This window comes from Calliopsis andreniformis, unplaced genomic scaffold (assembly GCF_051401765.1).
Source record: "Calliopsis andreniformis isolate RMS-2024a unplaced genomic scaffold, iyCalAndr_principal scaffold0017, whole genome shotgun sequence".
Taxonomy (NCBI): Eukaryota; Metazoa; Arthropoda; class Insecta; order Hymenoptera; family Andrenidae; genus Calliopsis; species Calliopsis andreniformis.
The window spans coordinates 1,302,322-1,446,500 of NW_027480429.1; positions in this window are offsets into that span (position 1 = coordinate 1,302,322).

Genomic DNA, 144,179 nt, shown 5'->3' on the forward strand with positions numbered 1-144,179 from the left:
AAGCTGTTGTATTTATATCGTATTTTATGCTTCTGGCGTTGACTTCTTAGGCCGTAACTATTCGGTCTGGTGGAGCTACGCCCTGGAGTGAAACCTAGGCTGACCGGAACGTAGAATTGGCCATCACTTTCAAACTGGTTGCAATTATTCCTGATACATGATGGAAACACTGTTGTATTTTTTTTGCATTTTATGGTTCGGGCGTTGACTTCTAAGGCCCTAACTATTCAATCTGTTGGAGCAACGCCCTAGGGTGAAGCCTAGGTTGCTCGGAAAGTAGAAATATCCATAAGTTTCATACTGGTTGCAATTATTCGTTTTATACGATGGAAAAACTGTTGTATTTATAATGTATTTTATGCTTCTGGCGTTGACTTCTAAGGCACTAACCATTCGATCTGGTGGAGCAACGCCCTAGAGTGAAGCCTAGGTTGCCCGGAACGTAGAATTGGCCATCACTTTCAAACTGGTTGCAATTATTCCTGTTATATGATGGATACACAGTTGTACTTTTATTGCATTTTATGCTTCGGGCGTTGACTTCTAAGGCCCTAACTATTCAATCTGTTTGACCAACGCCCTAGGGTGAAGGCTAGCTTGCTCGGAAAGTAGGAATGAACATAAGTTTCATACAGGTTGCAATTATTCGTTTTATACGATGGAAAAACTGTTGTATTTATATTGTATTTTAGGCTTCTGGCGTTGACTTCTAAGGCACTAACTATTCGATCTGGTGGAGCAACGCCCTAGAGTGAAGCCTAGGTTGCCCGGAACGTAGAATTGGCCATCACTTTCAAACTGGTTGCAATTATTCCTGTTATATGATGGATACACTGTTGTATTTTTATTGCATTTTATGCTTCGGGCGTTGACTTCTAAGGCCCTAACTATTCAATCTGTTGGACCAACGCCCTAGGGTGAAGGCTAGCGTGCTCGGAAAGTAGAAATGACCATAAGTTTCATACTGGTTGCAATTATTCGTTTTATACGATGGAAAAGCTGTTGTATTTATATCGTATTTTATGCTTCTGGCGTTGACTTCTAAGGCACTAACTATTCGATCTGGTGGAGCAACGCCCTAGATTGAAGCCTAGGTTGCCCGGAACGTAGAATTGGACATCACTTTCAAACTGGTTGCAATTATTCCTGATATATGATGGAAACACTGTTGTATTTTTTTTTGCATTGTATGGTTCGGGCGTTGACTTCTAAGGCCCTAACTATTCAATCTGTTGGAGCAACGCCATAGGGTGAAGCCTAGGTTGCTCGGAAAGTAGAAATGACCATAAGTTTCATACTGGTTGCAATTATTCGTTTTATACGATGGAAAGCTGTTGTATTTATATTGTATTTTATGCTTCTGGCGTTGACTTCTAAGGCACTAACTATTCGATCTGGTGGAGCCACGCCCTACAGTGAAGCCTAGGTTGCCCGGAACGTAGAATTGGCCATCACTTTCAAACTGGTTGCAATTATTCCTGTTATATGATGGATACACTGTTGTACTTTTATTGCATTTTATGCTTCGGGCGTTGACTTCTAAGGCCCTAACTATTCAATCTGTTGGACCAATGCCCTAGGGTGAAGGCTAGCTTGCTCGGAAAGTAGGAATGACCATAAGTTTCATACAGGTTGCAATTATTCGTTTTATACGATGGAAAAACTGTTGTATTTATATTGTATTTTAGGCTTCTGGCGTTGACTTCTTAGGCCGTAACTATTCGGTCTGGTGGAGCTACGCCCTGGAGTGAAACCTAGGCTGACCGGAACGTAGAATTGGCCATCACATTCAAACTGGTTGCAATTATTCCTGATACATGATGGAAACACTGTTGTATTTTTTTTGCATTTTATGGTTCGGGCGTTGACTTCTAAGGCCCTAACTATTCAATCTGTTGGAGCAACGCCCTAGGGTGAAGCTTAGGTTGCTCGGAAAGTAGAAATGACCATAAGTTTCATACTGGTTGCAATTATTCGTTTTATACGATGGAAAATCTTTTGTATTTATATTGTATTTTATGCTTCTGGCGTTGACTTCTTAGGCCGGAACTATTCGGTCTGGTGGAGCAACGCCCTGGAGTGAAACCTAGGTTGCCCGGAACGTAGAATTGGCCATCACTTTCAAACTGGTTGCAATTATACCTGATATATGATGTAAACACTGTTGTATTTTTTTTGCATTTTATGGTTCGGGCGTTGACTTCTAAGGCCCTAACTATACAATCTGTTGGAGCAACGCCCTAGGGTGAAGCCTAGGTTGCTCGGAAAGTAGAAATATCCATAAGTTTCATACTGGTTGCAATTATTCGTTTTATACGATGGAAAAACTGTTGTATTTATAATGTATTTTATGCTTCTGGCGTTGACTTCTAAGGCACTAACCATTCGATCTGGTGGAGCAACGCCCTAGAGTGAAGCCTAGGTTGCCCGGAACGTAGAATTGGCCATCACTTTCAAACTGGTTGCAATTATTCCTGTTATATGATGGATACACTGTTGTACTTTTATTGCATTTTATGCTTCGGGCGTTGACTTCTAAGGCCCTAACTATTCAATCTGTTGGACCAACGCCCTAGGGTGAAGGCTAGCTTGCTCGGAAAGTAGGAATGACCATAAGTTTCATACAGGTTGCAATTATTCGTTTTATACGATGGAAAAACTGTTGTATTTATATTGTATTTTAGGCTTCTGGCGTTGACTTCTAAGGCACTAACTATTCGATCTGGTGGAGCAACGCCCTAGAGTGAAGCCTAGGTTGCCCGGAACGTAGAATTGGCCATCACTTTCAAACTGGTTGCAATTATTACTGTTATATGATGGATACACTGTTGTATTTTTATTGCATTTTATGCTTCGGGCGTTGACTTCTAAGGCCCTAACTATTCAATCTGTTGGACCAACGCCCTAGGGTGAAAGCTAGCGTGCTCGGAAAGTAGAAATGACCATAAGTTTCATACTGGTTGCAATTATTCGTTTTATACGATGGAAAAGCTGTTGTATTTATATCGTATTTTATGCTTCTGGCGTTGACTTCTTAGGCCGTAACTATTCGGTCTGGTGGAGCAACGCCCTGGAGTGAAACCTAGGTTACCCGGAACGTAGAATTGGCCATCACTTTCAAACTGGTTGCAATTAAAGCTGCTATATGATGTAAACACTGTTGTATTTTTTTTGCATTTTATGGTTCGGGCGTTGACTTCTAAGGCACTAACTATTCAATCTGTTGGACCAACGCCCTAGGGTGAAGGCTAGCGTGCTCGGAAAGTAGAAATGACCATAAGTTTCATACTGGTTGCAATTATTCGTTTTATACGATGGAAAAGCTGTTGTATTTATATCGTATTTTATGCTCCTGGCGCTGACTTCTTAGGCCGTAACTATTCGGTCTGGTGGAGCAATGCCCTGGAGTGAAACCTAGGTTGCCCGGAACGTAGAATTGGCCATCACTTTCAAACTGGATGCAATTATTGCTGATATATGATGGAAATACTGTAGTATTTTTTTTGCATTTTATGGTTCGGGCGTTGACTTCTAAGGCCCTAACAATTCAATCTGTTGGAGCAACGCCGTAGGGTGAAGCCTAGGTAGCTCGGAAAGTAGAAATCACCATAAGTTTCATACTGGTTGCAATTATTTGTTTTATACGATGGAAAAGCTGTTGTATTTATATCGTATTTTATGCTTCTGGCGTTGACTTCTTAGGCCGTAACTATTCGGTCTGGTGGAGCTACGCCCTGGAGTGAAACCTAGGCTGACCGGAACGTAGAATTGGCCATCACTTTCAAACTGGTTGCAATTATTCCTGATACATGATGGAAACACTGTTGTATTTTTTTTGCATTTTATGGTTCGGGCGTTGACTTCTAAGGCCCTAACTATTCAATCTGTTGGAGCAACGCCCTAGGGTGAAGCCTAGGTTGCTCGGAAAGTAGAAATATCCATAAGTTTCATACTGGTTGCAATTATTCGTTTTATACGATGGAAAAACTGTTGTATTTATAATGTATTTTATGCTTCTGGCGTTGACTTCTAAGGCACTAACCATTCGATCTGGTGGAGTAACGCCCTAGAGTGAAGCCTAGGTTGCCCGGAACGTAGAATTGGCCATCACTTTCAAACTGGTTGCAATTATTCCTGTTATATGATGGATACACAGTTGTACTTTTATTGCATTTTATGCTTCGGGCGTTGACTTCTAAGGCCCTAACTATTCAATCTGTTTGACCAACGCCCTAGGGTGAAGGCTAGCTTGCTCGGAAAGTAGGAATGAACATAAGTTTCATACAGGTTGCAATTATTCGTTTTATACGATGGAAAAACTGTTGTATTTATATTGTATTTTAGGCTTCTGGCGTTGACTTCTAAGGCACTAACTATTCGATCTGGTGGAGCAACGCCCTAGAGTGAAGCCTAGGTTGCCCGGAACGTAGAATTGGCCATCACTTTCAAACTGGTTGCAATTATTCCTGTTATATGATGGATACACTGTTGTATTTTTATTGCATTTTATGCTTCGGGCGTTGACTTCTAAGGCCCTAACTATTCAATCTGTTGGACCAACGCCCTAGGGTGAAGACTAGCGTGCTCGGAAAGTAGAAATGACCATAAGTTTCATACTGGTTGCAATTATTCGTTTTATACGATGGAAAAGCTGTTGTATTTATATCGTATTTTATGCTTCTGGCGTTGACTTCTAAGGCACTAACTATTCGATCTGGTGGAGCAACGCCCTAGATTGAAGCCTAGGTTGCCCGGAACGTAGAATTGGGCATCACTTTCAAACTGGTTGCAATTATTCCTGATATATGATGGAAACACTGTTGTATTTTTTTTTGCATTGTATGGTTCGGGCGTTGACTTCTAAGGCCCTAACTATTCAATCTGTTGGAGCAACGCCCTAGGGTGAAGGCTAGCGTTCTCGGAAAGTAGAAATGACCATAAGTTTCATACTGGTTGCAATTATTCGTTTTATACGATGGAAAAGCTGTTGTATTTATATCGTATTTTATGCTTCTGGCGTTGACTTCTAAGGCACTAACTATTCGATCTGGTGGAGCAACGCCCTAGATTGAAGCCTAGGTTGCCCGGAACGTAGAATTGGACACCACTTTCAAACTGGTTGCAATTATTCCTGTTATATGATGGATACACTGTTGTATTTTTATTGCATTTTATGCTTTGGGCGTTGATTTCTAAGGCCCTAACTATTCAATCTGTTCGACCAACGCCCTAGGGTGAAGGCTAGCGTGCTCGGAAAGTAGAAATGACCATAAGTTTCATACTGGTTGCAATTATTCGTTTTATACGATGGAAAAGCTGTTGTATTTATATCGTATTTTATGCTTCTGGCGTTGACTTCTTAGGCCGTAACTATTCGGTCTGGTGGAGCAACGCCCTGGAGTGAAACCTAGGTTACCCGGAACGTAGAATTGGCCATCACTTTCAAACTGGTTGCAATTATTCCTGATATATGATGGAAACACTGTTGTATTTTTTTTTGCATTGTATGGTTCGGGCGTTGACTTCTAAGGCCCTAACTATTCAATCTGTTGGAGCAACGCCATAGGGTGAAGCCTAGGTTGCTCGGAAAGTAGAAATGACCATAAGTTTCATACTGGTTGCAATTATTCGTTTTATACGATGGAAAGCTGTTGTATTTATATTGTATTTTATGCTTCTGGCGTTGACTTCTAAGGCACTAACTATTCGATCTGGTGGAGCCACGCCCTACAGTGAAGCCTAGGTTCCCGGAACGTAGAATTGGCCGTCACCTTCAAACTGGTTGCAATTATACCTGTTATATGATGGAAACACTGCTGTATTTTTATTGCATTTTATGCTTCGGGCGTTGACTTCTAAGGCCCTAACTATTCAATCTGTTGGACCAACGCCCTAGGGTGAAGGCTAGCGTGCTCGGAAAGTAGAAATGACCATAAGTTTCATACTGGTTGCAATTATTCGTTTTATACGATGGAAAAGCTGTTGTATTTATATCGTATTTTATGCTTCTGGCGTTGACTTCTTAGGCCGTAACTATTCGGTCTGGTGGAGCAACGCCCTGGAGTGAAACCTAGGTTACCCGGAACGTAGAATTGGCCATCACTTTCAAACTGGTTGCAATTATACCTGTTATATGATGGAAACACTGCTGTATTTTTATTGCATTTTATGCTTCGGGCGTTGAGTTCTAAGTCCCTAGCTATTCAATCTGTTGGACCAACGCCCTAGGGTGAAGGCTAGCGTGCTCGGAAAGTAGAAATGACCATAAGTTTCATACTGGTTGCAATTATTCGTTTTATACGATGGAAAAGCTGTTGTATTTATATCGTGTTTTATGCTTCTGGCGTTGACTTCTTAGGCCGTAACTATTCGATCTGGTGGAGCAACGCCCTGGAGTGAAACCTAGGTTACCCGGAACGTAGAATTGGCCATCACCTTCAAACTGGTTGCAATTATACCTGTTATATGATGGAAACACTGCTGTATTTTTATTGCATTTTATGCTTCGGGCGTTGACTTCTAAGGCCCTAACTATACAATCTGTTGGAGCAACGCCCTAGGGTGAAGCCTAGGTTGCTCGGAAAGTAGAAATATCCATAAGTTTCATACTGGTTGCAATTATTCGTTTTATACGATGGAAAAACTGTTGTATTTATAATGTATTTTATGCTTCTGGCGTTGACTTCTAAGGCACTAACCATTCGATCTGGTGGAGCAACGCCCTAGAGTGAAGCCTAGGTTGCCCGGAACGTAGAATTGGCCATCACTTTCAAACTGGTTGCAATTATTCCTGTTATATGATGGATACACTGTTGTACTTTTATTGCATTTTATGCTTCGGGCGTTGACTTCTAAGGCCCTAACTATTCAATCTGTTGGACCAACGCCCTAGGGTGAAGGCTAGCTTGCTCGGAAAGTAGGAATGACCATAAGTTTCATACAGGTTGCAATTATTCGTTTTATACGATGGAAAAACTGTTGTATTTATATTGTATTTTAGGCTTCTGGCGTTGACTTCTAAGGCACTAACTATTCGATCTGGTGGAGCAACGCCCTAGAGTGAAGCCTAGGTTGCCCGGAACGTAGAATTGGCCATCACTTTCAAACTGGTTGCAATTATTCCTGTTATATGATGGATACACTGTTGTATTTTTAGTGCATTTTATGCTTCGGGCGTTGACTTCTAAGGCCCTAACTATTCAATCTGTTGGACCAACGCCCTAGGGTGACAGCTAGCGTGCTCGGAAAGTAGAAATGACCATAAGTTTCATACTGGTTGCAATTATTCGTTTTATACGATGGAAAAGCTGTTGTATTTATATCGTATTTTATGCTTCTGGCGTTGACTTCTTAGGCCGTAACTATTCGGTCTGGTGGAGCAACGCCCTGGAGTGAAACCTAGGTTACCCGGAACGTAGAATTGGCCATCACTTTCAAACTGGTTGCAATTAAAGCTGATATATGATGTAAACACTGTTGTATTTTTTTTGCATTTTATGGTTCGGGCGTTGACTTCTAAGGCCCTAACTATACAATCTGTTGGAGCAACGCCCTAGGGTGAAGCCTAGGTTGCTCGGAAAGTAGAAATATCCATAAGTTTCATACTGGTTGCAATTAGTCGTTTTATACGATGGAAAAACTGTTGTATTTATATCGTATTTTATGCTTCTGGCGTTGACTTCTAAGGCACTAACCATTCGATCTGGTGGAGCAACGCCCTAGAGTGAAGCCTAGGTTGCCCGGAACGTAGAATTGGCCATCACTTTCAAACTGGTTCCAATTATTCCTGTTATATGATGGATACACTGTTGTATTTTTATTGCATTTTATGCTTCGGGCGTTGACTTCTAAGGCCCTAACTATTCAATCTGTTGGACCAACGCCCTAGGGTGAAGGCTAGCTTGCTCGGAAAGTAGAAATGACCATAAGTTTCATACAGGATGCAATTATTCGTTTTATACGATGGAAAAACTGTTGTATTTATATTGTATTTTAGGCTTCTGGCGTTGACTTCTTAGGCCGTAACTATTCGGTCTGGTGGAGCTACGCCCTGGAGTGAAACCTAGGCTGACCGGAACGTAGAATTGGCCATCACATTCAAACTGGTTGCAATTATTCCTGATACATGATGGAAACACTGTTGTATTTTTTTTGCATTTTATGGTTCGGGCGTTGACTTCTAAGGCCCTAACTATTCAATCTGTTGGAGCAATGCCCTAGGGTGAAGCTTAGGTTGCTCGGAAAGTAGAAATGACCATAAGTTTCATACTGGCTGCAATTATTCGTTTTATACGATGGAAAAGCTTTTGTATTTATATTGTATTTTATGCTTCTGGCGTTGACTTCTTAGGCCGTAACTATTCGGTCTGGTGGAGCAACGCCCTGGAGTGAAACCTAGGTTGCCCGGAACGTAGAATTGGCCATCACTTTCAAACTGGTTGCAATTATACCTGATATATGATGTAAACACTGTTGTATTTTTTTTGCATTTTATGGTTCGGGCGTTGACTTCTAAGGCCCTAACTATACAATCTGTTGGAGCAACGCCCTAGGGTGAAGCCTAGGTTGCTCGGAAAGTAGAAATATCCATAAGTTTCATACTGGTTGAAATTATTCGTTTTATAGGATGGAAAAACTGTTGTACTTATATTGTATTTTATGCTTCTTGCGTTGACTTCTAAGGCACTAACTATTCGATCTGGTGGAGCAACGCCCTAGATTGAAGCCTAGGTTGCCCGGAACGTAGAATTGGCCATCACTTTCAAACTGGTTGCAATTAAAGCTGATATATGATGTAAACACTGTTGTATTTTTTTTGCATTTTATGGTTCGGGCGTTGACTTCTAAGGCCCTAACTATACAATCTGTTGGAGCAACGCCCTAGGGTGAAGCCTAGGTTGCTCGGAAAGTAGAAATATCCATAAGTTTCATACTGGTTGCAATTATTCGTTTTATACGATGGAAAAACTGTTGTATTTATAATGTATTTTATGCTTCTGGCGTTGACTTCTAAGGCACTAACCATTCGATCTGGTGGAGCAACGCCCTAGAGTGAAGCCTAGGTTGCCCGGAACGTAGAATTGGCCATCACTTTCAAACTGGTTGCAATTATTCCTGTTATATGATGGATACACTGTTGTACTTTTATTGCATTTTATGCTTCGGGCGTTGACTTCTAAGGCCCTAACTATTCAATCTGTTGGACCAACGCCCTAGGGTGAAGGCTAGCTTGCTCGGAAAGTAGGAATGACCATAAGTTTCATACAGGTTGCAATTATTCGTTTTATACGATGGAAAAACTGTTGTATTTATATTGTATTTTAGGCTTCTGGCGTTGACTTCTAAGGCACTAACTATTCGATCTGGTGGAGCAACGCCCTAGAGTGAAGCCTAGGTTGCCCGGAACGTAGAATTGGCCATCACTTTCAAACTGGTTGCAATTATTCCTGTTATATGATGGATACACTGTTGTATTTTTATTGCATTTTATGCTTCGGGCGTTGACTTCTAAGGCCCTAACTATTCAATCTGTTGGACCAACGCCCTAGGGTGAAAGCTAGCGTGCTCGGAAAGTAGAAATGACCATAAGTTTCATACTGGTTGCAATTATTCGTTTTATACGATGGAAAAGCTGTTGTATTTATATCGTATTTTATGCTTCTGGCGTTGACTTCTTAGGCCGTAACTATTCGGTCTGGTGGAGCAACGCCCTGGAGTGAAACCTAGGTTACCCGGAACGTAGAATTGGCCATCACTTTCAAACTGGTTGCAATTAAAGCTGCTATATGATGTAAACACTGTTGTATTTTTTTGCATTTTATGGTTCGGGCGTTGACTTCTAAGGCCCTAACTATACAATCTGTTGGACCAACGCCCTAGGGTGAAGGCTAGCTTGCTCGGAAAGTAGAAATGACCATAAGTTTCATACAGGATGCAATTATTCGTTTTATACGATGGAAAAGCTGTTGTATTTATATTGTATTTTATGCTTCTGGCGCTGACTTCTAAGGCACTAACTATTCGATCTGGTGGAGCAACGCGCTAGAGTGAATCCTAGGTTGCCCGGAACGTATAATTGGCCATCACTTTCAAACTGGTTGCAATTATTCCTGTTATATGATGGATACACTGTTGTATTTTTATTGCATTTTATGGTTCGGGCGTTGACTTCTAAGGCCCTAACTATACAATCTGTTGGAGCAACGCCCTAGGGTGAAGCCTAGGTTGCTCGGAAAGTAAAAATATCAATAAGTTTCATACTGGTTGCAATTATTCGTTTTATACGATGGAAAAACTGTTGTATTTATATTGTATTTTATGCTTCTGGCGTTGACTTCTCAGGCACTAACTATTCGATCTGGTGGAGCAACGCCCTAGAGTGAAGCCTAGGTTGCCCGGAACGTAGAATTGGCCATCACTTTCAAACTGGTTGCAATTATTCCTGTCATATGATGGATACACTGTTGTATTTTTATTGCATTTTATGCTTCGGGCATTGACTTCTAAGGCCCTAACTATTCAATCTGTTGGACCAACGCCCTAGGGTGAAGGCTAGCTTGCTCGGAAAGTAGAAATGACCATAAGTTTCATACAGGATGCAATTATTCGTTTTATACGATGGAAAAACTGTTGTATTTATATGGTATTTAAGGCTTCTGGCGTTGACTTCTTAGGCCGTAACTATTCGGTCTGGTGGAGCTACGCCCTGGAGTGAATCCTAGGCTGACCGGAACGTAGAATTGGCCATCACATTCAAACTGGTTGCAATTATTCCTGATACATGATGGAAACACTGTTGTATTTTTTTTGCATTTTATGGTTCGGGCGTTGACTTCTAAGGCCCTAACTATTCAATCTGTTGGACCAACGCCCTAGGGTGAAGGCTAGCTTGCTCGGAAAGTAGGAATGACCATAAGTTTCATACAGGTTGCAATTATTCGTTTTATACGATGGAAAAACTGTTGTATTTATATTGTATTTTAGGCTTCTGGCGTTGACTTCTAAGGCACTAACTATTCGATCTGGTGGAGCAACGCCCTAGAGTGAAGCCTAGGTTGCCCGGAACGTAGAATTGGCCATCACTTTCAAACTGGTTGCAATTATTCCTGTTATATGATGGTGGCACTGTTGTATTTTTATTGCATTTTATGCTTCGGGCGTTGACTTCTAAGGCCCTAACTATTCAATCTGTTGGACCAACGCCCTAGGGTGAAGTCTAGCGTGCTCGGAAAGTAGAAATGACCATAAGTTTCATATTGGTTGCAATGATTCGTTTTATACGATGGAAAAGCTGTTGTATTTATATCGTATTTTATGCTTCTGGCGTTGACTTCTTAGGCCGTAACTATTCGGTCTGGTGGAGCAACGCCCTGGAGTGAAACCTAGGTTACCCGGAACGTAGAATTGGCCATCACTTTCAAACTGGTTGCAATTAAAGCTGATATATGATGTAAACACTGTTGTATTTTTTTTGCATTTTATGGTTCGGGCGTTGACTTCTAAGGCCCTAACTATACAATCTGTTGGAGCAACGCCCTAGGCTGAAGCCTAGGTTGCTCGGAAAGTAGAAATGACCATAGGTTTCATACTGGTTGCAATTATTCGTTTTATACGATGGAAAAGCTGTTGTATTTATATCGTATTTTATGCTTCTGGCGTTGACTTCTAAGGCACTAACCATTCGATCTGGTGGAGCAACGCCCTAGAGTGAAGCCTAGGTTGCCCGGAACGTAGAATTGGTCATCACTTTCAAACTGGTTGCAATTATTCCTGTTATATGATGGATACACTGTTGTACTTTTATTGCATTTTATGCTTCGGGCGTTGACTTCTAAGGCCCTAACTATTCAATCTGTTGGACCAACGCCCTAGGGTGAAGGCTAGCTTGCTCGGAAAGTAGGAATGACCATAAGTTTCATACAGGTTGCAATTATTCGTTTTATACGATGGAAAAACTGTTGTATTTATATTGTATTTTAGGCTTCTGGCGTTGACATCTAAGGCACTAACTATTCGATCTGGTGGAGCAACGCCCTAGAGTGAAGCCTAGGTTGCCCGGAACGTAGAATTGGCCATCACTTTCAAACTGGTTGCAATTATTCCTGTTATATGATGGATACACTGTTGTATTTTTATTGCATTTTATGCTTCGGGCGTTGACTTCTAAGGCCCTAACTATTCAATCTGTTGGACCAACGCCCTAGGGTGAAAGCTAGCGTGCTCGGAAAGTAGAAATGACCATAAGTTTCATACTGGTTGCAATTATTCGTTTTATACGATGGAAAAGCTGTTGTATTTATATCGTATTTTATGCTTCTGGCGTTGACTTCTTAGGCCGTAACTATTTGGTCTGGTGGAGCAACGCCCTGGAGTGAAACCTAGGTTACCCGGAACGTAGAATTGGCCATCACTTTCAAACTGGTTGCAATTAAAGCTGATATATGATGTAAACACTGTTGTATTTTTTTTGCATTTTATGGTTCGGGCGTTGACTTCTAAGGCCCTAACTATACAATCTGTTGGAGCAACGCCCTAGGGTGAAGCCTAGGTTGCTCGGAAAGTAGAAATATCCATAAGTTTCATACTGGTTGCAATTAGTCGTTTTATACGATGGAAAAACTGTTGTATTTATATTGTATTTTATGCTTCTGGCGTTGACTTCTAAGGCACTAACTATTCGATCTGGTGGAGCAACGCCCTAGAGTGAAGCCTAGGTTGCCCGGAACGTAGAATTGGCCATCACTTTCAAACTGGTTCCAATTATTCCTGTTATATGATGGATACACTGTTGTATTTTTATTGCATTTTATGCTTCGGGCGTTGACTTCTAAGGCCCTAACTATTCAATCTGTTGGACCAACGCCCTAGGGTGAAGGCTAGCTTGCTCGGAAAGTAGAAATGACCATAAGTTTCATACAGGATGCAATTATTCGTTTTATACGATGGAAAAGCTGTTGTATTTATATTGTATTTTATGCTTCTGGCGTTGACTTCTAAGGCACTAACTATTCGATCTGGTGGAGCAACGCCCTAGAGTGAATCCTAGGTTGCCCGGAACGTATAATTGGCCATCACTTTCAAACTGGTTGCAATTATTCCTGTTATATGATGGATACACTGTTGTATTTTTATTGCATTTTATGGTTCGGGCGTTGACTTCTAAGGCCCTAACTATTCAATCTGTTGGACCAACGCAATAGGGTGAAGCCTAGGTTGCTCGGAAAGTAAAAATATCAATAAGTTTCATACTGGTTGCAATTATTCGTTTTATACGATGGAAAAACTGTTGTATTTATATTGTATTTTATGCTTCTGGCGTTGACTTCTCAGGCACTAACTATTCGATCTGGTGGAGCAACGCCCTAGAGTGAAGCCTAGGTTGCCCGGAACGTAGAATTGGCCATCACTTTCAAACTGGTTGCAATTATTCCTGTTATATGATGGATACACTGTTGTATTTTTATTGCATTTTATGCTTCGGGCATTGACTTCTAAGGCCCTAACTATTCAATCTGTTGGACCAACGCCCTAGGGTGAAGGCTAGCGTGCTCGGAAAGTAGAAATGACCATAAGTTTCATACTGGTTGCAATTATTCGTTTTATACGATGGAAAAGCTGTTGTATTTATATCGTATTTTATGCTTCTGGCGTTGACTTCTAAGGCACTAACCATTCGATCTGGTGGAGCAACGCCCTAGAGTGAAGCCTAGGTTGCCCGGAACGTAGAATTGGCCATCACTTTCAAACTGGTTGCAATTATTCCTGTTATATGATGGATACACTGTTGTATTTTTATTGCATTTTATGCTTCGGGCATTGACTTCTAAGGCCCTAACTATTCAATCTGTTGGACCAACGCCCTAGGGTGAAGGCTAGCGTGCTCGGAAAGTAGAAATGACCATAAGTTTCATACTGGTTGCAATTATTCGTTTTATACGATGGAAAAGCTGTTGTATTTATATCGTATTTTGTGCTTCTGGCGTTGACTTCTAAGGCACTAACCATTCGATCTGGTGGAGCAACGCCCTACAGTGAAGCCTAGGTTGCCCGGAACGTAGAATTGGCCATCCCTTTCAAACTGGTTGCAATTATTCCTGTTATATGATGGATACACTGTTGTACTTTTATTGCATTTTATGCTTCGGGCGTTGACTTCTAAGGCCCTAACTATTCAATCTGTTGGACCAACGCCCTAGGGTGAAGGCTAGCTTGCTCGGAAAGTAGGAATGACCATAAGTTTCATACAGGTTGCAATTATTCGTTTTATACGATGGAAAAACTGTTGTCTTTTTATTGTATTTTAGGCTTCTGGCGTTGACTTCTAAGGCACTAACTATTCGATCTGGTGGAGCAACGCCCTAGAGTGAAGCCTAGGTTGCCCGGAACGTAGAATTGGCCATCACTTTCAAACTGGTTGCAATTATTCCTGTTATATGATGGATACACTGTTGTATTTTTATTGCATTTTATGCTTCGGGCGTTGACTTCTAAGCCCTAACTATTCAATCTGTTGGACCAACGCCCTAGGGTGAAGGCTAGCGTGCTCGGAAAGTAGAAATGACCATAAGTTTCATACTGGTTGCAATTATTCGTTTTATACGATGGAAAAGCTGTTGTATTTATATCGTATTTTATGCTTCTGGCGTTGACTTCTAAGGCACTAACTATTCGATCTGGTGGAGCAACGCCCTAGATTGAAGCCTAGGTTGCCCGGAACGTAGAATTGGACATCACTTTCAAACTGGTTGCAATTATTCCTGTTATATGATGGATACACTGTTGTATTTTTATTGCATTTTATGCTTCGGGCGTTGACTTCTAAGGCCCTAACTATTCAATCTGTTGGACCAACGCCCTAGGGAGAAGGCTAGCTTGCTCGGAAAGTAGAAATGACCATAAGTTTCATACTGGTTGCAATTATTTGTTTTTTACGGTGGAAAAGCTGTTGTATTTATATCGTATTTTATGCTTCTGGCGTTGACTTCTAAGGCACTAACCATTCGATCTGGTGGAGCGACGCCCTAGAGTGAAGCCTAGGTTGCCCGGAACGTAGAATTGGCCATCACTTTCAAACTGGTTGCAATTATTCCTGTTATATGATGGATACACTGTTGTACTTTTATTGCATCTTATGCTTCGGGCGTTGACTTCTAAGGCCCTAACTATTCAATCTGTTGGACCAACGCCCTAGGGTGAAGGCTAGCTTGCTCGGAAAGTAGGAATGACCATAAGTTTCATACAGGTTGCAATTATTCGTTTTATACGATGGAAAAACTGTTGTATTTATATGGTATTTAAGGCTTCTGGCGTTGACTTCTTAGGCCGTAACTATTCGGTCTGGTGGAGCTACGCCCTGGAGTGAATCCTAGGCTGACCGGAACGTAGAATTGGCCATCACATTCAAACTGGTTGCAATTATTCCTGATACATGATGGAAACACTGTTGTATTTTTTTTGCATTTTATGGTTCGGGCGTTGACTTCTAAGGCCCTAACTATTCAATCTGTTGGACCAACGCCCTAGGGTGAAGGCTAGCTTGCTCGGAAAGTAGGAATGACCATAAGTTTCATACAGGTTGCAATTATTCGTTTTATACGATGGAAAAACTGTTGTATTTATATTGTATTTTAGGCTTCTGGCGTTGACTTCTAAGGCACTAACTATTCGATCTGGTGGAGCAACGCCCTAGAGTGAAGCCTAGGTTGCCCGGAACGTAGAATTGGCCATCACTTTCAAACTGGTTGCAATTATTCCTGTTATATGATGGTGGCACTGTTGTATTTTTATTGCATTTTATGCTTCGGGCGTTGACTTCTAAGGCCCTAACTATTCAATCTGTTGGAGCAACGCCCTAGGGTGAAGCCTAGGTTGCTCGGAAAGTAGAAATATCCATAAGTTTCATACTGGTTGAAATTATTCGTTTTATAGGATGGAAAAACTGTTGTACTTATATTGTATTTTATGCTTCTTGCGTTGACTTCTAAGGCACTAACTATTCGATCTGGTGGAGCAACGCCCTAGATTGAAGCCTAGGTTGCCCGGAACGTAGAATTGGCCATCACTTTCAAACTGGTTGCAATTAAAGCTGATATATGATGTAAACACTGTTGTATTTTTTTTGCATTTTATGGTTCGGGCGTTGACTTCTAAGGCCCTAACTATACAATCTGTTGGAGCAACGCCCTAGGGTGAAGCCTAGGTTGCTCGGAAAGTAGAAATATCCATAAGTTTCATACTGGTTGCAATTATTCGTTTTATACGATGGAAAAACTGTTGTATTTATAATGTATTTTATGCTTCTGGCGTTGACTTCTAAGGCACTAACCATTCGATCTGGTGGAGCAACGCCCTAGAGTGAAGCCTAGGTTGCCCGGAACGTAGAATTGGCCATCACTTTCAAACTGGTTGCAATTATTCCTGTTATATGATGGATACACTGTTGTACTTTTATTGCATTTTATGCTTCGGGCGTTGACTTCTAAGGCCCTAACTATTCAATCTGTTGGACCAACGCCCTAGGGTGAAGGCTAGCTTGCTCGGAAAGTAGGAATGACCATAAGTTTCATACAGGTTGCAATTATTCGTTTTATACGATGGAAAAACTGTTGTATTTATATTGTATTTTAGGCTTCTGGCGTTGACTTCTAAGGCACTAACTATTCGATCTGGTGGAGCAACGCCCTAGAGTGAAGCCTAGGTTGCCCGGAACGTAGAATTGGCCATCACTTTCAAACTGGTTGCAATTATTCCTGTTATATGATGGATACACTGTTGTATTTTTATTGCATTTTATGCTTCGGGCGTTGACTTCTAAGGCCCTAACTATTCAATCTGTTGGACCAACGCCCTAGGGTGAAAGCTAGCGTGCTCGGAAAGTAGAAATGACCATAAGTTTCATACTGGTTGCAATTATTCGTTTTATACGATGGAAAAGCTGTTGTATTTATATCGTATTTTATGCTTCTGGCGTTGACTTCTTAGGCCGTAACTATTCGGTCTGGTGGAGCAACGCCCTGGAGTGAAACCTAGGTTACCCGGAACGTAGAATTGGCCATCACTTTCAAACTGGTTGCAATTAAAGCTGCTATATGATGTAAACACTGTTGTATTTTTTTTGCATTTTATGGTTCGGGCGTTGACTTCTAAGGCCCTAACTATACAATCTGTTGGACCAACGCCCTAGGGTGAAGGCTAGCTTGCTCGGAAAGTAGAAATGACCATAAGTTTCATACAGGATGCAATTATTCGTTTTATACGATGGAAAAGCTGTTGTATTTATATTGTATTTTATGCTTCTGGCGCTGACTTCTAAGGCACTAACTATTCGATCTGGTGGAGCAACGCGCTAGAGTGAATCCTAGGTTGCCCGGAACGTATAATTGGCCATCACTTTCAAACTGGTTGCAATTATTCCTGTTATATGATGGATACACTGTTGTATTTTTATTGCATTTTATGCTTCGGGCATTGACTTCTAAGGCCCTAACTATTCAATCTGTTGGACCAACGCCCTAGGGTGAAGGCTAGCTTGCTCGGAAAGTAGAAATGACCATAAGTTTCATACAGGATGCAATTATTCGTTTTATACGATGGAAAAACTGTTGTATTTATATGGTATTTAAGGCTTCTGGCGTTGACTTCTTAGGCCGTAACTATTCGGTCTGGTGGAGTTACGCCCTGGAGTGAATCCTAGGCTGACCGGAACGTAGAATTGGCCATCACATTCAAACTGGTTGCAATTATTCCTGATACATGATGGAAACACTGTTGTATTTTTTTTGCATTTTATGGTTCGGGCGTTGACTTCTAAGGCCCTAACTATTCAATCTGTTGGACCAACGCCCTAGGGTGAAGGCTAGCTTGCTCGGAAAGTAGGAATGACCATAAGTTTCATACAGGTTGCAATTATTCGTTTTATACGATGGAAAAACTGTTGTATTTATATTGTATTTTAGGCTTCTGGCGTTGACTTCTAAGGCACTAACTATTCGATCTGGTGGAGCAACGCCCTAGAGTGAAGCCTAGGTTGCCCGGAACGTAGAATTGGCCATCACTTTCAAACTGGTTGCAATTATTCCTGTTATATGATGGTGGCACTGTTGTATTTTTATTGCATTTTATGCTTCGGGCGTTGACTTCTAAGGCCCTAACTATTCAATCTGTTGGACCAACGCCCTAGGGTGAAGTCTAGCGTGCTCGGAAAGTAGAAATGACCATAAGTTTCATATTGGTTGCAATGATTCGTTTTATACGATGGAAAAGCTGTTGTATTTATATCGTATTTTATGCTTCTGGCGTTGACTTCTTAGGCCGTAACTATTCGGTCTGGTGGAGCAACGCCCTGGAGTGAAACCTAGGTTACCCGGAACGTAGAATTGGCCATCACTTTCAAACTGGTTGCAATTAAAGCTGATATATGATGTAAACACTGTTGTATTTTTTTTGCATTTTATGGTTCGGGCGTTGACTTCTAAGGCCCTAACTATACAATCTGTTGGAGCAACGCCCTAGGGTGAAGCCTAGGTTGCTCGGAAAGTAGAAATGACCATAGGTTTCATACTGGTTGCAATTATTCGTTTTATACGATGGAAAAGCTGTTGTATTTATATCGTATTTTATGCTTCTGGCGTTGACTTCTAAGGCACTAACCATTCGATCTGGTGGAGCAACGCCCTAGAGTGAAGCCTAGGTTGCCCGGAACGTAGAATTGGTCATCACTTTCAAACTGGTTGCAATTATTCCTGTTATATGATGGATACACTGTTGTACTTTTATTGCATTTTATGCTTCGGGCGTTGACTTCTAAGGCCCTAACTATTCAATCTGTTGGACCAACGCCCTAGGGTGAAGGCTAGCTTGCTCGGAAAGTAGGAATGACCATAAGTTTCATACAGGTTGCAATTATTCGTTTTATACGATGGAAAAACTGTTGTATTTATATTGTATTTTAGGCTTCTGGCGTTGACATCTAAGGCACTAACTATTCGATCTGGTGGAGCAACGCCCTAGAGTGAAGCCTAGGTTGCCCGGAACGTAGAATTGGCCATCACTTTCAAACTGGTTGCAATTATTCCTGTTATATGATGGATACACTGTTGTATTTTTATTGCATTTTATGCTTCGGGCGTTGACTTCTAAGGCCCTAACTATTCAATCTGTTGGACCAACGCCCTAGGGTGAAAGCTAGCGTGCTCGGAAAGTAGAAATGACCATAAGTTTCATACTGGTTGCAATTATTCGTTTTATACGATGGAAAAGCTGTTGTATTTATATCGTATTTTATGCTTCTGGCGTTGACTTCTTAGGCCGTAACTATTTGGTCTGGTGGAGCAACGCCCTGGAGTGAAACCTAGGTTACCCGGAACGTAGAATTGGCCATCACTTTCAAACTGGTTGCAATTAAAGCTGATATATGATGTAAACACTGTTGTATTTTTTTTGCATTTTATGGTTCGGGCGTTGACTTCTAAGGCCCTAACTATACAATCTGTTGGAGCAACGCCCTAGGGTGAAGCCTAGGTTGCTCGGAAAGTAGAAATATCCATAAGTTTCATACTGGTTGCAATTAGTCGTTTTATACGATGGAAAAACTGTTGTATTTATATTGTATTTTATGCTTCTGGCGTTGACTTCTAAGGCACTAACTATTCGATCTGGTGGAGCAACGCCCTAGAGTGAAGCCTAGGTTGCCCGGAACGTAGAATTGGCCATCACTTTCAAACTGGTTCCAATTATTCCTGTTATATGATGGATACACTGTTGTATTTTTATTGCATTTTATGCTTCGGGCGTTGACTTCTAAGGCCCTAACTATTCAATCTGTTGGACCAACGCCCTAGGGTGAAGGCTAGCTTGCTCGGAAAGTAGAAATGACCATAAGTTTCATACAGGATGCAATTATTCGTTTTATACGATGGAAAAGCTGTTGTATTTATATTGTATTTTATGCTTCTGGCGTTGACTTCTAAGGCACTAACTATTCGATCTGGTGGAGCAACGCCCTAGAGTGAATCCTAGGTTGCCCGGAACGTATAATTGGCCATCACTTTCAAACTGGTTGCAATTATTCCTGTTATATGATGGATACACTGTTGTATTTTTATTGCATTTTATGGTTCGGGCGTTGACTTCTAAGGCCCTAACTATTCAATCTGTTGGACCAACGCAATAGGGTGAAGCCTAGGTTGCTCGGAAAGTAAAAATATCAATAAGTTTCATACTGGTTGCAATTATTCGTTTTATACGATGGAAAAACTGTTGTATTTATATTGTATTTTATGCTTCTGGCGTTGACTTCTCAGGCACTAACTATTCGATCTGGTGGAGCAACGCCCTAGAGTGAAGCCTAGGTTGCCCGGAACGTAGAATTGGCCATCACTTTCAAACTGGTTGCAATTATTCCTGTTATATGATGGATACACTGTTGTATTTTTATTGCATTTTATGCTTCGGGCATTGACTTCTAAGGCCCTAACTATTCAATCTGTTGGACCAACGCCCTAGGGTGAAGGCTAGCGTGCTCGGAAAGTAGAAATGACCATAAGTTTCATACTGGTTGCAATTATTCGTTTTATACGATGGAAAAGCTGTTGTATTTATATCGTATTTTATGCTTCTGGCGTTGACTTCTAAGGCACTAACCATTCGATCTGGTGGAGCAACGCCCTAGAGTGAAGCCTAGGTTGCCCGGAACGTAGAATTGGCCATCACTTTCAAACTGGTTGCAATTATTCCTGTTATATGATGGATACACTGTTGTATTTTTATTGCATTTTATGCTTCGGGCATTGACTTCTAAGGCCCTAACTATTCAATCTGTTGGACCAACGCCCTAGGGTGAAGGCTAGCGTGCTCGGAAAGTAGAAATGACCATAAGTTTCATACTGGTTGCAATTATTCGTTTTATACGATGGAAAAGCTGTTGTATTTATATCGTATTTTATGCTTCTGGCGTTGACTTCTAAGGCACTAACTATTCGATCTGGTGGAGCAACGCCCTAGATTGAAGCCTAGGTTGCCCGGAACGTAGAATTGGACATCACTTTCAAACTGGTTGCAATTATTCCTGTTATATGATGGATACACTGTTGTATTTTTATTGCATTTTATGCTTCGGGCGTTGACTTCTAAGGCCCTAACTATTCAATCTGTTGGACCAACGCCCTAGGGAGAAGGCTAGCTTGCTCGGAAAGTAGAAATGACCATAAGTTTCATACTGGTTGCAATTATTTGTTTTTTACGGTGGAAAAGCTGTTGTATTTATATCGTATTTTATGCTTCTGGCGTTGACTTCTAAGGCACTAACCATTCGATCTGGTGGAGCGACGCCCTAGAGTGAAGCCTAGGTTGCCCGGAACGTAGAATTGGCCATCACTTTCAAACTGGTTGCAATTATTCCTGTTATATGATGGATACACTGTTGTACTTTTATTGCATCTTATGCTTCGGGCGTTGACTTCTAATGCCCTAACTGTTCAATCTGTTGGACCAACGCCCTAGGGTGAAGGCTAGCTTGCTCGGAAAGTAGGAATGACCATAAGTTTCATACAGGTTGCAATTATTCGTTTTATACGATGGAAAAACTGTTGTATTTATATTGTATTTTAGGCTTCTGGCGTTGACTTCTAAGGCACTAACTATTCGATCTGGTGGAGCAACGCCCTAGAGTGAAGCCTAGGTTGCCCGGAACGTAGAATTGGCCATCACTTTCAAACTGGTTGCAATTATTCCTGTTATATGATGGTGGCACTGTTGTATTTTTATTGCATTTTATGCTTCGGGCATTGACTTCTAAGGCCCTAACTATTCAATCTGTTGGACCAACGCCCTAGGGTGAAGGCTAGCGTGCTCGGAAAGTAGAAATGACCATAAGTTTCATACTGGTTGCAATTATTCGTTTTATACGATGGAAAAGCTGTTGTATTTATATCGTATTTTATGCTTCTGGCGTTGACTTCTAAGGCACTAACCATTCGATCTGGTGGAGCAACGCCCTAGAGTGAAGCCTAGGTTGCCCGGAACGTAGAATTGGCCATCACTTTCAAACTGGTTGCAATTATTCCTGTTATATGATGGATACACTGTTGTATTTTTATTGCATTTTATGCTTCGGGCATTGACTTCTAAGGCCCTAACTATTCAATCTGTTGGACCAACGCCCTAGGGTGAAGGCTAGCGTGCTCGGAAAGTAGAAATGACCATAAGTTTCATACTGGTTGCAATTATTCGTTTTATACGATGGAAAAGCTGTTGTATTTATATCGTATTTTATGCTTCTGGCGTTGACTTCTAAGGCACTAACTATTCGATCTGGTGGAGCAACGCCCTAGATTGAAGCCTAGGTTGCCCGGAACGTAGAATTGGACATCACTTTCAAACTGGTTGCAATTATTCCTGTTATATGATGGATACACTGTTGTATTTTTATTGCATTTTATGCTTCGGGCGTTGACTTCTAAGGCCCTAACTATTCAATCTGTTGGACCAACGCCCTAGGGAGAAGGCTAGCTTGCTCGGAAAGTAGAAATGACCATAAGTTTCATACTGGTTGCAATTATTTGTTTTTTACGGTGGAAAAGCTGTTGTATTTATATCGTATTTTATGCTTCTGGCGTTGACTTCTAAGGCACTAACCATTCGATCTGGTGGAGCGACGCCCTAGAGTGAAGCCTAGGTTGCCCGGAACGTAGAATTGGCCATCACTTTCAAACTGGTTGCAATTATTCCTGTTATATGATGGATACACTGTTGTACTTTTATTGCATCTTATGCTTCGGGCGTTGACTTCTAAGGCCCTAACTATTCAATCTGTTGGACCAACGCCCTAGGGTGAAGGCTAGCTTGCTCGGAAAGTAGGAATGACCATAAGTTTCATACAGGTTGCAATTATTCGTTTTATACGATGGAAAAACTGTTGTATTTATATTGTATTTTAGGCTTCTGGCGTTGACTTCTAAGGCACTAACTATTCGATCTGGTGGAGCAACGCCCTAGAGTGAAGCCTAGGTTGCCCGGAACGTAGAATTGGCCATCACTTTCAAACTGGTTGCAATTATTCCTGTTATATGATGGTGGCACTGTTGTATTTTTATTGCATTTTATGCTTCGGGCGTTGACTTCTAAGGCCCTAACTATTCAATCTGTTGGACCAACGCCCTAGGGTGAAGGCTAGCGTGCTCGGAAAGTAGAAATGACCATAAGTTTCATATTGGTTGCAATTATTCGTTTTATACGATGGAAAAACTGTTGTATTTATATTGTATTTTATGCTTCTGGCGTTGACTTCTCAGGCACTAACTATTCGATCTGGTGGAGCAACGCCCTAGAGTGAAGCCTAGGTTGCCCGGAACGTAGAATTGGCCATCACTTTCAAACTGGTTGCAATTATTCCTGTCATATGATGGATACACTGTTGTATTTTTATTGCATTTTATGCTTCGGGCATTGACTTCTAAGGCCCTAACTATTCAATCTGTTGGACCAACGCCCTAGGGTGAAGGCTAGCTTGCTCGGAAAGTAGAAATGACCATAAGTTTCATACAGGATGCAATTATTCGTTTTATACGATGGAAAAACTGTTGTATTTATATGGTATTTAAGGCTTCTGGCGTTGACTTCTTAGGCCGTAACTATTCGGTCTGGTGGAGCTACGCCCTGGAGTGAATCCTAGGCTGACCGGAACGTAGAATTGGCCATCACATTCAAACTGGTTGCAATTATTCCTGATACATGATGGAAACACTGTTGTATTTTTTTTGCATTTTATGGTTCGGGCGTTGACTTCTAAGGCCCTAACTATTCAATCTGTTGGACCAACGCCCTAGGGTGAAGGCTAGCTTGCTCGGAAAGTAGGAATGACCATAAGTTTCATACAGGTTGCAATTATTCGTTTTATACGATGGAAAAACTGTTGTATTTATATTGTATTTTAGGCTTCTGGCGTTGACTTCTAAGGCACTAACTATTCGATCTGGTGGAGCAACGCCCTAGAGTGAAGCCTAGGTTGCCCGGAACGTAGAATTGGCCATCACTTTCAAACTGGTTGCAATTATTCCTGTTATATGATGGTGGCACTGTTGTATTTTTATTGCATTTTATGCTTCGGGCGTTGACTTCTAAGGCCCTAACTATTCAATCTGTTGGACCAACGCCCTAGGGTGAAGTCTAGCGTGCTCGGAAAGTAGAAATGACCATAAGTTTCATATTGGTTGCAATGATTCGTTTTATACGATGGAAAAGCTGTTGTATTTATATCGTATTTTATGCTTCTGGCGTTGACTTCTTAGGCCGTAACTATTCGGTCTGGTGGAGCAACGCCCTGGAGTGAAACCTAGGTTACCCGGAACGTAGAATTGGCCATCACTTTCAAACTGGTTGCAATTAAAGCTGATATATGATGTAAACACTGTTGTATTTTTTTTGCATTTTATGGTTCGGGCGTTGACTTCTAAGGCCCTAACTATACAATCTGTTGGAGCAACGCCCTAGGGTGAAGCCTAGGTTGCTCGGAAAGTAGAAATGACCATAAGTTTCATACTGGTTGCAATTATTCGTTTTATACGATGGAAAAGCTGTTGTATTTATATCGTATTTTATGCTTCTGGCGTTGACTTCTAAGGCACTAACCATTCGATCTGGTGGAGCAACGCCCTAGAGTGAAGCCTAGGTTGCCCGGAACGTAGAATTGGTCATCACTTTCAAACTGGTTGCAATTATTCCTGTTATATGATGGATACACTGTTGTACTTTTATTGCATTTTATGCTTCGGGCGTTGACTTCTAAGGCCCTAACTATTCAATCTGTTGGACCAACGCCCTAGGGTGAAGGCTAGCTTGCTCGGAAAGTAGGAATGACCATAAGTTTCATACAGGTTGCAATTATTCATTTTATACGATGGAAAAACTGTTGTATTTATATTGTATTTTAGGCTTCTGGCGTTGACATCTAAGGCACTAACTATTCGATCTGGTGGAGCAACGCCCTAGAGTGAAGCCTAGGTTGCCCGGAACGTAGAATTGGCCATCACTTTCAAACTGGTTGCAATTATTCCTGTTATATGATGGATACACTGTTGTATTTTTATTGCATTTTATGCTTCGGGCGTTGACTTCTAAGGCCCTAACTATTCAATCTGTTGGACCAACGCCCTAGGGTGAAAGCTAGCGTGCTCGGAAAGTAGAAATGACCATAAGTTTCATACTGGTTGCAATTATTCGTTTTATACGATGGAAAAGCTGTTGTATTTATATCGTATTTTATGCTTCTGGCGTTGACTTCTTAGGCCGTAACTATTCGGTCTGGTGGAGCAACGCCCTGGAGTGAAACCTAGGTTACCCGGAACGTAGAATTGGCCATCACTTTCAAACTGGTTGCAATTAAAGCTGATATATGATGTAAACACTGTTGTATTTTTTTTGCATTTTATGGTTCGGGCGTTGACTTCTAAGGCCCTAACTATACAATCTGTTGGAGCAACGCCCTAGGGTGAAGCCTAGGTTGCTCGGAAAGTAGAAATATCCATAAGTTTCATACTGGTTGCAATTAGTCGTTTTATACGATGGAAAAACTGTTGTATTTATATTGTATTTTATGCTTCTGGCGTTGACTTCTAAGGCACTAACTATTCGATCTGGTGGAGCAACGCCCTAGAGTGAAGCCTAGGTTGCCCGGAACGTAGAATTGGCCATCACTTTCAAACTGGTTCCAATTATTCCTGTTATATGATGGATACACTGTTGTATTTTTATTGCATTTTATGCTTCGGGCGTTGACTTCTAAGGCCCTAACTATTCAATCTGTTGGACCAACGCCCTAGGGTGAAGGCTAGCTTGCTCGGAAAGTAGAAATGACCATAAGTTTCATACAGGATGCAATTATTCGTTTTATACGATGGAAAAGCTGTTGTATTTATATTGTATTTTATGCTTCTGGCGTTGACTTCTAAGGCACTAACTATTCGATCTGGTGGAGCAACGCCCTAGAGTGAATCCTAGGTTGCCCGGAACGTATAATTGGCCATCACTTTCAAACTGGTTGCAATTATTCCTGTTATATGATGGATACACTGTTGTATTTTTATTGCATTTTATGGTTCGGGCGTTGACTTCTAAGGCCCTAACTATTCAATCTGTTGGACCAACGCAATAGGGTGAAGCCTAGGTTGCTCGGAAAGTAAAAATATCAATAAGTTTCATACTGGTTGCAATTATTCGTTTTATACGATGGAAAAACTGTTGTATTTATATTGTATTTTATGCTTCTGGCGTTGACTTCTCAGGCACTAACTATTCGATCTGGTGGAGCAACGCCCTAGAGTGAAGCCTAGGTTGCCCGGAACGTAGAATTGGCCATCACTTTCAAACTGGTTGCAATTATTCCTGTTATATGATGGATACACTGTTGTATTTTTATTGCATTTTATGCTTCGGGCATTGACTTCTAAGGCCCTAACTATTCAATCTGTTGGACCAACGCCCTAGGGTGAAGGCTAGCGTGCTCGGAAAGTAGAAATGACCATAAGTTTCATATTGGTTGCAATTATTCGTTTTATACGATGGAAAAGCTGTTGTATTTATATCGTATTTTATGCTTCTGGCGTTGACTTCTTAGGCCGTAACTATTCGGTCTGGTGGAGCAACGCCCTGGAGTGAAACCTAGGTTACCCGGAACGTAGAATTGGCCATCACTTTCAAACTGGTTGCAATTAAAGATGATATATGATGTAAACACTGTTGTATTTTTTTTGCATTTTATGGTTCGGGCGTTGACTTCTACGGCCCTAACTATTGAACCTGTTGGAACAACGCCCTAGTGTGAAGCCTGGCTTGCTCGGAAAGTAGAAATGAACATAAGTTTCATACTGGTTGCAATTATTTGTTTTATACGATGGAAAAACTGTTGTATTTATATTGTATTTTAAGCTTCTGGCGTTGACTTCTTAGGCCCTAACTATTCGATCTGGTGGAGCAATGCCTCAGAGTTAAGTCTAGGATGCCCGAAACGCCGAAATGATCATTACTTTCACGCTTGTTGAAATTATTCCTGTTATACGATGAAAAGGCTGTTGTATTTGTATTGTATTTTATGCTTCAGGCGTAGGCTTCTAAGGCCGTAGCTATTCGATCTGGTGGAGCAACGCCCTACAGTGAAGCCTAGGTTGCCCGGAACGTAGATATGACCATAACCTTCACACAGTTTGCAATTATTCGTTTTATACGGTGTAACGGGTGTTGTATTTATATTGTATTTTATGCCCCTGGCGTTGGCTTCTAAGGCCGTAGCTATCAGATGTGGTGGAGCAACGCCCTAGAGTGACGCCTAGGGTGCTCGGAACGTAGAAATGACCATTACTTTCACACTGGTTGCAATTATTCGTTTGATACGATGGAAAAGCTGTTGTATTTATATCGTATTTTATGCTTCTGGCGTTGACTTCTAAGGCACTAACTATTCGATCTGGTGGAGCAACGCAATAGAGTGAAGCCTAGGTTGCCCGGAACGTAGAATTGGCCATCACTTTCAAACTGGTTGCATTATTCCTGTTAAATGATGGTAACACTGTTGTATTTTTTTTGCATTTTATGGTTCGGGCGTTGACTTCTAAGGCCCTAACTATTCAATCTGTTGGAGCAACGCCGTAGGGTGAAGCCTAGGTTGCTCGGAAAGTAGGAATGACCATAAGTTTCATACAGGTTGCAATTATTCGTTTTATACGACGGAAAAACTGTTGTATTTATATTGTATTTTAGGCTTCTGGCGTTGACTTCTAAGGCACTAACTATTCGATCTGGTGGAGCAACGCCCTAGAGTGAAGCCTAGGTTGCCCGGAACGTAGAATTGGCCATCACTTTCAAACTGGTTCCAATTATTCCTGTTATATGATGGATACACTGTTGTATTTTTATTGCATTTTATGCTTCGGGCGTTGACTTCTAAGGCCCTAACTATTCAATCTGTTGGACCAACGCCCTAGGGTGAAGGCTAGCTTGCTCGGAAAGTAGAAATGACCATAAGTTTCATACAGGATGCAATTATTCGTTTTATACGATGGAAAAGCTGTTGTATTTATATTGTATTTTATGCTTCTGGCGTTGACTTCTAAGGCACTAACTATTCGGTCTGGTGGAGCAACGCCCTGGAGTGAAACCTAGGTTACCCGGAACGTAGAATTGGCCATCACTTTCAAACTGGTTGCAATTAAAGCTGATATATGATGTAAACACTGTTGTATTTTTTTTGCATTTTATGGTTCGGGCGTTGACTTCTAAGGCCCTAACTATACAATCTGTTGGAGCAACGCCCTAGGGTGAAGCCTAGGTTGCTCGGAAAGTAGAAATGACCATAAGTTTCATACTGGTTGCAATTATTCGTTTTATACGATGGAAAAGCTGTTGTATTTATATCGTATTTTATGCTTCTGGCGTTGACTTCTAAGGCACTAACCATTCGATCTGGTGGAGCAACGCCCTAGAGTGAAGCCTAGGTTGCCCGGAACGTAGAATTGGTCATCACTTTCAAACTGGTTGCAATTATTCCTGTTATATGATGGATACACTGTTGTACTTTTATTGCATTTTATGCTTCGGGCGTTGACTTCTAAGGCCCTAACTATTCAATCTGTTGGACCAACGCCCTAGGGTGAAGGCTAGCTTGCTCGGAAAGTAGGAATGACCATAAGTTTCATACAGGTTGCAATTATTCATTTTATACGATGGAAAAACTGTTGTATTTATATTGTATTTTAGGCTTCTGGCGTTGACATCTAAGGCACTAACTATTCGATCTGGTGGAGCAACGCCCTAGAGTGAAGCCTAGGTTGCCCGGAACGTAGAATTGGCCATCACTTTCAAACTGGTTGCAATTATTCCTGTTATATGATGGATACACTGTTGTATTTTTATTGCATTTTATGCTTCGGGCGTTGACTTCTAAGGCCCTAACTATTCAATCTGTTGGACCAACGCCCTAGGGTGAAAGCTAGCGTGCTCGGAAAGTAGAAATGACCATAAGTTTCATACTGGTTGCAATTATTCGTTTTATACGATGGAAAAGCTGTTGTATTTATATCGTATTTTATGCTTCTGGCGTTGACTTCTTAGGCCGTAACTATTCGGTCTGGTGGAGCAACGCCCTGGAGTGAAACCTAGGTTACCCGGAACGTAGAATTGGCCATCACTTTCAAACTGGTTGCAATTAAAGCTGATATATGATGTAAACACTGTTGTATTTTTTTTGCATTTTATGGTTCGGGCGTTGACTTCTAAGGCCCTAACTATACAATCTGTTGGAGCAACGCCCTAGGGTGAAGCCTAGGTTGCTCGGAAAGTAGAAATATCCATAAGTTTCATACTGGTTGCAATTAGTCGTTTTATACGATGGAAAAACTGTTGTATTTATATTGTATTTTATGCTTCTGGCGTTGACTTCTAAGGCACTAACTATTCGATCTGGTGGAGCAACGCCCTAGAGTGAAGCCTAGGTTGCCCGGAACGTAGAATTGGCCATCACTTTCAAACTGGTTCCAATTATTCCTGTTATATGATGGATACACTGTTGTATTTTTATTGCATTTTATGCTTCGGGCGTTGACTTCTAAGGCCCTAACTATTCAATCTGTTGGACCAACGCCCTAGGGTGAAGGCTAGCTTGCTCGGAAAGTAGAAATGACCATAAGTTTCATACAGGATGCAATTATTCGTTTTATACGATGGAAAAGCTGTTGTATTTATATTGTATTTTATGCTTCTGGCGTTGACTTCTAAGGCACTAACTATTCGATCTGGTGGAGCAACGCCCTAGAGTGAATCCTAGGTTGCCCGGAACGTATAATTGGCCATCACTTTCAAACTGGTTGCAATTATTCCTGTTATATGATGGATACACTGTTGTATTTTTATTGCATTTTATGGTTCGGGCGTTGACTTCTAAGGCCCTAACTATTCAATCTGTTGGACCAACGCAATAGGGTGAAGCCTAGGTTTCTCGGAAAGTAAAAATATCAATAAGTTTCATACTGGTTGCAATTATTCGTTTTATACGATGGAAAAACTGTTGTATTTATATTGTATTTTATGCTTCTGGCGTTGACTTCTCAGGCACTAACTATTCGATCTGGTGGAGCAACGCCCTAGAGTGAAGCCTAGGTTGCCCGGAACGTAGAATTGGCCATCACTTTCAAACTGGTTGCAATTATTCCTGTTATATGATGGATACACTGTTGTATTTTTATTGCATTTTATGCTTCGGGCATTGACTTCTAAGGCCCTAACTATTCAATCTGTTGGACCAACGCCCTAGGGTGAAGGCTAGCGTGCTCGGAAAGTAGAAATGACCATAAGTTTCATATTGGTTGCAATTATTCGTTTTATACGATGGAAAAGCTGTTGTATTTATATCGTATTTTATGCTTCTGGCGTTGACTTCTTAGGCCGTAACTATTCGGTCTGGTGGAGCAACGCCCTGGAGTGAAACCTAGGTTACCCGGAACGTAGAATTGGCCATCACTTTCAAACTGGTTGCAATTAAAGATGATATATGATGTAAACACTGTTGTATTTTTTTTGCATTTTATGGTTCGGGCGTTGACTTCTACGGCCCTAACTATTGAACCTGTTGGAACAACGCCCTAGTGTGAAGCCTGGCTTGCTCGGAAAGTAGAAATGAACATAAGTTTCATACTGGTTGCAATTATTTGTTTTATACGATGGAAAAACTGTTGTATTTATATTGTATTTTAAGCTTCTGGCGTTGACTTCTTAGGCCCTAACTATTCGATCTGGTGGAGCAATGCCTCAGAGTTAAGTCTAGGATGCCCGAAACGCCGAAATGATCATTACTTTCACGCTTGTTGAAATTATTCCTGTTATACGATGAAAAGGCTGTTGTATTTGTATTGTATTTTATGCTTCAGGCGTAGGCTTCTAAGGCCGTAGCTATTCGATCTGGTGGAGCAACGCCCTACAGTGAAGCCTAGGTTGCCCGGAACGTAGATATGACCATAACCTTCACACAGTTTGCAATTATTCGTTTTATACGGTGTAACGGGTGTTGTATTTATATTGTATTTTATGCCCCTGGCGTTGGCTTCTAAGGCCGTAGCTATCAGATGTGGTGGAGCAACGCCCTAGAGTGACGCCTAGGGTGCTCGGAACGTAGAAATGACCATTACTTTCACACTGGTTGCAATTATTCGTTTGATACGATGGAAAAGCTGTTGTATTTATATCGTATTTTATGCTTCTGGCGTTGACTTCTAAGGCACTAACTATTCGATCTGGTGGAGCAACGCAATAGAGTGAAGCCTAGGTTGCCCGGAACGTAGAATTGGCCATCACTTTCAAACTGGTTGCATTATTCCTGTTAAATGATGGTAACACTGTTGTATTTTTTTTGCATTTTATGGTTCGGGCGTTGACTTCTAAGGCCCTAACTATTCAATCTGTTGGAGCAACGCCGTAGGGTGAAGCCTAGGTTGCTCGGAAAGTAGGAATGACCATAAGTTTCATACAGGTTGCAATTATTCGTTTTATACGACGGAAAAACTGTTGTATTTATATTGTATTTTAGGCTTCTGGCGTTGACTTCTAAGGCACTAACTATTCGATCTGGTGGAGCAACGCCCTAGAGTGAAGCCTAGGTTGCCCGGAACGTAGAATTGGCCATCACTTTCAAACTGGTTGCAATTATTCCTGTTATATGATGGATACACTGTTGTATTTTTATTGCATTTTATGCTTCGGGCGTTGACTTCTAAGGCCCTAACTATTCAATCTGTTGGACCAACGCCCTAGGGTGAAGGCTAGCGTGCTCGGAAAGTAGAAATGACCATAAGTTTCATACTGGTTGCAATTATTCGTTTTATACGATGGAAAAGCTGTTGTATTTATATCGTATTTTATGCTTCTGGCGTTGACTTCTAAGGCACTAACTATTCGATCTGGTGGACCAACGCCCTAGAGTGAAGCCTAGGTTGCCCGGAACGTAGAATTGGCCATCACTTTCAAACTGGTTGCAATTATTCCTGTTATATGATGGATACACTGTTGTATTTTTATTGCATTTTATGCTTCGGGCATTGACTTCTAAGGCCCTAACTATTCAATCTGTTGGACCAACGCCCTAGGGTGAAGCCTAGGTTGCTCGGAAAGTAGAAATATCCATAAGATTCATACTGGTTGCAATTATTCGTTTTATACGATGGAAAAACTGTTGTATTTATATTGTATTTTATGCTTCTGGCGTTGACTTCTAAGGCACTAACCATTCGATCTGGTGGAGCAACGCCCTAGAGTGAAGCCTAGGTTGCCCGGAACGTAGAATTGGCCATCACTTTCAAACTGGTTGCAATTATTCCTGTTATATGATGGATACACTGTTGTATTTTTATTGCATTTTATGCTTCGGGCGTTGACTTCTAAGGCCCTAACTATTCAATCTGTTGGACCAACGCCCTAGGGTGAAGGCTAGCTTGCTCGGAAAGTAGAAATGACCATAAGTTTCATACAGGTTGCAATTATTCGTTTTATACGATGGAAAAGCTGTTGTATTTATATTGTATTTTATGCTTCTGGCGTTGACTTCTAAGGCACTAACTATTCGATCTGGTGGAGCAACGCCCTAGAGTGAATCCTAGGTTGCCCGGAACGTATAATTGGCCATCACTTTCAAACTGGTTGCAATTATTCCTGTTATATGATGGATACACTGTTGTATTTTTATTGCATTTTATGGTTCGGGCGTTGACTTCTAAGGCCCTAACTATTCAATCTGTTGGACCAACGCAATAGGGTGAAGCCTAGGTTGCTCGGAAAGTAAAAATATCAATAAGTTTCATACTGGTTGCAATTATTCGTTTTATACGATGGAAAAACTGTTGTATTTATATTGTATTTTATGCTTCTGGCGTTGACTTCTAAGGCACTAACTATTCGATCTGGTGGAGCAACGCCCTAGAGTGAAGCCTAGGTTGCCCGGAACGTAGAATTGGCCATCACTTTCAAACTGGTTGCAATTATTCCTGTTATATGATGGATACACTGTTGTATTTTTATTGCATTTTATGCTTCGGGCATTGACTTCTAAGGCCCTAACTATTCAATCTGTTGGACCAACGCCCTAGGGTGAAGGCTAGCGTGCTCGGAAAGTAGAAATGACCATAAGTTTCATACTGGTTGCAATTATTCGTTTTATACGATGGAAAAGCTGTTGTATTTATATCGTATTTTATGCTTCTGGCGTTGACTTCTTAAGCCGTAACTATTCGGTCTGGTGGAGCAACGCCCTGGAGTGAAACCTAGGTTACCCGGAACGTAGAATTGGCCATCACTTTCAAACTGGTTGCAATTATTCCTGATATATGATGGAAGCACTGTTGTATTTTTTTTTGCATTGTATGGTTCGGGCGTTGACTTCTAAGGCCCTAACTATTCAATCTGTTGGAGCAACGCCATAGGGTGAAGCCTAGGTTGCTCGGAAAGTAGAAATGACAATAAGTTTCATACTGGTTGCAATTATTCGTTTTATACGATGGAGAGCTGTTGTATTTATATTGTATTTTATGCTTCTGGCGTTGACTTCTAAGGCACTAACTATTCGATCTGGTGGAGCAACGCAATAGAGTGAAGCCTAGGTTGCCCGGAACGTAGAATTGGCCATCACTTTCAAACTGGTTGCATTATTCCTGTTAAATGATGGTAACACTGTTGTATTTTTTTTGCACTATATGGTTCGGGCGTTGACTTCTAAGGCCCTAACTATTCAATCTGTTGGAGCAACGCCCTAGGGTGAAGCCTAGGTTGCTCGGAAAGTAGAAATGACCATTACTTTCGCAATGTTTGCAGTTATTCGTTTTATACGATGGAAAAACTGTAGTACTTATATCGTATTTTATGCTTCTGGCGTTGACTTCTTATGCCCTAACTATTCCATCTGGTGGAACAACGCCCTAGGGTGGAGCCTAGGTTGCCCGGAACGTAGAAATGGAAATAACTTTCACACCGGTAGCAATTATTCGTTTTATACGATGGAAAAACAGTTCTATTTATTTTGTATTTTATGCTTCGGCCGTTGACTTCTAAAGCCATAACTATTCGGTCTGTTGGAGCAACGCCCTAGGGTGAAGCCTAGGTTGCCCGGAAAGTAGAAATGACCATAGCTTTCATACTGGTTGCAATTATTCGTTTTATACGATGGAAAAACTGTTGTATTTATATTGTATTTTATGCTTCGGGCGTTGACTTCTAAGGCCCTAAATATTCAATCTGTTGGAACAACGCCCTAGTGTGAAGCCTAGGTTGCTCGGAAAGTAGAAATGAACATAAGTTTCATACTGGTTGCAATTATTTGTTTTATAGGATGGAAAAACTGTTGTATTTATATTGTATTTTAAGCTTCTGATGTTGACTTCTTAGGCCCTAACTATTCGATCTGGTGGAGCAATGCCTCAGAGTTAAGTCTAGGATGCCCGAAACGCCGAAATGATCATTACTTTCACGCTTGTTGAAATTATTCCTGTTATACGATGAAAAGGCTGTTGTATTTGTATTGTATGTTATGCTTCAGGCGTAGGCTTCTAAGGCCGTAGCTATTCGATCTGGTGGAGCAACGCCCTACAGTGAAGCCTAGGTTGCCCGGAACGTAGATATGACCATAACCTTCACACAGTTTGCAATTATTCGTTTTATACGGTGTAACGGGTGTTGTATTTATATTGTATTTTATGCCCCTGGCGTTGGCTTCTAAGGCCGTAGCTATCAGATGTGGTGGAGCAACGCCCTAGAGTGACGCCTAGGGTGCTCGGAACGTAGAAATGACCATTACTTTCACACTGGTTGCAATTATTCGTTTGATACGATGGAAAAGCTGTTGTATTTATATCGTATTTTATGCTTCTGGCGTTGAGTTCTAAGGCACTAACTATTCGATCTGGTGGAACAACGCAATAGAGTGAAGCCTAGGTTGCCCGGAACGTAGAATTGGCCATCACTTTCAAACTGGTTGCAATTATTCCTGTTATATGATGGAAACACTGTTGTATTTTTATTGCATTTTATGCTTCGGGCGTTGACTTCTAAGGCCCTAACTATTCAATCAGTTGGGGCAACGCCCTAGGGTTCAAGCCTAGGTTACTCGGAAAGTAGAAATGACCAGAAGTTTCATACTGGTTGCAATTATTCGTTTTATACGATGGAAAAACTGTTGTATTTTTATTGTATTTTATGCCTCTGGCGTTGACTTCTAAGGCACTAACTATTCGATCTGGTGGAGCAACGCAATAGAGTGAAGCCTAGGTTGCCCGGAACGTAGAATTGGCCATCACTTTCAAACTGGTTGCATTATTCCTGTTAAATGATGGTAACACTGTTGTATTTTTTTTGCATTTTATGGTTCGGGCGTTGACTTCTAAGGCCCTAACTATTCAATCTGTTGGAGCAACGCCGTAGGGTGAAGCCTAGGTTGCTCGGAAAGTAGAAATGACCATAAGTTTCATACTGGTTGCAATTATTCGTTTTATACGATGGAAAAGCTGTTGTATTTATATCGTATTTTATGCTTCTGGCGTTGACTTCTAAGGCACTAACTATTCGATCTGGTGGAGCAACGCCCTAGATTGAAGCCTAGGTTGCCCGGAACGTAGAATTGGACATCACTTTCAAACTGGTTGCAATTATTCCTGTTATATGATGGATACACTGTTGTATTTTTATTGCATTTTATGCTTCGGGCGTTGACTTCTAAGGCCCTAACTATTCAATCTGTTGGACCAACGCCCTAGGGAGAAGGCTAGCTTGCTCGGAAAGTAGAAATGACCATAAGTTTCATACTGGTTGCAATTATTTGTTTTTTACGATGGTAAAGCTGTTGTATTTATATCGTATTTTATGCTTCTGGCGTTGACTTCTAAGGCACTAACCATTCGATCTGGTGGAGCAACGCCCTAGAGTGAAGCCTAGGTTGCCCGGAACGTAGAATTGGCCATCACTTTCAAACTGGTTGCAATTATTCCTGTTATATGATGGATACACTGTTGTACTTTTATTGCATTTTATGCTTCGGGCGTTGACTTCTAAGGCCCTAACTATTCAATCTGTTGGACCAACGCCCTAGGGTGAAGGCTAGCTTGCTCGGAAAGTAGGAATGACCATAAGTTTCATACAGGTTGCAATTATTCGTTTTATACGATGGAAAAACTGTTGTATTTATATTGTATTTTAGGCTTCTGGCGTTGACTTCGAAGGCACTAACTATTCGATCTGGTGGAGCAACGCCCTAGAGTGAAGCCTAGGTTGCCCGGAACGTAGAATTGGCCATCACTTTCAAACTGGTTGCAATTATTCCTGTTATATGATGGTGGCACTTTTGTATTTTTATTGCATTTTATGCTTCGGGCGTTGACTTCTAAGGCCCTAACTATTCAATCTGTTGGACCAACGCCCTAGGGTGAAGGCTAGCGTGCTCGGAAAGTAGAAATGACCATAAGTTTCATACTGGTTGCAATTATTCGTTTTATACGATGGAAAAGCTGTTGTATTTATATCGTATTTTATGCTTCTGGCGTTGACTTCTTAGGCCGTAACTATTCGGTCTGGTGGAGCAACGCCCTGGAGTGAAACCTAGGTTACCCGGAACGTAGAATTGGCCATCACTTTCAAACTGGTTGCAATTAAAGATGATATATGATGTAAACACTGTTGTATTTTTTTTGCATTTTATGGTTCGGGCGTTGACTTCTAAGGCCCTAACTATACAATCTGTTGGAGCAACGCCCTAGGGTGAAGCCTAGGTTGCTCGGAAAGTAGAAATATCCATAAGTTTCATACTGGTTGCAATTATTCGTTTTATACGATGGAAAAACTGTTGTATTTATATTGTATTTTATGCTTCTGGCGTTGACTTCTAAGGCACTAACCATTCGATCTGGTGGAGCAACGCCCTAGAGTGAAGCCTAGGTTGCGGGAACGTAGAATTGGCCATCACTTTCAAACTGGTTGCAATTATTCCTGTTATATGATGGATACACTGTTGTATTTTTATTGCATTTTATGCTTCGGGCGTTGACTTCTAAGGCCCTAACTATTCAATCTGTTGGACCAACGCCCTAGGGTGAAGGCTAGCTTGCTCGGAAAGTAGAAATGACCATAAGTTTCGTACAGGTTGCAATTATTCGTTTTATACGATGGAAAAGCTGTTGTATTTATATTGTATTTTATGCTTCTGGCGTTGACTTCTAAGGCACTAACTATTCGATCTGGTGGAGCAACGCCCTAGAGTGAATCCTAGGTTGCCCGGAACGTAGAATTGGCCATCACTTTCAAACTGGTTGCATTATTCCTGTTAAATGATGGTAACACTGTTGTATTTTTTTTGCACTTTATGGTTCGGGCGTTGACTTCTAAGGCCCTAACTATTCAATCTGTTGGAGCAACGCCATAGGGTGAAGCCTAGGTTGCTCGGAAAGTAGAAATGACCATAAGTTTCATACTGGTTGCAATTATTCGTTTTATACGATGGAAAAGCTGTTGTATTTATATCGTATTTTATGCTTCTGGCGTTGACTTCTAAGGCAAAAACTATTCGATCTGGTGGAGCAACGCAATAGAGTGAAGCCTAGGTTGCCCGGAACGTAGAATTGGCCATCACTTTCAATCTGGTTGCATTATTCCTGTTAAATGATGGTAACACTGTTGTATTTTTTTTGCACTTTATGGTTCGGGCGTTGACTTCTAAGGCCCTAACTATTCAATCTGTTGGAGCAACGCCGTAGGGTGAAGCCTAGGTTGCTCGGAAAGTAGAAATGACCATAAGTTTCATACTGGTTGCAATTATTCGTTTTATACGATGGAAAAGCTGTTGTATTTATATCGTATTTTATGCTTCTGGCGTTGACTTCTTAGGCCGTAACTATTCGGTCTGGTGGAGCAACGCCCTGGAGTGAAACCTAGGTTGCCCGGAACGTAGAATTGGCCATCACTTTCAAACTGGTTGCAATTATTCCTGATATATGATGGAAACACTGTTGTATTTTTATTGCATTTTATGCTTCGGGCGTTGACTTCTAAGGCCCTAACTATTCAATCTGTTGGACCAACGCCCTAGGGTGAAGGCTAGCTTGCTCGGAAAGTAGAAATGACCATAAGTTTCATACAGGTTGCAATTATTCGTTTTATACGATGGAAAAGCTGTTGTATTTATATTGTATTTTATGCTTCTGGCGTTGACTTCTAAGGCACTAACTATTCGATCTGGTGGAGCAACGCCCTAGTGTGAAGCCTAGGTTGCCCGGAACGTAGAATTGGCCATCACTTTCAAACTGGTTGCAATTATTCCTGATATATGATGGAAACACTGTTGTATTTTTATTGCATTTTATGCTTCGGGCGTTGACTTCTAAGGCCCTAACTATTCAATCTGTTGGACCAACGCCCTAGGGTGAAGGCTAGCTTGCTCGGAAAGTAGAAATGACCATAAGTTTCATACAGGTTGCAATTATTCGTTTTATACGATGGAAAAGCTGTTGTATTTATATTGTATTTTATGCTTCTGGCGTTGACTTCTAAGGCACTAACTATTCGATCTGGAGGAGCAACGCCCTAGAGTGAGTCCTAGGTTGCCCGGAACGTATAATTTGCCATCACTTTCAAACTGGTTGCAATTATTCCTGTTATATGATGGATACACTGTTGTATTTTTATTGCATTTTATGGTTCGGGCGTTGACTTCTAAGGCCCTAACTATTCAATCTGTTGGACCAACGCAATAGGGTGAAGCCTAGGTTGCTCGGAAAGTAAAAATATCAATAAGTTTCATACTGGTTGCAATTATTCGTTTTATACGATGGAAAAACTGTTGTATTTATATTGTATTTTATGCTTCTGGCGTTGACTTCTAAGGCCCTAACTATTCGATCTGGTGGAGCAACGCCCTAGAGTGAAGCCTAGGTTGCCCGGAACGTAGAATTGGCCATCACTTTCAAACTGGTTGCAATTATTCCTGTTATATGATGGATACGCTGTTGTATTTTTATTGCATTTTATGCTTCGGGCATTGACTTCTAAGGCCCTAACTATTCAATCTGTTGGACCAACGCCCTAGGGTGAAGGCTAGCGTGCTCGGAAAGTAGAAATGACCATAAGTTTCATACTGGTTGCAATTATTCGTTTTATACGATGGAAAAGCTGTTGTATTTATATCGTATTTTATGCTTCTGGCGTTGACTTCTTAAGCCGTAACTATTCGGTCTGGTGGAGCAACGCCCTGGAGTGAAACCTAGGTTACCCGGAACGTAGAATTGGCCATCACTTTCAAACTGGTTGCAATTATTCCTGATATATGATGGAAACACTGTTGTATTTTTTTTTGCATTGTATGGTTCGGGCGTTGACTTCTAAGGCCCTAACTATTCAATCTGTTGGAGCAACGCCATAGGGTGAAGCCTAGGTTGCTCGGAAAGTAGAAATGACCATAAGTTTCATACTGGTTGCAATTATTCGTTTTATACGATGGAGAGCTGTTGTATTTATATTGTATTTTATGCTTCTGGCGTTGACTTCTAAGGCACTAACTATTCGATCTGGTGGAGCAACGCAATAGAGTGAAGCCTAGGTTGCCCGGTACGTAGAATTGGCCATCACTTTCAAACTGGTTGCATTATTCCTGTTAAATGATGGTAACACTGTTGTATTTTTTTTGCATTTTATGGTTCGGGCGTTGACTTCTAAGGCCCTAACTATTCAATCTGTTGGAGCAACGCCGTAGGGTGAAGCCTAGGTTGCCCGGAACGTAGAAATGGAAATAACTTTCACACCGGTAGCAATTATTCGTTTTATACGATGGAAAAACAGTTCTATTTATTTTGTATTTTATGCTTCGGCCGTTGACTTCTAAAGCCATAACTATTCGGTCTGTTGGAGCAACGCCCTAGGGTGAAGCCTAGGTTGCCCGGAAAGTAGAAATGACCATAGCTTTCATACTGGTTGCAATTATTCGTTTTATACGATGGAAAAACTGTTGTATTTATATTGTATTTTATGCTTCGGGCGTTGACTTCTAAGGCCCTAAATATTCAATCTGTTGGATCAACGCCCTAGAGTGAAGCCTAGGTTGCTCGGATTGTAGAAATGACCATAAGTCTCATACTGGTTGCAATTATTCGTTTTATACGATGGAAAAACTGTTGTATTTATATTGTATTTTATGCTTCTGGCGTTCACTTCTAAGGCACTAACTATTCGATCTGGTGGAGCAACGCAATAGAGTGAAGCCTAGGTTGCCCGGAACGTAGAATTGGCCTTCACTTTCAAACTGGTTGCAATTATTCCTGTTATATGATGGTAACACTGTTGTATTTTTTTTGCATTTTATGGTTCGGGCGTTGACTTCTACGGCACTAACTATTGAACCTGTTGGAACAACGCCCTAGTGTGAAGCCTAGGTTGCTCGGAAAGTAGAAATGAACATAAGTTTCATACTGGTTGCAATTATTTGTTTTATACGATGGAAAAACTGTTGTATTTATATTGTATTTTAAGCTTCTGGCGTTGACTTCTTAGGCCCTAACTATTCGATCTGGTGGAGCAATGCCTCAGAGTTAAGCCTAGGATGCCCGAAACGCCGAAATGATCATTACTTTCACGCTTGTTGAAATTATTCCTGTTATACGATGAAAAGGCTGTTGTATTTGTACTGTATTTTATGCTTCAGGCGTAGGCTTCTAAGGCCGTAGCTATTCGATCTGGTGGAGCAACGCCCTACAGTGAAGCCTAGGTTGCCCGCAACGTAGATATGACCATAACCTTCACACAGTTTGCAATTATTCGTTTTATACGGTGTAACGGGTGTTGTATTTATATTGTATTTTATGCCCCTGGCGTTGGCTTCTAAGGCCATAGCTATCAGATGTGGTGGAGCAACGCCCTAGAGTGACGCCTAGGGTGCTCGGAACGTAGAAATGACCATTACTTTCACACTGGTTGCAATTATTCGTTTGATACGATGGAAAAGCTGTTGTATTTATATCGTATTTTATGCTTCTGGCGTTGAGTTCTAAGGCACTAACTATTCGATCTGGTGGAGCAACGCAATAGAGTGAAGCCTAGGTTGCCCGGAACGTAGAATTGGCCATCACTTTCAAACTGGTTGCAATTATTCCTGTTATATAATGGAAACACTGTTGTATTTTTATTGCATTTTATGCTTCGGGCGTTGACTTCTAAGGCCCTAACTATTCAATCAGTTGGGGCAACGCCCTAGGGTTCAAGCCTAGGTTACTCGGAAAGTAGAAATGACCAGAAGTTTCATACTGGTTGCAATTATTCGTTTTATACGATCGAAAAGCTGTTGTATTTATACCGTATTTTATGCTTCTGGCGTTGACTTCTTAGGCCGTAACTATTCGGTCTGGTGGAGCGACGCCCTGGAGTGAAACCTAGGCTAACCGGAACGTAGAATTGGCCATCACTTTCAAACTGGTTGCAATTATTCCTGATACATGATGGAAACACTGTTGTATTTTCTTTGCATTTTATGGTTCGGGCGTTGACTTCTAAGGCCCTAACTATTCAATCTGTTGGAGCAACGCCCTAGGGTGAAGCCTACGTTGCTCGGAAAGTAGAAATGACCATAAGTTTCATACTGGTTGCAATTATTCGTTTTATACGATGGAAAAGCTTTTGTATTTATATTGTATTTTATGCTTCTGGCGTTGACTTCTAAGGCACTAACTATTCGATCTGGTGGAGCAACGCCCTAGAGTGAATCCTAGGTTGCCCGGAACGTATAATTGGCCATCACTTTCAAACTGGTTGCAATTATTCCTGTTATATGATGGATACACTGTTGTATTTTTATTGCATTTTATGCTTCGGGCATTGACTTCTAAGGCCCTAACTATTCAATCTGTTGGACCAACGCCCTAGGGTGAAGGCTAGCGTGCTCGGAAAGTAGAAATGACCATAAGATTCATACTGGTTGCAATTATTCGTTTTATACGATGGAAAAGCTGTTGTATTTATATCGTATTTTATGCTTCTGGCGTTGACTTCTTAGGCCGTAACTATTCGGTCTGGTGGAGCAACGCCCTGGAGTGAAACCTAGGTTACCCGGAACGTAGAATTGGCCATCACTTTCAAACTGGTTGCAATTATTCCTGATATATGATGGAAACACTGTTGTATTTTTTTTTGCATTGTATGGTTCGGGCGTTGACTTCTAAGGCCCTAACTATTCAATCTGTTGGAGCAACGCCGTAGGGTGAAGCCTAGGTTGCTCGGAAAGTAGAAATGACCATAAGTTTCATACTGGTTGCAATTATTCGTTTTATACGATGGAAAAACTGTTGTATTTATATTGTATTTTATGCTTCTGGCGTTGACTTCTAAGGCACTAACTATTCGATCTGGTGGAGCAACGCCCTAGAGTGAAGCCTAGGTTGCCCGGAACGTAGAATTGGCCATCACTTTCAAACTGGTTGCAATTATTCCTGTTATATGATGGATACACTGTTGTATTTTTATTGCATTTTATGCTTCGGGCATTGACTTCTAAGGCCCTAACTATTCAATCTGTTGGACCAACGCCCTAGGGTGAAGGCTAGCGTGCTCGGAAAGTAGAAATGACCATAAGTTTCATACTGGTTGCAATTATTCGTTTTATACGATGGAAAAGCTGTTGTATTTATATCGTATTTTATGCTTCTGGCGTTGACTTCTTAAGCCGTAACTATTCGGTCTGGTGGAGCAACGCCCTGGAGTGAAACCTAGGTTACCCGGAACGTAGAATTGGCCATCACTTTCAAACTGGTTGCAATTATTCCTGATATATGATGGAAACACTGTTGTATTTTTTTTTGCATTGTATGGTTCGGGCGTTGACTTCTAAGGCCCTAACTATTCAATCTGTTGGAGCAACGCCATAGGGTGAAGCCTAGGTTGCTCGGAAAGTAGAAATGACAATAAGTTTCATACTGGTTGCAATTATTCGTTTTATACGATGGAGAGCTGTTGTATTTATATTGTATTTTATGCTTCTGGCGTTGACTTCTAAGGCACTAACTATTCGATCTGGTGGAGCAACTCAATAGAGTGAAGCCTAGGTTGCCCGGAACGTAGAATTGGCCATCACTTTCAAACTGGTTGCATTATTCCTGTTAAATGATGGTAACACTGTTGTATTTTTTTTGCACTTTATGGTTCGGGCGTTGACTTCTAAGGCCCTAACTATTCAATCTGTTGGAGCAACGCCATAGGGTGAAGCCTAGGTTGCTCGGAAAGTAGAAATGACCATAAGTTTCATACTGGTTGCAATTATTCGTTTTATACGATGGAGAGCTGTTGTATTTATATTGTATTTTATGCTTCTGGCGTTGACTTCTAAGGCACTAACTATTCGATCTGGTGGAGCAACGCAATAGAGTGAAGCCTAGGTTGCCCGGAACGTAGAATTGGCCATCACTTTCAAACTGGTTGCATTATTCCTGTTAAATGATGGTAACACTGTTGTATTTTTTTTGCATTTTATGGTTCGAGCGTTGACTTCTAAGGCCCTAACTATTCAATCTGTTGGAGCAACGCCGTAGGGTGAAGCCTAGGTTGCTCGGAAAGTAGAAATGACCATAAGTTTCATACTGGTTGCAATTATTCGTTTTATACGATGGAAAAGCTGTTGTATTTATATCGTATTTTATGCTTCTGGCGTTGACTTCTTAGGCCGTAACTATTCGGTCTGGTGGAGCAACGCCCTGGAGTGAAACCTAGGTTGCCCGGAACGTAGAATTGGCCATCACTTTCAAACTGGTTGCAATTATTCCTGATATATAATGGAAACACTGTTGTATTTTTTTTGCATTTTATGGTTCGGGCGTTGACTTCTAAGGCCCTAACTATTCAATCTGTTGGAGCAACGCCCTAGGGTGAAGCCTAGGTTGCTCGGAAAGTAGAAATGACCATTACTTTCGCAATGTTTGCAGTTATTCGTTTTATACGATGGAAAAACTGTAGTACTTATATCGTATTTTATGCTTCTGGCGTTGACTTCTTATGCCCTAACTATTCCATCTGGTGGAACAACGCCCTAGGGTGGAGCCTAGGTTGCCCGGAACGTAGAAATGGAAATAACTTTCACACCGGTAGCAATTATTCGTTTTATACGATGGAAAAACAGTTCTATTTATTTTGTATTTTATGCTTCGGCCGTTGACTTCTAAAGCCATAACTATTCGGTCTGTTGGAGCAACGCCCTAGGGTGAAGCCTAGGTTGCCCGGAAAGTAGAAATGACCATAGCTTTCATACTGGTTGCAATTATTCGTTTTATACGATGGAAAAACTGTTGTATTTATATTGTATTTTATGCTTCGGGCGCTGACTTCTAAGGCCCTAAATATTCAATCTGTTGGATCAACGCCCTAGAGTGAAGCCTAGGTTGCTCGGATTGTAGAAATGACCATAAGTCTCATACTGGTTGCAATTATTCGTTTTATACGATGGAAAAACTGTTGTATTTATATTGTATTTTATGCTTCTGGCGTTCACTTCTAAGGCACTAACTATTCGATCTGGTGGAGCAACGCAATAGAGTGAAGCCTTGGTTGCCCGGAACGTAGAATTGGCCTTCACTTTCAAACTGGTCGCAATTATTCCTGTTATATGATGGTAACACTGTTGAATTTTTTTTGCATTTTATGCTTCTGGCATTGACTTCTAAGGCCCTAACTATTCAATCTGTTGGACCAACGCCCTAGGGTGAAGCCTAGGTTGCTCGGAAAGTAGAAATATCCATAAGATTCATACTGGTTGCAATTATTCGTTTTATACGATGGAAAAACTGTTGTATTTATATTGTATTTTATGCTTCTGGCGTTGACTTCTAAGGCACTAACCATTCGATCTGGTGGAGCAACGCCCTAGAGTGAAGCCTAGGTTGCCCGGAACGTAGAATTGGCCATCACTTTCAAACTGGTTGCAATTATTCCTGTTATATGATGGATACACTGTTGTATTTTTATTGCATTTTATGCTTCGGGCGTTGACTTCTAAGGCCCTAACTATTCAATCTGTTGGACCAACGCCCTAGGGTGAAGGCTAGCTTGCTCGGAAAGTAGAAATGACCATAAGTTTCATACAGGTTGCAATTATTCGTTTTATACGATGGAAAAGCTGTTGTATTTATATTGTATTTTATGCTTCTGGCGTTGACTTCTAAGACACTAACTATTCGATCTGGTGGAGCAACGCCCTAGAGTGAATCCTAGGTTGCCCGGAACGTATAATTGGCCATCACTTTCAAACTGGTTGCAATTATTCCTGTTATATGATGGATACACTGTTGTATTTTTATTGCATTTTATGGTTCGGGCGTTGACTTCTAAGGCCTTAACTATTCAATCTGTTGGACCAACGCAATAGGGTGAAGCCTAGGTTGCTCGGAAAGTAAAAATATCAATAAGTTTCATACTGGTTGCAATTATTCGTTTTATACGATGGAAAAACTGTTGTATTTATATTGTATTTTATGCTTCTGGCGTTGACTTCTAAGGCACTAACTATTCGATCTGGTGGAGCAACGCCCTAGAGTGAAGCCTAGGTTGCCCGGAACGTAGAATTGGCCATCACTTTCAAACTGGTTGCAATTATTCCTGTTATATGATGGATACACTGTTGTATTTTTATTGCATTTTATGCTTCGGGCATTGACTTCTAAGGCCCTAACTATTCAATCTGTTGGACCAACGCCCTAGGGTGAAGGCTAGCGTGCTCGGAAAGTAGAAATGACCATAAGTTTCATACTGGTTGCAATTATTCGTTTTATACGATGGAAAAGCTGTTGTATTTATATCGTATTTTATGCTTCTGGCGTTGACTTCTTAAGCCGTAACTATTCGGTCTGGTGGAGCAACGCCCTGGAGTGAAACCTAGGTTACCCGGAACGTAGAATTGGCCATCACTTTCAAACTGGTTGCAATTATTCCTGATATATGATGGAAACACTGTTGTATTTTTTTTTGCATTGTATGGTTCGGGCGTTGACTTCTAAGGCCCTAACTATTCAATCTGTTGGAGCAACGCCATAGGGTGAAGCCTAGGTTGCTCGGAAAGTAGAAATGACAATAAGTTTCATACTGGTTGCAATTATTCGTTTTATACGATGGAGAGCTGTTGTATTTATATTGTATTTTATGCTTCTGGCGTTGACTTCTAAGGCACTAACTATTCGATCTGGTGGAGCAACTCAATAGAGTGAAGCCTAGGTTGCCCGGAACGTAGAATTGGCCATCACTTTCAAACTGGTTGCATTATTCCTGTTAAATGATGGTAACACTGTTGTATTTTTTTTGCACTTTATGGTTCGGGCGTTGACTTCTAAGGCCCTAACTATTCAATCTGTTGGAGCAACGCCATAGGGTGAAGCCTAGGTTGCTCGGAAAGTAGAAATGACCATAAGTTTCATACTGGTTGCAATTATTCGTTTTATACGATGGAGAGCTGTTGTATTTATATTGTATTTTATGCTTCTGGCGTTGACTTCTAAGGCACTAACTATTCGATCTGGTGGAGCAACGCAATAGAGTGAAGCCTAGGTTGCCCGGAACGTAGAATTGGCCATCACTTTCAAACTGGTTGCATTATTCCTGTTAAATGATGGTAACACTGTTGTATTTTTTTTGCATTTTATGGTTCGAGCGTTGACTTCTAAGGCCCTAACTATTCAATCTGTTGGAGCAACGCCGTAGGGTGAAGCCTAGGTTGCTCGGAAAGTAGAAATGACCATAAGTTTCATACTGGTTGCAATTATTCGTTTTATACGATGGAAAAGCTGTTGTATTTATATCGTATTTTATGCTTCTGGCGTTGACTTCTTAGGCCGTAACTATTCGGTCTGGTCGAGCAACGCCCTGGAGTGAAACCTAGGTTGCCCGGAACGTAGAATTGGCCATCACTTTCAAACTGGTTGCAATTATTCCTGATATATAATGGAAACACTGTTGTATTTTTTTTGCATTTTATGGTTCGGGCGTTGACTTCTAAGGCCCTAACTATTCAATCTGTTGGAGCAACGCCCTAGGGTGAAGCCTAGGTTGCTCGGAAAGTAGAAATGACCATTACTTTCGCAATGTTTGCAGTTATTCGTTTTATACGATGGAAAAACTGTAGTACTTATATCGTATTTTATGCTTCTGGCGTTGACTTCTTATGCCCTAACTATTCCATCTGGTGGAACAACGCCCTAGGGTGGAGCCTAGGTTGCCCGGAACGTAGAAATGGAAATAACTTTCACACCGGTAGCAATTATTCGTTTTATACGATGGAAAAACAGTTCTATTTATTTTGTATTTTATGCTTCGGCCGTTGACTTCTAAAGCCATAACTATTCGGTCTGTTGGAGCAACGCCCTAGGGTGAAGCCTAGGTTGCCCGGAAAGTAGAAATGACCATAGCTTTCATACTGGTTGCAATTATTCGTTTTATACGATGGAAAAACTGTTGTATTTATATTGTATTTTATGCTTCGGGCGCTGACTTCTAAGGCCCTAAATATTCAATCTGTTGGATCAACGCCCTAGAGTGAAGCCTAGGTTGCTCGGATTGTAGAAATGACCATAAGTCTCATACTGGTTGCAATTATTCGTTTTATACGATGGAAAAACTGTTGTATTTATATTGTATTTTATGCTTCTGGCGTTCACTTCTAAGGCACTAACTATTCGATCTGGTGGAGCAACGCAATAGAGTGAAGCCTAGGTTGCCCGGAACGTAGAATTGGCCTTCACTTTCAAACTGGTCGCAATTATTCCTGTTATATGATGGTAACACTGTTGAATTTTTTTTGCATTTTATGCTTCGGGCATTGACTTCTAAGGCCCTAACTATTCAATCTGTTGGACCAACGCCCTAGGGTGAAGGCTAGCGTGCTCGGAAAGTAGAAATGACCATAAGATTCATACTGGTTGCAATTATTCGTTTTATACGATGGAAAAGCTGTTGTATTTATATCGTATTTTATGCTTCTGGCGTTGACTTCTTAGGCCGTAACTATTCGGTCTGGTGGAGCAACGCCCTGGAGTGAAACCTAGGTTACCCGGAACGTAGAATTGGCCATCACTTTCAAACTGGTTGCAATTATTCCTGATATATGATGGAAACACTGTTGTATTTTTTTTTTGCATTGTATGGTTCGGGCGTTGACTTCTAAGGCCCTAACTATTCAATCTGTTGGAGCAACGCCATAGGGTGAAGCCTAGGTTGCTCGGAAAGTAGAAATGACCATAAGTTTCATACTGGTTGCAATTATTCGTTTTATACGATGGAGAGCTGTTGTATTTATATTGTATTTTATGCTTCTGGCGTTGACTTCTAAGGCACTAACTATTCGATCTGGTGGAGCAACGCAATAGAGTGAAGCCTAGGTTGCCCGGAACGTAGAATTGGCCATCACTTTCAAACTGGTTGCATTATTCCTGTTAAATGATGGTAACACTGTTGTATTTTTTTTGCATTTTATGGTTCGGGCGTTGACTTCTAAGGCCCTAACTATTCAATCTGTTGGAGCAACGCCGTAGGGTGAAGCCTAGGTTGCTCGGAAAGTAGAAATGACCATAAGTTTCATACTGGTTGCAATTATTCGTTTTATACGATGGCAAAGCTGTTGTATTTATATTGTATTTTATGCTTCTGGCGTTGACTTCTAAGGCACTAACTATTCGATCTGGTGGAGCAACGCCCTAGAGTGAAGCCTAGGTTGCCCGAAACGTAGAATTGGCCATCACTTTCAAACTGGTTGCAATTATTCCTGTTATATGATGGATACACTGTTGTATTTTTATTGCATTTTATGCTTCGGGCATTGACTTCTAAGGCCCTAACTATTCAATCTGTTGGACCAACGCCCTAGGGTGAAGGGTAGCGTGCTCGGAAAGTAGAAATGACCATAAGTTTCATACTGGTTGCAATTATTCGTTTTATACGATGGAAAAGCTGTTGTATTTATATCGTATTTTATGCTTCTGGCGTTGACTTCTTAGGCCGTAACTATTCGGTCTGGTGGAGCAACGCCCTGCAGTGAAACCTAGGTTACCCGGAACGTAGAATTGGCCATCACTTTCAAACTGGTTGCAATTATTCCTGATATATGATGGAAACACTGTTGTATTTTTTTTTGCATTGTATGGTTCGGGCGTTGACTTCTAAGGCCCTAACTATTCAATCTGTTGGAGCAACGCCATAGGGTGAAGCCTAGGTTGCTCGGAAAGTAGAAATGACCATAAGTTTCATACTGGTTGCAATTATTCGTTTTATAGGATGGAGAGCTGTTGTATTTATATTGTATTTTATGCTTCTGGCGTTGACTTCTAAGGCACTAACTATTCGATCTGGTGGAGCAACGCAATAGAGTGAAGCCTAGGTTGCCCGGAACGTAGAATTGGCCATCACTTTCAAACTGGTTGCATTATTCCTGTTAAATGATGGTAACACTGTTGTATTTTTTTTGCATTTTATGGTTCGGGCGTTGACTTCTAAGGCCCTAACTATTCAATCTGTTGGAGCAACGCCGTAGGGTGAAGCCTAGGTTGCTCGGAAAGTAGAAATGACCATAAGTTTCATACTGGTTGCAATTATTCGTTTTATACGATGGAAAAGATGTTGTATTTATATCGTATTTTATGCTTCTGGCGTCGACTTCTTAGGCCGTAACTATTCGGTCTGGTGGAGCAACGCCCTGGAGTGAAACCTAGGTTGCCCGGAACGTAGAATTGGCCATCACTTTCAAACTGGTTGCAATTATTCCTGATATATGATGGAAACACTGTTGTATTTTTTTTGCATTTTATGGTTCGGGCGTTGACTTCTAAGGCCCTAACTACACAATCTGTTGGAGCAACGCCCTAGGGTGAAGCCTAGGTTGCTCGGAAAGTAGAAATATCCATAAGTTTCATACTGGTTGCAATTATTCGTTTTATACGATGGAAAAGGTTTTGTATTTATATTGTATTTTATGCTTCTGGCGTTGACTTCTTAGGCCGTAACTATTCGGTCTGGTGGAGCAACGCCCTGGAGTGAAACCTAGGTTGCCCGGAACGTAGAATTGGCCATCACTTTCAAACTGGTTGCAATTATACCTGATATATGATGTAAACACTGTTGTATTTTTTTTGCATTTTATGGTTCGGGCGTTGACTTCTAAGGCCCTAACTATACAATCTGTTGGAGCAACGCCCTAGGGTGAAGCCTAGGTTGCTCGGAAAGTAGAAATATCCATAAGTTTCATACTGGTTGCAATTATTCGTTTTATACGATGGAAAAACTGTGGTATTTATAATGTATTTTATGCTTCTGGCGTTGACTTCTAAGGCACTAACCATTCGATCTGGTGGAGCAACGCCCTAGAGTGAAGCCTAGGTTGCCCGGAACGTAGAATTGGCCATCACTTTCAAACTGGTTGCAATTATTCCTGATATATGATGGAAACACTGTTGTATTTTTTTTTGCATTGTATGGTTCGGGCGTTGACTTCTAAGGCCCTAACTATTCAATCTGTTGGAGCAACGCCATAGGGTGAAGCCTAGGTTGCTCGGAAAGTAGAAATGACCATAAGTTTCATACTGGTTGCAATTATTCGTTTTATACGATGGAAATCTGTTGTATTTATATTGTATTTTATGCTTCTGGCGTTGACTTCTAAGGCACTAACTATTCGATCTGGTGGAGCCACGCCCTACAGTGAAGCCTAGGTTGCCCGGAACGTAGAATTGGCCATCACCTTCAAACTGGTTGCAATTATACCTGTTATATGATGGAAACACTGCTGTATTTTTATTGCATTTTATGCTTCGGGCGTTGACTTCTAAGGCCCTAACTAATCAATCTGTTGGACCAACGCCCTAGGGTGAAGGCTAGCGTGCTCGGAAAGTAGAAATGACCATAAGTTTCATACTGGTTGCAATTATTCGTTTTATACGATGGAAAAGCTGTTGTATTTATATCGTATTTTATGCTTCTGGCGTTGACTTCTTAGGCCGTAACTATTCGGTCTGGTGGAGCAACGCCCTGGAGTGAAACCTAGGTTACCCGGAACGTAGAATTGGCCATCACTTTCAAACTGGTTGCAATTATACCTGTTATATGATGGAAACACTGCTGTATTTTTATTGCATTTTATGCTTCGGGCGTTGACTTCTAAGGCCCTAGCTATTCAATCTGTTGGACCAACGCCCTAGGGTGAAGCCTAGGTTGCTCGGAAAGTAGAAATGACCATAAGTTTCATACTGGTTGCAATTATTCGTTTTATACGATGGAAAAGGTTTTGTATTTATATTGTATTTTATGCTTCTGGCGTTGACTTCTTAGGCTGTAACTATTCGGTCTGGTGGAGCAACGCCCTGGAGTGAAACCTAGGTTGCCCGGAACGTAGAATTGGCCATCACTTTCAAACTGGTTGCAATTATACCTGATATATGATGTAAACACTGTTGTATTTTTTTTGCATTTTATGGTTCGGGCGTTGACTTCTAAGGCCCTAACTATACAATCTGTTGGAGCAACGCCCTAGGGTGAAGCCTAGGTTGCTCGGAAAGTAGAAATATCCATAAGTTTCATACTGGTTGCAATTATTCGTTTTATACGATGGAAAAACTGTTGTATTTATAATGTATTTTATGCTTCTGGCGTTGACTTCTAAGGCACTAACCATTCGATCTGGTGGAGCAACGCCCTAGAGTGAAGCCTAGGTTGCCCGGAACGTAGAATTGGCCATCACTTTCAAACTGGTAGCAATTATTCCTGTTATATGATGGATACACTGTTGTACTTTTATTGCATTTTATGCTTCGGGCGTTGACTTCTAAGGCCCTAACTATTCAATCTGTTGGACCAACGCCCTAGGGTGAAGGCTAGCTTGCTCGGAAAGTAGGAATGACCATATGTTTCATACAGGTTGCAATTATTCGTTTTATACGATGGAAAAACTGTTGTATTTATATTGTATTTTAGGCTTCTGGCGTTGACTTCTAAGGCACTAACTATTCGATCTGGTGGAGCAACGCCCTAGAGTGAAGCCTAGGTTGCCCGGAACGTAGAATTGGCCATCACTTTCAAACTGGTTGCAATTATTCCTGTTATATGATGGATACACTGTTGTATTTTTATTGCATTTTATGCTTCGGGCGTTGACTTCTAAGGCCCTAACTATTCAATCTGTTGGACCAACGCCCTAGGGTGAAGGCTAGCGTGCTCGGAAAGTAGAAATGACCATAAGTTTCATACTGGTTGCAATTATTCGTTTTATACGATGGAAAAGCTGTTGTATTTATATCGTATTTTATGCTTCTGGCGTTGACTTCTTAGGCCGTAACTATTCGGTCTGGTGGAGCAACGCCCTGGAGTGAAACCTAGGTTGCCCGGAACGTAGAATTGGCCATCACTTTCAAACTGGTTGCAATTATTCCTGATATATGATGGAAACACTGTTGTATTTTTTTTTGCATTTTATGGTTCGGGCGTTGACTTCTAAGGCCCTAACTATTCAATCTGTTGGAGCAACGCCCTAGGGTGAAGCCTAGGTTGCTCGGAAAGTAGAAATGACCATTACTTTCGCAATGTTTGCAGTTAGTCGTTTTATACGATGGAAAAACTGTAGTACTTATATCGTATTTTATGCTTCTGGCGTTGACTTCTTATGCCCTAACTATTCCATCTGGTGGAACAACGCCCTAGGGTGGAGCCTAGGTTGCCCGGAACGTAGAAATGGAAATAACTTTCACACCGGTAGCAATTATTCGTGTTATACGATGGAAAAACAGTTCTATTTATTTTGTATTTTATGCTTCGGCCGTTGACTTCTCAAGCCATAACCATTCGGTCTGTTGGAGCAACGCCCTAGGGTGAAGCCTAGGTTGCCCGGAAAGTAGAAATGACCATAGCTTTCATACTGGTTGCAATTATTCGTTTTATACGATGGAAAAACTGTTGTATTTATATTGTATTTTATGCTTCTGGCGTTGACTTCTAAGGCACTAACTATTCGATCTGGTGGAGCAACGCCCTACAGTGAAGCCTAGGTTGCCCGGAACGTAGAATTGGCCATCACCTTCAAACTGGTTGCAATTATACCTGTTATATGATGGAAACACTGCTGTATTTTTATTGCATTTTATGCTTCTGGCGTTTACTTCTAAGGACCTAACTATTCGATCTGGTGGAGCAGCGCCCTAGAGTGAAGCTGAGGTTGCCCGGAACGTAGAAATGACCATAACTTTCACACTGGTTGCTATCTTTCGTTTTATACGATCGAAAGACTGTTATATTTATATTGTATTTTATGCTTCTGGCGTTCACTTCTTAGGCCCTAACTATTCGATCTGGTGGAGCAACGCCCTAGGGTGAAGCCTAGGTTGCCCCGAACGTAGGAATGATCATAACTTTTACACTGTTTGCAATTATTCCTTTTATACGATGGTAAAGCTGTTGTATTTATATCGTATTTTATGCTTCTGGCGTTGACTTCTAAGGTACTAACTATTCGATCTGGTGGAGCAACGCCCTAGAGTCAAGCCTAGGTTGCCCGGAACGTAGAATTGGCCATCACTTTCAAACTGGTTGCAATTATACCTGATATATGATGTAAACACTGTTGTATTTTTTTTGCATTTTATGGTTCGGGCGTTGACTTCTAAGGCCCTGACTATACAATCTGTTGGAGCAACGCCCTAGGGTGAAGCCTAGGTTGCTCGGAAAGTAGAAATATCCATAAGTTTCATACTGGTTGCAATTATTCGTTTTATACGATGGATAAACTGTTGTATTTATATTGTGTTTTATGCTTCTGGCGTTGACTTCTAACGCACTAACTATTCGATCTGGTGGAGCAACGCCTTAGAGTAAAGCCTAGGTTGCCCGGAACGTAGAATTGGCCATCACCGTCAAACTGGTTGCAATTATTCCTGTTATATGATGGATACACTGTTGTATTTTTATTGCATTTTATGCTTCGGGCGTTGACTTCTAAGGCCCTAACTATTCAATCTGTTGGACCAACGCCCTAGGGTGAAGGCTAGCTTGCTCGGAAAGTAGAAATGACCATAACTTTCATACTGGTTGCAATTATTCGTTTTATACGATGGAAAAGCTGTTGTATTTATATTGTATTTTATGCTTCTGGCGTTGACTTCTAAGGCACTAACTATTCGATCTGGTGGAGCAACGCCCTAGAGTGAAGCCTACGTTGCCCGGAACGTAGAATTGGCCATCACTTTCAAACTGGTTGCAATTATTCCTGTTATATGATGGATACACTGTTGTATTTTTATTGCATTTTATGCTTCGGGCGTTGACTTCTAAGGCCCTAACTATTCAATCTGTTGGACCAACGCCCTAGGGTGAAGCCTAGCTTGCTCGGAAAGTAGAAATGACCATAAGTTCCATACTGGTTGCAATAATTCGATTTATACGATGGAAAAGCTGTTGTATTTATATCGTATTTTATGCTTCTGGCGTTGACTTCTTAGGCCGTAACTATTCGGTCTGGTGGAGCAACACCCTGGAGTGAAACCTAGGTTGCCCGGAACGTAGAATTGGCCATCACTTTCAAACTTGTTGCAATTATACCTGATATATGATGTAAACACTGTTGTATTTTTTTTGCATTTTATGGTTCGGGCGTTGACTTCTAAGGCCCTAACTATACAATCTGTTGGAGCAACGCCCTAGGGTGAAGCCTAGGTTGCTCGGAAAGTAGAAATATCCATAAGTTTCGTACTGGTTGCAATTATTCGTTTTATACGATGGAAAAACTGTTGTATTTATATTGTATTTTAAGCTTCTGGCGTTGACTTCTAAGGCACTAACTATTCGATCTGGTGGAGCAACGCCCTAGTGTGAAGCCTAGGTTGCCCGGAACGTAGAATTGGCCATCACTTTCAAACTGGTTGCAATTATTCCTGTTATATGATGGATACACTGTTGTATTTTTATTGCATTTTATGCTTCGGGCGTTGACTTCTAAGGCCCTAACCTTTCAATCTGTTGGAGCAACGCCCTAGGGTGATGCCTAGGTTGCTCGGAAAGTAGAAATGACCATAAGTTTCATACTGGTTGCAATTATTCGTTTTATACGATGGAGAGCTGTTGTATTTATATTGTATTTTATGCTTCTGGCGTTGACTTCTAAGGCACTAACTATTCGATCTGGTGGAGCAACGCCCTACAGTGAAGCCTAGGTTGCCCGGAACGTAGAATTGGCCATCACCTTCAAACTGGTTGCAATTATACCTGTTATATGATGGAAACACTGCTGTATTTTTATTGCATTTTATGCTTCTGGCGTTTACTTCTAAGGACCTAACTATTCGATCTGGTGGAGCAGCGCCCTAGAGTGAAGCCTAGGTTGCTCGGAATGTAGAATTGGCCATCACCTTCAAACTGGTTGCAATTATTCCTGTTATATGATGGAAACACTGTTGTATTTTTATTGCATTTTATGCTTCGGGCGCTGACTTCTAAGGCCCTAACTATTCAATCTGTTGGAGCAACGCCCTAGGGTGAAGCCTAGGTTGCTCGGAAAGTAGAAATGAGCATAAGTTTCATACTGGTTGCAATCATTCGTTTTATACGATGGAAAAACTGTTGTATGTATATTGTATTTTATTCTTCTGGCGTTGACTTCCAAGGCCCTAGCTGTTGGATCTAGTGGAGCAACGCCCTAGAGTGAAGCTGAGGTTGCCCGGAACGTAGAAATGACCATAACTTTCACACTGGTTGCTATCTTTCGTTTTATACGATCGAAAGACTGTTATATTTATATTGTGTTTTATGCTTCTGGCGTTCACTTCTTAGGCCCTAACTATTCGATCTGGTGGAACAACGCCCTAGGGTGAAGCCAAGGTTGCCCCGAACGTAGGAATGATCATAACTTTTACACTGGTAGCAATTATTCTTTTTATACAATGGAAAAACTGTTCTACTTATTTTGTATTTTATGCTTCGGGCGTTGACTTCTAAGGCCCTAACTGCTTGATCTGATGGAGCAACGCCATAGAGTGAAGCCTAGGTTGCCCGGAACGAAGAAATGACCATTACTTTCACACTGTTTGCAATTATTCCTTTTATACGATGGTAAAGCTGTTGTATTTATATCGTATTTTATGCTTCTGGCGTTGACTTCTAAGGCACTAACTATTCGATCTGGTGGAGCAACGCCCCAGAGTCAAGCCTAGGTTGCCCGGAACGTAGAATTGGCCATCGCTTTCAAACTGGTTGCAATTATACCTGATATATGATGTAAACACTGTTGTATTTTTTTTGCATTTTATGGTTCGGGCGTTGACTCCTAAGGCCCTGACTATACAATCTGTTGGAGCAACTCCCTAGGGTGAAGCCTAGGTTGCTCGGAAAGTAGAAATATCCATAAGTTTCATACTGGTTGCAATTATTCGTTTTATACGATGGATAAACTGTTGTATTTATATTGTGTTTTATGCTTCTGGCGTTGACTTCTAACGCACTAACTATTCGATCTGGTGGAGCAACGCCTTAGAGTAAAGCCTAGGTTGACCGGAACGTATAATTGGCCATCACCTTCAAACTGGTTGCAATTATTCCTGTTATATGATGGATACACTGTTGTATTTTTATTGCATTTTATGCTTCGGGCGTTGACTTCTAAGGCCCTAACTATTCAATCTGTTGGACCAACGCCCTAGGGTGAAGGCTAGCTTGCTCGGAAAGCAGAAATGACCATAACTTTCATACTGGTTGCAATTATTCGTTTTATACGATGGAAAAGCTGTTGTACTTATATTGTATTTTATGCTTCTGGCGTTGACTTCTAAGGCACTAACTATTCGATCTGGTGGAGCAACGCCCTAGAGTGAAGCCTAGGTTGCCCGGAACGTAGAATTGGCCATCACTTTCAAACTGGTTGCAATTATTCCTGTTATATGTTGGATACACTGTTGTATTTTTATTGCATTTTATGCTTCGGGCGTTGACTTCTAAGGCCCTAACTATTCAATCTGTTGGACCAACGCCCTAGGGTGAAGCCTAGCTTGCTCGGAAAGTAGAAATGACCATAAGTTTCATACTGGTTGCAATTATTCGTTTTATACGATGGAGAGCTGTTGTATTTATATTGTATTTTATGCTCCTGGCGTTGACTTCTAAGGCACTAACTATTCGATCTGGTGGAGCAACGCCCTACAGTGAAGCCTAGGTTGCTCGGAAAGTAGAAATGAGCATAAGTTTCATACTGGTTGCAATCATTCGTTTTATACGATCGAAAGACTGTTATATTTATATTGTATTTTATGCTTCTGGCGTTCACTTCTTAGGCCCTATCTATTCGATCTGGTGGAACAACGCCCTAGGGTGAAGCCTAGGTTGCCCCGAACGTAGGAATGATCATAACTTTTACACTGGTAGCAATTATTCTTTTTATACAATGGAAAATCTGTTCTACTTATTTTGTATTTTATGCTTCGGGCGTTGACTTCTAAGGCCCTAACTGCTTGATCTGATGGAGCAACGTCATAGAGTGAAGCCTAGGTTGCCCGGAACGGAGAAATGACCATTACTTTCACACTGTTTGCAATTATTCCTTTTATACGATGGTAAAGCTGTTGTATTTATATCGTATTTTATGCTTCTGGCGTTGACTTCTAAGGCACTAACTATTCGATCTGGTGGAGCAACGCCCTAGAGTCAAGCCTAGGTTGCCCGGAACGTAGAATTGGCCATCACTTTCAAACTGGTTGCAATTATACCTGATATATGATGTAAACACTGTTGTATTTTTTTTGCATTTTATGGTTCGGGCGTTGACTTCTAAGGCCCTGCCTATACAATCTGTTGGAGCAACGCCCTAGGGTGAAGCCTAGGTTGCACGGAAAGTAGAAATATCCATAAGTTTCATACTGGTTGCAATTATTCGTTTTATACGATGGATAAACTGTTGTATTTATATTGTGTTTTATGCTTCTGGCGTTGACTTCTAAGGCCCTAACCTTTCAATCTGTTGGAGCAACGCCCTAGGGTGATGCCTAGGTTGCTCGGTGAGTAGAAATGACCATAAGTTTCATACTGGTTGCAATTATTCGTTTTATACGATGGAGAGCTGTTGTATTTATATTGTATTTTATGCTTCTGGCGTTGACTTCTAAGGCACTAACTATTCGATCTGGTGGAGCAACGCCCTACAGTGAAGCCTAGGTTGCCCGGAACGTAGAATTGGCCATCACCTTCAAACTGGTTGCAATTATACCTGTTATATGATGGAAACACTGCTGTATTTTTATTGCATTTTATGCTTCTGGCGTTTACTTCTAAGGACCTAACTATTCGATCTGGTGGAGCAGCGCCCTAGAGTGAAGCCTAGGTTGCTCGGAATGTAGAATTGGCCATCACCTTCAAACTGGTTGCAATTATTCCTGTTATATGATGGAAACACTGTTGTATTTTTATTGCATTTTATGCTTCGGGCGCTGACTTCTAAGGCCCTAACTATTCAATCTGTTGGAGCAACGCCCTAGGGTGAAGCCTAGGTTGCTCGGAAAGTAGAAATGAGCATAAGTTTCATACTGGTTGCAATCATTCGTTTTATACGATGGAAAAACTGTTGTATGTATATTGTATTTTATTCTTCTGGCGTTGACTTCCAAGGCCCTAGCTGTTGGATCTAGTGGAGCAACGCCCTAGAGTGAAGCTGAGGTTGCCCGGAACGTAGAAATGACCATAACTTTCACACTGGTTGCTATCTTTCGTTTTATACGATCGAAAGACTGTTATATTTATATTGTGTTTTATGCTTCTGGCGTTCACTTCTTAGGCCCTAACTATTCGATCTGGTGGAACAACGCCCTAGGGTGAAGCCAAGGTTGCCCCGAACGTAGGAATGATCATAACTTTTACACTGGTAGCAATTATTCTTTTTATACAATGGAAAAACTGTTCTACTTATTTTGTATTTTATGCTTCGGGCGTTGACTTCTAAGGCCCTAACTGCTTGATCTGATGGAGCAACGCCATAGAGTGAAGCCTAGGTTGCCCGGAACGAAGAAATGACCATTACTTTCACACTGTTTGCAATTATTCCTTTTATACGATGGTAAAGCTGTTGTATTTATATCGTATTTTATGCTTCTGGCGTTGACTTCTAAGGCACTAACTATTCGATCTGGTGGAGCAACGCCCTAGAGTCAAGCCTAGGTTGCCCGGAACGTAGAATTGGCCATCGCTTTCAAACTGGTTGCAATTATACCTGATATATGATGTAAACACTGTTGTATTTTTTTTGCATTTTATGGTTCGGGCGTTGACTCCTAAGGCCCTGACTATACAATGTGTTGGAGCAACTCCCTAGGGTGAAGCCTAGGTTGCTCGGAAAGTAGAAATATCCATAAGTTTCATACTGGTTGCAATTATTCGTTTTATACGATGGATAAACTGTTGTATTTATATTGTGTTTTATGCTTCTGGCGTTGACTTCTAACGCACTAACTATTCGATCTGGTGGAGCAACGCCTTAGAGTAAAGCCTAGGTTGACCGGAACGTATAATTGGCCATCACCTTCAAACTGGTTGCAATTATTCCTGTTATATGATGGATACACTGTTGTATTTTTATTGCATTTTATGCTTCGGGCGTTGACTTCTAAGGCCCTAACTATTCAATCTGTTGGACCAACGCCCTAGGGTGAAGGCTAGCTTGCTCGGAAAGCAGAAATGACCATAACTTTCATACTGGTTGCAATTATTCGTTTTATACGATGGAAAAGCTGTTGTACTTATATTGTATTTTATGCTTCTGGCGTTGACTTCTAAGGCACTAACTATTCGATCTGGTGGAGCAACGCCCTAGAGTGAAGCCTAGGTTGCCCGGAACGTAGAATTGGCCATCACTTTCAAACTGGTTGCAATTATTCCTGTTATATGTTGGATACACTGTTGTATTTTTATTGCATTTTATGCTTCGGGCGTTGACTTCTAAGGCCCTAACTATTCAATCTGTTGGACCAACGCCCTAGGGTGAAGCCTAGCTTGCTCGGAAAGTAGAAATGACCATAAGTTTCATACTGGTTGCAATTATTCGTTTTATACGATGGAGAGCTGTTGTATTTATATTGTATTTTATGCTCCTGGCGTTGACTTCTAAGGCACTAACTATTCGATCTGGTGGAGCAACGCCCTACAGTGAAGCCTAGGTTGCTCGGAAAGTAGAAATGAGCATAAGTTTCATACTGGTTGCAATCATTCGTTTTATACGATCGAAAGACTGTTATATTTATATTGTATTTTATGCTTCTGGCGTTCACTTCTTAGGCCCTATCTATTCGATCTGGTGGAACAACGCCCTAGGGTGAAGCCTAGGTTGCCCCGAACGTAGGAATGATCATAACTTTTACACTGGTAGCAATTATTCTTTTTATACAATGGAAAATCTGTTCTACTTATTTTGTATTTTATGCTTCGGGCGTTGACTTCTAAGGCCCTAACTGCTTGATCTGATGGAGCAACGTCATAGAGTGAAGCCTAGGTTGCCCGGAACGGAGAAATGACCATTACTTTCACACTGTTTGCAATTATTCCTTTTATACGATGGTAAAGCTGTTGTATTTATATCGTATTTTATGCTTCTGGCGTTGACTTCTAAGGCACTAACTATTCGATCTGGTGGAGCAACGCCCTAGAGTCAAGCCTAGGTTGCCCGGAACGTAGAATTGGCCATCGCTTTCAAACTGGTTGCAATTATACCTGATATATGATGTAAACACTGTTGTATTTTTTTTGCATTTTATGGTTCGGGCGTTGACTCCTAAGGCCCTGACTATACAATGTGTTGGAGCAACTCCCTAGGGTGAAGCCTAGGTTGCTCGGAAAGTAGAAATATCCATAAGTTTCATACTGGTTGCAATTATTCGTTTTATACGATGGATAAACTGTTGTATTTATATTGTGTTTTATGCTTCTGGCGTTGACTTCTAACGCACTAACTATTCGATCTGGTGGAGCAACGCCTTAGAGTAAAGCCTAGGTTGACCGGAACGTATAATTGGCCATCACCTTCAAACTGGTTGCAATTATTCCTGTTATATGATGGAAACACTGCTGTATTTTTATTGCATTTTATGCTTCTGGCGTTTACTTCTAAGGACCTAACTATTCGATCTGTTGGACCAACGCCCTAGGGTGAAGGCTAGCTTGCTCGGAAAGCAGAAATGACCATAACTTTCATACTGGTTGCAATTATTCGTTTTATACGATGGAAAAGCTGTTGTACTTATATTGTATTTTATGCTTCTGGCGTTGACTTCTAAGGCACTAACTATTCGATCTGGTGGAGCAACGCCCTAGAGTGAAGCCTAGGTTGCCCGGAACGTAGAATTGGCCATCACTTTCAAACTGGTTGCAATTATTCCTGTTATATGTTGGATACACTGTTGTATTTTTATTGCATTTTATGCTTCGGGCGTTGACTTCTAAGGCCCTAACTATTCAATCTGTTGGACCAACGCCCTAGGGTGAAGCCTAGCTTGCTCGGAAAGTAGAAATGACCATAAGTTTCATACTGGTTGCAATTATTCGTTTTATACGATGGAGAGCTGTTGTATTTATATTGTATTTTATGCTCCTGGCGTTGACTTCTAAGGCACTAACTATTCGATCTGGTGGAGCAACGCCCTACAGTGAAGCCTAGGTTGCTCGGAAAGTAGAAATGAGCATAAGTTTCATACTGGTTGCAATCATTCGTTTTATACGATCGAAAGACTGTTATATTTATATTGTATTTTATGCTTCTGGCGTTCACTTCTTAGGCCCTATCTATTCGATCTGGTGGAACAACGCCCTAGGGTGAAGCCTAGGTTGCCCCGAACGTAGGAATGATCATAACTTTTACACTGGTAGCAATTATTCTTTTTATACAATGGAAAATCTGTTCTACTTATTTTGTATTTTATGCTTCGGGCGTTGACTTCTAAGGCCCTAACTGCTTGATCTGATGGAGCAACGTCATAGAGTGAAGCCTAGGTTGCCCGGAACGGAGAAATGACCATTACTTTCACACTGTTTGCAATTATTCCTTTTATACGATGGTAAAGCTGTTGTATTTATATCGTATTTTATGCTTCTGGCGTTGACTTCTAAGGCACTAACTATTCGATCTGGTGGAGCAACGCCCTAGAGTCAAGCCTAGGTTGCCCGGAACGTAGAATTGGCCATCGCTTTCAAACTGGTTGCAATTATACCTGATATATGATGTAAACACTGTTGTATTTTTTTTGCATTTTATGGTTCGGGCGTTGACTCCTAAGGCCCTGACTATACAATGTGTTGGAGCAACTCCCTAGGGTGAAGCCTAGGTTGCTCGGAAAGTAGAAATATCCATAAGTTTCATACTGGTTGCAATTATTCGTTTTATACGATGGATAAACTGTTGTATTTATATTGTGTTTTATGCTTCTGGCGTTGACTTCTAACGCACTAACTATTCGATCTGGTGGAGCAACGCCTTAGAGTAAAGCCTAGGTTGACCGGAACGTATAATTGGCCATCACCTTCAAACTGGTTGCAATTATTCCTGTTATATGATGGAAACACTGCTGTATTTTTATTGCATTTTATGCTTCTGGCGTTTACTTCTAAGGACCTAACTATTCGATCTGGTGGAGCAGCGCCCTAGAGTGAAGCCTAGGTTGCTCGGAATGTAGAATTGGCCATCACCTTCAAACTGGTTGCAATTATTCCTGTTATATGATGGAAACACTGTTGTATTTTTATTGCATTTTATGCTTCGGGCGCTGACTTCTAAGGCCCTAACTATTCAATCTGTTGGAGCAACGCCCTAGGGTGAAGCCTAGGTTGCTCGGAAAGTAGAAATGAGCATAAGTTTCATACTGGTTGCAATCATTCGTTTTATACGATGGAAAAACTGTTGTATGTATATTGTATTTTATTCTTCTGGCGTTGACTTCCAAGGCCCTAGCTGTTGGATCTAGTGGAGCAACGCCCTAGAGTGAAGCTGAGGTTGCCCGGAACGTAGAAATGACCATAACTTTCACACTGGTTGCTATCTTTCGTTTTATACGATCGAAAGACTGTTATATTTATATTGTGTTTTATGCTGCTGGCGTTCACTTCTTAGGCCCTAACTATTCGATCTGGTGGAACAACGCCCTAGGGTGAAGCCAAGGTTGCCCCGAACGTAGGAATGATCATAACTTTTACACTGGTAGCAATTATTCTTTTTATACAATGGAAAAACTGTTCTACTTATTTTGTATTTTATGCTTCGGGCGTTGACTTCTAAGGCCCTAACTGCTTGATCTGATGGAGCAACGCCATAGAGTGAAGCCTAGGTTGCCCGGAACGAAGAAATGACCATTACTTTCACACTGTTTGCAATTATTCCTTTTATACGATGGTAAAGCTGTTGTATTTATATCGTATTTTATGCTTCTGGCGTTGACTTCTAAGGCACTAACTATTCGATCTGGTGGAGCAACGCCCTAGAGTCAAGCCTAGGTTGCCCGGAACGTAGAATTGGCCATCGCTTTCAAACTGGTTGCAATTATACCTGATATATGATGTAAACACTGTTGTATTTTTTTTGCATTTTATGGTTCGGGCGTTGACTCCTAAGGCCCTGACTATACAATGTGTTGGAGCAACTCCCTAGGGTGAAGCCTAGGTTGCTCGGAAAGTAGAAATATCCATAAGTTTCATACTGGTTGCAATTATTCGTTTTATACGATGGATAAACTGTTGTATTTATATTGTGTTTTATGCTTCTGGCGTTGACTTCTAACGCACTAACTATTCGATCTGGTGGAGCAACGCCTTAGAGTAAAGCCTAGGTTGACCGGAACGTATAATTGGCCATCACCTTCAAACTGGTTGCAATTATTCCTGTTATATGATGGATACACTGTTGTATTTTTATTGCATTTTATGCTTCGGGCGTTGACTTCTAAGGCCCTAACTATTCAATCTGTTGGACCAACGCCCTAGGGTGAAGGCTAGCTTGCTCGGAAAGCAGAAATGACCATAACTTTCATACTGGTTGCAATTATTCGTTTTATACGATGGAAAAGCTGTTGTACTTATATTGTATTTTATGCTTCTGGCGTTGACTTCTAAGGCACTAACTATTCGATCTGGTGGAGCAACGCCCTAGAGTGAAGCCTAGGTTGCCCGGAACGTAGAATTGGCCATCACTTTCAAACTGGTTGCAATTATTCCTGTTATATGTTGGATACACTGTTGTATTTTTATTGCATTTTATGCTTCGGGCGTTGACTTCTAAGGCCCTAACTATTCAATCTGTTGGACCAACGCCCTAGGGTGAAGCCTAGCTTGCTCGGAAAGTAGAAATGACCATAAGTTTCATACTGGTTGCAATTATTCGTTTTATACGATGGAGAGCTGTTGTATTTATATTGTATTTTATGCTCCTGGCGTTGACTTCTAAGGCACTAACTATTCGATCTGGTGGAGCAACGCCCTACAGTGAAGCCTAGGTTGCTCGGAAAGTAGAAATGAGCATAAGTTTCATACTGGTTGCAATCATTCGTTTTATACGATCGAAAGACTGTTATATTTATATTGTATTTTATGCTTCTGGCGTTCACTTCTTAGGCCCTATCTATTCGATCTGGTGGAACAACGCCCTAGGGTGAAGCCTAGGTTGCCCCGAACGTAGGAATGATCATAACTTTTACACTGGTAGCAATTATTCTTTTTATACAATGGAAAATCTGTTCTACTTATTTTGTATTTTATGCTTCGGGCGTTGACTTCTAAGGCCCTAACTGCTTGATCTGATGGAGCAACGTCATAGAGTGAAGCCTAGGTTGCCCGGAACGGAGAAATGACCATTACTTTCACACTGTTTGCAATTATTCCTTTTATACGATGGTAAAGCTGTTGTATTTATATCGTATTTTATGCTTCTGGCGTTGACTTCTAAGGCACTAACTATTCGATCTGGTGGAGCAACGCCCTAGAGTCAAGCCTAGGTTGCCCGGAACGTAGAATTGGCCATCACTTTCAAACTGGTTGCAATTATACCTGATATATGATGTAAACACTGTTGTATTTTTTTTGCATTTTATGGTTCGGGCGTTGACTTCTAAGGCCCTGCCTATACAATCTGTTGGAGCAACGCCCTAGGGTGAAGCCTAGGTTGCACGGAAAGTAGAAATATCCATAAGTTTCATACTGGTTGCAATTATTCGTTTTATACGATGGATAAACTGTTGTATTTATATTGTGTTTTATGCTTCTGGCGTTGACTTCTAACGCACTAACTATTCGATCTGGTGGAGCAACGCCTTAGAGTAAAGCCTAGGTTGCCCGGAACGTGGAATTGGCCATCACCTTCAAACTGGTTGCAATTATTCCTGTTATATGATGGATACACTGTTGTATTTTTATTGCATTTTATGCTTCGGGCGTTGACTTCTAAGGCCCTAACTATTCAATCTGTTGGACCAACGCCCTAGGGTGAAGCCTAGCTTGCTCGGAAAGTAGAAATGACCATAAGTTCCATACTGGTTGCAATAATTCGATTTATACGATGGAAAAGCTGTTGTATTTATATCGTATTTTATGCTTCTGGCGTTGACTTCTTAGGCCGTAACTATTCGGTCTGGTGGAGCAACGCCCTGGAGTGAAACCTAGGTTGCCCGGAACGTAGAATTGGCCATCACTTTCAAACTTGTTGCAATTATACCTGATATATGGTGTAAACACTGTTGTATTTTTTTTGCATTTTATGGTTCGGGCGTTGACTTCTAAGGCCCTAACTATACAATCTGTTGGAGCAACGCCCTAGGGTGAAGCCTAGGTTGCTCGGAAAGTAGAAATATCCATAAGTTTCATACTGGTTGCAATTATTCGTTTTATACGATGGAAAAACTGTTGTATTTATATTGTATTTTAAGCTTCTGGCGTTGACTTCTAAGGCACTAACTATTCGATCTGGTGGAGCAACGCCCTAGTGTGAAGCCTAGGTTGCCCGGAACGTAGAATTGGCCATCACTTTCAAACTGGTTGCAATTATTCCTGTTATATGATGGATACACTGTTGTATTTTTATTGCATTTTATGCTTCGGGCGTTGACTTCTAAGGCCCTAACTATTCAATCTGTTGGACCAACGCCCTAGGGTGAAGGCTAGCGTGCTCGGAAAGTAGAAATGACCATAAGTTTCATACTGGTTGCAATTATTAGTTTTATACGATGGAAAAGCTGTTGTATTTATATCGTATTTAATGCTTCTGGCGTTGACTTCTTAGGCCGTAACTATTCGGTCTGGTGGAGCAACGCCCTGGAGTGAAACCTAGGTTGCCCGGAACGTAGAATTGGCCATCACTTTGAAACTGGATGCAATTATTCCTGATATATGATGGAAACACTGTTGTATTTTTTTTTGCATTTTATGGTTCGTGCGTTGACTTCTAAGGCCCTAACAATACAATCTGTTGGAGCAACGCCCTAGGGTGCAGCCTAGGTTGCTCGGAAAGTAGAAATATCCATAAGTTTCATACTGGTTGCAATTATTCGTTTTATACGATGGAAAAACTGTTGTATTTATATTGTATTTCATGATACTGCCGTTGACTTCTAAGGCACTAACTATTCGATCTGGTGGAGCAACGCCCTAGAGTGAAGCCTAGGTTGCCCGGAACGTAGTATTGGCCATCACTTTCAAACTGGTTGCAATTATTCCTGTTATATGATGGACACACTGTTGTATTTTTATTGCATTTTATGCTTCGGGCGTTGACTTCTAAGGCCCTAACTATTCAATCTGTTGGACCAACGCCCTAGGGTGATGGCTAGCTTGCTCGGAAAGTAGAAATGACCATAAGTTTCATACTGGTTGCAATTATTCGTTTTATACGATGGAAAAGCTGTTGTATTTATGTGGTATTTTATGCTTCTGGCGTTGACTTCTTAGGCCGTAACTATTCGGTCTGGTGGAGCAACGCCGTGGAGTGAAACCTAGGTTGCCCGGAACGTAGAATTGGCCATCACTTTCAAACTGGTTGCAATTATACCTGATATATGATGTAAAGACTGTTGTATTTTTTTTGCATTTTATGGTTCGTGCGTTGACTTCTAAGGCCCTAACAATACAATCTGTTGGAGCAACGCCCTAGGGTGCAGCCTAGGTTGCTCGGAAAGTAGAAATATCCATAAGTTTCATACTGGTTGCAATTATTCGTTTTATACGATGGAAAAACTGTTGTATTTATATTGTATTTCATGCTACAGGCGTTGACTTCTAAGGCACTAACTATTCGATCTGGTGGAGCAACGCCCTAGAGTGAAGCCTAGGTTGCCCGGAACGTAGAATTGGCCATCACTTTCAAACTGGTTGCAATTATTCCTGTTATATGATGGACACACTGTTGTATTTTTATTGCATTTTATGCTTCGGGCGTTGACTTCTAAGGCCCTAGCTATTCGATCTAGTGGAGCAACGCCCTAGAGTGAAGCCTAGGTTGCTCGGAAAGTAGAAAAGACCATAACTTTCACACTGGTTGCTATCATTCGTTTTATACGATGGAAAAACTGTTATATTTATATTGTATTTTATGCTTCTGGCGTTGACTTCTTAGGCCCTAACTGTTCGATCTGGTGGACCAACGCCCTAGAGTGAAGCCTAGGTTATCCGGAAAGTAGAAATGACCAGTACATTCACACTGGTTGCAGTTATTCCTGTTATCCGATGGACAAGCTGTTGTATTTTAATTGTATTTTATGCTTTTAGCGATGAATTCTAAGTCCCTAGCTATTCGATCTGGTGGAGCATCGCCCTAGAGTGACGCCTAGCTTGCTCGGAACGTTGAAATGACCATAACTTTCACACTGGTTGCTATTATTCGTTTTATACGATGTAAAAGCTGTTTTATTTATATCGTATTTTATGCTTCTGGCGTTGACTTCTTAGGGCCTAACTATTCGACCTGGTGGAGCAACGCCTTAGAGTGAAACCTAGGTTGCTCTGAACGTAGAAATGACCATTACATTCACACTGGTTGCAATTATTCCTGTTATATGATGGAAACACTGCTGTATTTTTTTTGCATTTTGTGGATCGGGCGTTGACTTCTAAGGCCCTAACTATTCAATCCGTTGGAGCAACGCCCTAGGGTGAAGCCTAGGTTGCTCGGAAAGTAGAAATATCCATAAGTTTCATACTGGTTGCAATTACTCGTATTATACGATGGAAAAACTGTTGTATTTATATTGTATTTTATGCTTCTGGCGTTGACTTCTAAGGCCCTACCTATTCGATCTGGTGGAGCAACGCCCTAGGGTGAAGCCTAGGTTGGCCGGAATGTAGAAATGTCCATAACTTTCTAACTGGTTGCAATTAATCCTTTTATACGATGGAAAAGCTGTTGTATTTATATCGTATTTTATGCTTCTGGCGTTTACTTCTAAGGACCTAACTATTCGATCTGGTGGAGCAGCGCCCTAGAGTGAAGCCTAGGTTGCTAGGAATGTAGAATTGGCCATCACTTTCAAACTGGTTGCAATTATTCCTGTTATATGATGGAAACACTGTTGTATTTTTATTGCATTTTATGCTTCGGGCGCTGACTTCTAAGGCCCTAACTATTCAATCTGTTGGAGCAACGCCCTAGGGTGAAGCCTAGGTTGCTCGGAAAGTAGAAATGAGCATAAGTTTCATACTGGTTGCAATCATTCGTTTTATACGATGGAAAAACTGTTGTATTTATATTGTATTTTATTCTTCTGGCGTTGACTTCTAAGGCCCTAGCTGTTCGATCTAGTGGAGCAACGCCCAAGAGTGAAGCTGAGGTTGCCCGGAACGTAGAAATGACCATAACTTTCACACTGGTTGCTATCTTTCGTTTTATACGATCGAAAGACTGTTATATTTATATTGTATTTTATGCTTCTGGCGTTCACTTCTTAGGCCCTAACTATTCGATCTGGTGGAACAACGCCCTAGGGTGAAGCCTAGGTTGCTCGGAAAGTAGAAATATCCATAAGTTTCATACTTGTTGCAATTACTCGTATTATACGATGGAAAAACTATTGTATTTATATTGTATTTTATGCTTCTGGCGTTGACTTCTAAGGAGCTAACTATTCGATCTGGTGGAGCAACGCAATAGAGTGATGCCTAGGTTGCCCGGAACGTAGAATTGGCCATCAATTTCAAACTGGTTGCAATTATACCTGTTATATGATGGAAACACTGCTGTATTTTTTTTGCATTTTGTGGATCGGGCGTTGACTTCTAAGGCCCTAACTATTCAATCCGTTGGAGCAACGCCCTAGGGCGAAGCCTAGGTTGCACGGAAAGTAGAAATGACCATAAGTTTCATACTGGTTTTAATTATTCGTTTTATACGATGGAAAAACTGTTGTATTTATATTGTATTTTATGCTTCTGGCGTTGACTTCTAAGGCACTAACTATTCGATCTGGTGGAGCAACGCCCTAGAGTGAAGCCTAGGTTGCCCGGAACGTAGAATTGGCCATCACTTTCAAACTGGTTGCAATTATTCCCGATATATGATGGAAACACTGTTGTATGTTTTTTGCATTTTATGGTTCGGGCGTTGACTTCTAAGGCCCTAACTATTCAATATGTTGAAGCAACGCTCTAGGGTGAAGCCTAGGTTGCTCGGAAAGTAGAAATGTCCATAAGTTTCATACTGGTTGCAATTATTCGTTTTATACGATGGAAAAACTGTTGTATTTATATTGTATTCTATGCTTCTGGCGTTGACTTCTAAGGCACTAACTATTCGATCTGGTGGTTCGACGCAATAGAGTGATGCCTAGGTTGCCCGGAACGTAGAATTGGCCATCAATTCCAAACTGGTTGCAATTATACCTGTTATATGATGGAAACACTGCTGTATTTTTTTTGCATTTTATGGTTCGGGCGTTTACTTCTAAGGCCCTAACTATTCAATCCGTTGGAGCAACGCCCTAGGGTGAAGCCTAGGTTGCTCGGAAAGTAGAAACGACCATAAGTTTCATACTGGTTGCAATTATTCATTTTATACGATGGAAAAGCTGATGTATTTATATTGTATTTTATGCTTCTGGCGTTGACTTCTAAGGCACTAACTATCCGATCTGGTGGAGCAGCGCCCTAGAGTGAAGCCTAGGTTGCCCGGAAAGTAGAATTGGCCATCACTTTCAAACTGGTTGCAATTATTCCTGTTATGTGATGGAAACACTGTTGTATTTTTTTTGCATTTTATGGTTCGCGCGTTGACTTCTAAGGCCCTAACTATTCAATCTGTTGGAGCAACGCCCTAGGGTGAAGCCTAGGTTGATCGGAAAGTAGAAATGTCCATAAGTTTCATACTGGTTGCAATTATTCGTTTTATACGATGGAAAAACTGTTGTATTTATATTGTATTTTATGCTTCTGGCGTTGACTTCTAAGGCACTAACTATTCGATCTGGTGGAGCAACGCAATAGAGTGAAGCCTAGGTTGCCCGGAACGTAGAATTGGCCATCACTTTCAAACTGGTTGCAATTATTCCTGTTATATGATGGAAACACTGTTGTATTTTTATTGCATTTTATGCTTCGGGCGTTGACTTCTTAGGCCCTAACTATTCAATCTGTTGGAGCAACGCCCTAGGGTGAAGCCTAGGTTGCTCGGAAAGTAGAAATGATCATTACTTTCACACTGTTTGCCAATATACATTATATACGATGGAAAAGCTGTTGTATGCATATTTTATTTTATGCTTCTGGCGCTGACTTCTTAGGTCCTAACTGTTTGCTCTGGTGGAGCACCGCCCTAGAGTGAAGCCTAGGTTGCCCGGAACGTAGAACATACCATTACCTTCACCCTGGTTGCAATTATTCCTGTTATACGATGGAAAAGCTGTTGCATCTTTATTGTATTTTATGCTTCTGGCGTTGACTTCTAAGGCCCCAACTAGTCGATCTGGTGGAGCAACGCCCTAGAGTGAAGCCTAGGTTGCCGGAACGTAGAAATGACCAGTACCTTCACAATGTTAGCAATTATTCATTTTATACGATGGAAAAACTGTTGTATTTATATCGTATTTTATGCTTCTGGCGTTGACTTCTTAGGCCCTAACTATTCGACCTGGTGGAGCAACGCCCTAGAGTGAAACCTAGGTTGCCCGGAACGTAGAAATGACCATTACATTCACACTGGTTGCAACTATTCCTGTTATACGATGGAAAAACTGTTGTATTTTTATTGTATTCTATGCTTCTGGCGTTTAATTCTAAGTCGCTAGCTATTTGATCTGGAGGAGCAACTACCTAGAGTGAAGCCTAGGTTGCCCGGAACGTGGAAATGACAATTACTTTCACACTGTTTGGTATTATTCATTTTGTACGATGGAAAAGCTGTTGTATTTACATTGTTTTTTATGCCTCTGGCGTTGACTTCTAAGGCCGTAGCTATTAGATGCGGTGGAGCAACGCCCTAGGGTGACGCCTAGGTTGCCCGGGACGTAGAAATGACCATAACTTTCACACTGGTTGCTATCATTCGTTTTATACGATGGAAAAACTGTTATATTTATATTGTATTTTATGCTTCTGGCGTTGACTTCTTAGGCCCTAACTGTTCGATCTGCTGGAACAACGCCCTAGGGTGAAGCCTAGGTTGCTCGGAACGTAGAAATGACCATAACTTTCACACTGGTTGCCATTATTCGTTTTCTACGATGGAAAAGCTGTTGTATTTGTATCGTATTTTATGCTTCTGGCGCTGACTTCTTAGGCCCTAACTATTCCACCTGGTGGAACAACGCCCTAGGGTGAAGCCTAGGTTGCCGGAACGTAGAAATGACCAGTACTTTCACACTGATTGCAGTTATTCGTCTTATACAATGGAACAACTGTTCTATTTTTTTGCATTTTATGCTTCGTGCGTTGACTTCTTAGGCCCTAACTATTTGATCTGGTGGAGCACCGCCCTAGAGTGAAGCCTAGGCTGCCCGGAACGTAGAACATACCATTACCTTCACACTGGTTGCAATTATTCCTGTTATACGATGGAAAAACTGTTGCACCTTTATTGTATTTTATGCTTCTGGCGTTGACTTCATAGGCCCTAACTATTCGATCTGTTGGAGCAACGCCCTAGAGTGACGCCTAGGTTGACCGGAACGTAGAAATGACCAGTACCTTCACAATGTTAGCAATTATTCATTTCATACGATGGAAAAACTGTTGTATTTATATCGTATTTTATGCTTCTGGCGTTGACTTCTTAGGCCCTAACTATTCGACCTGGTGGAGCAACGCCCTAGAGTGAAACCTAGGTTGCCCGGAACGTAGAAATGACCATTGCATTCACACTGGTTGCAATTATTCCTGTTATACGATGGAAAAACTGTTGTATTTTTATTGTATTCTATGCTTCTGGCGTTTAATTCTAAGTCGCTAGCTATTTGTTCTGGAGGAGCAACGACCTAGAGTGAAGCCTAGGTTGCCCGGAACGTAGAAATGACAATTACTTTCACACTGTTTGGTATTATTCATTTTGTACGATGGAAAAGCTGTTGTATTTACATTGTTTTTTATGCCTATGGCGTTGACTTCTAAGGCCGTAGCTATTAGATGCGGTGGAGCAACGCCCTAGAGTGACGCCTAGGTTGCCCGGGACGTAGAAATGACCATAACTTTCACACTGGTTGCTATCATTCGTTTTATACGATGGAAAAACTGTTATATTTATATTGTATTTTATGCTTCTGGCGTTGACTTCTTAGGCCCTAACTGTTCGATCTGGTGGAACAACGCCCTAGGGTGAAGCCTAGGTTGCTCGGAACGTAGAAATGACCATAACTTTCACACTGGTTGCCATTATTCGTTTTCTACGATGGAAAAGCTGTTGTATTTGTATCGTATTTTATGCTTCTGGCGCTGACTTCTTAGGCCCTAACTATTCCACCTGGTGGAACAACGCCCTAGGGTGAAGCCTAGGTTGCCGGAACGTAGAAATGACCAGTACTTTCACACTGGTTGCAGTTATTCGTCTTATACAATGGAACAACTGTTCTATTTTTTTGCATTTTTAGCTTCGTGCGTTGACTTCTTAGGCCCTAACTACTTGATCTGGTGGAGCAACGCCCTAGAGTGAAATCTAGGTTGCCCGGAACGTAGAAATGACCATTACATTCAGACTGGTTGCAGTTATTAATTTATTCGATGCCAAAGCTGTTGTATTTATATTGTATTTTATGCTTCTGGCATTGACTTCTTAGGCCCCAACTATTCGATCTGGAGGAGCAATGCATCAGAGTTAAGTCTAGGATGCCCGAAACGCCGAAATGATCACTACTTTCACGCTTATTGCAATTATTCCTGTAATACGATGAAAAGACTGTTGTATTTTTATTGTATCTTATGCTCCTGGCGTTGACTTCTAAGGCCCTAACTATTCGATCTGGTGGAGCAACACCATGGAGTGAAGCCTAGGTTGCCCGGAACGTCGAAATGACCAGAACTTTCCCACTGGTAGCAATTATTCGTTTTATACAATGGAAAACCTGTTCGATTTATTTTGTATTTTATGTTTCGGGCGTTGACTTCTAAGGCCCTAACTGTTTGATCTGGTGGACCAACGCCCTAGAATGAAGCCTAGGTTGCCCGGAACGTAGAAATGACCAGTACTTTCACACTGGTTGCAGTTATTCGTTTTATACAATGGAAAAACTGTTCTATTTATTTTGCATTTTATGCTTCGGGCGCTGACTTCTAAGGCCCTAACAATTCGATCTGGTGGAGCAACGCCCTAGAGTGAAGCCTAGGTTGCCCGGGAAGTAGAAATGACCATAACAATCACACCGGTTGCAATTATTCCTGTTACACGAAGGAAAAACTGTTGCACCTTTATTGTATTTTATGCATGTGGCGTTGACATCTAAGGCCCTAACTGTTCAATCTGGTGGAGCAAGGCCCTAGAGTGAAGCCTAGGTTGCTCGGAACGTAGAAATGACCATAACTTTCACACTGGTTGCCATTATTCGTTTTCTACGATGGAAAAGCTGTTGTATCTGTATCGTATTTTATGCTTCTGGCGTTGACTTCTTAGGCCCTAGCAATTCGAGCTGGTGGAGCAACGCCCTAGAGTGAAATCTAGGTTGCCCGGAACGTAGAAATGACCATTACATTCAGACTGGTTGCAGTTATTAATTTATTCGATGCCAAAGCTGTTGTATTTATATTGTATTTTATGCTTCTGGCATTGACTTCTTAGGCCCCAACTATTCGATCTGGAGGAGCAATGCATCAGAGTTAAGTCTAGGATGCCCGAAACGCCGAAATGATCACTACTTTCACGCTTATTGCAATTATTCCTGTAATACGATGAAAAGACTGTTGCATTTTTATTGTATCTTATGCTCCTGGCGTTGACTTCTAAGGCCCTAACTACTCGATCTGGTGGAGCAACACCATGGAGTGAAGCCTAGGTTGCCCGGAACGTCGAAATGACCAGAACTTTCCCACTGGTAGCAATTATTCGTTTTATACAATGGAAAACCTGTTCGATTTATTTTGTATTTTATGTTTCGGGCGTTGACTTCTAAGGCCCTAACTGTTTGATCTGGTGGACCAACGCCCTAGAATGAAGCCTAGGTTGCCCGGAACGTAGAAATGACCATATCTTTCACACTGTTTGCAATTATTAATTTATTCGATGCCAAAGCTGTTGCATTTATATTGTATTTTATGCTTCTGGCATTGACTTCTAAGGCCCCAACTATTCGATCTGGAGGAGCAATGCATCAGAGTTAAGTCTAGGATACCCGAAACGCCGAAATGAACATTACTTTCACGCTTATTGCAATTATTCCTGTAATACGATGAAAAGACTGTTGTATTTTTATTGTATCTTATGCTCCTGGCGTTGACTTCTAAGGCCCTAACTATTCGATCTGGTGGAGCAACACCCTGGAGTGAAGCCTAGGTTGCCCGGAACGTCGAAATGACCAGAACTCTCACACTGGTTGCAATTATTCGTTTTATACGATGTAAAAGCTGTTGTATTTATATCGTGTTTTATGCTTCTGGCGTTGACTTCTTAGGCCCTAACTATTCGACCTGGTGGAGCAACGCCCTAGAGTGAAACCTAGGTTGCCCGGAACGTAGAAATGACCATTACATTCACACTGGTTGCAAATATTCCTGTTATACGATGGTAAAACTGTTGTATTTTTATTGTATTCTATGCTTCTGGCGTTTAATTCTAAGTCGCTAGCTATTTGATCTGGTGGAGCAACGACCTAGAGTGAAGCCTAGGTTGCCCGGAACGTAGAAATGACAATTACTTTCACACTGTTTGGTATTATTCATTTTGTACGATGGAAAAGCTGTTGTATTTACATTGTTTTTTATGCCTCTGGCGTTGACTTCTAAGGCCGTAGCTATTAGATGCGGTGGAGCAACGCCCTAGAGTGACGCCTAGGTTGCCCGGAACGTAGAAATGACCATAACTTTCACACTGGTTACTATCATTCGTTTTACACGATGGAAAAACTGTTATATTTATATTGTATTTTATGCTTCTGGCGTTGACTTCTTTGGCCCTAACTGTTCGATCTGGTGGAGCAACGCCCTAGAATGACGCCTAGGTTTCTCGGAACGTAGAAATGAGCATAACTATCACACTGGTTGCAATTATTCGTTTTATACGATGGAAAAGCTGCCGTATCGATATCGTATTTTATGCTTCTGGCGTTGACTTCTTAGACCCTAACTATTCCATCTGGTGGAACAACGCTCTAGGGTGACGCCTAGGTAGCCCGGAAAGTAGAAAGGCCCATAATTTCCACACTGGTAGAAATTGCTCGTTTTATACGATTGAAAAACTGTACCATTTATTTTGTATTTTATGCTTCGGGCGTTAACTTCTAAGGCACTAACTGTTCGATCTGGTGGAGCAACGCCCTAGAGTGAATCCTAGGTTGCCCGGAACGCAGAAATGATCATTACTTTCACACTGTTTGCCAATATACATTATATACGATGGAAAAGCTGTTGTATGCATATTTTATTTTATGCTTCTGGCGTTGACTTCTTAGGCCCTAACTGTTTGCTCTGGTGGAGCACCGCCCTAGAGTGAAGCCTAGGTTGCCCGGAACGTAGAACATACCATTACCTTCACCCTGGTTGCAATTATTCCTGTTATACGATGGAAAAGCTGTTGCATCTTTATTGTATTTTATGCTTCTGGCGTTGACTTCTAAGGCCCCAACTAGTCGATCTGGTGGAGCAACGCCTTAGAGTGAAGCCTAGGTTGCCGGAACGTAGAAATGATCAGTACCTTCACAATGTTAGCAATTATTCCTGTTATACGATGGAAAAACTGTTGTATTTTTATTGTATTCTATGCTTCTGGCGTTTAATTCTAAGTCGCTAGCTATTTGATCTGGAGGAGCAACGACCTAGAGTGAAGCCTAGGTAGCCCGGAACGTAGAAATGACAATTACTTTCACACTGTTTGGTATTATTCATTTTGCACGATGGAAAAGCTGTTGTATTTACATTGTTTTTTATGCCTCTGGCGTTGACTTCTAAGGCCGTAGCTATTAGATGCGGTGGAGCAACGCCCTAGAGTGACGCCTAGGTTGCCCGGAACGTAGAAATGACCATAACTTTCACACTGGTTGCTATCATTCGTTTTATACGATGGAAAAACTGTTATATTTATATTGTATTTTATGCTTCTGGCGTTGACTTCTTAGGCCCTAACTGTTCGATCTGGTGGAACAACGCCCTAGGATGAAGCCTAGGTTGCTCGGAACGTAGAAATGGCCATAACTATCACACTGGTTGCCATTATTCGTTTTCTACGATGGAAAAGCTGTTGTATTTGTATCGTATTTTATGCTTCTGGCGCTGACTTCTTAGGCCCTAACTATTCCACCTGGTGGAACAACGCCCTAGGGTGAAGCCTAGGTTGCCGGAACGTAGAAATGACCAGTACTTTCACACTGGTTGCAGTTATTCGTCTTATACAATGGAACAACTGTTCTATTTTTTTGCATTTTATGCTTCGTGCGTTGACTTCTTAGGCCCTAACTATTTGATCTGGTGGAGCAACGCCCTAGAGTGAAATCTAGGTTGCCCGGAACGTAGAAATGACCATTACATTCAGACTGGTTGCAGTTATTAATTTATTCGATGCCAAAGCTGTTGTATTTATATTGTATTTTATGCTTCTGGCATTGACTTCTTAGGCCCCAACTATTCGATCTGGAGGAGCAATGCATCAGAGTTAAGTCTGGGATGCCCGAAACGCCGAAATGATCACTACTTTCACGCTTATTGCAATTATTCCTGTAATACGATGAAAAGACTGTTGTATTTTTATTGTATCTTATGCTCCTGGCGTTGACTTCTAAGGCCCTAACTATTCGATCTGGTGGAGCAACACCATGGAGTGAAGCCTAGGTTGCCCGGAACGTCGAAATGACCAGAACTTTCCCACTGGTAGCAATTATTCGTTTTATACAATGGAAAACCTGTTCGATTTATTTTGTATTTTATGTTTCGGGCGTTGACTTCTAAGGCCCTAACTGTTTGATGTGGTGGACCAACGCCCTAGAATGAAGCCTAGGTTGCCCGGAACGTAGAAATGACCAGTACTTTCACACTGGTTGCAGTTATTCGTTTTATACAATGGAAAAACTGTTCTATTTATTTTGCATTTTATGCTTCGGGCGCTGACTTCTAAGGCCCTAACAATTCGATCTGGTGGAGCAACGCCCTAGAGTGAAGCCTAGGTTGCCCGGGAAGTAGAAATGACCATAACAATCACACTGGTTGCAATTATTCCTGTTACACGATGGAAAAACTGTTGCACCTTTATTGTATTTTATGCATGTGGCGTTGACATCTAAGGCCCTAACTGTTCAATCTGGTGGAGCAAGGCCCTAGAGTGAAGCCTAGGTTGCTCGGAACGTAGAAATGACCATAGCTTTCACACTGGTTGCCATTATTCGTTTTCTACGATGGAAAAGCTGTTGTATCTGTATCGTATTTTATGCTTCTGGCGTTGACTTCTTAGGCCCTAGCAATTCGAGCTGGTGGAGCAACGCCCTAGAGTGAAATCTAGGTTGCCCGGAACGTAGAAATGACCATTACATTCACACTGGTTGCAAATATTCCTGTTATACGATGGTAAAACTGTTGTATTTTTATTGTATTCTATGCTTCTGGCGTTTAATTCTAAGTCGCTAGCTATTTGATCTGGTGGAGCAACGACCTAGAGTGAAGCCTAGGTTGCCCGGAACGTAGAAATGACAATTACTTTCACACTGTTTGGTATTATTCATTTTGTACGATGGAAAAGCTGTTGTATTTACATTGTTTTTTATGCCTCTGGCGTTGACTTCTAAGGCCGTAGCTATTAGATGCGGTGGAGCAACGCCCTAGAGTGACGCCTAGGTTGCCCGGAACGTAGAAATGACCATAACTTTCACACTGGTTACTATCATTCGTTTTACACGATGGAAAAACTGTTATATTTATATTGTATTTTATGCTTCTGGCGTTGACTTCTTTGGCCCTAACTGTTCGATCTGGTGGAGCAACGCCCTAGAATGACGCCTAGGTTTCTCGGAACGTAGAAATGAGCATAACTATCACACTGGTTGCAATTATTCGTTTTATACGATGGAAAAGCTGCCGTATCGATATCGTATTTTATGCTTCTGGCGTTGACTTCTTAGACCCTAACTATTCCATCTGGTGGAACAACGCTCTAGGGTGACGCCTAGGTAGCCCGGAAAGTAGAAAGGCCCATAATTTCCACACTGGTAGAAATTGCTCGTTTTATACGATTGAAAAACTGTACCATTTATTTTGTATTTTATGCTTCGGGCGTTAACTTCTAAGGCACTAACTGTTCGATCTGGTGGAGCAACGCCCTAGAGTGAATCCTAGGTTGCCCGGAACGCAGAAATGATCATTACTTTCACACTGTTTGCCAATATACATTATATACGATGGAAAAGCTGTTGTATGCATATTTTATTTTATGCTTCTGGCGTTGACTTCTTAGGCCCTAACTGTTTGCTCTGGTGGAGCACCGCCCTAGAGTGAAGCCTAGGTTGCCCGGAACGTAGAACATACCATTACCTTCACCCTGGTTGCAATTATTCCTGTTATACGATGGAAAAGCTGTTGCATCTTTATTGTATTTTATGCTTCTGGCGTTGACTTCTAAGGCCCCAACTAGTCGATCTGGTGGAGCAACGCCTTAGAGTGAAGCCTAGGTTGCCGGAACGTAGAAATGATCAGTACCTTCACAATGTTAGCAATTATTCCTGTTATACGATGGAAAAACTGTTGTATTTTTATTGTATTCTATGCTTCTGGCGTTTAATTCTAAGTCGCTAGCTATTTGATCTGGAGGAGCAACGACCTAGAGTGAAGCCTAGGTAGCCCGGAACGTAGAAATGACAATTACTTTCACACTGTTTGGTATTATTCATTTTGCACGATGGAAAAGCTGTTGTATTTACATTGTTTTTTATGCCTCTGGCGTTGACTTCTAAGGCCGTAGCTATTAGATGCGGTGGAGCAACGCCCTAGAGTGACGCCTAGGTTGCCCGGAACGTAGAAATGACCATAACTTTCACACTGGTTGCTATCATTCGTTTTATACGATGGAAAAACTGTTATATTTATATTGTATTTTATGCTTCTGGCGTTGACTTCTTAGGCCCTAACTGTTCGATCTGGTGGAACAACGCCCTAGGATGAAGCCTAGGTTGCTCGGAACGTAGAAATGGCCATAACTATCACACTGGTTGCCATTATTCGTTTTCTACGATGGAAAAGCTGTTGTATTTGTATCGTATTTTATGCTTCTGGCGCTGACTTCTTAGGCCCTAACTATTCCACCTGGTGGAACAACGCCCTAGGGTGAAGCCTAGGTTGCCGGAACGTAGAAATGACCAGTACTTTCACACTGGTTGCAGTTATTCGTCTTATACAATGGAACAACTGTTCTATTTTTTTGCATTTTATGCTTCGTGCGTTGACTTCTTAGGCCCTAACTATTTGATCTGGTGGAGCAACGCCCTAGAGTGAAATCTAGGTTGCCCGGAACGTAGAAATGACCATTACATTCAGACTGGTTGCAGTTATTAATTTATTCGATGCCAAAGCTGTTGTATTTATATTGTATTTTATGCTTCTGGCATTGACTTCTTAGGCCCCAACTATTCGATCTGGAGGAGCAATGCATCAGAGTTAAGTCTAGGATGCCCGAAACGCCGAAATGATCACTACTTTCACGCTTATTGCAATTATTCCTGTAATACGATGAAAAGACTGTTGTATTTTTATTGTATCTTATGCTCCTGGCGTTGACTTCTAAGGCCCTAACTATTCGATCTGGTGGAGCAACACCATGGAGTGAAGCCTAGGTTGCCCGGAACGTCGAAATGACCAGAACTTTCCCACTGGTAGCAATTATTCGTTTTATACAATGGAAAACCTGTTCGATTTATTTTGTATTTTATGTTTCGGGCGTTGACTTCTAAGGCCCTAACTGTTTGATGTGGTGGACCAACGCCCTAGAATGAAGCCTAGGTTGCCCGGAACGTAGAAATGACCAGTACTTTCACACTGGTTGCAGTTATTCGTTTTATACAATGGAAAAACTGTTCTATTTATTTTGCATTTTATGCTTCGGGCGCTGACTTCTAAGGCCCTAACAATTCGATCTGGTGGAGCAACGCCCTAGAGTGAAGCCTAGGTTGCCCGGGAAGTAGAAATGACCATAACAATCACACTGGTTGCAATTATTCCTGTTACACGATGGAAAAACTGTTGCACCTTTATTGTATTTTATGCATGTGGCGTTGACATCTAAGGCCCTAACTGTTCAATCTGGTGGAGCAAGGCCCTAGAGTGAAGCCTAGGTTGCTCGGAACGTAGAAATGACCATAGCTTTCACACTGGTTGCCATTATTCGTTTTCTACGATGGAAAAGCTGTTGTATCTGTATCGTATTTTATGCTTCTGGCGTTGACTTCTTAGGCCCTAGCAATTCGAGCTGGTGGAGCAACGCCCTAGAGTGAAATCTAGGTTGCCCGGAACGTAGAAATGACCATTACATTCAGACTGGTTGCAGTTATTAATTTATTCGATGCCAAAGCTGTTGTATTTATATTGTATTTTATGCTTCTGGCATTGACTTCTTAGGCCCCAACTATTCGATCTGGAGGAGCAATGCATCAGAGTTAAGTCTAGGATGCCCGAAACGCCGAAATGATCACTACTTTCACGCTTATTGCAATTATTCCTGTAATACGATGAAAAGACTGTTGTATTTTTATTGTATCTTATGCTCCTGGCGTTGACTTCTAAGGCCCTAACTACTCGATCTGGTGGAGCAACACCATGGAGTGAAGCCTAGGTTGCCCGGAACGTCGAAATGACCAGAACTTTCCCACTGGTAGCAATTATTCGTTTTATACAATGGAAAACCTGTTCGATTTATTTTGTATTTTATGTTTCGGGCGTTGACTTCTAAGGCCCTAACTGTTTGATCTGGTGGACCAACGCCCTAGAATGAAGCCTAGGTTGCCCGGAACGTAGAAATGACCATATCTTTCACACTGTTTGCAATTATTAATTTATTCGATGCCAAAGCTGTTGCATTTATATTGTATTTTATGCTTCTGGCATTGACTTCTAAGGCCCCAACTATTCGATCTGGAGGAGCAATGCATCAGAGTTAAGTCTAGGATACCCGAAACGCCGAAATGAACATTACTTTCACGCTTATTGCAATTATTCCTGTAATACGATGAAAAGACTGTTGTATTTTTATTGTATCTTATGCTCCTGGCGTTGACTTCTAAGGCCCTAACTATTCGATCTGGTGGAGCAACACCCTGGAGTGAAGCCTAGGTTGCCCGGAACGTCGAAATGACCAGAACTCTCACACTGGTTGCAATTATTCGTTTTATACGATGTAAAAGCTGTTGTATTTATATCGTGTTTTATGCTTCTGGCGTTGACTTCTTAGGCCCTAACTATTCGACCTGGTGGAGCAACGCCCTAGAGTGAAACCTAGGTTGCCCGGAACGTAGAAATGACCATTACATTCACACTGGTTGCAAATATTCCTGTTATACGATGGAAAAACTGTTGTATTTTTATTGTATTCTATGCTTCTGGCGTTTAATTCTAAGTCGCTAGCTATTTGATCTGGTGGAGCAACGACCTAGAGTGAAGCCTAGGTTGCCCGGAACGTAGAAATGACAATTACTTTCACACTGTTTGGTATTATTCATTTTGTACGATGGAAAAGCTGTTGTATTTACATTGTTTTTTATGCCTCTGGCGTTGACTTCTAAGGCCGTAGCTATTAGATGCGGTGGAGCAACGCCCTAGAGTGACGCCTAGGTTGCCCGGAACGTAGAAATGACCATAACTTTCACACTGGTTACTATCATTCGTTTTACACGATGGAAAAACTGTTATATTTATATTGTATTTTATGCTTCTGGCGTTGACTTCTTTGGCCCTAACTGTTCGATCTGGTGGAGCAACGCCCTAGAATGACGCCTAGGTTTCTCGGAACGTAGAAATGAGCATAACTATCACACTGGTTGCAATTATTCGTTTTATACGATGGAAAAGCTGCCGTATCGATATCGTATTTTATGCTTCTGGCGTTGACTTCTTAGACCCTAACTATTCCATCTGGTGGAACAACGCTCTAGGGTGACGCCTAGGTTGCCCGGAAAGTAGAAAGGCCCATAATTTCCACACTGGTAGAAATTACTCGTTTTATACGATTGAAAAACTGTACCATTTATTTTGTATTTTATGCTTCGGGCGTTAACTTCTAAGGCACTAACTGTTCGATCTGGTGGAGCAACGCCCTAGAGTGAATCCTAGGTTGCCCGGAACGCAGAAATGATCATTACTTTCACACTGTTTGCCAATATACATTATATACGATGGAAAAGCTGTTGTATGCATATTTTATTTTATGCTTCTGGCGTTGACTTCTTAGGCCCTAACTGTTTGCTCTGGTGGAGCACCGCCCTAGAGTGAAGCCTAGGTTGCCCGGAACGTAGAACATACCATTACCTTCACCCTGGTTGCAATTATTCCTGTTATACGATGGAAAAGCTGTTGCATCTTTATTGTATTTTATGCTTCTGGCGTTGACTTCTAAGGCCCCAACTAGTCGATCTGGTGGAGCAACGCCCTAGAGTGAAGCCTAGGTTGCCGGAACGTAGAAATGATCAGTACCTTCACAATGTTAGCAATTATTCCTGTTATTCGATGGAAAAACTGTTGTATTTTTATTGTATTCTATGCTTCTGGCGTTTAATTCTAAGTCGCTAGCTATTTGATCTGGAGGAGCAACGACCTAGAGTGAAGCCTAGGTAGCCCGGAACGTAGAAATGACAATTACTTTCACACTGTTTGGTATTATTCATTTTGCACGATGGAAAAGCTGTTGTATTTACATTGTTTTTTATGCCTCTGGCGTTGACTTCTAAGTCCGTAGCTATTAGATGCGGTGGAGCAACGCCCTAGAGTGACGCCTAGGTTGCCCGGAACGTAGAAATGACCATAACTTTCACACTGGTTGCTATCATTCGTTTTATACGATGGAAAAACTGTTATATTTATATTGTATTTTATGCTTCTGGCGTTGACTTCTTAGGCCCTAACTGTTCGATCTGGTGGAACAACGCCCTAGGGTGAAGCCTAGGTTGCTCGGAACGTAGAAATGGCCATAACTATCACACTGGTTGCCATTATTCGTTTTCTACGATGGAAAAGCTGTTGTATTTGTATCGTATTTTATGCTTCTGGCGCTGACTTCTTAGGCCCTAACTATTCCACCTGGTGGAACAACGCCCTAGGGTGAAGCCTAGGTTGCCGGAACGTAGAAATGACCAGTACTTTCACACTGGTTGCAGTTATTCGTCTTATACAATGGAACAACTGTTCTATTTTTTTGCATTTTATGCTGCGTGCGTTGACTTCTTAGGCACTAACTATTTGATCTGGTGGAGCACCGCCCTAGAGTGAAGCCTAGGCTGCCCGGAACGTAGAACATACCATTACCTTCACACTGGTTGCAATTATTCCTGTTATACGATGGAAAAACTGTTGCACCTTTATTGTATTTTATGCTTCTGGCGTTGACTTCATAAGCCCTAACTATTCGATCTGTTGGAGCAATGCCCTAGAGTGACGCCTAGGTTGACCGGAACGTAGAAATGACCATTACTTTCACAATGTCTGCAATTACTCATTTTATACGATGCAAAAACTGTTGTACTTATATTGTATTTTATCCTTCTGGCGTTGAATTCTAAGTCCCTAGCTATTCGATCTGGTGGAGCGACGCCCTAGAGTGAAGCCTAGGTTACCCGGAACGTAGAAATGACCAGTACTTTCACACTGGTTGCAGTTATTCGTTTTATACAGTGGAAAAACTGTTCTATTTATTTTGCATTTTATGCTTCGGGCGTTGTCTTCTAAGACCCTAACTATTCGATCTGGTTGACCAACGCCCCAGAGTGAAGCCTAGGTTGCCCGGAACGTAGAAATGACCAGTACATTCACACTGGTTGCAGTTATTCGTTTTATACAATGGAAAAACTGTTCTATTTATTTTGCATTTTATGCTTCGGGCGCTGACTTCTAAGGCCCTAACTATACGATCTAGTGGAGCAACGCCCTAGAGTGAAGCCTAGGTTGCCCGGGAAGTAGAAATGACCATAACAATCACACTGGTTGCAATTATTCCTGTTACACGATGGAAAAACTGTTGCACCTTTATTGTATTTTATGCATGTGGCGTTGACATCTAAGGCCCTAACTGTTCGATCTGGTGGAGCAAGGCCCTAGAGTGAAGCCTAGGTTGCTCGGAACGTACAAATGACCATAACTTTCACACTGGTTGCCATTATTCGTTTTCTACGATGGAAAAGCTGTTGTATCTGTATCGTATTTTATGCTTCTGGCGTTGACTTCTTAGGCCCTAACTATTCCATCTGGTGGAACAACGCCCTAGGGTCAAGCCTAGGTTGCCCGGAACGTAGAAATGACCATAACGTTCACACTGGTAGCAATTATTCGTTTTACACATGGAAAAACTGTTCTATTTTTTTGTATTTTATGCTTGGGGCGTTGACTTCTAAGGCGCTAGCTATTCGATCTGGTGGAGCAACGCCCTAGAGTGAAACGTAGGTTACCCGGAACGTAGAAATGACCAGTACTTTCACACTGGTTGCAATTATTCCTGTTACACGATGGAAAAACTGTTGCACCTTTATTGTATTTTATTCTTCTGGCGTTGACCTCATAGGCCCTAACTATTCGATCTGCTGGAGCAACGTCCTTGAGTGAAGCCTAGGTTGACTGGAACGTAGAAACGACCATAACTTTCTCACTGGTTGCCATTATTCGTTTTATACGATAGAAAAGCTGTTGTATTTATATCGTATTTTATGCATCTGGCGTTGACTCCTAACGCCGTAGCTATTAGATGTGGTGGAGCAACGCCCTCGAGTGTCGCATAGGTTGCTCGGAACGTAGAAATGACCATAACTTTCACACGGGTTGCCATTATTCGTTTTCTACGATGGAAAAGCTGTTGTATTTGTATCGTATTTTATGCTTCGGGCGTTGACTTCTAAGGCCCTAACTGTTTGATCTGGTGGAGCAACGCCCTCGATTGAAGCCTAGGTTGCCCGGAACGCAGAAATGACCATAACTTTCACACTGGTTGCTATTATTCGTTTTATACGATTCAAAAGCTGTTGTATTTATATCGTATTTTATGCTTCTGACGTTGACTTCTAAGGCCCTCGACTATTCGATCTGGAGGAGCAACGCCCTAGAGCGAAGCATAGGTTGCCCGGAACGTAGAAGTGACCATCACTTTCACACGGGTTGCAATTATTCCTGTTATAGGATGGAAGGACTGTTGTATTTTTATTGTATTTTATACTTCAGGCATTGACTTCTGTGGCCGTCGCTATTCGATGTGGTGGCAGAACGCCATAGAGTGAAGCCTAGGTGGCCCGGAACGTTGAAATGGCCATAAGTTTCATAATGGTTGCAATTATTCGTTTGATAAGATGGAAAAACTGTTGTATTTATATTGAATTTTATGCTTCTGGCGTTCACTTCTTAGGCCCTAACTATTCGATCTGGTTGAACAACGCCCTAGGGTGAAGCCTAGGTTGCCCGGAACGTAGAAAAGACCATAACTTTTACACTGGCTGCTATCATTCGTTTTATATGATGGAAAAACCGTACTATCTCTTTTGTATTTTATGCTTCGGGCGTTGACTTCTAAGGCCCTAACTGTCTGATCTGGTGGGGCAACGCCCTGGAGTGAAACCTAGGTTGCCCGGAAAGTAGAAATGACCATAACTTTCACACTGGTTGCTATTATTCGTTTTATACGATGGAAATGCTGTTGTATTTATATCGTACTTTATGCTTCTGGCGTTGACTTCTAAGGCCCTCAACTATTCGATCTGGTGGAGCAACGCCCTAGAGTGAAGCCTAGGTTGCCCGGAACGTACAAATGACCATTACTTTCACACTGTTTGCAATTATTCATTTTATACGATGGAAAAGCTGTTGTATTTATATTGCATTTTATTCTTCTGGCGATGACTTTTAAGGCCGTAGCTATTAGATGTGGTGGAGCAACGCTCTAGAGTGTCGCATAGGTTGCCCGTAACGTAGAAGTGACCATTACTTTCACAATGTATGCAAATATTCATTTTATACGATGGAAAAACTGCTGTACTTATATTGTATTTTATTCTTCTGGCGTTGAATTCTAAGTCCCTAGCTTTTCGATCTCGTGGAGCAACGCCCTAGAGTGAAACCCAGGTTACCCGGAACGTAGAAATGACCAGTACATTCACACTGGTTGCAGTTATTCCTGTTATACGAAGGAAAAACTGTTGATCCTTTATTGTATTTTATGCTTCTGGCGTTGACTTCTTAGGACCTAACCATTCGATCTGGTGGAGCAAGGCCCTAGAGTGAAGCCTAGGTTGCCCAGAACGTAGAAATGACCATAACTTTCACACTGGTTACCATTATTCGTTTTATATGATGGAAAAGCTGTTGTATTTACATCGCATTTTATGCTTCTGGCGTTGACTTCTTAGGCCCTAACTGTTCCATCTGGTGGAACAACGCACTGGGGTGAAGCCTAGGTTGCCCGGAACGTAGAAATGGCAATTACTTTCACTCTGGTAGCAATTATTCGGTTTATACAATGGAAAAACTGTTCTATTTATTTTGTATTTTATGCTTCGGGCGTTGACTTCTAAGGCCCTAACTGTTTGATCTGGTGGAGCAACGCCCTGGATTGAAGCCTAGGTTGCCCGGAACGCAGAAATGACCATAACTTTCACACTGGTTGCTATTATTCGTTTTATACGATTCAAAAGCTGTTGTATTTATATCGTATTTTATGCTTCTGGCGTTGACTTCTAAGGCCCTCAACTATTCGATCTGGAGGAGCAACGCCCTAGAGCGAAGCATAGGTTGCCCGGAACGTAGAAATGACCATCACTTTCACAAGGGTTGCAATTATTCCTGTTATAGGATGGAAAGACTGTTGTATTTTTATTGTATTTTATACTTCAGGCATTGACTTCTGTGGCCGTAGCTATTCGATGTGGTGGCAGAACGCCATAGAGTGAAGCCTAGGTGGCCCGGAACGTTGAAATGGCCATAAGTTTCATAATGGTTGCAATTATTCGTTTTATAAGATGGAAAAACTGTTGTATTTATATTGAATTTTATGCTTCTGGCGTTCACTTCTTAGGCCCTAACTATTCGATCTGGTGGAACAACGCCCTAGGGTGAAGCCTAGGTTGACCGGAACGTACAAATGACCATTACTTTCACACTGTTTGCAATTATTCATTTTATACGATGGAAAAGCTGTTGTATTTATATTGTATTTTATGCTTCTGGCGGTCACTTCTTAGGCCCTAACTATTCGATCTGGTGGAACAACGTCCTAGGGTGAAGCCTAGGTTGCCCGGAACGTAGAAATGACCATAACTTTTACACTGGTAGTAATTATACGTTTTATACAATGGAAAAACTGTTCTATTTATTTTGCATTTTATGCTTCGGGCGTTGACTTCTAAGGCCCTAACTGATTGATCTGGAGGAGCAATTCCCTAGTGTGAAGCCTAGGTTGCCCGGAACGTAGAAAAGAGCATAACTTTTACACTGGCAGCAATTATACGTTTTATACAATGGAAAAACTGTTCTATTTATTTTGTATTTTATGCTTCGGGCGTTGACTTCTAAGGCCCTAACTGTTAGATCTGGTGGAGCAACGCCCTAGATTGAAGCCTAGGTTGCCCGGAACGCAGAAATGACCATAACTTTCACACTGGTTGCTATTATTCGTTATATACGATTCAAAAGCTGTTGTATTTATATCGTATTTTATGCTTCTGGCGTTGACTTCTAAGGCCCTCAACTATTCGATCTGGAGGAGCAACGCCCTAGAGAGAAGCATAGGTTGCCCGGAACGTAGAAATGACCATCACTTTCACACGGGTTGCAATTATTCCTGTTATAGGATGGAAAGACTGTTGTATTTTTATTGTATTTTATACTTCAGGCATTGACTTCTGTGGCCGCCGCTATTCGATGTGGTGGCAGAACGCCATAGAGTGAAGCCTAGGTGGCCCGGAACGTTGAAATGGCCATAAGTTTCATAATGGTTGCAATTATTCGTTTTATACGATGGAAAAACTGTTGTATTTTTATTGTATTTTGTGCTTCAGGCGTAGGCTTCTAAGGCCGTAGCTATTCGATATGGTGGAGCACCGCCCTAGAGTGAAGCCTAGGTTGCTCGGAACGTAGAAATGACCACTTCTTTCACACTGTTTGCAATTATTCATTTAATATGATGGAAAAGCTGTTGTATTTATATCGTATTTTATGCTTCTGGCGTTGACTTCTAAGGACCTAACTATTCGATCTGGTGGAGCAACGCCCTAGAGTGAAGCCTAGGTTGCTCGGAATGTAGAAATGACCATAACTTTCATACTGGTTGCAATTATTCGTTTTATACGACGGAAAAACTGTTGCATCTTTATCGTATTTTATGCTTCTGGCGTTGACCTCTAAGGACCTAACTATTCGATCTGGCGGAGCAACGCCCTAGAGTGAAGCCTAGGTTGCTCGGAATGTAGAAATGACCATAACTTTCACACTGGTTGCAATTATTCGTTTTATACGATGGAAAAACTGTTGCATCTTTATCGTATTTTATGCTTCTGGCGTTGACTTCTTAGGCCGTAACTATTCGATCTGGTGGAGCAACGCCCTGGAGAGAAACCTAGGTTGCCCCGAACGTAGAAATGACCACTACTATCACACTGGTTGCAAATTATTCCTGCTATACGATGGAAAAACTGTTGTATATTTATTGCATTTTATGCTTCGGGCATTGACTTCTAAGGCCCTAACTATTCAATCTGTTGGTGCAACGCCCTTGGGTGAAGCCTAGGTTGCCCGGAACGTAGAAATGACCATAACTTTCACACTGGTTGCTATTATTCGTTTTATACGATTCAAAAGCTGTTGTATTTATATCGTATTTTATGCTTCTGCCGTTGACTTCTAAGGCCCTCAACTATTCGATCTGGTGGAGCAACGCCCCAGAGCGAAGCATAGGTTGCCCGGAACGTAGAAATGACCATTACTTTCACACTGGTTGCAGTTATTCGTTTTATACAATGGAAAAACTGTTCTATTTATTTTGCATTTTATGCTTCGGGCGCTGACTTCTAAGGCCCTAACTATACGATCTGGTGGAGCAACGCCCTAGAGTGAAGCCTAGGTTGCCCGGGAAGTAGAAATGACCATAACAATCACACTGGTTGCAGTTATTCGTTTTATACAATGGAAAAACTGTTCTATTTATTTTGCGTTTTATGCTTCGGGCGCTGACTTCTAAGGCCCTAACTATACGATCTGGTGGAGCAACGCCCTAGAGTGAAGCCTAGGTTGCCCGGGAAGTAGAAATGACCATAACAATCACACTGGTTGCAATTATTCCTGTTACACGATGGAAAAACTGTTGCACCTTTATTGTATTTTATGCATGTGGCGTTGACATCTAAGGCCCTAACTGTTCGATCTGGTGGAGCAAGGCCCTAGAGTGAAGCCTAGGTTGCTCGGAACGTTGAAATGACCATAACTTTCACACTGGTTGCCATTATTCGTTTTCTACGATGGAAAAGCTGTTGTATCTGTATCGTATTTTATGCTTCTGGCGTTGACTTCTTAGGCCCTAACTATTCCATCTGGTGGAACAACGCCCTAGGGTCAAGCCTAGGTTGCCCGGAACGTAGAAATGACCATAACGTTCACACTGGTAGCAATTATTCGTTTTACACATGGAAAAACTGTTCTATTTTTTTGTATTTTATGCTTGGGGCGTTGACTTCTAAGGCGCTAGCTATTCGATCTGGTGGAGCAACGCCCTAGAGTGAAACCTAGGTTACCCGGAACGTAGAAATGACCAGTACTTTCACACTGGTTGCAATTATTCCTGTTACACGATGGAAAAACTGTTGCACCTTTATTGTATTTTATTCTTCTGGCGTTGACCTCATAGGCCCTAACTATTCGATCTGCTGGAGCAACGTCCTTGAGTGAAGCCTAGGTTGACTGGAACGTAGAAACGACCATAACTTTCTCACTGGTTGCCATTATTCCTTTTATACGATGGAAAAGCTGTTGTATTTATATCGTATTTTATGCATCTGGCGTTGACTCCTAACGCCGTAGCTATTAGATGTGGTGGAGCAACGCCCTCGAGTGTCGCATAGGTTGCTCGGAACGTAGAAATGACCATAACTTTCACACGGGTTGCCATTATTCGTTTTCTACGATGGAAAAGCTGTTGTATTTGTATCGTATTTTATGCTTCGGGCGTTGACTTCTAAGGCCCTAACTGTTTGATCTGGTGGAGCAACGCCCTAGATTGAAGCCTAGGTTGCCCGGAACGCAGAAATGACCATTACTTTCACACTGGTTGCTATTATTCGTTTTATACGATTCAAAAGCTGTTGTATTTATATCGTATTTTATGCTTCTGGCGTTGACTTCTAAGGCCCTCGACTATTCGATCTGGAGGAGCAACGCCCTAGAGCGAAGCATAGGTTGCCCGGAACGTAGAAGTGACCATCACTTTCACACGGGTTGCAATTATTCCTGTTATAGGATGGAAGGACTGTTGTATTTTTATTGTGTTTTATACTTCAGGCATTGACTTCTGTGGCCGTCGCTATTCGATGTGGTGGCAGAACGCCAAGGAGTGAAGCCTAGGTGGCCCGGAACGTTGAAATGGCCATAAGTTTCATAATGATTGCAATTATTCGTTTTATAAGATGGAAAAACTGTTGTATTTATATTGAATTTTATGCTTCTGGCGTTCACTTCTTAGGCCCTAACTATTCGATCTGGTTGAACAACGCCCTAGGGTGAAGCCTAGGTTGCCCGGAACGTAGAAATGACCATAACTTTCACACTGGTTGCTATCATTCGTTTTATATGATGGATAAACTGTTGCATTTATATTGTATTTTATGCTTCTGGCGGTCACTTCTTAGGCCCTAACTATTCGATCTGGTGGAACAACGCCCTAGGGTGAAGCCTAGGTTGCCCGGAACGTAGAAATGACCATAACTTTTACACTGGTAGCAATTATACGTTTTATACAATGGAAAAACTGTTCTATTTATTTTGCATTTTATGCTTCGGGCGTTGACTTCTATGGCCCTAACTGATTGATCTGGAGGAGCAATTCCCTAGTGTGAAGCCTAGGTTGCCCGGAACGTAGAAAAGACCATAACTTTCACACTGGTAGCAATTATTCGTTTTATACAATGGAAAAACCGTTCTATTTATTTTGTATTTTATGCTTCGGGCGTTGACTTCTAAGGCCCTAACTGTTTGATCTGGTGGAGCAACGCCCTAGATTGAAGCCTAGGTTTCCCGGAACGTAGAAATGACCATAACTTTCACACTGGTTGCTATTATTCGTTTTATACGATGGAAAAGCTGTTGTATTTATATCGTATTTTATGCTCCTGGCGTTGACTTCTTAGGCCCTAACTATTCGATCTGGTGGAACAACGGCCTTGAGTGAAGCCTAGGTTGCCCGGAACGTAGAAATGACCATAACTTTCACACTGGTTGCTATCATTCGTTTTATATGATGGATAAACTGTTGTATTTATATTGTATTTTATGCTTCTGGCGTTCACTTCTTAGGCCCTAACTATTAGATCTGGTGGAACAACGGCCTAGAGTGAAGCCTAGGTTGCCCGGAACGTAGAAATGACCATAACTTTCACACTGGTTGCTATCATTCGTTTTATATGATGGATAAACTGTTGTATTTATATTGTATTTTATGCTTCTGGCGTTCACTTCTTAGGCCCTAACTGATTGATCTGGAGGAGCAACGCCCTAGTGTAAAGCCTAGGTTGCCCGGAACGTAGAAAAGACCATAACTTTTACGCTGGTAGCAATTATTCGTTTTATACAATGGAAAAACCGTTCTATTTATTTTGTATTTTATGCTTCGGGCGTTGATTTCTAAGGCCCTAACAGTTTGATCTGGGGGAGCAACGCCCTAGATTGAAGCCTAGGTTGCCCGGAACGTAGAAATGACCATAACTTTCACACTGGTTGCTATTATTCGTTTTATACGATTCAAAAGCTGTTGTATTTATATCGTATTTTATGCTTCTGGCGTTGACTTCTAAGGCCCTCAACTATTCGATCTGGTGGAGCAACGCCCTAGGGTGAAGCCTAGGTTGCTCGGAAAGTAGAAAGATCCATAAGTTTCATACAGGTTGCAATTATTTTTTTTATACGATGGAAAAACTGTTGTATTTATATTGTATTTTATGCTTCTGGCGTTGACTTCTAAGGCACTAACTATTCGATCTGGTGGAGCAACGCAATAGAGTGATGCCTCCGTTGCCCGGAACGTAGAATTGGCCATCAATTTCAAACTCGTTGCAATTATACCTGTTATATGATGGAAACACTGCTGTATTTTTTTTGCATTTTATGGATCGGGCGTTGACTTCTAAGGCCCTAACTATTCCATCCGTTGGAGCAACGCCCTAGGCTGAAGCCTAGGTTGCTCGGAAAGTAGAAATGACCATAAGTTTCATACTGGTTGCAATTATTCATTTTATACGATGGAAAAACTGTTGTATTTATAATGTATTTTATGCTTCTGGCGTTGACTTCTAAGGCACTAACTATTGGATCTGGTGGAGCAACACCCTAGAGTGAAGTCTAGGTTGCCCGGACGTAGAATTGGCCTTCACTTTCATACTGGTTGCAATTATTCCTGATATACGATGGAAACACTGTTGTATTTTTTCTGCATTTTATGGTTCGGGCGTTGACTTCTAAGGCCCTAACTGTTCAATCTGTTGGAGCAACGCCCTAGGGTGAAGCCTAGGTTGCTCGGAAAGTAGAAATGACCATAAGTTTCATACTGGTTGCATTTATTCGTTTTATACGATGGAAAAACTGTTGTATTTATGTTGTATTTTATGCTTCTGGCGTTGACTTCTAAGGCACTAACTATTCGATCTGGTGGAGCAACGCAATAGAGTGATGCCTAGGTTGCGCGGAACGTAGAATTGGCCATCAATTTCAAACTGGTTGCAATTATACCTGTTATATAATGGAAACACTGCTGTATTTTTTTTGTATTTTATGGTTCGGGCGTTGACTTCTAAGGCCCTAACTATTCAATCCGTTGGAGCAACGCGCTAGAGTGAAGCCTGGGTTGCTCGGAAAGTAGAAATGACCATAAGTTTCATACTGGTTGCAATTATTCGTTGTTTAGGACGGAAAAGCTGTTGTATTTATATTGTATTTTATGCTTCTGGCGTTGACTTCTAAGGCACTAACTATTTGATCTGGTAGAGCAACGCCCGAGAGTGATGTCTAGGATGCCCGGAACGTAGAATTGGCCATCAATTTCAAAGTGGTTGCAATTATACCTGTTATATGATGGAAACACTGCTGTATTTTTTTTGCATTTTATGGTTCGGGCGTTGACTTCTAAGGCCCTAACTATTCAATCCGTTGGAGCAACGCCCTAGGGTGAGGCCTGGGTTGCCCGGAACGTAGAATTGGCCATCACTTTCAAACTGGTTGCAATTATTCCTGATATATGATGGAAACACTGTTGTATTTTTTTTGCATTTTATGGTTCTGGCGTTGACTTCTAAGGCTCCAACTATTCAATCTGATGGAATAACGCCCTAGGGTGAAGCCTAGGTTGCTCGGAAAGTAGATATGTCCATAAGTTTCATACTGGTTGCAATTATTCGTTTTATACGATGGAAAAGCTGTTGTATTTATATTGTATTTTATGCTTCTGGCGTTGACTTCTAAGGCGCTAACTATTCGATCTGGTGGAGCGACGCAATAGAGTGATGCCTAGGTTGCCCGGAACGTAGAATTGGCCGTCAATTTCAAACTGGTTGCAATTATACCTGTTATATGATGGAAACACTGCTGTATTTTTTTTGCATTTTATGCTTCGGGCGTTGACTTCTAAGGCCCTAACTATTCAATCTGTTGGAGCAACGCCCTAGGGTGTAGCCTAGGTTGCCCGGAACGTAGAAATAACCATAACTTTTACACTGGTAGCAATTATTCGTTTTATACGATGGAAAAACTGTTGTATTTATATTGTATTTTATGTTTCTGGCGTTAAACTTCTAAGGCACTAAGTATTCGATATGGTGGAGCAACGCCCTAGAGTGAAGCCTAGGGTGCCCGGAACGTAGAAATGACCATCACTTTCAAACTGGTTGCAATTACTTCTGTTATATGATGGAAAAACTGTTGTATTTTTATTGCATTTGATGCTTCGGGCGTTGACTTCTAAGGCACTAACTATTCAATCTGTTGGAGCAACGCCCTAGGGTGCATCCTAGGTTGCCCGGAAAGTAGAAATGGCCATAACTTTCACACTGGTTGCAATTATTCCTGTTATATGATGGATACACTGTTGTATTTTATTGCATTTTATGCTTCGGGCGTTGACTTCTAAGGCCCTAACTGTTCAATCTGTTGGAGCAACGCCCTAGGGTGAAGCCTAGGTTGCCCGGAACGTAGAAATGACCATCACTTTCACACTGGTTGCAATTATTCGTTTTATACGATGGAAAAACTGTTGTATTTATATTGTATTTTATGTTTCTGGCGTTAAACTTCTAAGGCACTAAGTATTCGATATGGTGGAGCAACGCCCTAGAGTGAAGCCTAGGGTGCCCGGAACGTAGAAATGACCATCACTTTCAAACTGGTTGCAATTACTTCTGTTATATGATGGAAAAACTGTTGTATTTTTATTGCATTTGATGCTTCGGGCGTTGACTTCTAAGGCACTAACTATTCAATCTGTTGGAGCAACGCCCTAGGGTGCATCCTAGGTTGCCCGGAAAGTAGAAATGGCCATAACTTTCATACTGGTTGCAATTATCCGGTTTATACGATGGAAAAACTGTTGTATTTATATTGTATTTTATGCTTCCGGCGTTCACTTCTTAGGCACTAACTTTTCAATATGTTGGAGCTACGCCCTAGGGTGAATCCTAGGTTGCCCGGGAAGTAGAAATGACCATAACTTTCATACTGGTTGCAATTATCCGTTTTATACGATGGAAAAACTGTTATATTTATATTGTATTTTATGCTTCTGGCGTTCACTTCTTAGGCCTTAAGTATTCGATCTGGTGGAACAACGCACTAGGGTGAAGCCTAGGTTGCCCGGAACGTAGGAATGACCATAACTTTCACACTGGTAGCAATTATTCGATTTATACAATGGAAAAACTGTTCTATTCATTTTGTGTTTTATGTTTCGCGCGTTGGCTTCTAATGCCCTAACTATTCGATCTGGTGGAGCATAGCCCTAGTGTGAAGCCTAGGTTGCCCGGAAAGTAGAAATGTCCATAACTTTCGTACTACTTGTAAGTATTCGTTCTATACGATGGAAAGACTGTTGTATTTATACTGTATTTTATGCTTCTGACGTTGACTTCTAACGCACTAACTATTCGATCTGGTGGAGCAACGCCCTAGAGTGAATCCTAGGTTGCCCGGAACGTAGAAGTGACCATTACTTTCACACTCTTTGCAATTATTCATTTTATACGATGGAAAAGCTGTTGCATTTATATTGTATTTTATACTTCCTGCGTTGACTTCATGGGCCCTAACTATTCGATCTGGTGGACCAACGCCTTAGAGTGACGCCTAGGTTGCCCGGAACGTAGAAATGACCATATCTTTCACACTGGTTGCTATTGTTCCTGTTATACGATGGAGAAGCTGTTGTATTTATATTGTACCTTATGCTTCTGGCGTTGACTTCTAAGGCCCTAACTATTCGATCTGGTGGATCAACACCCTAGGGTGAACCCTAGGTTGCCCGGATAGTAGAAATGACCATAACTTTCATAGTGGTTGCAATTATTCGTTTTATACGATGGAAAAACTGTTGCATTTATATTGTATTTTATGCTTCTGGTGTTGACTTCTGAGACCCTAACTATTCGATCTGTTGGAGCAACGCCCTAGAGTGAAGCCTTGGTTTCCGGGACGTAGAAATGACCATGACTTTCATACTGGTTGCAATTATTCGTTTTATACGATGGAAAAAAAGTTGTATTTATACTGTATTTTACGCTTCTGACGTTGACTTCTAACGCACTAACTCTTCGATCTGGTGGAGCAACTCCCTAGAGTGAAGCCTAGGTTGCCCGGAACGTAGAAATGACCATTACTTTCACACTCTTTGCAATTATTCATTTTATACGATGGAAAAGCTGTTGCATTTATATTGTATTTTATGCTTCTGGCGTTGACTTCTTGGGCCCTAACTATTCGATCTGGTGGAGCAACGTCCTAGGGTGAACCCTAGATTGCCCGGATTGTAGAAATGACCATAACTTTCATAGTGGTTGCAATTATTCGTTTTATACGATGGAAAAACTGTTGTATTTATATTGTATTTTATGCTTCTGGCGTTGACTTCTGAGACCCTAACTATTCGATCTGTTGGAACAACGCCCTAGAGTGAAGCCCTGGTTTCCAGGACGTAGAAATGACCATGACATTCATACTGGTTGCAATTATTCGTTTTATACGATGGAAAAACTGTTGTATTAATATTGTATTTTATGCTTCTGTCGTTGACTTCTAAGGCACTAACTGTTCGTTCTGGTGGAGCAACGCCCTAGAGTGAAGCTTAGGTTGCCCGGAACATAGAAATGACCATAACCTTCACACTGATGGCTATTATTCGTTTTATTCGATGAAAAAACTGTTATATTTATATTGTATTTTATGCTTCTGGCGCTGTCTTCCTAGGCCCTAACTATTCGATCTGGTGGAGCATCGCCCTAGGGTGAAGCCTAGGTTGCCCGGAAAGTAGAAACGTCCATAACTTTCATACTGGTTGCAATTATTCGTTTTATACGATGGAAAAGCTGTTGTATTTATACTGTATTTTATGCTTCTGACGTTGACTTCTAACGCACTAACATTTCCATCTGGTGGAGCAACGCCCTAGAGTGAAACCTAGGTTGCCCGGAACGTAGAAATGACCATTACTTTCACACTCTTTGCAATTATTCATTTTATACGATGGAAAAGCTGTTGCATTTATATTGTATTTTATGCTTCTGGCGTTCACTTCTTAGGCCCTAACTATTCGATCGGGTGGAACAACGCCCTAGGGTGAAGCCTAGGGTGCCCGGAACGTAGAAATGACCATCACTTTCAAACTGGTTGCAATTACTCCTGTTATATGGTGGAAAAACTGTTGTATTTTTATTGCATTTTATGCTTCGGGCGTTGACTTCTAAGGCACTAACTATTCGATCTAGTGGAGCAACGCCCTAGGGTGAAGCCTAGGTTGCCTGGTAAGTAGAAATGTCCATAACTTTCATACTGGTTGCAATTATTCGTTTTATACGATGGAAGAACTGTTGTATTTATACTGTATTTTATGCTTCTGACGTTGACTTCTAAGGCACTAACTATTCGATCGGGTGGAGCGACGCCCTAGGGTGAAGCCTAGGTTGCCCGGAACGTAGAAATGACCATCACTTTCACACTGGTTGCAATTACTCGTTTTATACGATGGAAAAACTGTTTATTTATACTGTATTTTATGCTTCTGACGTTGACTTCTAAGGCACTAACTATTCGATCTGGTGGAGCAACGCCCTAGAGTGAAGCCTAGGTTGCCCAGAACGTAGAAATGACCATAACTTTCACACTGGTTGCAATTATCCGGTTTATACGATGTAAAAACTGTTGTATTTATATTGTATTTTATGCTTCTGGCGTTCACTTCTGAGGCACTAACTTTTCAATCTGTTGGAGCAACGCCCTAGGGTGAATCCTAGGTTGCCCGGGAAGTAGAAATCACCATTGCTTTCATACTGGTTGCAATTATCCGTTTTATACGATGGAAAAACTGTTGTATTTATATTGTATTTTATGCTTCTGGCGTTGACTTCTAAGGCCCTAACTATTCGATCTAGTGGAGCAACGCCCTAGGGTGAAGCCTAGGTTGCCTGGAAAGTAGAAATGTCCATAACTTTCATACTGGTTGCAATTATTCGTTTTATACGATGGAAGAACTGTTGTATTTATACTGTATTTTATGCTTCTGACGTTGACTTCTAAGGCACTAACTATTCGATCTGGTGGAGCAACGCCCTAGAGTGAAGCCTAGCTTGCCCAGAACGTAGAAATGACCATAACTTTCACACTGGTTGCAATTATTCGTTTTATACGATGGAAAAACTGTTGTATTTATATTGTATTTTATGCTTCTGGCGTTCACTTCTTAGGCCCTAACTATTCGATCGGGTGGAACAACGCCCTAGGGTGAAGCCTAGGTTGCCCGGAAAGTAGAAATGACCATTACTTTCACACTCTTTGCAATTATTCATTTTATACGATGGAAAAGCTGTTGCATTTATATTGTATTTTATGCTTCTGGCGTTGACTTCTTGGGCCCTAACTATTCGATCTGGTGGAGCAACGCCCTAGGGTGAACCCTAGGTTGCCCGGATTGTAGAAATGACCATAACTTTCATAGTGGTTGCAATTATTCGTTTTATACGATGGAAAAACTGTTGTATTTATATTGTATTTTATGCTTCTGGCGTTGACTTCTTAGGCCCTAACTATTCGATCGGGTGGAGCGACGCCCTAGGGTGAAGCCTAGGTTGCCCGGAACGTAGAAATGACCATCACTTTCACACTGGTTGCAATTATTCGTTTTATACGATGGAAAAACTGTTTATTTATACTGTATTTTATGCTTCTGACGTTGACTTCTAAGGCACCAACTATTCAATCTGGTGGAGCAACGCCCTAGAGAGAAGCCTGGGTTGCCCAGAACGTAGAAATGACCATAACTTTCACACTGGTTGCAATTATTCGTTTTATACGATGGAAAAACTGTTGTATTTATATTGTATTTTATGCTTCTGGCGTTCACTTCTTAGGCCCTAACTATTCGATCGGGTGGAACAACGCCCTAGGGTGAAGCCTAGGTTGCCCGGAAAGTAGAAATGACCATAACTTTCGCACTGGTTGCAATCATTCCTGTTATACGACGGAAAAACTGTTGTATTTATATTGTATTTTATGCTTCTGGCGTTGACTTCTAAGGCTCTAAGTATTCGATATGGTGGAGCAACGCCCTAGAGTGAAGCCTAGGGTGCCCGGAACGTAGAAATGACCATCACTTTCAAACTGGTTGGAATTACTCCTGTTATATGATGGAAAAACTGTTGTATTTTTATTGCATTTTATGCTTCGGGCGTTGACTTCTAAGGCACTAACTATTCAATCTCTTGGAGCAACGCCCTAGGGTGAATCCTAGGTTGCCCGGAAAGTAGAAGAGACCATAACTTTCATACTGGTTGCAATTATGCGGTTTATACGATGGAAAGCTGTTGTATTTATATTGTATTTTATGCTTCTGGCGTTCACTTCTTAGGCCTTAACTATTCGATCTGGTGGAACAACGCACTAGGGTGAAGCCTAGGTTTCCCGGAACGTAGAAATGGCCGTAACTTTCACACTGTTAGCAATTATTCGATTTATACAGTGGAAAAACTGTTCTATTTATTTTGTGTTTTATGTTTCGCGCGTTGACTTCTAAGGCCCTAACTATTCGATCTAGTGGAGCAACGCCCTAGGGTGAAGCCTAGGTTGCCTGGAAAGTAGAAATGTCCATAACTTCCATACTCGTTGCAGTTATTCGTTTTATACGATGGAAGAACTGTTGTATTTATACTGTATTTTATGCTTCTGACGTTGACTTCTAAGGCACTAACTATTCGATCTGGTGGAGCTACGCCCTAGAGTGAAGCCTAGGTTGCCCGGAACGTAGAAATGACCATTTCTTTCACACTGGATGCAATTATTCGTTTTATACGATGGAAAAACTGTTGTATTTATATTGTATTTTATGCTTCTGGCGTTCACTTCTTAGGCCTTAACTATTCGATCGGGTGGAACAACGCCCTAGGGTGAAGCCTAGGTTGCCCGGAAAGTAGAAATGACCATAACTTTCGCACTGGTTGCAATCATTCCTGTTATACGACGGAAAAACTGTTGTATTTATATTGTATTTTATGCTTCTGGCGTTGACTTCTGGGACCCTAACTATTCGATCTGTTGGAACACCGCCCTAGAGTGAAGCCCTGGTTTCCGGGACGTAGAAATGACCATGACATTCATACTAGTTGCAATTATTCGTTTTATACGATGGAAAAACTGTTGTATTAATATTGTATTTTATGCTTCTGTCGTTGACTTCTAAGGCACTAACTGTTCGTTCTGGTGGAGCAACGCCCTAGAGTGAAGCTTAGGTTGCCCGGAACATAGAAATGACCATAACCTTCACACTGATGGCAATTATTCATTTTATACGATGGAAAAGCTGTTGCATTTATATTGTATTTTATGCTTCTGGCGTTCACTTCTTAGGCCCTAACTATTCGATCGGGTGGAACAACGCCCTAGGGTGAAGACTAGGTTGCCCGGAAAGTAGAAATGACCATAACTTTCGAACTGGTTGCAATCATTCCTGTTATACGACGGAAAAACTGTTGTATTTATATTGTATTTTATGCTTCTGGCGTTGACTTCTAAGGCTCTAAGTATTCGAAATGGTGGAGCAACGCCCTAGAGTGAAGCCTAGGGTGCCCGGAACGTAGAAATGACCATCACTTTCAAACTGGTTGCAATTACTCCTGTTATATGATGGAAAAACTGTTGTATTTTTATTGCATTTTATGCTTTGGGCGTTGACTTCTAAGGCACTAACTATTCAATCTCTTGGAGCAACGCCCTAGGGTGAATCCTAGGTTGCCCGGAAAGTAGAAGAGACCATAACTTTCATACTGGTTGCAATTATGCGGTTTATACGATGGAAAAACTGTTGTATTTATATTGTATTTTATGCTTCTGGCGTTCACTTCTTAGGCCTTAACTATTCGATCTGGTGGAACAACGCACTAGGGTGAAGCCTAGGTTTCCCGGAACGTAGAAATGGCCGTAACTTTCACACTATTAGCAATTATTCGATTTATACAATGGAAAAACTGTTCTATTTATTTTGTGTTTTATGTTTCGCGCGTTGACTTCTAAGGCCCTAACTATTCGATCTAGTGGAGCAACGCCCTAGGGTGAAGCCTAGGTTGCCTGGAAAGTAGAAATGTCCATAACTTTCATACTGGTTGCAATTATTCGTTTTAAACGATGGAAGAACTGTTGTATTTATACTGTATTTTATGCTTCTGACGTTGACTTCTAAGGCACTAACTATTCGATCTGGTGGAGCTACGCCCTAGAGTAAAGCCTAGGTTGCCCGGAACGTAGAAATGACCATTACTTTCACACTGGATGCAATTATTCGTTTTATACGATGGAAAAACTGTTGTATTTATATTGTATTTTATGCTTCGGGCGTTGACTTCTAAGGCACTAACTATTCAATCTCTTGGAGCAACGCCCTAGGGTGAATCCTAGGTTGCCCGGAAAGTAGAAGAGACCATAACTTTCATACTGGTTGCAATTATGCGGTTTATACGATGGAAAAACTGTTGTATTTATATTGTATTTTATGCTTCTGGCGTTCACTTCTTAGGCCTTAACTATTCGATCTGGTGGAACAACGCACTAGGGTGAAGCCTACGTTTCCCGGAACGTAGAAATGGCCGTAACTTTCACACTGTTAGCAATTATTCGATTTATACAATGGAAAAACTGTTCTATTTATTTTGTGTTTTATGTTTCGCGCGGTGACTTCTAAGGCCCTAACTATTCGATCTAGTGGAGCAACGCCCTAGGGTGAAGCCTAGGTTGCCTGGAAAGTAGAAATGTCCATAACTTTCATACTGGTTGCAATTATTCGTTTTATACGATGGAAGAACTGTTGTATTTATACTGTATTTTATGCTTCTGACGTTGACTTCTAAGGCACTAACTATTCGATCGGGTGGAGCGACGCCCTAGGGTGAAGCCTAGGTTGCCCGGAACGTAGAAATGACCATCACTTTCACACTGGTTGCAATTACTCGTTTTATACGATGGAAAAACTGTTGTATTTATATTGTATTTTATGCTTCTGGCGTTGACTTCTAAGGCCCTAACTATTCGATCTAGTGGAGCAACGCCCTAGGGTGAAGCCTAGGTTGCCTGGAAAGTAGAAATGTCCATAACTTTCATACTGGTTGCAATTATTCGTTTTATACGATGGAAGAACTGTTGTATTTATACTGTATTTTATGCTTCTGACGTTGACTTCTAAGGCACTAACTATTCGATCTGGTGGAGCAACGCCCTAGAGTGAAGCCTAGGTTGCCCAGAACGTAGAAATGACCATAACTTTCACACTGGTTGCAATTATTCGTTTTATACGATGGAAAAACTGTTGTATTTATATTGTATTTTATGCTTCTGGCGTTCACTTCTTAGGCCCTAACTATTCGATCGGGTGGAACAACGCCCTAGGGTGAAGCCTAGGTTGCCCGGAAAGTAGAAATGACCATTACTTTCACACTCTTTGCAATTATTCATTTTATACGATGGAAAAGCTGTTGCATTTATATTGTATTTTATGCTTCTGGCGTTGACTTCTTGGGCCCTAACTATTCGATCTGGTGGAGCAACGCCCTAGGGTGAACCCTAGGTTGCCCGGATTGTAGAAATGACCATAACTTTCATAGTGGTTGCAATTATTCGTTTTATACGATGGAAAAACTGTTGTATTTATATTGTATTTTATGCTTCTGGCGTTGACTTCTTAGGCCCTAACTATTCGATCGGGTGGAGCGACGCCCTAGGGTGAAGCCTAGGTTGCCCGGAACGTAGATATGACCATCACTTTCACACTGGTTGCAATTATTCGTTTTATACGATGGAAAAACTGTTTATTTATACTGTATTTTATGCTTCTGACGTTGACTTCTAAGGCACCAACAATTCAATCTGGTGGAGCAACGCCCTAGAGAGAAGCCTGGGTTGCCCAGAACGTAGAAATGACCATAACTTTCACACTGCTTGCAATTATTCGTTTTATACGATGGAAAAACTGTTGTATTTATATTGTATTTTATGCTTCTGGCGTTCACTTCTTAGGCCCTAACTATTCGATCGGGTGGAACAACGCCCTAGGGTGAAGCCTAGGTTGCCCGGAAAGTAGAAATGACCATAACTTTCGCACTGGTTGCAATCATTCCTGTTATACGACGGAAAAACTGTTGTATTTATATTGTATTTTATGCTTCTGGCGTTGACTTCTAAGGCTCTAAGTATTCGATATGGTGGAGCAACGCCCTAGAGTGAAGCCTAGGGTGCCCGGAACGTAGAAATGACCATCACTTTCAAACTGGTTGCAATTACTCCTGTTATATGATGGAAAAACTGTTGTATTTTTATTGCATTTTATGCTTCGGGCGTTGACTTCTAAGGCACTAACTATTCAATCTCTTGGAGCAACGCCCTAGGGTGAATCCTAGGTTGCCCGGAAAGTAGAAGAGACCATAACTTTCATACTGGTTGCAATTATGCGGTTTATACGATGGAAAGCTGTTGTATTTATATTGTATTTTATGCTTCTGGCGTTCACTTCTTAGGCCTTAACTATTCGATCTGGTGGACCAACGCACTAGGGTGAAGCCTAGGTTTCCCGGAACGTAGAAATGGCCGTAACTTTCACACTGTTAGCAATTATTCGATTTATACAGTGGAAAAACTGTTCTATTTATTTTGTGTTTTATGTTTCGCGCGTTGACTTCTAAGGCCCTAACTATTCGATCTAGTGGAGCAACGCCCTAGGGTGAAGCCTAGGTTGCCTGGAAAGTAGAAATGTCCATAACTTCCATACTCGTTGCAATTATTCGTTTTATACGATGGAAGAACTGTTGTATTTATACTGTATTTTATGCTTCTGACGTTGACTTCTAAGGCACTAACTATTCGATCTGGTGGAGCTACGCCCTAGAGTGAAGCCTAGGTTGCCCGGAACGTAGAAATGACCATTTCTTTCACACTGGATGCAATTATTCGTTTTATACGATGGAAAAACTGTTGTATTTATATTGTATTTTATGCTTCGGGCGTTGACTTCTAAGGCACTAACTATTCAATCTCTTGGAGCAACGCCCTAGGGTGAATCCTAGGTTGCCCGGAAAGTAGAAGAGACCATAACTTTCATACTGGTTGCAATTATTCGTTTTATACGATGGAAAAACTGTTGTATTTATATTGTATTTTATGCTCTGGCGTTCAGTTCTTAGGCCCTAACTATTCGATCGGGCGGAGCAACGCCCTAGGGTGAAGCCTAGGTTGCCCGGAACGTAGAAATGACCATTACTTTCACACTCTTTGCAATTATTCATTTTATACGATGGAAAAGCTGTTGCATTTATATTGTATTTTATGCTTCTGGCGTTGACTTCTTGGGCCCTAACTATTCGATCTGGTGGAGCAACGCCCTAGGGTGAACCCTAGGTTGCCCGGATTGTAGAAATGACCATAACTTTCATAGTGGTTGCAATTATTCGTTTTATACGATGGAAAAACTGTTGTATTTATATTGTATTTTATGCTTCTGGCGTTGACTTCTTAGGCCCTAACTATTCGATCGGGTGGAGCGACGCCCTAGGGTGAAGCCTAGGTTGCCCGGAACGTAGAAATGACCATCACTTTCACACTGGTTGCAATTATTCGTTTTATACGATGGAAAAACTGTTTATTTATACTGTATTTTATGCTTCTGACGTTGACTTCTAAGGCACCAACTATTCAATCTGGTGGAGCAACGCCCTAGAGAGAAGCCTGGGTTGCCCAGAACGTAGAAATGACCATAACTTTCACACTGGTTGCAATTATTCGTTTTATACGATGGAAAAACTGTTGTATTTATATTGTATTTTATGCTTCTGGCGTTCACTTCTTAGGCCCTAACTATTCGATCGGGTGGAACAACGCCCTAGGGTGAAGCCTAGGTTGCCCGGAAAGTAGAAATGACCATAACTTTCGCACTGGTTGCAATCATTCCTGTTATACGACGGAAAAACTGTTGTATTTATATTGTATTTTATGCTTCTGGCGTTGACTTCTAAGGCTCTAAGTATTCGATATGGTGGAGCAACGCCCTAGAGTGAAGCCTAGGGTGCCCGGAACGTAGAAATGACCATCACTTTCAAACTGGTTGCAATTACTCCTGTTATATGATGGAAAAACTGTTGTATTTTTATTGCATTTTATGCTTCGGGCGTTGACTTCTAAGGCACTAACTATTCAATCTCTTGGAGCAACGCCCTAGGGTGAATCCTAGGTTGCCCGGAAAGTAGAAGAGACCATAACTTTCATACTGGTTGCAATTATGCGGTTTATACGATGGAAAGCTGTTGTATTTATATTGTATTTTATGCTTCTGGCGTTCACTTCTTAGGCCTTAACTATTCGATCTGGTGGAACAACGCACTAGGGTGAAGCCTAGGTTTCCCGGAACGTAGAAATGGCCGTAACTTTCACACTGTTAGCAATTATTCGATTTATACAGTGGAAAAACTGTTCTATTTATTTTGTGTTTTATGTTTCGCGCGTTGACTTCTAAGGCCCTAACTATTCGATCTAGTGGAGCAACGCCCTAGGGTGAAGCCTAGGTTGCCTGGAAAGTAGAAATGTCCATAACTTCCATACTCGTTGCAATTATTCGTTTTATACGATGGAAGAACTGTTGTATTTATACTGTATTTTATGCTTCTGACGTTGACTTCTAAGGCACTAACTATTCGATCTGGTGGAGCTACGCCCTAGAGTGAAGCCTAGGTTGCCCGGAACGTAGAAATGACCATTTCTTTCACACTGGATGCAATTATTCGTTTTATACGATGGAAAAACTGTTGTATTTATATTGTATTTTATGCTTCTGGCGTTCACTTCTTAGGCCTTAACTATTCGATCGGGTGGAACAACGCCCTAGGGTGAAGCCTAGGTTGCCCGGAAAGTAGAAATGACCATAACTTTCGCACTGGTTGCAATCATTCCTGTTATACGACGGAAAAACTGTTGTATTTATATTGTATTTTATGCTTCTGGCGTTGACTTCTGGGACCCTAACTATTCGATCTGTTGGAACACCGCCCTAGAGTGAAGCCCTGGTTTCCGGGACGTAGAAATGACCATGACATTCATACTAGTTGCAATTATTCGTTTTATACGATGGAAAAACTGTTGTATTAATATTGTATTTTATGCTTCTGTCGTTGACTTCTAAGGCACTAACTGTTCGTTCTGGTGGAGCAACGCCCTAGAGTGAAGCTTAGGTTGCCCGGAACATAGAAATGACCATAACCTTCACACTGATGGCAATTATTCATTTTATACGATGGAAAAGCTGTTGCATTTATATTGTATTTTATGCTTCTGGCGTTCACTTCTTAGGCCCTAACTATTCGATCGGGTGGAACAACGCCCTAGGGTGAAGACTAGGTTGCCCGGAAAGTAGAAATGACCATAACTTTCGAACTGGTTGCAATCATTCCTGTTATACGACGGAAAAACTGTTGTATTTATATTGTATTTTATGCTTCTGGCGTTGACTTCTAAGGCTCTAAGTATTCGATATGGTGGAGCAACGCCCTAGAGTGAAGCCTAGGGTGCCCGGAACGTAGAAATGACCATCACTTTCAAACTGGTTGCAATTACTCCTGTTATATGATGGAAAAACTGTTGTATTTATATTGTATTTTATGCTTCGGGCGTTGACTTCTAAGGCACTAACTATTCAATCTCTTGGAGCAACGCCCTAGGGTGAATCCTAGGTTGCCCGGAAAGTAGAAGAGACCATAACTTTCATACTGGTTGCAATTATGCGGTTTATACGATGGAAAAACTGTTGTATTTATATTGTATTTTATGCTTCTGGCGTTCACTTCTTAGGCCTTAACTATTCGATCTGGTGGAACAACGCACTAGGGTGAAGCCTACGTTTCCCGGAACGTAGAAATGGCCGTAACTTTCACACTGTTAGCAATTATTCGATTTATACAATGGAAAAACTGTTCTATTTATTTTGTGTTTTATGTTTCGCGCGGTGACTTCTAAGGCCCTAACTATTCGATCTAGTGGAGCAACGCCCTAGGGTGAAGCCTAGGTTGCCTGGAAAGTAGAAATGTCCATAACTTTCATACTGGTTGCAATTATTCGTTTTATACGATGGAAGAACTGTTGTATTTATACTGTATTTTATGCTTCTGACGTTGACTTCTAAGGCACTAACTATTCGATCGGGTGGAGCGACGCCCTAGGGTGAAGCCTAGGTTGCCCGGAACGTAGAAATGACCATCACTTTCACACTGGTTGCAATTACTCGTTTTATACGATGGAAAAACTGTTTATTTATACTGTATTTTATGCTTCTGACGTTGACTTCTAAGGCACTAACTATTCGATCTGGTGGAGCAACGCCCTAGAGTGAAGCCTAGGTTGCCCAGAACGTAGAAATGACCATAACTTTCACACTGGTTGCAATTATCCGGTTTATACGATGTAAAAACTGTTGTATTTATATTGTATTTTATGCTTCTGGTGTTCACTTCTTAGGCACTAACTTTTCAATCTGTTGGAGCAACGCCCTAGGGTGAATCCTAGGTTGCCCGGGAAGTAGAAATCACCATTGCTTTCATACTGGTTGCAATTATCCGTTTTATACGATGGAAGAACTGTTGTATTTATATTGTATTTTATGCTTCTGGCGTTGACTTCTAAGGCCCTAACTATTCGATCTAGTGGAGCAACGCCCTAGGGTGAAGCCTAGGTTGCCTGGAAAGTAGAAATGTCCATAACTTTCATCCTGGTTGCAATTATTCGTTTTATACGATGGAAGAACTGTTGTATTTATACTGTATTTTATGCTTCTGAAGTTGACTTCTAAGGCACTAACTATTCGATCTGGTGGAGCAACGCCCTAGAGTGAAGCCTAGGTTGCCCAGAACGTAGAAATGACCATAACTTTCACACTGGTTGCAATTATTCGTTTTATACGATGGAAAAACTGTTGTATTTATATTGTATTTTATGCTTCTGGCGTTCACTTCTTAGGCCCTAACTATTCGATCGGGTGGAACAACGCCCTAGGGTGAAGCCTAGGTTGCCCGGAAAGTAGAAATGACCATTACTTTCACACTCTTTGCAATTATTCATTTTATACGATGGAAAAGCTGTTGCATTTATATTGTATTTTATGCTTCTGGCGTTGACTTCTTGGGCCCTAACTATTCGATCTGGTGGAGCAACGCCCTAGGGTGAACCCTAGGTTGCCCGGATTGTAGAAATGACCATAACTTTCATAGTGGTTGCAATTATTCGTTTTATACGATGGAAAAACTGTTGTATTTATATTGTATTTTATGCTTCTGGCGTTGACTTCTTAGGCCCTAACTATTCGATCGGGTGGAGCGACGCCCTAGGGTGAAGCCTAGGTTGCCCGGAACGTAGAAATGACCATCACTTTCACACTGGTTGCAATTATTCGTTTTATACGATGGAAAAACTGTTTATTTATACTGTATTTTATGCTTCTGACGTTGACTTCTAAGGCACCAACTATTCAATCTGGTGGAGCAACGCCCTAGAGAGAAGCCTGGGTTGCCCAGAACGTAGAAATGACCATAACTTTCACACTGGTTGCAATTATTCGTTTTATACGATGGAAAAACTGTTGTATTTATATTGTATTTTATGCTTCTGGCGTTCACTTCTTAGGCCCTAGCTATTCGATCGGGTGGAACAACGCCCTAGGGTGAAGCCTAGGTTGCCCGGAAAGTAGAAATGACCATAACTTTCGCACTGGTTGCAATCATTCCTGTTATACGACGGAAAAACTGTTGTATTTATATTGTATTTTATGCTTCTGGCGTTGACTTCTAAGGCTCTAAGTATTCGATATGGTGGAGCAACGCCCTAGAGTGAAGCCTAGGGTGCCCGGAACGTAGAAATGACCATCACTTTCAAACTGGTTGCAATTACTCCTGTTATATGATGGAAAAACTGTTGTATTTTTATTGCATTTTATGCTTCGGGCGTTGACTTCTAAGGCACTAACTATTCAATCTCTTGGAGCAACGCCCTAGGGTGAATCCTAGGTTGCCCGGAAAGTAGAAGAGACCATAACTTTCATACTGGTTGCAATTATGCGGTTTATACGATGGAAAGCTGTTGTATTTATATTGTATTTTATGCTTCTGGCGTTCACTTCTTAGGCCTTAACTATTCGATCTGGTGGAACAACGCACTAGGGTGAAGCCTAGGTTTCCCGGAACGTAGAAATGGCCGTAACTTTCACACTGTTAGCAATTATTCGATTTATACAGTGGAAAAACTGTTCTATTTATTTTGTGTTTTATGTTTCGCGCGTTGACTTCTAAGGCCCTAACTATTCGATCTAGTGGAGCAACGCCCTAGGGTGAAGCCTAGGTTGCCTGGAAAGTAGAAATGTCCATAACTTCCATACTCGTTGCAATTATTCGTTTTATACGATGGAAGAACTGTTGTATTTATACTGTATTTTATGCTTCTGACGTTGACTTCTAAGGCACTAACTATTCGATCTGGTGGAGCTACGCCCTAGAGTGAAGCCTAGGTTGCCCGGAACGTAGAAATGACCATTACATTCACACTGGATGCAATTATTCGTTTTATACGATGGAAAAACTGTTGTATTTATATTGTATTTTATGCTTCTGGCGTTCACTTCTAAGGCCCTAACTATTCGATCGGGTGGAGCGACGCCCTAGGGTGAAGCCTAGGTTGCCCGGAACGTAGAAATGACCATCACTTTCACACTGGTTGCAATTATTCGTTTTATACGATGGAAAAACTGTTTATTTATACTGTATTTTATGCTTCTGGCGTTGACTTCTAAGGCTCTAAGTATTCGATATGGTGGAGCAACGCCCTAGAGTGAAGCCTAGGGTGCCCGGAACGTAGAAATGACCATCACTTTCAAACTGGTTGCAATTACTCCTGTTATATGATGGAAAAACTGTTGTATTTTTATTGCATTTTATGCTTTGGGCGTTGACTTCTAAGGCACTAACTATTCAATCTCTTGGAGCAACGCCCTAGGGTGAATCCTAGGTTGCCCGGAAAGTAGAAGAGACCATAACTTTCATACTGGTTGCAATTATGCGGTTTATACGATGGAAAAACTGTTGTATTTATATTGTATTTTATGCTTCTGGCGTTCACTTCTTAGGCCTTAACTATTCGATCTGGGGGAACAACGCACTAGTGTGAAGCCTAGGTTTCCCGGAACGTAGAAATGGCCGTAACTTTCACACTGTTAGCAATTATTCGATTTATACAATGGAAAAACTGTTCTATTTATTTTGTGTTTTATGTTTCGCGCGTCGACTTCTAAGGCCCTAACTATTCGATCTAGTGGAGCAACGCCCTAGGGTGAAGCCTAGGTTGCATGGAAAGTAGAAATGTCCATAACTTTCATACTGGTTGCAATTATTCGTTTTATACGATGGAAGAACTGTTGTATTTATACTGTATTTTATGCTTCTGACGTTGACTTCTAAGGCACTAACTATTCGATCTGGTGGAGCTACGCCCTAGAGTGAAGCCTAGGTTGCCCGGAACGTAGAAATGACCATTACTTTCACACTGGATGCAATTATTCGTTTTATACGATGGAAAAACTGTTGTATTTATATTGTATTTTATGCTTCTGGCGTTCACTTCTTAGGCCCTAACTATTCGATCGGGTGGAACAACGCCCTAGCGTGAAGCCTAGGTTGCGCGGAACATAGAAATGACCATAACCTTCACGCTGGTGGCTATTATTCATTTTATTCGATGGAAAAACTGTTATATTTATATTGTTTTTTATGCCCCTGGGGCTGACTTCTTAGGCCCTAACTATTCGATCGGGTGGAACAACGCCCTAGGGTGAAGCCTGGGTTGCCCGGAAAGTAGAAATGACCATAACTTTCGAACTGGTTGCAATCATTCCTGTTATACGACGGAAAAACTGTTGTATTTATATTGTATTTTATGCTTCTGGCCTTCACTTCTTAGGCCTTAACTATTCGATCTGGTGGAACAACGCACTAAGGTGAAGCCTAGGTTGCCCGGAACGTAGAAATGACCATAACTTTCACACTGGTAGCAATTATTCGATTTATACAATGGAAAAACTGTTCTATTTATTTTGTGTTTTATGTTTCGCGCGTTGACTTCTAAGGCCCTAACTATTCGATCTGGTGGAGCATCGCCCTAGGGTGAAGCCTAGGTTGCCCGGAAAGTAGAAATGTCCATAACTTTCGGACTGGTTGCAATTATTCGTTTTATACGATGGAAAAACTGTTGTATTTATACTGTATTTTATGCTTCTGATGTTGACTTCTAAGGCACTAACTATTCGATCTGGTGGAGCTACGCCCTAGAGTGAAGCCTAGGTTGCCCGGAACGTAGAAATGACCATTACTTTCACACTGGATGCAATTATTCGTTTTATACGATGGAAAAACTGTTGTATTTATATTGTATTTTATGCTTCTGGCGTTCACTTCTTAGGCCCTAACTATTCGATCGGGTGGAACAACGCCCTAGCGTGAAGCCTAGGTTGCGCGGAACATAGAAATGACCATAACCTTCACGCTGGTGGCTATTATTCGTTTTATTCGATGGAAAAACTGTTATATTTATATTGTATTTTATGCCCCTGCGGCTGACTTCTTAGGCCCTAACTATTCGATCGGGTGGAACAACGCCCTAGGGTGAAGCCTGGGTTGCCCGGAAAGTAGAAATGACCATAACTTTCGAACTGGTTGCAATCATTCCTGTTATACGACGGAAAAACTGTTGTATTTATATTGTATTTTATGCTTCTGGCGTTCACTTCTTAGGCCGTAACTATTCGATCTGGTGGAACAACGCCCTAGGGTGAAGCCCAGGTTGCCGGAAAGTAGAAATGACCATAACTTTCGAACTGGTTGCATTCATTCCTGTTATACGACGGAAAAACTGTTGTACTTATATTGTATTTTATGCTTCTGGCGTTGACTTCTAAGGCACTAAGTATTCGATATGGTGGAGCAACGCCCTAGAGTGAAGCCTAGGGTGCCCGGAACGTAGAAATGACCATCACTTTCAAACTGGTTGCAATTACTCCTGTTATACGATGGAAAAACTGTTGTATTTTGATTGCATTTTATGCTTCGGGCGTTGACTTCTAAGGCACTAACTATTCAATCTGTTGGAGCAACGCCCTAGGGTGAATCCTAGGATGCCCGGAAAGTAGAAATGACCATAACTTTCATACTGGTTGCAATTATCCGGTTCATACGATGTAAAAACTGTTGTATTTATATTGTATTTTATGCTTCTGGCGTTCACTTCTTAGGCACTGACTTTTCAATCTGTTGGAGCAACGCCCTAGGGTGAATCCTAGGTTGCCCGGAACGTAGAAATGACCATTACTTTCACACTCTTTGCAATTATTCATTTTATACGATGGAAAAGCTGTTGCATTTATATTGTATTTTATGCTTCCGGCGTTGACTTCTTAGGCCCTAGCTATTCGATCTGGTGGAGCAACGCCTTATAGTGACGCCTAGGTTGCCCGGAACGTAGAAATGACCATATCTTTCACACTGGTTGCTATTGTTCCTGTTATACGATGGAAAAGCTGTTGTATTTATATTGTACCTTATGCTTCTGGCGTTGACTTCTAAGGCCCTAACTATTCGATCTGGTGGAGCAACGCCCTAGGGTGAAGCCTAGGTTGCCCAGAACGTAGAAATGACCATCACTTTCACACTGGTTGCAATTATTCGTTTTATACGATGGAAAAACTGTTGTATTTATATTGTATTTTACGCTTCCGGCGTTCACTTCTTAGGCCTTAACTATTCGATCGGGTGGAACAACGCCCTAGGGTGAAGCCTAGGCTGCCCGGAAAGTAGAAATGACCATAACTTTCGAACTGGTTGCAATCATTCCTGTTATACGACGGAAAAACTGTTGTATTTATATTGTATTTTATGCTTCTGGCGTTGACTTCTAAGGCACTAAGTATTCGATATGGTGGAGCAATGCCCTAGAGTGAAGCCTATTGTGCCCGGAACGTAGAAATGACCATCACTTTCAAACTGGTTGCAATTACTCCTGTTATATGATGGAAAAACTGTTGTATTTTTATTGCATTTTATGCTTTGGGCGTTGACTTCTAAGGCACTAACTATTCAATCTCTTGGAGCAACGCCCTAGGGTGAATCCTAGGTTGCCCGGAAAGTAGAAGAGACCATAAATTTCATACTGGTTGCAATTATGCGGTTTATACGATGGAAAAACTGTTGTATTTATATTGTATTTTATGCTTCTGGCGTTCACTTCTTAGGCCTTAACTATTCGATCTGGGGGAACAACGCACTAGTGTGAAGCCTAGGTTTCCCGGAACGTAGAAATGGCCGTAACTTTCACACTGTTAGCAATTATTCGATTTATACAATGGAAAAACTGTTCTATTTATTTTGTGTTTTATGTTTCGCGCGTTGACTTCTAAGGCCCTAACTATTCGATCTAGTGGAGCAACGCCCTAGGGTGAAGCCTAGGTTGCCTGGAAAGTAGAAATGTCCATAACTTTCATACTGGTTGCAATTATTCGTTTTATACGATGGAAGAACTGTTGTATTTATACTGTATTTTATGCTTCTGACGTTGACTTCTAAGGCACTAACTATTCGATCTGGTGGAGCTACGCCCTAGAGTGAAGCCTAGGTTGCCCGGAACGTAGAAATGACCATTACTTTCACACTGGATGCAATTATTCGTTTTATACGATGGAAAAACTGTTGTATTTATATTGTATTTTATGCTTCTGGCGTTCAGTTCTTAGGCCCTAACTATTCGATCGGGCGGAGCAACGCCCTAGAGTGAAGCCTAGGTTGCCCGGAACGTAGAAATGACCATATTTTTCACACTGGTTGCTATTGTTCCTGTTATACGATGGAGAAGCTGTTGTATTTATATTGTACCTTATGCTTCTGGCGTTGACTTCTAAGGCCCTAACTATTCGATCTGGTGGAGCAACACCCTAGGGTGAACCCTAGGTTGCCCAAATAGTAGAAATGACCATAACTTTCATAGTGGTTGCAATTATTCGTTTTATACGATGGACAAACTGTTGCATTTATATTGTATTTTATGCTTCTGGTGTTGACTTCTGAGACCCTAACTATTCGATCTGTTGGAGCAACGCCCTAGAGTGAAGCCTTGGTTTCCGGGACGTAGAAATGACCATGACTTTCATACTGGTTGCAATTATTCGTTTTATACGATGGAAAAACTGTTGTATTTATATTGTATTTTATGCTTCTGGCGTTGACTTCTAAGGCACTAACTGTTCGATCTGGTGGAGCAACGCCCTAGAGTGAAGCTTAGGTTGCCCGGAACATAGAAATGACCATAACCTTCACACTGGTGGCTATTATTCGTTTTATTCGATGGAAAAACTGTTATATTTATATTGTATTTTATGCTTCTGGCGCTGACTTCTTAGGCCCTAACAATTCGATCGGGTGGAACAACGCCCTAGGGTGAAGCCTGGGTTGCCCGGAAAGTAGAAATGACCATAACTTTCGAACTGGTTGCAATCATTCCTGTTATACGACGGAAAAACTGTTGTATTTATATTGTATTTTATGCTTCTGGCCTTCACTTCTTAGGCCTTAACTATTCGATCTGGTGGAACAACGCACTAAGGTGAAGCCTAGGTTGCCCGGAACGTAGAAATGACCATAACTTTCACACTGGTAGCAATTATTCGATTTATACAATGGAAAAACTGTTCTATTTATTTTGTGTTTTATGTTTCGCGCGTTGACTTCTAAGGCCCTATCTATTCGATCTGGTGGAGCATCGCCCTAGGGTGAAGCCTAGGTTGCCCGGAAAGTAGAAATGTCCATAACTTTCGGACTGGTTGCAATTATTCGTTTTATACGATGGAAAAACTGTTGTATTTATACTGTATTTTATGCTTCTGATGTTGACTTCTAAGGCACTAACTATTCGATCTGGTGGAGCTACGCCCTAGAGTGAAGCCTAGGTTGCCCGGAACGTAGAAATGACCATTACTTTCACACTGGATGCAATTATTCGTTTTATACGATGGAAAAACTGTTGTATTTATATTGTATTTTATGCTTCTGGCGTTCACTTCTTAGGCCCTAACTATTCGATCGGGTGGAACAACGCCCTAGCGTGAAGCCTAGGTTGCGCGGAACATAGAAATGACCATAACCTTCACGCTGGTGGCTATTATTCGTTTTATTCGATGGAAAAACTGTTATATTTATATTGTATTTTATGCCCCTGCGGCTGACTTCTTAGGCCCTAACTATTCGATCGGGTGGAACAACGCACTAAGGTGAAGCCTAGGTTGCCCGGAACGTAGAAATGCACATAACTTTCACACTGGTAGCAATTATTCGATTTATACAATGGAAAAACTGTTCTATTTATTTTGTGTTTTATGTTTCGCGCGTTGACTTCTAAGGCCCTAACTATTCGATCTGGTGGAGCATCGCCCTAGGGTGAAGCCTAGGTTGCCCGGAAAGTAGAAATGTCCATAACTTTCGGACTGGTTGCAATTATTCGATTTATACAATGGAAAAACTGTTGTATTTATATTGTATTTTATGCTTCAGGCGTTCACTTCTTAGGCCGTAACTATTCGATCTGGTGGAACAACGCCCTAGGGTGAAGCCCAGGTTGCCGGAAAGTAGAAATGACCATAACTTTCGAACTGGTTGCATTCATTCCTGTTATACGACGGAAAAACTGTTGTACTTATATTGTATTTTATGCTTCTGGCGTTGACTTCTAAGGCACTAAGTATTCGATATGGTGGAGCAACGCCCTAGAGTGAAGCCTAGGGTGCCCGGAACGTAGAAATGACCATCACTTTCAAACTGGTTGCAATTACTCCTGTTATACGATGGAAAAACTGTTGTATTTTGATTGCATTTTATGCTTCGGGCGTTGACTTCTAAGGCACTAACTATTCAATCTGTTGGAGCAACGCCCTAGAGTGAATCCTAGGATGCCCGGAAAGTAGAAATGACAATAACTTTCATACTGGTTGCAATTATCCGGTTCATACGATGTAAAAACTGTTGTATTTATATTGTATTTTATGCTTCTGGCGTTCACTTCTTAGGCACTGACTTTTCAATCTGTTGGAGCAACGCCCTAGGGTGAATCCTAGGTTGCCCGGAACGTAGAAATGACCATTACTTTCACACTCTTTGCAATTATTCATTTTATACGATGGAAAAGCTGTTGCATTTATATTGTATTTTATGCTTCCGGCGTTGACTTCTTAGGCCCTAGCTATTCGATCTGGTGGAGCAACGCCTTATAGTGACGCCTAGGTTGCCCGGAACGTAGAAATGACCATATCTTTCACACTGGTTGCTATTGTTCCTGTTATACGATGGAAAAGCTGTTGTATTTATATTGTACCTTATGCTTCTGGCGTTGACTTCTAAGGCCCTAACTATTCGATCTGGTGGAGCAACGCCCTAGGGTGAAGCCTAGGTTGCCCAGAACGTAGAAATGACCATCACTTTCACACTGGTTGCAATTATTCGTTTTATACGATGGAAAAACTGTTGTATTTATATTGTATTTTACGCTTCCGGCGTTCACTTCTTAGGCCTTAACTATTCGATCGGGTGGAACAACGCCCTAGGGTGAAGCCTAGGCTGCCCGGAACGTAGAAATGACCATCACTTTCAAACTGGTTGCAATTACTCCTGTTATATGATGGAAAAACTGTTGTATTTTTATTGCATTTTATGCTTTGGGCGTTGACTTCTAAGGCACTAACTATTCAATCTCTTGGAGCAACGCCCTAGGGTGAATCCTAGGTTGCCCGGAAAGTAGAAGAGACCATAAATTTCATACTGGTTGCAATTATGCGGTTTATACGATGGAAAAACTGTTGTATTTATATTGTATTTTATGCTTCTGGCGTTCACTTCTTAGGCCTTAACTATTCGATCTGGGGGAACAACGCACTAGTGTGAAGCCTAGGTTTCCCGGAACGTAGAAATGGCCGTAACTTTCACACTGTTAGCAATTATTCGATTTATACAATGGAAAAACTGTTCTATTTATTTTGTGTTTTATGTTTCGCGCGTTGACTTCTAAGGCCCTAACTATTCGATCTAGTGGAGCAACGCCCTAGGGTGAAGCCTAGGTTGCCTGGAAAGTAGAAATGTCCATAACTTTCATACTGGTTGCAATTATTCGTTTTATACGATGGAAGAACTGTTGTATTTATACTGTATTTTATGCTTCTGACGTTGACTTCTAAGGCACTAACTATTCGATCTGGTGGAGCTACGCCCTAGAGTGAAGCCTAGGTTGCCCGGAACGTAGAAATGACCATTACTTTCACACTGGATGCAATTATTCGTTTTATACGATGGAAAAACTGTTGTATTTATATTGTATTTTATGCTTCTGGCGTTCAGTTCTTAGGCCCTAACTATTCGATCGGGCGGAGCAACGCCCTAGAGTGAAGCCTAGGTTGCCCGGAACGTAGAAATGACCATATTTTTCACACTGGTTGCTATTGTTCCTGTTATACGATGGAGAAGCTGTTGTATTTATATTGTACCTTATGCTTCTGGCGTTGACTTCTAAGGCCCTAACTATTCGATCTGGTGGAGCAACACCCTAGGGTGAACCCTAGGTTGCCCAAATAGTAGAAATGACCATAACTTTCATAGTGGTTGCAATTATTCGTTTTATACGATGGACAAACTGTTGCATTTATATTGTATTTTATGCTTCTGGTGTTGACTTCTGAGACCCTAACTATTCGATCTGTTGGAGCAACGCCCTAGAGTGAAGCCTTGGTTTCCGGGACGTAGAAATGACCATGACTTTCATACTGGTTGCAATTATTCGTTTTATACGATGGAAAAACTGTTGTATTTATATTGTATTTTATGCTTCTGGCGTTGACTTCTAAGGCACTAACTGTTCGATCTGGTGGAGCAACGCCCTAGAGTGAAGCTTAGGTTGCCCGGAACATAGAAATGACCATAACCTTCACACTGGTGGCTATTATTCGTTTTATTCGATGGAAAAACTGTTATATTTATATTGTATTTTATGCTTCTGGCGCTGACTTCTTAGGCCCTAACAATTCGATCGGGTGGAACAACGCCCTAGGGTGAAGCCTAGGTTGCCCGGAAAGTAGAAATGACCATAAGCTTCAAACTGGTTGCAATTATTCCTGTTATACGATGGAAAAACTGTTGTATTTATATTGTATTTTATGCTTCTGGCGTTGACTTCTAAGGCACTTAGTATTCGATATGGTGGAGCAACGCCCTAGAGTGAAGCCTAGGGTGCCCGGAACGTAGAAATGACCATAACTTTCACACTGGTAGCAATTATTCGATTTATACAATGGAAAAACTGTTCTATTTATTTTGTGTTTTGTGTTTCGCGCGTTGACTTCTAAGGCCCTAACTATTCGATATGGTGGAGCATCGTCCTAGGGTGAAGCCTAGGTTGCCCGGAAAGTAGAAATGTCCATAACTTTCATACTGGTTGTAATTATTCGTTTTATACGATGGAAAAGCTGTTGTATTTATACTGTATTTTACGCTTCTGACGTTGACTTCTAACGCACTAACTATTCGATCTGGTGGAGCAACTCCCTAGAGTGAAGCCTAGGTTGCCCGGAACGTAGAAATGACCATTACTTTCACACTCTTTGCAATTATTCATTTTATACGATGGAAAAGCTGTTGCATTTATATTGTATTTTATGCTTCTGGCGTTGACTTCTTGGGCCCTAACTATTCGATCTGGTGGAGCAACGCCCTAGGGTGAACCCTAGGTTGCCCGGATTGTAGAAATGACCATAACTTTCATAGTGGTTGCAATTATTCGTTTTATACGATGGAAAAACTGTTGTATTTATATTGTATTTTATGCTTCTGGCGTTGACTTCTGAGACCCTAACTATTCGATCTGTTGGAACAACGCCCTAGAGTGAAGCCCTGGTTTCCGGGACGTAGAAATGACCATGACATTCATACTGGTTGCAATTATTCGTTTTATACGATGGAAAAACTGTTGTATTAATATTGTATTTTATGCTTCTGTCGTTGACTTCTAAGGCACTAACTGTTCGTTCTGGTGCAGCAACGCCCTAGAGTGAAGCTTAGGTTGCCCGGAAAGTAGAAATGACCATAACTTTCATACTGGTTGCAATTATCCGGTTTATACGATGTAAAAACTGTTGTATTTATATTGTATTTTAAGCTTCTGACGTTGACTTCTAAGGCACCAACTATTCGATCTGGTGGAGCAACTCCGTAGAGTGAAGCCTAGGTTGCCCAGAACGTAGAAATGACCATAACTTTCACACTGGTTGCAATTATTCGTTTTATACAATGGAAAAGCTGTTGTATTTATATTGTATTTTATGCTTCTGGCGTTCACTTCTTAGGCCCTAACTATTCGATCGGGTGGAACAACGCCCTAGGGTGAAGCCTAGGTTGCCCGGAAAGTAGAAATGACCATAACTTTCAAACTGGTTCCAATTATTCCTGTTATACGATACAAAAACTGTTGTATTTATATTGTATTTTATGCTTCTGGCGTTGACTTCTAAGGCACTAAGTATTCGATCGGGTGGAACAACGCCCTAGAGTGAAACCTAGGTTGCCCGGAACGTAGAAATGACCATTACTTTCACGCTCTTTGCAATTATTCCTGTTTTACGATGGAAAAGCTGTTGTATTTTTTTGCATTTTATGATTCGGGCGTTGACCTCTAAGGCCCCAACTATTCAGTCTGTTGGAGCTACGCCCTAGAGTGAAGCCTAGGTTGCCCGGAACGTAGAAATGACCATTACTTTCACACTGGATGCAATTATTCGTTTTATACGATGGAAAAACTGTTGTATTTATATTGTATTTTATGCTTCTGGCGTTCACTTCTTAGGCCCTAACTATTCGATCGGGTGGAACAACGCCCTAGCGTGAAGCCTAGGTTGCGCGGAACATAGAAATGACCATAACCTTCACGCTGGTGGCTATTATTCGTTTTATTCGATGGAAAAACTGTTATATTTATATTGTATTTTATGCCCCTGGGGCTGACTTCTTAGGCCCTAACTATTCGATCGGGTGGAACAACGCCCTAGGGTGAAGCCTGGGTTGCCCGGAAAGTAGAAATGACCATAACTTTCGAACTGGTTACAATCATTCCTGTTATACGACGGAAAAACTGTTGTATTTATATTGTATTTTATGCTTCTGGCCTTCACTTCTTAGGCCTTAACTATTCGATCTGGTGGAACAACGCACTAAGGTGAAGCCTAGGTTGCCCGGAACGTAGAAATGACCATAACTTTCACACTGGTAGCAATTATTCGATTTATACAATGGAAAAACTGTTCTATTTATTTTGTGTTTTATGTTTCGCGCGTTGACTTCTAAGGCCCTAACTATTCGATCTGGTGGAGCATCGCCCTAGGGTGAAGCCTAGGTTGCCCGGAAAGTAGAAATGTCCATAACTTTCGGACTGGTTGCAATTATTCGTTTTATACGATGGAAAAACTGTTGTATTTATACTGTATTTTATGCTTCTGACGTTGACTTCTAAGGCACTAACTATTCGATCTGGTGGAGCTACGCCCTAGAGTGAAGCCTAGGTTGCCCGGAACGTAGAAATGACCATTACTTTCACACTGGATGCAATTATTCGTTTTATACGATGGAAAAACTGTTGTATTTATATTGTATTTTATGCTTCTGGCGTTCACTTCTTAGGCCCTAACTATTCGATCGGGTGGAACAACGCCCTAGCGTGAAGCCTAGGTTGCGCGGAACATAGAAATGACCATAACCTTCACGCTGGTGGCTATTATTCGTTTTATTCGATGGAAAAACTGTTATATTTATATTGTATTTTATGCCCCTGCGGCTGACTTCTTAGGCCCTAACTATTCGATCGGGTGGAACAACGCCCTAGGGTGAAGCCTGGGTTGCCCGGAAAGTAGAAATGACCATAACTTTCGAACTGGTTGCAATCATTCCTGTTATACGACGGAAAAACTGTTGTATTTATATTGTATTTTATGCTTCTGGCCTTCACTTCTTAGGCCTTAACTATTCGATCTGGTGGAACAACGCACTAAGGTGAAGCCTAGGTTGCCCGGAACGTAGAAATGACCATAACTTTCACACTGGTAGCAATTATTCGATTTATACAATGGAAAAACTGTTCTATTTATTTTGTGTTTTATGTTTCGCGCGTTGACTTCTAAGGCCCTAACTATTCGATCTGGTGGAGCATCGCCCTAGGGTGAAGCCTAGGTTGCCCGGAAAGTAGAAATGTCCATAACTTTCGGACTGGTTGCAATTATTCGATTTATACAATGGAAAAACTGTTGTATTTATATTGTATTTTATGCTTCAGGCGTTCACTTCTTAGGCCGTAACTATTCGATCTGGCGGAACAACGCCCTAGGGTGAAGCCCAGGTTGCCGGAAAGTAGAAATGACCATAACTTTCGAACTGGTTGCATTCATTCCTGTTATACGACGGAAAAACTGTTGTACTTATATTGTATTTTATGCTTCTGGCGTTGACTTCTAAGGCACTAAGTATTCGATATGGTGGAGCAACGCCCTAGAGTGAAGCCTAGGGTGCCCGGAACGTAGAAATGACCATCACTTTCAAACTGGTTGCAATTACTCCTGTTATACGATGGAAAAACTGTTGTATTTTTATTGCATTTTATGCTTCGGGCGTTGACTTCTAAGGCACTAACTATTCAATCTGTTGGAGCAACGCCCTAGGGTGAATCCTAGGATGCCCGGAAAGTAGAAATGACCATAACTTTCATACTGGTTGCAATTATCCGGTTCATACGATGTAAAAACTGTTGTATTTATATTGTATTTTATGCTTCTGGCGTTCACTTCTTAGGCACTAACTTTTCAATCTGTTGGAGCAACGCCCTAGGGTGAATCCTAGGTTGCCCGGAACGTAGAAATGACCATTACTTTCACACTCTTTGCAATTATTCATTTTATACGATGGAAAAGCTGTTGCATTTATATTGTATTTTATGCTTCCGGCGTGGACTTCTTAGGCCCTAGCTATTCGATCTGGTGGAGAAACGCCTTATAGTGACGCCTAGGTTGCCCGGAACGTAGAAATGACCATATCTTTCACACTGGTTGCTATTGTCCCTGTTATACGATGGAAAAGCTGTTGCATTTATATTGTACCTTATGCTTCTGGCGTTGACTTCTAAGGCCCTAACTATTCGATCTGGTGGAGCAACGCCCTAGGGTGAAGCCTAGGTTGCCCAGAACGTAGAAATGACCATCACTTTCACACTGGTTGCAATTATTCGTTTTATACGATGGAAAAACTGTTGCATTTATATTGTAATTTAAGCTTCTGACGTTGACTTCTAAGGCACCAACTATTCGATCTGGTGGAGCAACGCCCTAGAGTGAAGCCTAGGTTGCCCAGAACGTAGAAATGACCATAACTTTCACACTGGTTGCAATTATTCGTTTTATACGATGGAAAAACTGTTGTATTTATATTGCATTTTACGCTTCCGGCGTTCACTTCTTAGGCCTTAACTATTCGATCGGGTGGAACAAAGCCCTAGGGTGAAGCCTAGGTTGCCCGGAAAGTAGAAATGACCATAACTTTCGAACTGGTTGCAATCATTCCTGTTATACGACGGAAAAACTGTTGTATTTATATTGTATTTTATGCTTCTGGCGTTGACTTCTAAGGCACTAAGTATTCGATATGGTGGAGCAATGCCCTAGAGTGAAGCCTATTGTGCCCGGAACGTAGAAATGACCATCACTTTCAAACTGGTTGCAATTACTCCTGTTATATGATGGAAAAACTGTTGTATTTTTATTGCATTTTATGCTTCGGGCGTTGACTTCTAAGGCACTAACTATTCAATCTGTTGGAGCAACGCCCTAGGGTGAATCCTAGGTTGCCCGGAAAGTAGAAATGACCATAACTTTCATACTGGTTGCAATAATGCGGTTTATACGACGGAAAAACTGTTGTATTTATATTGTATTTTATGCTTCTGGCGTTCACTTCTTAGGCACTAACTTTTCAATCTGTTGGAGCAACGCCCTAGGGTGAATCCTAGGTTGCCCCGGAAGTAGAAATCACCATTACTTTCATACTGGTTGCAATTATCCGTTTTATACAATGGAAAAACTGTTGTATTTATATTGTATTTTATGCTTCTGGCGTTCACTTCTTAGGCCTTAACTATTCGATCTGGTGGAACAACGCACTAGGGTGAAGCCTAGAGTGCCCGGAACGTAGAAATGACCATAACTTTCACACTGGTAGCAATTATTCGATTTATACAATGGAAAAACTGTTCTATTTATTTTGTGTTTTATGTTTCGCGCGTTGACTTCTAAGGCCCTAACTATTCGATCTGGTGGAGCATCGCCCTAGGGTGAAGCCTAGGTTGCCCGGAAAGTAGAAATGTCCATAACTTTCGGACTGGTTGCAATTATTCGTTTTATACGATGGAAAAACTGTTGTATTTATACTGTATTTTATGCTTCTGACGTTGACTTCTAAGGCACTAACTATTCGATCTGGTGGAGCAACGCCCTAGAGTGAAACCTAGGTTGCCCGGAACGTAGAAATGACCATTACTTTCACACTCTTTGCAATTATTCATTTTATACGATGGAAAAGCTGTTGCATTTATATTGTATTTTATGCTTCTGGCGTTCACTTCTTAGGCCCTAACTATTCGATCGGGTGGAAAAACGCCCTAGGGTGAAGCCTAGGTTGCCCGGAAAGTAGAAATGACCATAACATTAAAACTGGTTGCAATTATTCCTGTTATACGATGGAAAAACTGGTGTATTTATATTGCATTTTATGCTTCTGTCGTTGACTTCTAAGGTACTAAGTATTCCATATGGTGGAGCAACGCCCTAGAGTGAAGCCTAGGGTGCCCGGAACGTAGAAAGGACCATAACTTTCATACTGGTTGCAATTATTCGTTTTATACGATGGAAAAACTGTTGTATTTATACTGTATTTTATGCTTCTGACGTTGACTTCTAACGCACTAACTATTCGATCTGGTGGAGCAACGCCCTAGTGTGAAACCTAGGTTACACGGAACGTAGAAATGGCCATAACTTTCACACTGGTAGCAATTATTCGATTTATACAATGGAAAAACTGTTCTATTTATTTTGTGTTTTATGATTCGCGCGTTCACTTCTAAGGCCCTAACTATTCGATCTAGTGGAGCCACGCCCTAGGGTGAAGACTAGGTTGCCTGGAAAGTAGAAATGTCCATAACTTTCATACTGGTTGCAATTATTCGTTTTATACGATGGAAGAACTGTTGTGTTTATACTGTATTTTATGCTTCTGACGATGACTTCTAAGGCACTAACTATTCGATCGGGTGGAGCAACGCCCTAGGGTGAAGCCTAGGTTGCCCGGAACGTAGAAATGACCATCACTTTCACACTGGTTGCAATTATTCCTGTTATACGGTGGAAAAACTGGTGTATTTATATTGCATTTTATGCTTCGGGCGTTGACCTCTAAGGCCCCAACTATTGAGTCTGTTGGAGCAACGCCCTAGGGTGAAGCCTAGGTTGCCCGGAAAGTAGAAATGTCCATAACTTTCATACTGGTTGCAATTATTCGTTTTATACGATGGAAAAACTGTTGTATTTATATTGTATTTTAAGCTTCTGACGTTGACTTCTAAAGCACCAACTATTCGATCTGGTGGAGCAACGCCCTACAGTGAAGCCTAGGTTGCCCAGAACGTAGAAATGACCATAACTTTCTCACTGGTTGCAATTATTCGTTTTATACGATGGAAAAACTGTTGTATTTATATTGTATTTTATGCTTCTGGCGTTCACTTCTTAGGCCGTAACTATTCGATCGGGTGGAACAACGCCCTAGGGTGAAGCCCAGGTTGCCGGAAAGTAGAAATGACCATAACTTTCGAACTGGTTGCATTCATTCCTGTTATACGACGGAAAAACTGTTGTACTTATATTGTATTTTATGCTTCTGGCGTTGACTTCTAAGGCACTAAGTATTCGATATGGTGGAGCAACGCCCTAGAGTGAAGCCTAGGGTGCCCGGAACGTAGAAATGACCATCACTTTCAAACTGGTTGCAATTACTCCTGTTATATGATGGAAAAACTGTTGTATTTATACTGTATTTTATGCTTCTGACGTTGAATCCTAAGGCACTAACTATTCGATCTGGTGGAGCAACGCCCTAGAGTGAAGCCTAGGGTGCCCGGAACGTAGAAATGACCATCACTTTCAAACTGGTTGCAATTATCCCTGTTATATGATGGAAAAACTATTGCATTTTTATTGTATTTTATGCCTCGGTCGTTGTCTTCTAAGGCTGTATTCCGTCATATAACGGGAATAATTGCAACCAGTGTGAAACTAATGGTCATTTCAACGTTCCGAGCAACCTAGGCCTCACTCTAGGGCGTTGCACCACCAGATCGAATAGCTAGAGCCGTAGAAGTCAACGCCAGAAGCATAAAATACAATATAAATGCAACAGTTTTTCCATCGTATAAAATGAATAATTGCAAACAGTGTGATAGTAATGGTCAATTCAACGTTCCGGCCAACCTAGGCTTCACTCTAGGACGTTAGTCCACCGGATCCAATAGTTAGGGCGTAAGAAGTCAACGCCAGCAGCATAAAATATTAAATAAATAGAACAGTTTTTCCATTGTATAAAACGAATAATTGCAACCAGTGTGAAAGTGATGGTCATTTCTACGTTCCGGGCAATCTAGGCTTCACTCTATGTCGTTCCTCCACCAGATCGAATAGTTAGGGCCTAAGAAGTCAACGCCAGAAGCATAAAATACGATAAAAATACAACAGTTTTTCCATCGTATAACAGGAATAATTGCAACCAGTGTGAAAGATATGGTCATATCTACGTTCCGGGCAACCTAGGCTTCACTCTTGGACGTCGCCCCACCAGATCGAATAGCTAGGACCTTAGAAGTCAAAGCCCGAAGCATAAAATACAATAAAAAATCAACAGATTTTCCATCGTATAGCAGGAATAATAGCAACCAGTTTGAAAGTGATGGTCATTTCTACGTTCCGAGCAACCTAGGCTTCACTCTGGGCTGTTGCTCCACCACATCGAATAGCTACGGCCTTTGAAGTCAACGCCAGAAGCATAAAATACAATATAAATTCAACAGCTTTATCATCGTATATAATGTATGTTTGCAAACAGTGTGAAAGTAATGGTCATTTCTACGTTCCGGTAAACCTAGGCTTCACTCTAGGGCGTTGCTCCACCAGGTCGAATAGTTAGGGCCTATGAAGACAACGCCAGAAGCATAAAATGCAATAAGAATACAACAGCTTTTGCATCGTATAACAGGAATAATTGCAACAAGCGTGAAGGTAATGGTCATTTCTACGTTCCGGGCAACCTAGGCTTCACTGTAGGGTGTTGCTCCACCAGATCGAATGTGTAGGGCCATTGAAGTCAACGCCCGAAGCATAAAATGCAAAATAAATGCAACAGTTTTTCCATCGTATATTAGGAATAATTGGAACCAGTGTGAAAGTAATGGTTATTTCTACGTTCCGCGCAACCTAGGCTTCGCTCTAGGGCGTTGCTCGAACAGATCGAACGGGTAGGGCCTTACAAGTCAACGCACAGAAGCATAAAATACAATATAAATACAACAGTTTTTCCATTGTATAAAACGAATAATTGCAACCAGTATGAACGTTATGGTCATTTCTACGTAGCGGGCAACCTAGGCTTCACCCTAGGACGTAGCTCCACCATATCGAATAGTTAGGGACTTAGAATTCAACGCAAGAAGCATAAAATACAATAAAAATACAACAGTTTTTCCACCGCATAACAGGAATAATTGCAATCAGTGCGAGGGTAATGGTCATTTCTACGTTCCGTGCAACCTAGGCTTCACTCTAGGGCGTTGGTCCACCAGATCGTATAGTTAGGGCCTCAGAAGTTAACGCCCGAGGCATAAAATACAAAATAAATAGAACAGTTTTTCCTTTGTATAAAACGAATTATTGCAACCAGTGTGAAACTTATGGTCATTTCTACGTTCCGTGCAACCTAGGCTTCACTCTAGGGCGTTGCTCGACCAGATCGAATGGGTAGGGCCTTAGAAGTCAACGACAGAAGCCTAAAGTACAATAAAAATCCAACAGTTTTTCCATCGTATAACAGGAATAATTGCAACCAATGTGAAAGTGATGGTCATTTCTACGTTCCGGGCAACCTAGGCTTCACTCTAGGGCGTTGGTCCACCAGATCGAATAGGTACGACCTTAGAAGTAAACGCCAGAAGCAAAAAATACAATATAAATACAACAGCTTTTCCATCGCATAAAATGAATAACTGCAATTGGTGTGAATGTAATGGTCATTTCTACGTTCCGAGCAACCTAGGCTTCACTCTATGGCGTTGTCCCACCAGATCGAATTGATAGGGCCTTAGAAGTCAACGCCAGAAATATAAAGTACAAAACAAATACAACAGCTATTCCATCGTATAAATTGAATAATTGCAAACAGTGTGAAAGTACCGTTCATTTCTACGGTCCGGGCAACTTCGCCTTGACTCTAGGGCGTTGCTCCACCAGATCGAATAGTTAGTGCTTTAGAAGTCAACGCCAGAAGCATAAAATACAATATAAATACAACAGTTTTTCCATCGTATAAAACGAATAATTGCAACCAGTGTGAAAGTTATGGTCATTTCTACGTTCCGTGCAAGCTAGGCTTCACTGTTGGGCGTTGCTCCACCAGATCGAATACATAGGGACTTGGAAGTCAACGCCAGAAGCATACAATAAAATAAAAATACAACAGTTTTTCATCGTATAACGGGAATAATTCCAAGCAGCGTGAAAGCAATGGTCACTTCTACCTTCCGTGCAACCTAGGCTCAACTCTAGGGCGTTGCTCCTCCAGATCGCATAGTTAGGGCCTTAGAAGTCAACGCCAGAAGCATAAAATACAATAAAGATGCAACAGCTTTTCCATCGTACAAAACGAATAATTTCAACCAGTGTGAATATTATGGTCATTTCTACATTCCGAGCAACCGAGGCTTCACTCTAGGGCGTTGACCCAACAGATTGAATAGTTTGTGCCTTAGAAGTCAACGCCAGAAGTATAAAATTCAAAACAAATACAACTGTTTTTACATCGTATAAAACGAATAATTGCAACCATTGTGAAAGTTGTGGTCATTTCTACGTTCCGGGCAGCCTAGGCTTCACTATAGGGCGTTGCTCCACCACATCGAATAGCTACGGCCTTAGAAGCCAACGCCAGAAGCAAAAAATACAATTTAAATACAACAGCTTTTCCATCGTATAGAACGAATAATTGCATCCAGTGTGAAAGCAATGGCCATGTCTACGATCCGGGCAACCTAGGCTTCACTCTAGTGCGTTGCTCCAACGGATCGAATAGTTAGGGCCTTAGAAGTCAACGCCCGAAGCATAAAATACAATAAAGATACAACAGTTTTTCCATCGTATAACAGGAGTAATTGCAACCAGTGTGAAAGGGATGGTCATTTCTACGTTCCGGGAAACCTAGGCTTCACTCTATGGCGTTGTTCCACCAGATCGAATTGTTAGAGCCTTAGAAGTCAACGCCAGAAATATAAAATACAAAACAAATACAACAGTTTTTCCATCGTATAGAACGAATAATTGCAACCAGTGTGAAAGTTATGGTCATTTCAACGTTCCGTACAACCTAGGCTTCACTCTAGGGCGTTGGTCCACCAGATCGAATAGTTATGGCCTTAGAAGTCAACGCCAGAAGCATAAAATACAATATAAATACAACAGCTTTTCCATCGTATAAAATGTATAATTTCAATCAGTGTGAATCTAATGGTCATTTCTACGCTCCGGTCAACCTAGACTTCACTCTAGGGCGTTGCTCCACCAGATCGAAGAGTTAGGGCCTTAGAAGACAACGCCCGAAGCATAAAATACAATAAAGATACACAGTTTTTCCATCGTATAACAGGAGTAATTGCAACCAGTGTGAAATGGATGGTTATTGCCACGTTCCAGTCAACCTAGGCAACACTCTAGGGCGTTGCTCCACCACATCGAATAGTTAGGGCCTAAGAAGTCAACGCCAGAAGCATAAAATACAATATAGATACAACAACTTCACCATCGTGTAAAACAAATAATAGCAACCAGAGTGAAAGTTATGGTCATTTCTACGTTCGGTACAACCTAGGCTTGACTCTAGGGCGTTGGTCCACCAGATCGAATAGTTATGGCCTATGAGGAGAACGCCAGAAGCATAAAATGCAATATAAATACAACAGTTTTTCCAATGCATAAAACGAATAATGGCAGCCAGTATGATCGTTATGGTCATTTCTACGTTCCAGGCAACCTAGGCTTCGCCCTAGGACGTGGCACCACCATATCGAATAGTTAGGGCCTTAGAAGTCAACGCCCGAAGCATAAAATACAATAAAAATACAACAGTCTTTCCATCGTATAAAACGAATAATTGCAACCAGTGTAAAGGTAATGGCCATTTCATCGTTGCGGGCAACCAAGGCTTCGCTCTAGCGCGTTCCACCAACAAATCGAGTAGCTAGACTCTTAGAAGTCAACGCCAGAAGCATAAAATACAATAAAGATACAACAGCTTTTCCATGGTATAACAGGAATGATTGCAACCAGTGTGAAAGTGATGGTTATTGCCACGTTCCAGTCAACCTAGGCTTCACTCTATGGCGTTGTTCCACCAGATCGAATTTTAGGGTCTTAGAAGTCAACGCCAGAAGTATAAAATTCAAAACAAATACAACTGTTTTTACATCGTATAAAACGAATAATTGCAACCATTGTGAAAGTTGTGGTCATTTCTACGTTCCGGGCAGCCTAGGCTTCACTATAGGGCGTTGCTCCACCACATCGAATAGCTACGGCCTTAGAAGCCAACGCCAGAAGCAAAAAATACAATTTAAATACAACAGCTTTTCCATCGTATAGAACGAATAATTGCATCCAGTGTGAAAGCAATGGCCATGTCTACGATCCGGGCAACCTAGGCTTCACTCTAGTGCGTTGCTCCAACGGATCGAATAGTTAGGGCCTTAGAAGTCAACGCCCGAAGCATAAAATACAATAAAGATACAACAGCTTTTCCATCGTATAACAGGAGTAATTGCAACCAGTGTGAAAGGGATGGTCACTTCTACGTTCCGGGAAACCTAGGCTTCACTCTATGGCGTTGTTCCACCAGATCGTATTGTTAGAGCCTTAGAAGTCAACGCCAGAAATATAAAATACAAAACAAATACAACAGTTTTTCCATCGTATAGAACGAATAATTGCAACCAGTGTGAAAGTTATGGTCATTTCAACGTTCCGTACAACCTAGGCTTCACTCTAGGGCGTTGGTCCACCAGATCGAATAGTTATGGCCTTAGAAGTCAACGCCAGAAGCATAACATACAATATAAATACAACAGCTTTTCCATCGTATAAAATGTATAATTTCAATCAGTGTGAATGTAATGGTCATTTCTACGCTCCGGTCAACCTAGGCTTCACTCTAGGGCGTTGCTCCACCAGATCGAAGAGTTAGGGCCTTAGAAGACAACGCCCGAAGCATAAAATACAATAAAGATACACAGTTTTTCCATCGTATAACAGGAGTAATAGCAACCAGTGTGAAATGGATGGTTATTGCCACGTTCCAGTCAACCTAGGCAACACTCTAGGGCGTTGCTCCACCACATCGAATAGTTAGGGCCTAAGAAGTCAACGCCAGAATCATAAAATACAATATAGATACAACAACTTTTCCATCGTGTAAAACGAATAATAGCAACCAGAGTGAAAGTTATGGTCGTTTCTACGTTCGGTACAACCTAGGCTTGACTCTAGGGCGTTGGTCCACCAGATCGAATAGTTATGGCCTATGAAGAGAACGCCAGAAGCATAAAATACAATATAAATACAACAGTTTTTCCAATGCATAAAACGAATAATGGCAGCCAGTATGATCGTTATGGTCATTTCTACGTTCCAGTCAACCTAGGCTACACTCTAGGGCGTTGTTCCACCAGATCGAATTGATAGGGCCTTAGAAGTCAACGCCAGAAATATAAAGTACAAAACAAATACAACAGCTTTTCCATCGTATAAATTGAATAATTGCAAACAGTGAGAAAGTACCGTTCATTTCTACGTTCCGGGCAGCTTCGGCTTGACTCTAGGGCGTTGCTCCACCAGATCGAATACCTAGGGACTTAGAAGTCAACGCCAGAAGCATACAATACAATAAAAATACAACAGTTTGTCATCGTATAACGGGTATAATTCCAAGCAGGTTGAAAGTAATGGTCACTTCTACCTTCCGTGCAACCTAGGCTCAACTCTAGGGCGTTGCTCCTCCAGATCGAATAGTTAGGGCCTTAGAAGTCAACGCACGAAGCATAAAATACAATAAAGATACAACAGTTTTTCCATCGTATAACTTGAATAATTCCAACCAGTGTGAAAGGGATGGTCATTTCTACGTTCCGAGCATCCTAGGCTTCACTCTATGGCGTTGTTCCACCAGATCGAATTTTAGAGTCTTAAAAGTCAACGCCAGAAGTATAAAATTCAAAACAAATACAAATGTTTTTACATCGTATAAAACGAATAATTGCAACCATTGTGAAAGTTGTGGTCATTTCTACGTTCCGGGCAACCTAGGCTTCACTATAGGGCGTTGCTCCACCACATCGAATAGCTACGGCCTTAGAAGCCAACGCCAGAAGCAAAAAATACAATTTAAATACAACAGTTTTTCCATCGTATAGAACGAATAATTGCATCCAGTGTGAAAGCAATGGCCATTTCAACGATCCGGGCAACCTAGGCTTCACTATAGTGCGTTGCTCCAACAGATCGAATTGTTAGGGCCTTAGACGTCAACGCTCGAAGCATAAAATACAATAAAGATACAACAGTTTTTCCATCGTATAACAGGAGTAATTGCAACCAGGGTGAAAGGGATGGTCATTTCTACGTTCCGGGCAACCTAGGCTTCACTCTATGGCGTTGTTCCATCAGATAGAATTATTAGGACCTTAGAAGTCAACGCCAGAAATATAAAATACAAAACAAATACAACAGTTTTTCCATCGTATTGAACGAATAATTGCAACCAGTGTGAAAGTTATGGCCACTTCTACGTTCCGGGCAACCTAGGCGTCACTCTAGTGCGTTGCTCCAACAGATCGAATAGTTAGGGCCTTAGAAGTCAAAGCTCGAAGCATAAAATACAATAAAGATACACAGTTTTTCCATCGTATAACAGGAGTAATTGCAACCAGTGTGAAATGGATGGTCATTTCTACGTTCCGGGCAACCTAGGCATCACTCTATGGCGTTGCTCCACCAGATCGAATTGTTAGGGCCTTAGAAGTCAACGCAAGATGCATAAAATGCAATATAAATACAACAGTTTGTCCATCGTATAACGGGAATAATTCCAAGCAGCGTGAAAGTAATGGTCACTTCTACCTTCCGTGCGACCTAGGCTCAACTCTAGGGCGTTGCTCCTCCATATCGAATAGTTAGGGCCTTAGAAGTCAACGCACGAAGCATAAAATACATTAAAGATACAACAGTTTTTCCATCGTATAACAGGAGTAATTGCAACCAGTGTGAAAGGGATGGTCATTTCTACGTTCCGGGCAACCTAGGCTTCACTCTATGGCGTTGTTCCACCAGATCGAATTGTTAGGGCCTTAGAAGTCAACGCCAGAAATATAAAATACAAAACAAATACAACAGTTTTTCCATCGTATAGAACGAATAATTGCAACCAGTGTGAAAGTTATGGTCATTTCTACGTTCCGTACAACCTAGGCTTCACTCTAGGGCGTTGGTCCACCAGATCGAATAGTTATGGCCTAAGAAGTCAACGCCAGAAGCATAAAATACAATATAAATACAACAGTTTTTCCATTGTACAAAACGAAAAATTGCAACCAGTATGAACGTTATGGTCATTTCTACGTTCCGGGAAACCTAGGCTTCACCCTAGGATGTGGCTCCACCATATCGAATATTTAGGGCCTTAGAAGTCAACGCCCGAAGCATAAAATACAATATAAATACAACAGCTTTTCCATCGTATAAAATGAATAATTGCAATCAGTTTGAATGTAATGGTCATTTCTACGCTCCGGTCAACCTAGGCTTCACTCTAGGGCGTTGCTCCACCAGATCGAAGAGTTAGGGCCTTAGAAGACAACGCCCGAAGCATAAAATACAAAATAAATACAACAGTTTTTCCATCGTATAGAACGAATAATTGCAACCAGTGTGAAAGTTATGGCCACTTCTACGTTCCGGGCAACCTAGGCGTCACTCTAGTGCGTTGCTCCAACAGATCGAATAGTTATGGCCTTAGAAGTCAAAGCTCGAAGCATAAAATACAATAAAGATACACAGTTCTTCCATCGTATAACAGGAGTAATTGCAACCAGTGTGAAATGGATGGTCATGTCTACGTTCCGAGCAACCTAGGCTTCACTCTAGGGCGTTGGTCCACCAGATCGAATAGCTACGACCTTAGATGTCAACGCCAGAAGCATAAGATACAATATAAATACAACAGCTTTTCCATCGTATAAAATGAATAATTGCAATCAGTGTGAATGTAATGGTCATTTCTACGTTCCGAGCAACCTAGGCATCACTCTATGGCGCTGCTTCACCAGATCGAATTGTTAGGGCCTTAGAAGTCAACGCAAGAAGCATAAAATACAATATAAATACAACAGTTTGTCCATCGTGTAACAGGAATAATTGCAACCAGTGTGAAGGTAATGGTCATTTCTACGTTCCGGCCAACCTAGGCTTCACTCTAGGGCGTTGGTCCACCAGATCGAATAGCTACGACCTTAGATGTCAACGCCAGAAGCATAAGATACAATATAAATACAACAGCTTTTCCATCGTATAAAATGAATAATTGCAGCCAGTGTGAAAGTAATGGTCATTTCTACGTTCCGTGCAACCTAGGTTTCAATTTAGAGCGTTGCTCCACCAGATCGAACAGCTATGGCCTCAGAAGTCAACGCCAGAAGCATAAAATACAATATAAATGGAACAGTTTTTCCATTGTATAAAACGAATAATTGCAACCAGTATGAACGTTATGGCCATTTCTACGTTCCGGGCCACCTAGGCTTCACACTAGGGCGTTGCTCCACCAGATCGAATAGTTAGGGCCTAAGAAGTCAACGCCAGAAGCATAAAATACAAAATAAATAGAACAGCTTTTCCATTGTATAAAACGAATAATTGCTACCAGTGTGAAAGTTATGTTCATTTCTACGTTCCGGGCAACCTAGGCTTCACTCTAGGGCGTTGCTCCACCAGATCGAATAGTTAGGGCCTTAGAAGTCAACGCCCGAAGCATAAAATACAAAATAAATAGAACAGTTTTTCCATTGTATTAAACGAATAATTGCTACCAGTGTGAAAGTGATGGTTATTTCTACGTTCCGGGCGACCTAGGCTTCACTCTAGGGCGTTGTACCACCAGATCGAAAAGTTAGGGCCTAAGAAGTCAACGCCAGAAGCATAAAATACAATATAAATGTAACAGTTTTTCCATCGTATAAAACGAATAATAGAAACCAGTGTGAATGTTCTGGTCATTTCTACGTTCCGGGCAACCTAGGCTTCACTCTAGGGCGTTGCTCCACCAGATCGAATAGTTAGGGCCTTAGAAGTCAACGCCCGAAGCATAAAATACAAAAAAAGTAGAACAGTTTTTCCATTGTATAAAACGAATAATTGCTACCAGTGTGAAAGTTATGTTCATTTCTACGTTTCTGACAACCTAGGCTTCACTGTAGGGTGTGGCTCCACCAAATCGAATAGGTAGGGTCATGGAAGTCAACGCCCGAAGCATAAAATACAATAAATATACAAGTGTTTTTCCATCGTATAACAGGAATAATTGCAACCAGTGTGAACGTGATGGTCATTTCTACGTTCTGGGCAACCTAGGCTTCACTCTAGGACGTCGTTCCACCAGATCGAATAGTTAGTGCCTTAGAAGACAACGCCAGAAGCATAAAATACAATATAAATATAACAGTTTTTCCATCGTATAAAACGAATAATTGCAACCAGTATGAAAGGTATGGTCATTTCCACTTTCCGGGCAACCTAGGCTTCACCTTAGGGCGTTGCTGCAACAGATTGAATAGCTAGGGCCTTAGAAGTCAACGCCCGAAGCATAAAATACAAAATAAATAGAACAGTTCTTCCATCGTATAAAACTAATAATTGCAACCAGTGTGAAAGTAATGGCCATTTCTACGTTCCGGGCAACCTAGGCGTCAGTCTAGGGCGTTGCTCCACCACATCGAATAGCTGCGGCCTTAGAAATCAACGCCAGAAGCATAAAATACAGTATAAATACAACAGTTTTTCCATTGTATAGCATGACTAATTGCAACCAGTGCGAAAGTAACGATAATTTCGACGTTTCGGGCATCCTAGACTTAACTGTGGGGCATTACTCCACCAGATCGAGTAGTTAGGACCTAAGAAGTCAACGCGAGAAGCATAAAATGCAATATTAATACAACAGTTTTTCCATCGTATAAAACGAACAATTGCTACCGGTGTGAAAGTTATGGTCATTTCTTCGTTCCGGGCAACCTAGGCTTCACCCTAGGGCGCTGCTCCACCAGATCGAATCGTTAGTGCCCTAGAAGTCGGCGCCAGAAGCATAAAATACAATATAAATACAACAGTTTTTCCATTGTACAAAACGAATAATTGCAACCAGTATGAAAGTTATGGTCATTTCTACTTTCCGGGCAACCTAGGCTTCACCCTAGGGCGTTGTTCCAACAGATTGAATAGTTTGGGCCTTAGAAGCCAACGCCCGAAGCGTGAAATACAACATAAATAGAACAGCTTTTCCATCGTGTAAAACGAATAATTGCTATCAGTGTGAAAGTTAGAGTAATTTCTACGTTGCGGGCAACCTAGGTTTCACTCTAGGGCGTTGCTCCACCAGATCGCATAGCTAGGGACTTAGAATTCAACGTCATAAGAATAAAATACAATATAAGTACAACAGTTTTTCGATCGTATAAAATGAATAATTGGAAACATTGTGAAAGTAATGGCCATTTCTACGTTCCAGGCAACCTAGGCGTCACTCTAGGACGTTACTCCACCACATCTGATAGCAACGGCCTTAGAAGTCAACGCCAGAAGCATAAAATACAATATAAATACAACACCTTTTCCATTGTATAAAATGAATAATAGCACACAGTGTGAAGGTAATGGTCATTTCTACGTTCCGGACAACCTAGGCTTCACTCTAGGGCGTTGTTCCACCACATCGAATAGCTACGGCCTTAGAAGTCAACGCTGGAAGCATAAAATACAATAAAAATGCAACAGCTTTTCCATCGTATAGCATGAATAATTGCAACCGGTGTGAATGTTATGGTCATTTCTACGTTCCGGGCAACCTAGGCTTCACTCTAGGACGCTGCTCCACCAGATCGAATAGTTAGGGCCTTAGAAGTCAACGCCCGAAGCATAAAATACAAAAAAAGTAGAACAGTTTTTCCATTGTATAAAACGAATAATTGCTACCAGTGTGAAAGTTATGTTCATTTCTACGTTTCTGAAAACCTAGGCTTCACTGTAGGGTGTTGCTCCACCAAATCGAATAGGTAGGGCCATGGAAGTCAACGCCCGAAGCATAAAATACAATAAATATACAAAAGTTTTTCCATCGTATAACAGGAATAATTGCAACCAGTGTGAAAGTGATGGTCATTTCTACGTTCTGGGCAACCTAGGCTTCACTCTAGGACGTCGTTCCACCAGATCGAATAGTTAGGGCCTAAGAAGGCAACGCCAGGAGCATAAAATACAATATAAATATAACAGTTTTTCCATCGTATAAAACGAATAATTGCAACAAGTATGAAAGTTGTGTTTATTTCTACTTTCCGGGAAACCTAGGCTTCACCCTACGGCGTTGCTCCAACAGATTGAATAGTTAGGGCCTTAGAAGACAACGCCAAAAGCATAAAATACAATATAAATATAACAGTTTTTCCATCGTATAAAACGAATAATTGCAACAAGTCTGAAAGTTGTGGTTATTTCTACTTTTCGGGCAACCTAGGGTTCACCCTAGGGCGTTGCTCCAACAGATTGAATAGTTAGGGCCTTAGAAGTCAACGCCCGAAGCATAAAATACAAAATAAATACAACAGCTTTTCCATCGTATAAAACAAATAATTGCAACCAGTATGAAAGGTATGGTCATTTCTACTTTCCGGGCAACCTAGGCTTCACCCTAGGGCGTTGCTCCAACAGATTGAATAGTTAGGGCCTTAGAAGTCAACGCCCGGAGCATAAAATACAAAATAAATAGAACAGTTTTTCCATCGTATAAAACTAATAATTGCAACCAGTGAGAAAGTAATGGGCATTTCTACGTTCCGGGCAACCTAGGCATCACTCTAGGGCGTTGCTCCACCACATCGAATAGCTGCGGCCTTAGAAGTCAACGCCAGAAGCATAAAATACAGTATAAATACAACAGTTTTTCCATTCTATAGCATGACTAATTGCAACCAGTGCGAAGGTAACGATAATTTCGACGTTTCGGGCATCCTAGACTTAACTGTGAGGCTTTACTCCACCAGATCGAGTAGTTAGGACCTAAGAAGTCAACGCCAGAAGCATAAAATGCAATATTAATACAACAGTTTTTCCATCGTATAAAACGAACAATTGCTACCGGTGTGAAAGTTATGGTCATTTCCACGTTCCGGGCAACCTAGGCTTCACCCTAGGGCGCTGCTCCACCAGATCGAATCGTTAGTGCCCTAGAAGTCAGCGCAAGAAGCATAAAATACAATATAAATACAACAGTTTTTCCTTTGTACAAAACGAATAATTGCAACCAGTATGAAAGTTATGGTCATTTCTACTTTCCGGGCAACCTAGGCTTCACCCTAGGGCGTTGTTCCAACAGATTGAATAGTTTGGGCCTTAGAAGCAAACGCCCGAAGCGTGAAATACAACATAAATAGAACAGCTTTTCCATCGTATAAAACGAATAATTGCTATCAGTGTGAAAGTTAGAGTAATTTCTACGTTCCGGGCAACCTAGGTTTCACTCTAGGGCGTTGCTCCACCAGGTCGCATAGCTAGGGACTTAGAAGTCAACGCCCGAAGCATAAAATACAATATAAATACAACACCTTTTCCATTGTATAAAATGAATAATAGCACACAGTGTGAAAGTTATGTTCATTTCTACGTTTCTGACAGCCTAGGCTTCACTCTAGGGCGTTGCTCCAACAGATTGAATAGTTGGGGCCTTAGAAGTCAACGCCCGAAGCATGAAATACAAAATAAATAGAACAGTTGTTTCATCGTATAAAACGAATAATTGCTACCAGTGTGAAAGTTATGGTACTTTCTACATTCCGGGGAACCTAGGTTTCACTCTAGGGCGTTGCTCCACCACATCAAACAGTTAGGGCCTTAGATGTCAACGCCAGAAGCATAAAATACAATAAAGGTGCAACAGTTTTTCCATCGTGTAACAGGAATAACTGCAACCAGTGTGAAAGTACTGGTCATTTCTACATTCCGGATAACCGAGGTTTTACTCTAGGGCGTTGCTTCACGAGATCGAAAAGCTAGGTACTTAGAATTCAACGCCAGAAGAATAAAATACAATATAAGTACAATAGTTTTTCCATCGTATAAATTGAATATTTGCAAACATTGTGAAAGTAATGGTCATTTCTCCGTTCCGGACAACCTATGCGACACTCTACGGCGTTGCTCCACCACATCTAATAGCTACGGCCTTAAAAGCCAACGCCAGAAGTATAAAATGCAATATAAATACAACAGCTTTTCCATCGTATAAAACGAATAATTGCAAACAGTGTGAAAGTAATGGTTATTTCTACGTTCCGGGCAACCTATGCTTCGCCCTAGGGCGTTGCTCCACCAGACCGAATAGTTGAGGGCCTTAGAAGTCAACGCCAGAAGCATAAAATACGATATAAATACAACAGCTATTGAATCGTATAAAACGATTAATAGCAACCAGTGTGAAAGTTATGGTCATTTCTACGTTCCAGGCAACCTAGGCTTCAATCTAGCGCGTTGCTCCACCAGATCAAACAGTTAGGGCCTTAGAAGTCAACGCCCGAAGCATAAAATGTAAAATAAATAGAACAGTTTTTCCATTGTATAAAACGAATAATTGCTACCAGTGTAAAAGTTATGGTCATTTCTACGTTCCGGGCAACTTAGGCTTCACCCTAGGGCGTTGTTCCACCAGATCGAATAGTTAGGGCCTAAGAAGTGAACGCCAGAAGCATAAAATACAATATAAATACTACAGTTTATCCATCATATAAAACGAATGATAGCAACCAGTGTGAAAGTTATGGTCATTTCTACGTTCCGGGCAACCTAGGCTTCACTCTAGGCCGTTGTTCCACCAGATCGAATAGTTAGGGCCTAAGAAGTGAACGCCAGAAGCATAAAACACAATATAAATACAACAGTTTTTCCATCATATAAAAGGAATGATAGCAACCAGCGTGAAAGTTATGGTCATATCTACGTGCCGGGCAACCCAGGCTTCACTTTAGGGCGTTATTCCACCAGATCGAATAGTTACGGCCTTAGAAGTCAACGCCCGAAGCATAAGATACGAAATAAATAAAACAGTTTTTCCATCGTATAAAACGAATAATTGCTGCCAGTGTGAAAGTTATGGTCATTTCTACGTTCCGGGCAACCTATGCTTCGCCCTAGGGCGTTGCTCCACCAGACCGAATAGTTGAGGGCCTTAGAAGTCAACGCCAGAAGCATAAAATACGATATAAATACAACAGCTTTTGAATCGTATAAAACGATTAATAGCAACCAGTGTGAAAGTTATGGTCATTTCTACGTTCCGGGCAACCTAGGCTTCAATCTAGCGCGTTGCTCCACCAGATCAAACAGTTAGGGCCTTAGAAGTCAACGCCCGAAGCATAAAATGTAAAATAAATAGAACAGTTTTTCCATTGTATAAAACGAATAATTGCTACCAGTGTAAAAGTTATGGTCATTTCTACGTTCCGGGCAACTTAGGCTTCACCCTAGGGCGTTGTTCCACCAGATCGAATAGTTAGGTCATAAGAAGTCAACGCCAGAAGCATTAAATACGGTATAAATACAACAGCTTTTCCATCGTATAAAACGTATAATTGCAACCTGTATGAAAGTTATGGTCATTTCTACTTTCCGGGCAACCTAGGCTACACCCTAGGGCGTTGCTCCAACAGATTGAATAGTTAGGGCCTTAGAAGTCAATGCCCGAAGCATAAAATGCAATAAAAATAAAACAGCTTTTCCATCGTATAAAACGAATAATTGCAACCAGTATGAAAGTTAACGTCATTTCTACTTTCCGGGCAACCTAGTCTTGACCCTAGGGCGTTGCTCCAACAGATTGAATAGTTAGGGCCTTAGAAGTCAACGCCCGAAGCATGATATACAAAATAAATAGAACAGTTGTTCCATCGTATAAAACGAATAATTGCTACCAGTGTGAAAGTTATGGTACTTTCTACATTCCGGGCAACCTAGGTTTCACTCTAGGGCGTTGCTCCACCAGATCAAACTGTTACGGCCTAAGAAGTCAACGCCAGAAGCAAAAATACGATAAAGATGCAACAGTTTTTCCATCGTATAAAACGAATAATTGCAACCAGTGTGAAGGTTATGGTCATTTCTACATTCCGAGCAACCTAGGCTTCACTCTAGGGCGTTGCTCCACCAGATCGAATAGTTAGGTCCTTAGAAGTCAACGCCAGAAGCATAAAATACGATATAAATACAACAGCTTTACCATCATATTAAATGAATAATTGCAAACAGTGTGGAAGAAGTGGTCATTTCTACGTTCCGAGCAACCTAGGCTTCACTCTAGGGCGGTGCTCCGCCATATCGAATAGCTACGGCCTTAGAAGCCTACGCCTGAAGCACAAAATACAATAAAAATACATCAGTCTTTTCATGGTATAACAGGAATAATTGCAACAAGCGTGAAAGTAATGATCATTTCGGCGTTTCGGGCATCCTAGACTTAACTCTGAGGCATTGCTCCACCAGATCCAATAGTTAGGGCCTAAGAAGTCAACGCCAGAAGCATAAAATACAATATAAATACAACAGCATTGCCATCGTATAAAATGAATAATTGCAAACAGTGTGAAAGATATGGACATTTCTACGTTCCGGGCAACCTAGGCTTCACTCTATGGCGTTCATCCACCACATCGAATTGCTACGGCCTCAGAAGTCAACGCGTGAAGCATAAAATACAATAAAAATACAACAGTCTTTCCATCATATTAAATGAATCATTGCAAACAGTGTGAAAGATATGGACATTTCTACGTTCCGGGCAACCTAGGCTTCACTCTATGGCGTTCATCCACCACATCGAATAGCTACGGCCGTAGAAGTCAACGCCTGAAGCATAAAAAGCAATAAGAATACAACAGTTTTTTCATCGTATAACAGGAATAATTGCAGCAAGCGTGAAGATAATGGTCATTTCTACGTTCCGGGCACCGTAGGCATCACTCTTGGGCGTTGTTCCACCAGATGGAGTAGTTAGGGCCTAAGAAGTCAACGCCAGAAGCATAAAATACGATATAAATACAACAGCTTTTCCATCGTATAAAACGAATAATGGTAACCAGTGTGAAAGTTATGGTCATTTCTACGTTCCGGGCAACCTATGCTTCACTCTAGGACGATGCTCCACGAGATCGAATAGTTAGGGAATAAGAAGTCAACGCCAGAAGCATAAAATACAAAAAAAGTAGAACAGTTTTTCCATTGTATAAAACGAATAATTGCTACCAGTGTGAAAGTTATGTTCATTTCTACGTTTCTGAAAACCTAGGCTTCACTGTAGGGTGTTGCTCCACCAAATCGAATAGGTAGGGCCATGGAAGTCAACGCCCGAAGCATAAAATACAATAAATATACAAAAGTTTTTCCATCGTATAACAGGAATAATTGCAACCAGTGTGAAAGTGATGGTCATTTCTACGTTCTGGGCAACCTAGGCTTCACTCTAGGACGTCGTTCCACCAGATCGAATAGTTAGGGCCTAAGAAGGCAACGCCAGGAGCATAAAATACAATATAAATATAACAGTTTTTCCATCGTATAAAACGAATAATTGCAACAAGTATGAAAGTTGTGTTTATTTCTACTTTCCGGGAAACCTAGGCTTCACCCTACGGCGTTGCTCCAACAGATTGAATAGTTAGGGCCTTAGAAGACAACGCCAAAAGCATAAAATACAATATAAATATAACAGTTTTTCCATCGTATAAAACGAATAATTGCAACAAGTCTGAAAGTTGTGGTTATTTCTACTTTTCGGGCAACCTAGGGTTCACCCTAGGGCGTTGCTCCAACAGATTGAATAGTTAGGGCCTTAGAAGTCAACGCCCGAAGCATAAAATACAAAATAAATACAACAGCTTTTCCATCGTATAAAACAAATAATTGCAACCAGTATGAAAGGTATGGTCATTTCTACTTTCCGGGCAACCTAGGCTTCACCCTAGGGCGTTGCTCCAACAGATTGAATAGTTAGGGCCTTAGAAGTCAACGCCCGGAGCATAAAATACAAAATAAATAGAACAGTTTTTCCATCGTATAAAACTAATAATTGCAACCAGTGAGAAAGTAATGGGCATTTCTACGTTCCGGGCAACCTAGGCATCACTCTAGGGCGTTGCTCCACCACATCGAATAGCTGCGGCCTTAGAAGTCAACGCCAGAAGCATAAAATACAGTATAAATACAACAGTTTTTCCATTCTATAGCATGACTAATTGCAACCAGTGCGAAGGTAACGATAATTTCGACGTTTCGGGCATCCTAGACTTAACTGTGAGGCTTTACTCCACCAGATCGAGTAGTTAGGACCTAAGAAGTCAACGCCAGAAGCATAAAATGCAATATTAATACAACAGTTTTTCCATCGTATAAAACGAACAATTGCTACCGGTGTGAAAGTTATGGTCATTTCCACGTTCCGGGCAACCTAGGCTTCACCCTAGGGCGCTGCTCCACCAGATCGAATCGTTAGTGCCCTAGAAGTCAGCGCAAGAAGCATAAAATACAATATAAATACAACAGTTTTTCCTTTGTACAAAACGAATAATTGCAACCAGTATGAAAGTTATGGTCATTTCTACTTTCCGGGCAACCTAGGCTTCACCCTAGGGCGTTGTTCCAACAG